General features: G+C 43.4%; 1 protein-coding gene across 2 annotated transcripts; it reads right to left on the bottom strand.

Annotated features, from left to right (window-relative positions):
• Window positions 1–32,422: 32,422 nt before the first annotated feature.
• On the bottom strand, window positions 32,423–79,867 carry LOC123439026. Of its 2 annotated transcripts, XM_045115821.1 has the most exons (62): window positions 79,527–79,860; window positions 77,698–77,801; window positions 77,443–77,577; window positions 77,308–77,358; window positions 77,016–77,110; window positions 76,828–76,945; window positions 76,285–76,386; window positions 75,866–76,048; window positions 75,621–75,781; window positions 74,813–74,983; window positions 74,237–74,323; window positions 73,849–74,164; window positions 73,660–73,764; window positions 73,481–73,576; window positions 73,309–73,376; window positions 72,079–72,199; window positions 71,820–71,996; window positions 71,532–71,741; window positions 71,046–71,155; window positions 70,248–70,344; window positions 69,947–70,045; window positions 69,706–69,858; window positions 69,561–69,635; window positions 68,987–69,481; window positions 68,544–68,873; window positions 68,339–68,467; window positions 67,919–68,032; window positions 67,653–67,837; window positions 67,463–67,571; window positions 64,045–64,188; window positions 63,614–63,907; window positions 61,498–62,151; window positions 61,205–61,405; window positions 60,476–60,579; window positions 59,566–59,855; window positions 59,390–59,474; window positions 58,985–59,299; window positions 58,559–58,906; window positions 57,995–58,481; window positions 57,647–57,810; window positions 56,710–56,869; window positions 56,279–56,539; window positions 47,843–48,031; window positions 47,700–47,742; window positions 47,505–47,623; window positions 46,451–47,374; window positions 46,291–46,364; window positions 45,879–46,218; window positions 45,701–45,799; window positions 45,477–45,629; window positions 44,683–44,864; window positions 44,103–44,603; window positions 43,432–43,609; window positions 43,212–43,348; window positions 35,863–35,989; window positions 35,240–35,461; window positions 34,809–35,168; window positions 34,174–34,332; window positions 33,627–34,103; window positions 33,484–33,536; window positions 33,294–33,402; window positions 32,423–33,120 (listed from the first exon to the last, which is right to left on the bottom strand). In XM_045115821.1, exons 1-62 carry the CDS (start codon window positions 79,621–79,623, stop codon window positions 32,779–32,781), a joined length of 12,588 nt encoding a protein of 4,195 aa, XP_044971756.1. In that variant the 5' UTR covers window positions 79,624–79,860; the 3' UTR covers window positions 32,423–32,778. The 2 variants fall into 2 exon arrangements, with proteins under 2 accessions (XP_044971756.1, XP_044971757.1); XM_045115822.1 differs by lacking the exons at window positions 32,423–33,120; window positions 33,294–33,402; window positions 33,484–33,536; ... (4 more) ...; window positions 35,863–35,989; window positions 43,212–43,348 and adding an exon at window positions 43,723–43,829 and having other exon boundaries at window positions 43,517–43,609; window positions 79,527–79,867.
• Window positions 79,868–144,179: the final 64,312 nt, after the last annotated feature.

Raw genomic sequence — 144,179 nt, 5'->3', positions numbered from 1 at the left:
GGGAACTAGATTTGACCGATTTCTCCCATAGGCCTGCTATCATTCTCGGTTCTACCGAACCATATTGCCTCGGTGACTCCGAAATTTATCGCTGCCTATGATTTTCAGATATTTTCGGGACTTTTTCCTAAGGGGGAGAAAAGTTCTCTAGGGGGAGAAATCCTGAGTGATCCCATACAATATAAGAGGGAGAAATATCCAGGATCCCTAACATAGGGGGAGATAGTTCAAGGAACTCTTCTCTACTCTTATGGGGGAGAAAATTCAAATTCAAGGAACCCTTATCAAAGAGAAAAGTATAAAGGATCCCTTCCTCTCCATGAGCCCTTACCCTGTGACCTTTTTGAAAATTAATGCCAAAGGGGGAGAAATATCAAAGCTTCCAATAATCCTACATAAAGGGGAATAAATATTACCAATAAGCTTACATAAGGAGGATAAATGTCAAGAGGGGAGATATATGTTCCTAAAGGAAGGTCTACCTAAAGGGAGATCTACCTAAGGGGAGATATATCAAACCTTACATACTCAGGGGGAGTAACCCCACTAAGGGAGAGAGATAAAATGGTTTCAGATATATTTGTTTTCCACTATCTTTGGATTGAGCTTGTCTTACCCTACTTACTCCAAATATCTACATGCTATGATTCAGGGGGAGAGGTAATCTTACTTATTCATTCTTAAGGGAGAAAGTTCTAAATTCTCTTGGAGACATATCTATCATCAAATCCTATTTTCAATATTCCTTCAATATCTTGGTACTTTTGAAGCTATTTGCATCTTTACAATAGAGTACTCTTGTGGTGTCTAACATTAGTTTTCCCAATTGTACTCCAACTGCTAAGACTCCCAAGAACCTCAAGGTAAGTATATGCATCATATCCTTGTTCATGATGATCTCTTGTCTCTGGCACATATTGTTTGCAAGGGTGAGCCTTGAACATGGAAGTTCTCCATTCACACATGTTTGATGCATATAGCCAAGATCTCTATGACTTGTCTTGTCCTTCTACCATGTGTGTGCCCATGCAGTCCAAAGCAACTATCCTTTAAAAGGGATTGCACACATTTAGGGGGAGCTTGTACTAGTCATGTATCTTTAAAAGCTGTCATATTCTAATGCTTATCTTTATTTGAAGCTTTGTGTGTATGTTGTCATGAATTACAAAAAAGGGGAGATTGGAAGCACATATGCTCTCTTGGACTAACACCTTTACCTAGTATATTTCACGTATAGTCCACACAGAGCGTTGTCTACAGGATTGTGAGGAGAAGCCCCATGATGTAGGAAAGGAATAGGATTGGCTCAAGCTTCAAGCAAGAAGACTCTACATTTTACATTTGTGAGAAATCACTTTAACTCCATACGAAAGCCAATACTATTAAAAGGGGGTGAGGTATTATGATGAAATTGGTTGCTCAAGTTCTTAGAGGCAGCCAACAAAAATACTCACCCATTCTACCACAAAATATCTCCGTCCATACCCAAACTAGCAAAAGATGTGCCATCAACTATTTCCATTCGGCCCTACCGATTTTACACTTAACAGATCCTATGGCAAACCCTACCATCTCGGTACCACTAACTTTCACATCGGTGCCACATAGATTCTGTGACCAACTTTCTGTTGAGAAGATTTCAAGAATTGGAATTTCCGAGTTTGAAATCAGTCTTACCGAGAGTTGGAAACTGGTCTAGGTCATCGTATCAGTACCACTGAGATTCCTCTATCGGTCTCATCGAGAATTTAAAAGTTTCCACATTTAGTGCAACTTGGTACCACCGAGATTCATTTCGATGTCACCGAGTTGGGAAATAATGTTGTAACGGTATTTTGGGGGATGCCTATATATACCCCTCCACATACCTCTCATTCATAGAGGAAGCACTCAGGACACACTTACACTTGCCAGATCCATTTTTCTGAGAGAGAGCCACCTACTCATGTGTTGAGATCAAGAGATTCCATTCCAACCATTTGAACCTTGATTTCTAGCCTCCCCAAGTTGCTTTCCACAAGATCGATCTCTCCTACCCCTGCCAAATCTGAGAGAGTGTGATTAAGTGTTTAGGAGACTATCTTTAGAAGCACAAGAGCAAGGAGTTCATCGTTCTACCACATCTATTACCTTTTGGAGGGTGGTGCCTTCTAGATTGGTTAGGTGTCACTTGGGAGCCTCCTACTTCGTGTTGTGCACTTGAACCAAGATGTTTGTAGGGGCAAGGAGATCACCTACTTCGTGAAGATCTACCGTGAGTAAGGCTAGTCCTGTGTGTGACATAGGTGGTGGAATAGACAAGGCTGCTTCTTCGTGGACCCCTTGTGGGTGGAGCCCTGCATGGACTATCGCAGTCGTTACCCTCCGTGGGTTGAAGTCTCCACTAACATGGACGTACGATAGCGCCACCTATTGGAACCATGCCAAAAATCACCTTGTCAACTTCTTTTTGTTTGATCTTCCTGAACTCTACTCCTTACTACATGTGCAAAGTTTTTCCTTTCCGCTGCCATAATTGTTGACTAGCATATGTAGGTGAAAGGATCGATATGGTTGACTAGAGGGGGGGTGAATAGGCAACTACCAATTTTTAGCTCTTCTTAACAAACTAGGGTTAGCAACAAAAGGTTCTCTAGATGAACAACTAGGTGAGCAACCTATAAGATGCTAACAACAACGACAACAAGTGCAAGCAAGGAATACACAACAACAACAATAAGTACAAAGTAAAGGTAAGAGATAACCGCAAGTGGAACCGGTGCAGAGGAGGATGTGTTACCAAAGTTCCTTCCCTTTGACAAGAAGTATGTCTCCGTTGGAGCGGTGTGGAGGCCTGATGCTCCCCAAGAAGCCACTAAGGACACCATATTCTCCTCACGCCCTCAAACAATGCAAGATGACATGATACCACTATTGGTGCCCTTGGAGGCGGCGACCGGACCTTTACAAACAAGGTTGGGTCAATCTCGACACAAAGCTTGGAGGCTCCCAACAAGACCACTAAGCTTCACCACAATGGAATGTGGCTCCGAGGTGACCTCAACCGTCTAGGGTGCTCAAACACCCAAGAGTAACAAGATCCGCAAGGGATTAGTGGGGGGGAATCAAATATCTCTTGGTGGAAGTGTAGATCAGTGCCTTCTCAACCAATCCCCAGGAAATCAACAAGTTTGATTGGCTAGGGAGAGAGATCGGGCGGAAATGAGCTTTGGAGCAACAATGGAGCTTGGGGAGGTAAGAGATAAGCTTCCACAAGAAGAAGGCCCCTTTATATAGTGGGGGATCCAACCGTTACCCCCACTCACAGCCCGAGCAGAGCGGTACTACCGCTGCCAGGAGCGATACTACCGCACGGTAGGTTCACCAACCACGGTAGTAAAAAAATTACTACCGTGCCTACCACCGCTGAGGTTGTGGATGCGCAAAAAGTCCGACGGAGCGGTACTACGCCCAGAGAGCGGTAGTAAAAAACTACTACCGCCTAGAGAGCGGTAGTAAAAAACTACTACCACCCAAAGAGCGGTGCTACCGCTGTGCCTGCGGTACTGCCGCTGTCACCAGCGGTACTACCGCTCGCCCTTTTGCACAGACAGGGAAGAACACGCTGGAGTTCCATTGAAGCAAGGGAAAGGTGGTGCAATAGAAATGTGTACGTGTTGATGCCATCCAAACCTTTCCGAAGCGGACCCCCTCTTAATACTACGACTTTCCTATGACTCAAATCCACCAAAGAGAAACGTAGAAAGCAACCGTCTTTGAAAGACTCCGAGGGGCACCGAATCGTCTTGTGCCTAGTCATGAATTATATAAAATACTCAACGCACACGATTAGTCAGGCATTGTCATCAATCACCAAAACCACTTAGGGAGAAATATGCCCTAACAATCTCCCCCTTTTTGGTGGAATGATGACAATACAGATTTGCACTAAAGGATATAAAAATAGCATATGCAAACCCAACGTATATAAACTAGAGACAGACTCCCCCGGGATGTGTGCATACTTTAGAGAAAGATCATGGTCTGTTCAGCACACAACCAAGGAATAGTACCCCCTAGATTATATAGACGAGGCATTCCTTGCAACAAACTGAATAAACACTAAGGATGGAAGCAAGGCATATCATGTGAGCATGAAGATAAGGGCACATAATCATTAGACTCACAAGCTATTAACATACTGGATAAAAATGAGACAATAAATATAGAGGAGTGATAGCATATGTCTCACACCATATGATAGAGTACGACGTCTCCTGGTCTCACATACAAAACAAAACCAACCAAAGTAGCAACGAAAGTTCAACGAACAAAGCGACACAGAAACAAAGAAACTCGCCAATCCTACACTCTCCCCCCCTTTGGCATCGGGACACCAAAAAAAGGCAGAGTGGACACCTAAGACATAGGTGGTAGCTCGAAAAGTAGAGGAATCAGCCATCGGACTCCTCAACAGACTCCTCATCAGTCTCTTCTTCTGTCTCCTCATCAGACTCCTTATCATACTCAGCCCACTAAAGATTCTTCTTTTCCATCCAAGCAGCTTCAGGAGTAATGTCTTGCTCAGACCCACTGGAGATGTGCACGTCGAGCTTCCTCAGAATCAACTTGTCTCGCTAACGGCTCTCCTTCTGAGCAACATGAGTCATGTACTACCCCTTCGCCTGCATGCAAAACAAGGTCTTCATCCGTTCCTTGAGCTTCTTGGCCCAAGCTGGCTCGGCAGAGGAAGGCACATGTGTCTCTGGAATGCCCTTATCCTCAGTCACGTCCTCATCCTCATAGGTATCCACGGTGGCAGCATCAGGTGTAGTGGTGGTGTTGGCCCACTTGTTCTTCTGTCGTGGCTTAATAGGCTCATGGTGGATCCAACCGGGAGCATGGAACTCTATATCTGGCAAGGACACCAACCACTTCTTACATATCAAGTAAAACAAATAAGGCCATAGATGGGAACCTTACGGCGAAAAAATGCTGAATGAAGCTCACTCCACATGACGTGAGACAAATCAAGCATTCCAGAGGCACGAGCCCGCCCTTTCTGACACATCGAAAGCATATCCACCAGGTATGAATGCACCTGGTCCTTGTTGCCAACACACAGAAAAAGAGTGTTGCGAAAGATACGGTGCATGCCATCAAGGAATGGGTTCAGCACATGAGAGACCTCACCAGATGGGGACACCTTCTCAATAAAGTAGGGCAACAGCTTCTCCTTAGCTGTAGCAGATGGCTTTGCGTGTGGGCGCAAACCAACCGGGTTCTAAAGCCCCTCATCATGAATGTTCAGATGATCCATAAACTCCTTCCAAGTAGCAGACAGCCTCTCCACATTGGTCATCCAAGTCATAGTGCGCTCCGCATCAGTGTAGAAGTGGACTGTAACAAAGAACTGAGCCACAATCTCAGGATCAAAGTCAAGGTGAAACGTGATGAGCTCCGCAATCCCAAGTTGTTCCATGATACCTCTTGAGATTGTGTTGGTTTTTATCCCTTGAAGAGGAAAGGGTGATGCATCACAGTAGCAGTAAGTATTTCCCTCAATTTTGAGAACCAAGGTATCAATCCAGTAGGAGTATCAAGATGAAGCACCGATGTACCTGCGCAAAAACAGCAAGCTTGCACCCAACGCTACAAAGGGGTTGTCAATCCCTTCACGATTGATTGCAAGGTGAGATCTGAAGGCGGAAAGTGCAACAAAGTAAAAGTGTAGGGATGAAAATATGGTGTGAAGTAGACCCGGGGGCCATAGTGTTCACTAGAGGCTTCTCTCAAGATAGCAAATATTATGGTGGGTGAACGAATTACTGTCGAGCAATTGATAGAACCGCGCAAAGTCATGACGATATCTAAGGCAATGATCATACATATAGGCATCACGTCCGAGACAAGTAGACCAATACTTTCTGCATCTACTACTATTACTCCACACATCGACCGCTGTCCAGCATGCATCTAGTGTATTGAGTTCATGACGAACAGAGTAACGCCTTAAGCAAGATGACATGATGTAGAGGGATAAATTCATGAAATAGATATAAACCCCATATTTTTACCCTTGATGGCAACAATACGATGTGTGCCTCGCTACCCCTTCTGTCACTGGGTGAGGTCACCGCACGGTATGAACCCAAAACCAAGCACTTCTCCCATTGCAAGAATCATAGATCAAGTTGGCCAAACAAAACCCACAACTCGAAGAGAATTACAAGGATATGAAATCATGCATATAAGAGATCAGAAGAAACTCAAATAAGATTCATAGATAATCTGATCATAAATCCACAATTCATCGGATCTCGACAAACACACCGCAAAAGAAGATTACATCGGATAGATCTCCATGAAGATCATGGAGAACTTTGTATTGAAGATCCAAGAGAGAGAAGAAGCCATCTAGCTACTAGCTATGGACCCGAAGGTCTATGGTGAACTACTCACGCATCATCGGAGAGGCAATGGTGTTGATGAAGAAGCCTTCCGTATCCGAATCCCCCCTCCGGCAGGGCACCAGAACGTGCCCCAGATGGGATCTTGCGGAGACAGAAGCTGGCGGCAGTGGAAAAGTATTTTCGTGGATCTCTCCCGTGGTCTCGGATTTTTCGGGGATTTATAGGCGGAAGAAGTAGGGTAGACGAGCCACAGGGGGCCCACAAGCCTGCTAGGCGCGGCCCCCCTGGCCACGCCTAGGGGGCTTGTGGCCTCCCCTGGTGGCCTCTGCCTTGGTTCTCACGCTCCCTGCGTATCTTCTGTTCCGGAAAAAAATCTTTTCACAGGTTTTATTCCCTTTGGACTCCGTTCAATATTCTCCTCTGAAAAGGGTCAAAAACACAGAAAAAACAGGAATTGGCACTTGGCACCGAGTTAATATGTTAGTCCCAAAAAAGATATAAATAGGCATACAAAACATCCAAAGTTTTACAAGATAATAGCATGGAACCATCAAAAATTATAGATACGTTGGAGACATATAAAGCATCCCCAAGCTTAACTCTTGCTCGTCCTCGAGTAGGGAAGTGATAAAGACTGAATTTTTGATGTGGAATGCTACCTAGCATATTTGTCCTTTGTAACTTCTTTCATGTGACATGAATTTTCAGATCCGTAAGACTCAAAACAATAGTTTGCTATTGACATGAAAACAATAATACTTCAAGCAAACTAGCAAGGTAATCATGAACTTTCGAAATAACAAGGCCAAAGAAAATTATCCCTACAAAATCATATAGTCTCGCTATGCTCCATTATCCCCACACAACTAATTTAAATCATGCACAACCCCGGTATTGGCCAAGTAATCGTTTTTGCACTCTTACTTTCTCAAACCTTTTTCAACTCTCACGAAATACATGAGCATGAGCCATGGATATATCACTATAGGTGGAGTAGAGTGTGGTGGAGGTTGTGAGACAAAAAGGAGGAGATGGTCACATCGACTCGGCGTATCAAAGGGCTATGGAGATGCCCATTAATAGATATCAATGTGAAAGAGTAGGGATTACCATGCAATGGATGCACTTAGAGCTATAAGTATGTGAAAGCTCAAAAGGAGAACTAGTGGGTGTGCATCCAACTTGCTTGCTCACGAAGACCTAGGGCAATTTTGAGGAAGCCCATCATTGGAATATACAAGCCAAGTTATATAATGAAGATTCCCACTAGCATAAGGTGGTGACAAAACAAGAGACTCTCAATCATGAAGAACATGGTGCTATTATGAAGCACAAGTGTGGGAAAGATAGTAGCATTGTCCCTTCTCTCTTTTTCTCTTTTTTTGTTTGGGCACTTTGGCCTCTTTCCATCTCTCTCTCTCTTTTTGTGTGGGCAACTTTGGCCTCTCTTTTTTCCTCACATGGGACAATGCTCTAATAATGATGATCATCACACTTTAATTTACTCACAGCTCAATGCTTAGAACGATGATGACTCTATAGGAAATGCCTCCAACAGTGTACCGGGATGTGCAACGATCTAGCTTGGCGTATGACGTTGAAACATCTCGCTAGCTATCTTATGATCATGCAACGACAATATGAAAGTGACGGCACAAGTCATGAGACGGAACGGTGGGAGTTGCATGGAAATATATCTCGGAATGGCTATGAAAATGCCATAGTAGGTTGGTATGGTGGCTGTTTTGAGGAAGGCATATGGTGGGTTTGTACACCGGCGAAAGTTGTGCGGCACTAGAGAGTCTAGCAATGGTGGAAGGTGAAAGTGCATCTATACCATGGACTCACATTAGTCATGAAGAACTCACATACTTGTTGCGAAAATTTTTATTACTAATCAAAACAAAGTGCTAAACGCATACTCCTAGGGGAAGGGTTGGTAGGTGTTAACCATCTCACGATCCCGACCACAACACAAAGGATTACAATCAATAAATCAATTATGCTCCGACTTCCTAACATAGCGGTTCACCATACATGCATGTTACGGGAATCACTAACTTCAAGACAAGTATTTCTAGATTCACAAAACCCTACTAACATGACTCTTAATATTACCAAATCCATGTCTCAAAAATATTTGAGAGGAATCAAACTTCTCTTTCTAATCAATGCACATAGCACAAGCCAACTACCAAGTTACTTTGGGACTACTTTCATAGCACAAGCCAACTACCAAGTTACTCACAGAGATCACTCACAAAAAGATATAAGTGAAGATCGACAGTTCTTATTTCTCCAAAATATGACACCGCCGTTCTCTAAAAGATCTAAGTGAAGCACTTAGAGCAAAGTTATCTAGCTCAAAAGATATAAGTGAAGCACATGTGAGCTAAATTGCCTAACTCAAAAGATAAAAGCGAAGCTCAAAGAGTATTCTAGCAAATTCACAATGAGTGCATCTCTATCTCAAAAGGTGTGCAGCAAGGATGATTGTGACACAACAAAAAGAAAAGACTCCTACGATACAAGATGCTCCAAGCAAAACACATATCATGTGGTGAATAAAAATATAGCTCCAAGTAATGTTACCGATGGATTGAAGATGAAAGAGGGGATGCCTTCCCGGGGCATCCCCAAGCTTAGGCTTTTTGGTATCCTTGAATTTGGCTTGGGATGCCTTGGGCATCCCCAAGCTTGAGCTCTTTCCACTCTTTATCCCTTTCTCCATGAGAACATCACCCAAAACTTGAAAACTTCACAACACAAAACTTAAACAGAAACTCGTGATATCATTAGCACAAGAAAACAAACTACCACCTCTTTAGGTACTGTAGAAAACTTGATTTCTATTTATATTGGTGTTAGATTACTGTATTCTCAATTTTCCATGGCTAATACACCCCGATACTATCCATAGTTTCATTGAAATAAGCAACCAACACAACAAAAACAGAATCTGTCAAAAACAGACCAGTCTGTAGCAATCTATATACTTCGTATACTTCTGGTATCACAATATCTGAACAATTACGATAGTTTGGGCAATTGGCATATCAACCAGAAGAAAAAATAATCAACTCAAAATCTCTTTCTGGATAAAAATAAAAAATAATTTCGTGAGCGAAAAGTTTCTGTCGTTTTCCAGCAGGATCAAACAACCATCACCAAACTAGTCAGAAAGGTTTTACTTGGATCAAACACAAAATACACAATCATAACAGAATTATGATGGTGTGGATGCAACAAAACAGAAAGCAAAAAAAGCAAAGGTAAATTCATTGGGTTGCCTCCCAACAAACGCTATTGTTTAACGGCCTTAGCTAGGCAAAAGGTGATAGAATCACGTATCGTCGTCTTTGGTGCTCAAACCATAAGTAGCCCTCATCATGGATTCATAAGGAAATCTTATTTTCTTTCTAGGAAAATGTTCCGTGCCCTTCTTTAAAGGAAATTGAAATATAATATCCCCTTCCTTCATATCGATGACAGCACCAATATTCCTTAGGAAAGGTCTACCAAGAATGATAGGACATGTAGGATTGCAATCAATATCAAGCACAATGAAATCCACGGGTACATTGTTCCTATTTGCAATAATAAGAACATCATTGATCCTTCCCATGGGTTTCTTAACAGTAGAATCCGCAAGATGCAAATTAAGAGAGCACTCATCAATCTCATTAAAGCCTAGAACATCACATAAAGACTTTGGAATCGCGGAAACACTAGCACCCAAATCACACAAAGCATTGCATTCATAGTTTTTGATCTTGATTTTGATAGTAGGTTCCCAATCTTCATGAAGTTTTCTAGGAATAGAAACTTCCAATTCAAGTTTCTCTTCAAGAGATTTTATCATATCATCGACGATATGATCGGTAAAGGCCTTGTTTTGGCTATAAGCGTGTGGAGAGTTTAGCATGGATTGCATCAAGGAAATACATTCAATCAAAGAGCAACTATCATAATTGAATTCCTTGAAATCCAAAGTAGTAGTTTCATTACTACTCAAAGTTTTGATATCATCTACTCCACTTTCAATGCTTTTAGCATCAAGACAGATAGACTCCGAATCATTGGGGCGTTTTTCAACCAAGGTGGATTCATATCCAGCCCCATCATCATTAGGTTTGACACTAGAAAACAAGGATTCAATGGGAGTCACACCAAGCACTTTAAGATCTTCGCGATTCTCATCACGTACGAGAACACGCCTTTTTAAGCCATTCATGTCTAGCATGAATTTGGGCGGTTCTTTCTTTACTCTCATTCATGGAAACACGCATAGCTTTCAAAGTTTCATCCATATTGATCTTGGGAGGAGCACATCTAACTTTCAAAGCATCAATATCAAGAGACATTCTATCAACGCTCCTAGCCAAATCATCAATTTTGAGTAGTTTTTCTTCTATGGACGCATTGAAAATCTTTTGCGAGTTGATAAACTCTTTAATATTACTCTCTAGATCAGAGGGTAATTTATTGTAATTTCCATGAGCATTGTTGTAGGAGTTGCCAAAGTTATTAGAGGGATTACTAGGAAAAGGCCTAGGAATATAGTTTCCTCTAAAAGCATTATTGTTGCCAAAATTATTCCTACCAACAAAATTAACGTCCAATCTCTCATTGCTACTCTCAATCAAGGAAGACAAGGGTATATCATTTGGATCTAAAGGAGCACCTTTACTAGCAAACAACTTCATTAACTCGTCCATCTTAGCACGCAACGAGTTAATTTATTCTATAGAGTGTACCTTTTTACTAGTAGGTGACCTTTCAGTGTGCCACTAAGAATAGTTTGTCATGATATTGTCTAGGAGTTTTGTCGCTTCTCCTAATGTGATTTCCATGAAGGTTCCACCGGAGGCGGAGTCCAAGATATTTCTAGAAGGAAAATTCAAACCAGTGTAGAAGATTTGTATAATCATCCAAAGACTCAAGCCATGAGCGGGACAATTTCTATTCATCAGTTTCATTCTCTCCCAAGATTGTGCAACATGTTCATGATCAAGTTGTTTAAAATTCATGATATCATTACGGAGAGAGATAATCTTAGCCGGCGGAAAATACTTGGATATATAAGCATCTTTGCACTTGTTCGAAGAATCAATACTATTTTTGGGCAAAGATGAAAACCAAGTTTTTGCTCGATCTCGCAATGAGAACAGAAATAGCTTCAATTTAATCACATCATTATCCACATCTTTCTTCTTTTGCATATCGCAAAGCTCAATGAAGGTATTAAGATGGGATGCGGCATCTTCACTAGGAAGGCCGGAGAATTGCTCTTTCATAACAAGATTCAGCAAAGCAGCATTGATTCATACGATTCCGTACTAGTGGCGGGAGCAATCGGAGTACTAATAAAATCATTATTATTAGTATTCGAGAAGTCACAAAGTTTGGTGTTTTCAGTCATGGTGACTTTAGCAAGCACACAAGCGAACAGAAAGCAAGCGAAAGAAAAGGGCGAACGAAAAAGGCAAATATTTTTGTAAATTTCTATTTTTCAGAAGTGGGGGAGAGGAAAATGAGAGGCAAAAAGTTAAATGCAAGAGATGAGTTTGCGACACTTACTTGGATAAGCTTCACTTGATGCTCCCTGGCAACGGCGCCAGAAATTCTTCTTGCTACCTCTTGAGCTTGCGTTGGTTTTTTCCCTTGAAGAGGAAAGGGTGATGCAGCACAGTAGCAGTAAGTATTTCCCTCAGTTTTGAGAACCAAGATATCAATCCAGTAGGAGTATCAAGATGAAGCACCGATGTACCTGCGCAAAAACAGCAAACTTGCACGCAACGCTACAAAGGGGTTGTCAATCCCTTCACGATTGATTGCAAGGTGAGATCTGAAGGCGGAAAGTGCAACAAAGTAAAAGTGTAGGGCTGAAAATATGGTGTGAAGTAGACCCGGGGGCCATAGTGTTCACTAGAGGCTTCTCACAAGATAGCAAATATTACGGTGGGTGAACGAATTACTATCGAGCAATTGATAGAACCGCGCAAAGTCATGAGGATATCTAAGGCAATGATCATACATATAGGCATCACGTCCGAGACAAGTAGACCGATACTTTCTGCATCTACTACTATTACTCCACACATCGACCGCTATCCAGCATGCATCTAGTGTATTGAGTTCATGACGAACAGAGTAACGCCTTAAGCAAGATGACATGATGTAGAGGGATAAATTCATGCAATAGATATAAACCCCATCTTTTTACCCTTGATGGCAACAACACGATGCGTGCCTCGCTACCCCTTCTGTCACTGGGTGAGGTCACCGCACGGTATGAACTCAAAACCAAGCACTTCTCCCATTGCAAGGATCATAGATCAAGGTGTCCAAACAAAACCCACAACTCGAAGAGAATTACAAGGATATGAAATCATGCATATAAGAGATCAGAAGAAACTCATATAAGATTCATAGATAATCTGTTCATAAATCCACAATTCATCGGATCTCGACAAACACACCGCAAAAGAAGATTACATCGGATAGATCTCCATGAAGATCATGGAGAACTTTGTATTGAAGATCCAAGAGAGGGAAGAAGCCATCTAGCTACTAGCTATGGACACGAAGGTCTATGGTGAACTACTCATGCATCATCGGAGAGGCAATGGTGTTGATGAAGAAGCCCTCCGTATCCGAATCCCCCCTCCGGCAGGGCACCATAACGTGCCCCAGATGGGATCTTGCAGAGACAGAAGCTTGCAGCGGTGGAAAAGTATTTTCGTGGATCTCTCCCGTGGTTTTGGATTTTTCGGGGATTTATAGGCGGAAGAAGTAGGGCAGACGAGCCACACGGGGGCCACAAGCCTGCTAGGCGTGGGCCCCCCGGCCGCGCCTAGGGGGCTTGTGGCCTCCCGTGGTGGCCTCTACCTTGGTTCTCACGCTCCCTGCGTATCTTCTGTTCCGGAAAAAATCTTTTCGGAGGTTTTATTCCGTTTGGACTCCGTTTAATATTCTCCTCTGAAAAGGGTCAAAAACACGGGAAAAAAATAGGAACTGGCACTTGGCACTGAGTTAATAAGTTAGTCCCAAAAAAGATATAAAAGGCATACAAAACAACCAAAGTTTGACAAGATAATAGCATGGAACCATCAAAAATAATAGATACGTTGGAGACGTATCATTCCACCATGTTCAGAGGTTCTCCAAACTATGTCGGGTCCTTCTTGAGATGGTCCATGTCAATCCACTCAACCGGTACATAGATATTCTTCTTGGTCTTGATCACATCTTCATAAATGAGAGCCTGCTGCTTGAACCAAAGCAGTTCACATCCGTGGAGATGAACCCCGGTCGTTGAAATAAGGGTTGATCTCCCGCGAATCTAAAACTCAGCTTGCGGCATAGCATCCCAATCGACAGTGTTCTCCTTGCTCTTGTGAGCGGGCCTCTTGAAATTGCGCTTCAGAGCCTTGGATCCCTCGAGTGCATCTGGATTGTGAAGGCGCTTGGAACCGGTATCCCGAGAAGGGTTCGAGCGCCTGGAGCCACCACCTATGTCACGCAACGCAAACACAAGAAAACGACACAAGAAGTCAATGCAAAGACCAAAGCAAACTAGAAAACCCCAGAGAAATGAGAACTAGGAGAACAGAACATGTGAGTTCAGGGAACAGCGGTAGTACCGCATGTCAAGCGGTAGTAAAATTTTACTACCACACCCACCTGGCATTTTGTGGGAGAAAGCTGAGCATCGGCATGTAGGTTCCAGATCCAAGTGGTAGTATCATGGCCCTTAGCTAGTGTTCTTGAGAAATGACCGGGTCTGACCCATTCCTCAAAAGATGTTTTTACAGAATCCCTATCCACAACAATTTTTACTTCTGGTTCCGGCGAACGAATAATCATTAAGTCCTCCACAAGAGCATATCCAAGTAGATCATCAACTGAAAAGGCAATAAATGAGAAGTTGATTCCCGTACAATTGCATTTAGTTGGTTTAAAGCCATACCACAAGAAAAGCCCTTATTCGGATTGGAACTGATGACTTAAGCCCCTTTTCAAATAAAAGTTGCACAAGTTCAAATATATTGGCCAAACATAATTTGTAGAATGCGGTAGTACCGCTCTAGGAGGAGCGGTAGTACCGCATGGGTGAAAACTGCGAGATCTGACATAGAAAACTTTAGATCTGGTACTACCGGAGACCCAAACTCACATGTTGTTTCCTACTAAGTAAAATATTTACCACACAAGCACTCTCCAACCATCCATGCATGGAAAGAGTGTGCCATGAAACGATGAACTAACTCATATGCCCCAACCCTAGATTCAACAAGAACGGAGCAAAGAGAAGGGAACTAGGGGCAATACCAAGGTCCATGGAACGAGGGAGAGGAGGGAGACGATCCCACCAAATGGAATGGGAGGAGAGTGGCCGGAGAAGGAGATCCGGCGAGTCCCTGTGGCACTGTTTCTTGAGAAGAGAGAGAGAGAGAAAGAGAGAAAGACACGAGATGAATGGATGAATGGGTATGGGGGAATAAGAAACAGTCCCTGCCCTAATATAACTCTCTGTGGTCGTGGTCATCGCGGTAGTACCGCTTGGCCAGCGGTAGTAAAATTTTACTACCGCTCGCTGAGCGGTAGTACCGCTCGTCCATCGGTAGTAAATTTTACTCCCATGCCTACAGCGGTAGTGCCATGCCCTCTTCACAAAAGAAATACCGTTTTGAACTTTGCAAGAACGAGAGAAAAATGAAGAAAAAACCCAAGCAAAGGTAAGAAAACTGAAACAAGCATGAAACACAAACACTGAACCGAATCTTCTAACGAAGAGAGGGCGGTGGTCGGAGCCACCAATGTATGAGACAAATGGTATGACACCGCGAAGAATTATCCTTGGGTTCATGACCAAAGCTCGTCTTTGAAGCGCAAGTGCCATCAACGATGGCTAATGTGAAAGACGTGATCAATTTATGCATAATGGGGGGAGGGAAAGTTCATTGAGAGAACAACACTCCCCCTATGTCCATGCCTACACCTAGAGAAAAATATAATGATGAGTGAGGTGTGGTGTGCCTAGTTTCAATCCACATTGCTTGAATCAATGATATTTAGCTCATGCCTTAACTCGCGAAACCTTGCTTCATCTAGAGGTTTGGTCAAAATATCCGCAAGTTGCTCTTGATGTTGATGACGAGGACCTCAATATCTCCTTGCTTGATATGATCTCGAATGAAATGATGACAAATATCAATATGCTTGGTCTTGCTATGTTGCATCGGATTGAGAGATATCTTGATGGAACTTTCATTGTCACATAGAAGAGGCACTTTGTCACAAGTGACACAGTAATCCTTTAAAGTTTGCCTCATCCATAATAATTGAGCACAACAGCTTGCGGAAGCTACATACTTGGCCTCGATGGAAGAAAGTGACACACAGTTTTACTTCTTCGAAGACCAATACCAAAGAGCGACCAAGGAATTGGCATCCTCCAGAAGTTGGCTTCCTTCCGACACAGTCTACATCCCAATCTGAGTCAGAGTAACCTACGAGACTAAATCTTGTTCCTTTGGGGTACCATAAGACAAAGTTTGGGGTATGGGCCAAATATCAAAAGATTCGTTCGACTGCCGCATAGTGGATTTCCTTTGGTGTGGATTGAAACCATGCACAAATTCCCACACTCAACATGATATCTGGTCTAGATGCACAAAGGTAAAGCAAGGATCCAATCATGGAGCAATATACCTTTTGATCCACTGCTTTACCATTGGGATCATTGTCAAGCTTGCATTTTGTTGGCATGGGAAATTTGACCAGCTTGACGTCCTCGAGCTCGAACCTCTTGAGCATGTCTTGAGTGTACTTGGCTTGTTTGATGAATGTTCCTTCTCTTCCTTGTTTGATTTTAAACCCGAGAAAGAACTTCAACTCTCCCATCATAGACATCTCAAACTTCTCGGTCATTAGTGCAACAAACTCTTCATTGAAAGATTCGTTAGGTGAACCACATATAATATCATCAACATATAGTTGGCATATGAACAAATCCCCTTTGACGTTTTTGGTAAAAAAGGGTGGGATCAATTTTCCCAATTTCAAACCCACGATCTTGCAACAACTCGGTAAAGTACTCATACCACGCACATGGGGCTTGTTTAAGGCTGTAGAGCGCCTTCTTGAGTTTGTATACATGAGTGGGGAACTTGGGATCCTCGAATCCCGGGGGTTGTTTGACATATACCAAGTCACTTAAAGGACCATTAAGAAATGCACTCTTCACATCCATTTGTTGCAATTTAAAATCATGATGAGAAGTGAATGCAAGCAGCATGCGAATAGATTCAAGACGAGCAACAGGGGAAAAGGTTTCACCGTAGTTGATACCCTTGACTTGGGAGTATCCTTGAGCTACCAATCTTGCCTTGTTTCGAACAACAACACCATTTATATCCTGCTTGTTCTTGAAGATCCATTTGGTTCGAATGACATTATGTTCCTCCGTTGGACTTGGCACTAATTCCCAAAATTGATTGTGCTCGAAGTTGTTAAGTTCATCATGCATGCTTCAAGCAAATCCTTATCATCGAGCGCTTCATGTACCTTTTGGGGTTCAACACATGAAACAAACACGTGATGCAAACAAAAGTTTGATAATTGTTGACGATTAGTTACCCCCTTATTAAAGCTTCCAAGCACATTCTTCAAGATATGTTGTCGAACCCGGAGCTTGTTAGCCACCTTGGCAATGCGGCGCTCCAAGAGTTCCTTACTGGGTAATTGAGGACCGCATTTTTGATCATCTTGAGCACCACCTTGAGCTTGTTCACTAGTTTGCCCTTGATCCCGTGGTTGCACTTGGTCTTGATAAAACTCGGAGTCTTGAGCATGATCTTGGACATCATTTGGTGCAACACCATCCTCATGAGGTTGATCTTGTCCTTGATCTTGTTCAACTGGTTAAGGGCCTTCATTTTGTTCTTCGGAAGCATGTGGGACTAGCAAAGGTGATGCCTCCACTTGAGTAGAGCATTGTCCTTCTCCTTCAGCCACAAGGGGTTCCTCAATGGGGAGTATTTGACCAATCCACATTCTTCTTATGTCTTTAGGAGGAATTTCATCACCTACATCACAAAGACCACTTTGATCCACTTGGGAGCCATTATTTTCATCGAACTCTACATTACACGTCTCCTCAGTGAGTCTGGTGGACTTGCTGAGAACACGGCAAGCATGAAAGTTTGTAGCATAACCAACAAATGTGCCCTCATGAGCTCTAGCTTCGAATTTAGGCAAAGAACACCTTTCTTGAGTATGAAACACTTACAACCGAACACCCAGAAGTACTTGAGGTTGGGCTTGTTCCCGGTAAGAATCTCATATGGAGTCTTGTTCAAGCCTTTGTGGAGGTAGAGACGATTGGATGCATGACATGCGGTGTTAATGGCTTCGGTCCAAAAGTTGTACGGAGATTTGAACTCCGCCATCATGGTACTTGTCGCGTCCATCAACATATGGTCCTTCCTCTATGCCACACCATTTTGTTGAGGGGTATAGGGTGCTGAATATTGGTGCTTGATCCCCTCATCACTAAGGAACTCATCCAAGGTGTAGTTCTTGAACTCGGTGTCGTTGTCACTTCGAATCATCATCATGTTAACGTTGAGCTTCATTAGCAAAGTAGATGACGGTTTGTTGACGCTCACTCTTCCTCTTGAAGAAGTATACCAAAGTGTATCTTGAGTAGTCATCCACAATCACGAAGCAATAATTTCTTCCCCCAAGACTATCAAAATATGGAGGACCAAAGAGATCCATGTGAAGGAGCTCCAAGGGCCTTTTAGAGTAGGTGATAGTCGTGGGACGGTGAGTTGTTTCATGAATCTTTCCTTCAATACAAGCACGATCTCTGGCAAAAAACACATTTGTTAGTCCATGAACATGGTCCCCTTTGAGGAGACTTTGCAAAGATCTCATATTGACATGAGCTATCCGGTGATGCCAAAGCGAACCCACATCAACTTTAGCCATTAGACAAGTCGTGATCTTAGTAGGTCGCTCCGAAAAGTTCACCACATAGAGACCGTTCTCGACATGTCTAACAAAGGCTACTTTAAGAGTCTTTCTCCACAAAAGTTCCACGTTATCAATATTAAAGAATGTAGCAAAGCCCATAATTGCAAGCTGACGAATGGAAAGCAAATTGTATACAAGGGACTCAACAAGCATGACCTTCTTTATAGATAAATCTTGAGAGATGACCACCTTCCCAAATCCCATTACCTTCGATGTTTAGGCATCAACAAATTGGACATGGGTGGGCATAGATGGAATTGGATGCACATCCACCACCAAGTCCTTGATCCTGTTCATATGATTTGTGGCTCCACTGTCGAGAAACCATGACACTCCACCGGAAGCAAACTCCTACAAGAGACTAATGCTTGGATTTAGGTACCCATTCTTGAATGGGTCCTTTGAAGTCAGAAACAAGGGTATTAGGAACCCAAATATCCCATTCAATGTACTCATAATAAGCACCAACAAATTTAGCATAAACATGCCCATCACTAGCACGACATAAAACATAAGAGGGGTTAAAGTCGTCGTCTTTGTTGGTAGAGGTGGTTTTTCCCTTCTTGGCATTATCACCCCTTCCTTGTTCTTCATCTTCTTATGAGTACTCTCACCCTCTTTGACAAAAATGTCCTTGAGAGGGGAAGATAGCTTGGTCTTCTTCTTCTTTTTCTTCTTATACTTGGGTGCAAACCCAAGTCCCTTCTTTCCTACAACTTCCTTTTGATTACTCAAAAGTTCATTTAGGTTCTTCTCGCCTTGGATACATGACACAAGTCCCTTTTCGAGTTGTTCTTTCAACTTAGTATTCTCCTCCACAAGATGCACATGCTCACAACAAGGGTTAGTAGCACAAGCATTATCAATTAGAACAAAAGGAGGACAAGTAGAAATCTCCTTGGTTAGTTTTACTTGGAGTTGATCATGAGACTCCTTAAGAGAGGAACGAACACCTTTCAAGACCTTGTGGGCCTTGCCAAGTGTATCAAATTCTTCCTTGAGTCTATCATAGCCAACCCCAAGTGCAACTTTCTCGGATTTAAGCACACAGGAAAGAACAATAGCATGATCAAGGTCTTTTGCAATTTAGCATGATCAACGTTGTGTGACTCCTCAAGAGCCAAACTAAGACCATGCTCTTCCTCTAGAGCAATGGATAGTTCCCCTATCTCATCGACGTAATCACGACTATGTCCATCGAGCTTGGAGATAGTATCCTCATGAGTCTCAATGAGATCATTGGCCTCACCAAGTTGTTCCAAAAGAGCAACAAAGTGCTTCTTGGATTCACCTTTGATCTTACACAGGAATTTGTCAAACTCATTCTCATCAAGCTCCACTGCTTCACTATTATCAACACAATCTAACAATGAAGGAGAAGTAGTGATAGTGGTGTTGATGTTGTAGGTTACCTTATTGATACCTTTGGCCATGAGGCACTTGGCGATGCGGTTCTCGTTGGTGGCGCTGAAGAGAGACACCTTGGGGGAGGAAGTGCCAATGGCCACGGTAGTCGTTGCCATCCCCTCATGGTGTGTATCATCTTCGTCATCATCGGAGGTGTACTCTTCATGGGCCACCAAATCCCTTGGAGGAGTCTTCTTGGTGAAGATGTTCTTACTTGGGAAGCACTTGGCTTTGTCTTTGCGAATGAGCTTGCCCCTGTTGTCTTCCCTCTTCTCATAAGGACAATCTACCACAAAGTGACTCACGTTGCCGCAATTGTAGCAAGTCCTTACTTGTTTCTTGTTCTTGGACCCACTTGAGTTGTTCTTGGAGAAATTGGGCCTTGAGTTTCTCTTGTTGCCCCAAAATTTCCTTGATGCAAGAGCCATGTGCTCGTGGTAAGCATATTTTGTGTCTTCGGGGCAGCCATCTTCTTCCTCTTATTCTTATTCATCTGAGATGACCTTGGCTCTCAAGGCAAGGTTGGGTGAGGCTTTCTTTGACCGGACATGAGCAAGATCATTGTCGGCGGTCTTTTTCATGATATTCATGGAAATGAACTCATCCAACACTCTGCTTGAGGTCAAGGTGTGGAAATCCGACCTTTGACGAATGACGGAGGACATGGCTTTGTTGAATAGCGTGATGACCTTGAGAAACTTGCGCTTGATCCAAGTGTCATCCATATCCTTGCTCCCATGATCCTGAAGAGCAACGGCAAGAGCAGTCACCCTTTGGTAGAGATCACAGGGGTCCTCATCTTCTAGCATCACAAACTCATCACCTCATTTAGGACCACTTCAAAGTTGGACCGTCGAATGCTTGAGCTCCCCTTGTACAACACCATGATGTGCTCCCAAAAATCCTTTACACGGGTGAAGGGGCGCAAGTGAGATAGATATTCGGGAGGAACCACTGATTGAAGGATGAACAAAGCGGAATGATTGTATTGATTGTCTGCCTCTTCTCTTGGAGTGAGGTTGTTTGGACCATGTGGGTAGAAGCCTTGTTCGATGATTCTCCAAAGATTTGTTGAGCCGTGATTCAAATGAGACTTGATGCAAAAGACCCAATTAGATAAATCACCTTTAACAAGTTTAGGAGGAGGACGAAGGTTATTAATATGTGGGGTATGGACCGGTCCTCCATAGACCGGGGGAGGAGGAACCGAGGCAAAGGTTCTCGTCCCATTCTTCTCAAGAGGGGTAGAAGTTCGAGTACCTTTAGTCGTTTCCTTTTCGGAATTGGCCTTCGACTCTGATGTGGTGGATTTAGCCACAAGCAACAGTTAGGGTGAATTCTTCATCCCCTCAAGTAGTTCTTTAAGCATGGACTTGACGTCGGTCGTCATGGACGTCTTGAGTGAGGCCATAGCCTCATTCAGGTCGTGTTGTGTGATCAAACTCAACTCCATGGCCTCGGGCACTTCGTGCCCAACCACACCATCGTCAACCATACTCTTTGGGTGGTGAAGCCCTTAATAAAGAGACGTGGCTCTCATACCAATTCAAAGGATCGATACAGTTGACTAGAGGGGGGTGAATAGGCAACTACCAATTTTTAGCTCTTCTTAAGAAATTAGGGTTAGCAACAAAAGGTTCTCTAGATGAACAACTAGGTGAGCAACTTATATGATGCTAACAACAATGACAACAAGTGCAAGCAAGGAATACACCACAACAACAATAAGTACAAAGTAAAGGTAAGAGATAACCGCAAGTGGAACCGATGGAGACGAGGATGTGTTACTGAAGTTCCTTCCCTTTGACAGGAAGTACATCTCCGTTCAAGCGGTGTGGAGGCACGGTGCGCCCCAAGAAGCCACTAAGGCCACCGTATTCTCCTCATGCCCTCACACAATGCGAGATGCCGTGATTCCACTATTGGTGCCCTTGAAGGCGGCGACTGGACCTTTACAAACAAGGCTGGGGCAATCTCCACACAAAGCTTGGAGGCCCCCAACAAGACCACGAAGCTTCACCATAATGGAATGTGGCTCCGAGGTGACCTCAACCGTCTAGGGCTCTCAAACACCCAAGAGTAACAAGATTTGCAAGGGATTACTGGGGGAATCAAATATCTCTTGGTGGAAGTGTAGATCAGGGCCTTCTCAACCAATCCCTAGGAAATCAACAAGTTTGATTGTCTAGGGAGAGAGATCAGGTGGAAATGAGCTTTGGAGCAATAATGGAGCTTGGGGAGGTAAGAGGTAAGCTTCTAGAGGAAGAAGACCCCTTTATATAGTGGCGGGAATCCAACCATTACCCCCCACTCACAGCCCGAGCAGAGCGGTACTACCGCTACTAGGAGCGGTACTACCGCATGGTTGGTTCACCAACCATGGTAGTAAACCATTACTATCGTGCCTACCACCGCTCAGGCTGTGGATGTGCAAAAAGTCTGACGGAGCGGTACTACCACCCAGAGAGCGGTAATAAAACACTACTACCGCCCACAGAGCGGTACTACCGCCCAAAGAGCGGTAGTAAAAAACTACTACCGCCCAAAGAGCGGTACTACCGCTCGCGATTTTGCACAAACAAAGAAGAACACACTGGAGCTCCATTGAAGCAAGGGAAAGGTGGTGCAATATAAATGTGTACGTGTTTATTCCACCCAAACCTTTTCGAAGGGGACCCCCTCTTCATAGTACGGCTTTCCTACGACTCAAATCGACCAAAGAGAAACATAGAAAGCAACCATCTTTGAAAGACTCCGAGGGGCACCGAATCGTCTTATGCCTAGTCATGAATTATCTGAAATGCTCAACGCACACGATTAGTCCGCACAGGCATTGTCATCAATCACCAAAACCACTTAGGGAGAAATATGCCCTAACAGTAGGGTGCACTAGACTTGTTAGAATTGCTAAAATCTGCCAACCATTAAAATTGGGAAGAGGCTAGGATTTTCATTTATGCAAGTAGTCTATTCACCCCCTCTAGACACCTCTTCTATCGATCCCACACGCGGGATGCTTGCATGATTATCGGCCGATCAACCTCACCTTGTTGCCAAAATTTTCGCCAAGGTGCTCTCGCTCCGTCTCACGCCACGACTCGACGCCCTCGTCGAAAACAACCAGAATGCCTTCATCCATGGGCGAAGCTTGCATGACAATTTTGTGTTGGTCCACCAATCTGCTCGCTTGCTGAACCAGTTGGGCACGCCTCGCGTATTATTAAAGTTCAATATCGTGCGGGCTTTTGACTCGCTATCCTCGCTCTTCCTCTTTGAGGTGCTGAGGCAGTATGGCTTCAGGGACATATTTCTAGAGTGCGTGGCAATCTTGCTATCCTCGGCCAGCACCAAGGTGCTCCTTAATGGAAACCTTGGCCCCCTATTTGGCATCATTAGGGCCTGCGCAAGGGTGATTCCATGTCGTCACAGTTGTTCGTCCTCGCTGTCGACACCCTCAGCCGCCTGTTCAAGCGTGCCACCGAGCTCGGCATCATCAAACAACTACACCCCACAATGTCGATCCCACCATCTCGTTGTATGCGGATGATGTGGTCCTATTCTGCCATCCTCTTCCCGACGACATAGAGGTCGTGAGGGCAATATTGTTGCTCTTTGGTCGGGCATCTGGGCTATGCGTCAATTTCGCCAAGAGTACTGCTACGCTCATCAGATGTGACGACGACACCACGAGTCCCATCGTTGAGAGACTGGGTTGCCCAATTGTTGGCCTCCCATCACATACCTGGGTACCCCGCTCACCATCAGGCGGCCAACCACAGCTCAGTTTCTCCCTCTCATTGACAATGTTGCACGGAGCTTGCCCACATGGAAGGCCTGGCTCATGAATAAAGCGGCCCTCCTTGCCTTGGTGAAATCGGTGCTCAGTGCAATCCCGCTACACTAGTTGCTCGTGTTGGCACCGCCAAAGAACATTCTCAAGATGCTTGAGAGGATCCAGTAAGGGTTCCTTTGGGCCAGCCACACCGAGGCTAACAGTGGTCACTGTCACGTTAGTTGGTGTCGGGTTGCACGCCCAAAATGCCTTGGTGGGCTCGGAGTGCATGACTTGGAGCACACCGGCATGGCGCTAAGGATGTGTTGGCTATGGTTTGGCAAAACTAATGAACATCATGCATGGGCTGGGCTCGACCTCCAGTTCTTTGTTGAGGAACGCGCCCCTGCTCCACGCTTGCATCCCCAGTGGATCAATGGCCACTCCATCTACGAGATCGCGCCCCTGCTCCGCGCTTGCATCCCTAGGCAACGGAGAAAGAGCAGGACAGTGGCTGAGGGCTTAGAGGCCCACCTTTGGGCGCGTGACATCCATGGTGTCCTGGGAGTCCACGAGATCGGGCAGTACTTGCTGCTTTGGTGTCTCCTCGAGAGCGTGTCACTCTCCATCGAGTCGGATATGCTGGTTTTGAAGTGGAACGAGGTCGGCACATACACCACTAGATCTTCCGACCACGCATCCTTCCACGGATCAATCGCCTCCTATGACTGGAAGCTCATCTAGAGGAGTTGGCGCCGCCGAAAGTGAAATTCTTCCACTGGCTCGCTGAAAGGACGTGGATGTCGCCTAGAGGAGGGTGATTAGGCGCTTTAAAATAATTACGGTTTAGGCTTGAAGAAATGCGGAATAAAACTAACATTTATTTTGTCAAGCACAAAACCTAAAACAGCTAGGCTCACCTATGTGCACAAACAACTTATGCTAAGCAAGATAAGCAACTAAGTGATAGCAAGATATATAACAAGAAATAATATGACTATCACAAAGTAAAGTGCATAAGTAAAGAGCTCGGGTAAAAGATAACCCAGGCATGCGGAGATGATGATGTATCCTGAAGTTAACACCCTAGCGGATGCTAATCTCCGTTTGGAGCGGTGTGGGGGCACAATGTTCCCCAAAAATCGACTAAGGCCATCGTAATCTCCTCACGCCCTCGCACAATGCAAGATGTCGTGATTCCACTAAGGGTCCCTTGAGGGCGGTCACCGAACCCGTACAAACAAGGTTGGGGCAATCTCCACAACTTAATTGGAGGCTCCCAACATTACGAGGAAGCTTCACCACAATGGATTGTTGCTCCGTGATGACCTCAAATGCTCGAGGCAATCTCCACAACTTAATTGGAAACCCCGATGCTTGCCCGGAGCTTTACACCACAATGATTGAGCTCCGAGGCACCACCAAGCATCTAGGGCGCCAAAGCATCCACGAAGAACAATTTCTAGGGTACCAAGTACCCAAGGGTAACAAGCTTCTGAAACTTCACTTCCACGTATCACCGTGGAGAACTCAAACCGATGCACCTAATGCACTGGCAAGAACACAGGAAGTGGTCAAGTCCCTCACACTCAAATCCCTCCACAACAACAAAAGCTATGGAGGAATTTGAAAGGAAGAACAAGGAGCTCACAAAGAACTCCAAGAGCAAGATCCAAGGGGTTCCCCTCACATAGAGGAGAAAGTGATTGGTGGAGATACGGATCTAGATCTCCCCTCTCTTTTCCCTCAAGAACTAGCAAGAATCATTGGAGGGTTTAAGAGTTTGCAAGATCTAAGAGGGTCAACAATGGGGGAAGAACACGAGCTCAACGGATAGAAAACCATTTGGGAAGAAGACCCCTTTTATAGGCGGAAGGAATCTGCCCGTTATCCACCACCTCGGCCTAAGCCAGAGCGGTACTACCGCTCCTGGGAGCGGTACTACCGATGATAAGAGGTAGTACCGCTCAGAGGAGCGGTAGTACCGCTCACGCATAGGGAGGACAAAACATAGATGAGGCAGGGCCGCTAGTACCGCTCGGAGTGGTAGTAACAAGCGTTAGTACCGCCCTACGGGCGGTACTACCTCCCAGCACTACCGCAAAGTCCGACCCAAAAAAGGGTTCACACTTATGAGCAACGGTACCAGCAGGAGCACTACCACTCTGAGCAGTACTACCGCTGGCCCGGGCGGTACTACCGATGATAATAGGTAGCGGTACTACCGCTTGGAACATAGAACCTGCCAGAACTGCCAGAACTTTTGCAAATGAGCTCCATCCAAATTGAGCAAACTCAAGCTTGTTGGATTCAGGAGGACAGGAGCTATCCAACAACGATGTGACAAATCTTAAGAGCGTGCAGTTATGAAAATGACAATGATATAGAGATGTGAGACCTCTATGAATTGAGAACCGGCAAAAACTCCAGCATCGAAAACATCATAGAAGATGCATATGGACTCCGTTTTCGATGAACTTGAGCTTGTCATGAAGATTACCATAAGCTCTACAACTCAAAAAGGGAATCACCAAATAAGAAACAAGAAAGATGATGCAAGGATGCAAATGGTTTGAGCTCTCAACGAATGATATGATCAAGCTACTCACTTGAGAGCCCCCCTTGACAGTACATCAATCAATCCTAAATAGAAAAACCTATCAAGGGCAAACCTATACCTTGCACATAGTCCACTTGAGCTAGATGATGACGATCTTGACTTCCTCAAGATGGACCACCTTTCTTGATTGTGTTGGCTTGATGAAGACTAGTTGATTGCTCCCCCATACACACTATGGGTGAGCCACTCTTCAGCACATCTTCACAAGTCCATTGCTACCATAATGGACGGCAAGCTTCAAGCATGATATCTTCGTGATGCTCCACTTGAACTTGCACACTGCAATATTGATGACGATCACCACTTAATGTCATCCTTAATGGGTTGAATGAGATGTTCCTTTTGACGCAAGCCCATGGAAACACACCTAACCCCACATAGAACTCTCACGAAAACCATGGGTTAGCACACAAAAGTGTAATGGACAACGCTTACCATACCATGGGATCACTTGATCCCTCTCGGTACATCTTGTATGCTTTGTGTGTTGATCAAATTGATTTACTATTTGTCTTAGTCTTGATCAACCTTGTGTCTTTATGACCATTATTTGGATACAACCTTGAATACCACCTTGGTCATCATATAAACTCCTTGAAACCAACAGATGAACTTCAAGAAGTGCCTATGGAAAAATCCTTCGAGTATAACTTAAGGCAACCATTAGTCCATAGGGATTGTCATCAATTCCCAAAACCACATATGGAGAAATATGCTCTAACACTCGCTAGCTTAGATCGATGCTGGACAGAGGATTGGCTCACATGGCATGGAATGCAGCACCAAGCGGCTTGCCCCTTGTGAAACCAGACCACGGAGATGATGCGCCACCTCCTGCTATCATGCCCCTTCTCGCGGCAGGTTTGGTAGAAGCTCCTTTCTTGGGTGCGCGCGACCTGCAGACCGCCTAACAACAAAGGCTCCCTCCTCGACTGGTAGGCAGGACACCCCTCAGATTATGTGCAAAGGACTTGCATCTATGGCGCTCCTCACACCTTAGATGATTCCGTCCACACTCTCGTGGGCAGTATCAAAGACGAGGATGGCCTTTGGGCCACTGTTGGTGCCGAAGGGCTTAGGGTTATGTTGCCAGCCTCATGGGATGTGCACTAGTGGCTATCTCATATGTGTAACCACCTACTAGGAGGACTGTAATTTCACAACTATCTCTCTTTTCAATGAAATGAAATGCAAAGGCCCATTACATTTTCCCAAAAAATAGTTGCATCAATCTGGGGCACTAATCTCGATAGTGCCCAAATTGTGTTGGCGGCTTCCAGCCTAAGCCATAAGTTGACATCATGTTGTTTGCCCCCCCCCCCCACACACACACTATCATCTTGGTTGGGACAAACCACATATCAACAAAAGAAGCCCAAGAAACTCCAGACGCGGTAGTTTGTATGTTCCCTATCAATAAGAACCATGTAATTATTTTGTTCTCCCATTCATTTATCTCCATATTTTTTTGCCAAAAGCAACAATTTGCTTATTTCTCTATTGCGCAATTTTTTGGGTCATCCAAACCCGCGGATCTGAGAGAAAGACAACTTCAGTATGTTTTGGATGAAGAATCTTGATAATGTTAGGCTCATCCAAACTCGATGCAGTATTGAGTATTGATAGGTTATCTGAACTCAAAGCTTATTATTTCAATACTAAGCCTACAAAGATTATGCAACTCGGTGAGTTACTCTCACCAACCAAGAGGATCAAAAAGTGAGATTTGCTGGAAAAAATGATATGTCAGAAGGTCAAAATATATGAGATTGCCACTTCTATACCCGATAAAGTTCCAATGTTAAAAGAAATATTACCATTGAGCTAGAGTTCTCCATCGATCTAGTTTCGAGACAAACCCAATATTCAAGAAATATTACCGCATAACCTACTTAAGATAGTTGAGCTCAAGAAGCAGTTCGATGACTTGATGGAGAACATTGTTACCACCTCCATCTGACTTTGGATATGTTGTGTGTCAAAACAAACTTTATGCAAAATTCAGCAAATGTGAGTTATGGGTGAGAGAAGTGGGATTCTTGGGTTGCTCAAGGAGTTGCGTTGGATCCAGTAAAGTTTCTGACGTCTTGGATTGGAAGACACCAATCACAGTAACCGATATCCGTAGCTTGCTTGGATTGGACGGATATTACCGTTGCTTTATCCAGTATTTCTCCAAGCTAGCCAAGCCCATGACTTGTTGGATAAGGACAACAAATTTATTTGGACCGGAGCATGTGAGTCAAGCTTCATGGAAATAAATACAAGTCTAACCACTGCACCGATTCTAGTCCAACCAAATGTACAAAAAGATTTCGACATTTATTCCGACGCATCACAACGTGGTTTGGAATGTGTGCTTATGCAATAAGGCCAAGTAATAGCTTATTTTTAGAGCATATTTCTCCATATGTGGTTTTGGTAATTGATGACAATCCCTATGGACTAATGGTTGCCTTAAGTTATATTCGAAGGATTTGTCCATATGCACTTCTTGAAGTCCATCTGTTGGTTTCAAGGAGTTTATATGTTGACAAAGGTGGTATTCAAAGTATTATCCAAAGATTGGTCATAAAGACACAAGGTTGATCAAGACTAAGCAGAGACTAAATCAAGATGATCAACACACAAAGCGTACAAGATGTATCGAGAAGGATCAAGTGATCCCATGGTATGGTAAGCATTGTCCATAACGCTTTTGTGTACTAACCCATGTCTTCACGAGAGTTCTATGTGGGGTTAGGTGTGTTTCCATGGGTTTGCGTCAAGAGGAAGATCTCATTCAACCTATGAAGAATGACATCAAGTGGTGATCGTCATCAAGATAGCGGCGTGCAAGTTCAAGTGGAGCATCACAAAGATATCATGCTTCAAGCTTGTCGTCCATTGTGGTGGCAATGGACTTGTGAAGAATGTGCTGAAGAGTGGCTCACCCATAGTGAGTATGGGGGAGCAATCAAGAAAGGTCTTCCATCTTGAGGAATCCAAGATCATCATCATCTAGCTCAAGAGGACTAGGTGCAAGGTATAGGTTTGCCCTTGATAGGTTTTTCTATTGTCGGGCAGTTTGTCGTACTGTCAAGGGGGGCTCTCAAGTGAGTAGCTTGATCGTATCATTCATTGAGAGCTCAAACCATTTGCATCCTTGCATCATATCTTGGTTCTTGTTTGGTGTTTCTCCTTGTGAGTTTTAGAGCTTATGATCATCTTCATGACAAGCTCGAGTTCATTGAAAACGGAGTCCATATGCATCTTCTATGATGTTTTCGATGTTGGAAGTTTTTGCCGGTTCTTCATTCATAGAGGTCTCACATCTCTATATCATTGGCATTTTTCATAACTGCATGTTCTTAAGATTTTATGTTGTTGTTGGATAGCTCTTGTCGTTGTGAATACAACAAGCTTGAGTTTGCTGGATTTGGAGTTCGTATGCGAAAGTTATGCCAGTTTCAGTATCCAGCGGTAGTACCGCTCGTGGCAGCGGTAGTACCGCTCCGGTCGGGCTGTGAGTGGGGGTAACGGTTGGATTCTTCCCCCACTATATAAAGGAGGTCTTCTTCCACATTGGACTGAATCCATCCATTGAGCTCATGTTCTTCCCCCGTTATTGACCTTCTTAGAGCTTGCTAACTCTCAATTCCTTCAATGATTCTTGCTAGTCCTTGAGGAAAAAGAGAGGAGATCTAGATCCACACCTACACCAATCACTTTCTCCTCTATGTGAGGGGAACCCCTTGGATCTTGATCTTGGAGTTCTTTGTGAGCTCCTTGTTCTTCCTCTCAAATTCCTCCATAGCTTTTGTTGTTGTGGAGGGATTTGAGTGTGAGGGACTTGACCACTTCGTGTGTTCTTGCAATTGCATTAGTTGCATCGGTTTGAGTTCTCCACGGTGATACGTGGAAGTGAGAAGTTCAGAAGCTTATCCTTGGGTACTTGGTACCCCTAGAGATTGTTCTTCGTGGATGCTTTGGCATCCTAGAAGCTTGGTGGTGCCTCGGAGCTCAATCATTGTGGTGTAAAGCTCCGGGCAAGCATCGGGGTCTCCAATTAAGTTGTGGAGATTGCCCTGGGCATTTGTGGTCACCTCGAAGCCATATCCCATTGTGGTGAAGCTTCGTGGTGTTGTTGGGAGCCTTCAATTAAGTTGTGGAGATTGCCCCAACCTTGTTTGTACGGGTTCGGTGACCGCCCTCAAGGGTCCCTTAGTGGAATCACGACATCTTGCATTGTGCGAGGGCGTGAGGAGATCACGGTGGCCTTAGTGGCATCTTGGGGAGCATTGTGCCTCCACACCGCTCCAAACAGATATTAGCATCCGCATGGGTGTGAACTTCGGGATACATCGTCATCTTCGCATGCCTCGGTTAGCTCTGACCAATAGGCACATAGGTGAGCCTAGTTGTTTTAGGTTTTGTGCTTGACAAATTAAACAATTATTGTTGGACAATTGACAGAAAGTAGCAATTCATAAATATGTTCATTCATAGCATGATCTTGTATAGGCATCGTGTCTGTGTTCGTTTGGGTCGTCGCGGACAGAAAATAAGGCCCAACGCACCGACCCAAACATAAGCGCATCGTTTTTGTTCGCTCGTGACCCATTCCAGGCCTATATTAGGCCACATTTGCGTCGGCGCTTGCCATGGATTGACCGGATACCAGTCCTTCCAGTCTGGGCAATGGCTCGATGCCGCATGTAGGTGCTGAATCCACCTCTAGCCACCTGGATATGTACCGCCGTCGGTTTGACAGCAAAGCCACGCCCTGATCTGTACCGTCGTCGGTCCGCCGGTCCAAAATAACAATATGTGATCAAAATGGATAGCGGGCGGCAGTGAGGACCAGATTTGGGTCGGTGCCTTGGATGCACAACCGACTCATTTACAAAAGGGGTGTACATGCCGATCCAAACAAACCAAAAAAAGGACAAAACATATGTCCGTTTGATTTTGATTTTCTAAGTCAGAACATCTCTCAATTTTGCTTTGATAACTTTTGTATATTGAATTGCTATATTTACACAAAACACGCAATGACATGTGAGGATAGTTTGTCATAAACACATTGCACACTAGCATACATACACATATATATACTAGCACAACCCACGTCCACGTACACTTACACACATGCAGCACACAGGCGTACACACATGTACACACGCAGCACACACACACATACACATGTAACACACACACACGTACATCCACACACAAATACACATGCAACACACACACATACATCCACACATAAATACACATGCAACACACACATGCGTACACGTAAAAACATGTATACATACACATGCGCACAGACAGCGCACGCGCAACACACACTAATACACGGACCCACCTGTTATTGAGACAGTGAGGCTTTAGGAGGCTTGCTAAAAATTTACAAAATGACCTTTGACTTGATAAATATGCAAAGTATGAAGCAAATATAGCAAGCTTTGTAAAAAAATGGTGAAAGACAACTTATACAAAGGCTGTTGGAGAAGGTTTTTTGACCAAGATTTATAAAGCAAGTAAGTGCAAACATGCAAAGGTTGTTGGAGATGCTCTTAGTGCAGATCTCACATATGAAGAAAAAAACGGTTTACATTTTTTTTTTTGAACTGAACTGTTTACATTTTAGAAGTGATAAGATCACTTAAGGACAAGGTTCTATGGGATTGCCAATTAAGGAGAGGATTCTCTGGTCGCGATCCGTCTTTTTTGTTGTTGTCACAAATTTGACCACTTGCTTTTTCTGGGATTTCATTTGGCTCTTATTCTCGTTTGCTTTCAATTTCTTTCTCTCGATTAATTGAAGATTTTTTTTTAATTTCCTAGGAGGCAAATGAGCATGATCTTAACTAGTCAACTCTTTCTCTAAGCCCCTGTTAAAAAGATGCAAAACATTGGCTACTCTAGAACTGATTTTGGCTTCCAAAATTCCCCAAAGTTTCTGCTAGAAACTTAACAAAAAAATAAAATAATAAAAAGCACTCCCGAAATCAGTGAAAACTTAAATAATGTAAGTTCCTGATGAACATGCCCACAAGAAATGGTGGAAACACGGTCTACACAAATGATGGTTCATACAAGCTTGAGGCAGGGCAGGAGCTCTACGTTTGTCCTTCACATGTTCAGTTGGCTGGTTTTTACAGCATCAAGAAGAACTGCAAATCTTAGCAACAGCAATACAGCAGAAAGAGCATTATAAGAACGTGTTACAAAATGTACACTTGCAGCCATTCCTCCCTACTAGTTTACACTCTAACCGGTATTGACAAGCATCAAGCAGAAATACAAATCCCAGCAACAGCCAAAAAACAATTGCAAGCTAGCACATTATCTCTCCCTGCGGAAATGCCATGCTCAATAACATAATGCCGGCCAAAACTGTACAAAAACATTTCATATCCGAGACAAACTATCTTGCAAGAAATTGCTGGTCTACTCTTTTGTCTAGCAAAGTTTCTCATTTCCCTATATTATATTATACATACCGCTCCTGATGTCTCCGATGCATGGCATGTCTGCTTCGCCTCATTGGATCATACAGTTTCTGATGCTCGCTGGAGATACGCCTCTATGATCTTCTTAGGCTTCTGCTCAGACTGCTCTTTTGGAAGACGGAGTGCCATGAATTGCAGCGAACTGCTCTGAACTTGGTAAATGTAGCATCCCCATGGGTAAGCATCTGAGGAAGCCCATACTATCTGATCCTCAAACACTGCATCCTCCGCAAATCTCTCATTCACGCAGAAGGCGCAATCAAGAGGGGGCTCTTCGAAAGCAGAAACAGCCACACATCCCAGAGCCACGTATCCCTCAGGTGGCCTTGGTTGCCATAATGATACAGGGCTCCTGTAATCCTCGGCGCAATTTCTCCAAACCTGCGTGCACGATAAAACAAAAAATGAAATCAGTATTGCATAGCCGACACATTATATACTACGGTGCAAGCTCAAAGCTGATTAGAAGTATCAGGCAGATAAGTCTAGGACATTTAGTTGACGTCCTGTCAACCTTACAGAATGTACTAGAAAATGTTTCACTGAACACTGACCAGGTCATAGCCAAGAGGAAGCGCAAAATTGCTGTTAACATTCTTGTAGATAGCAGCAAAATGTGGTGGATGGATGCCAACATGAGCGACATCTCCAATTGAGACATACCTACAAATAAGCGGTTCTATACTTTAAGCATCGGTGCAGAAAATAGGTATATATTAGATGGATACAAGTCTAATTTCATACCCACTAGGGCATAGGGGCCTCCAGATGCTAATAATCCTTCCATCGTTTGCAACCTGGAATATAAATTCATGATTGTGGTTACCCTAGTAGCATATTTAAGGAAAATTGTCTTTTTATCTCTATGAAAAATTCAGTCAACTTACCTGCTTCCCAAGTAGTTTACACCGGCTCCGAACTTCTTGTTCACTACTCCACATTTTCTGGAAGTTAACTGTGTGGTTTACAAGTCGATGCTCAACATTACTGGACGCTCCTCTTGAGCTTAGCAAAGGCCTAGCAGGACTCTGAGATTCCCTTCTATCATCATCTGATGCAAAATATACAGGGCGCTGGCCAGAAGGAACCTTCAAGGGTACAACTTTCATGCCTGTCTGGTGAGATCTCCACATTTTTCTTATTGAAGAACAAAGTAAAACAGCCTGAGCTTCCCGTTCTTCATCAACGCTGCACTTTATAAGCCTTACAAAGTTCTCAGTCCTCCTAAAATTCTTCAGATGTATGATTACATGTGAAGGCCTCTGATACCCAGCTTTTGCAAGTTCCAATGCAAGTACTTCTTCCCAAGGGACATCCCAAAGTATTTTGGAAGGTTTCCTGTCCATTTTATCTAGATCCAAGCACTAATAAAAGGACAAGTTTAGTCAAATTTAGAGGAATGTACTAAGAGAATCAGATAAAAAGAAGCATTACCTGAAGGAGTATCACCCTCTTGTTGGTTACTAAAGCAATCCTCTGGTTTGGCACAATAAAATGATCTTCGTAGTAATCAGACCATGCATACTTAGAAGGTTCTCGAAATAAGTCTGTGCATGCAAAATATCTGCTAGCTTCTGCCAGGTAAAGGGCCATCTGGAGAATGGAGTAATCAAACATTAGGGTACAACATATTAATAGCATCGTCACAAAAACATGCATGCTGGCTTGGTTAGAAACTTAATGTGAGCGCAAAACCAAAGAAAGGTAGCCTTTTATCTCAGTGAAACCAGATCTATAATGATTGACACTGTTATATTAAATTCATGTCTTCTTTTCAATTGACACATACCACCAAACACAACTATGACCATCCATCTTTAATATTATGAAAATACTTCATGGTTTGAGTTAACGTAGTTTGATTACTCGAATTACAGGACATCACCTTTTTTACTGGAGATAGTAGTATGTTTTGACAAAATTGTCAGCATTCAAGATAAACATATGCTACCTAACTGACTATATTAGTCCATTGAGTATATTTTGCTAGCTTTACATAATCAAGCATTCTTCTATTAAAACAAATCACCAAAGTAAAAATGACGAGCAAATATGAAAAAGCAATGCACCTGGCCAGCAGCTTCTAAACTGTCATACTCTCTTATCACAGCATCTCGATGAATAGCACGAGGATCTCTAATCCGCTGAGGAACAAATTTGTTATTCAGAATATTCACACACTTTATAAAGCTGGCACTAATTCCATCAACTGTCAAGGAGAAAAAATCCAGGGCACCACTCAAAGGTTGAACAATACACCCCACAAAGGCACGACCAAGACCATGTGCAATACCAATAACACCATACTGCCTGGCACTCTCAACTGGCTTTCTTAAAACACCAGAAACCCCAAAAGCCAAACCCTGAGCAAATGCTTCAGTCCCTTGAACTAGTCCATCACCAACGCCAGTGATTCTCCTTGACCAACCCTGAATCATACTCAACTTGAAATGCCTGGTGGGGTTCATAAACAAGAATATACTAAGACACGCAATTTTACCTGCTTTGATCTCAGTTGAAGAAATTGCCCATCAGTAGAGAGCTCTGCAAATCCTTTACTGAGTGATGACAAAGTTGATTTTGTCACTCCAAGAAAATCCACAGAAAATATAAGGTGCAGAGGATTGTGGATGAGGTCTCTTTTGATTCGGTTCACGATAGCAGGGACAATGGCGCTCTTCCGCATAAACCGGCTTTTGTGCATTACCTTCCTAAGATGCACCTAAAGCAAACAACACGGGGAATATTACTGTTAATGAGACCGAAATATATCACAGTTCATAATTCAGAAACAAAGCATGCTCAACAGTTTCCATAGTAATGTTTATAGAACTCCTTCAGGAGTCTGATTAAGTTATGAATCAATTCGAGATGAAAAGATCACTTATCGGTTTAAGCTCTTTTCCATGCACCTAGAGATTTATTAGTTAGGGAAGAGTTCAAAATTAAAATAGTAGTACTGAAGTACGTCGAGCTTTCCTCCGAACAGTAGTTACTCCGATGTGGACCACGGTTCATATCAACTAAGTTAGGTGAGCATTGGACAAGAAACATGATCTTGAGTATTTAAGTTAATTTTGATATGATCCCGAAATGATTTGCCAATAAATAATGTTCAGCTACCTGAATCTTGAGTGCATTGCCCACAGCCGATAGGACAGGACTCCAAATACCAAGGACACCACGTGGCCTTTGAGTAGGTGCAGTTTCTAGAGATATTTTAAGCCTTATCTCTGAAATATCAACAAGCCTGAAAATTATAAAATATTATGTCATACCCAGCTAACTTCTGTTCAAAAATATTACTCCCCCAATCCAAATTAATTGACGCGGCTCTAGTACAACTTTGTACTTGAACGAACACACAAAATACAGCAGTGTTTACTTAGAACAAAAAAAAATTACCAAATTCCAGAACACTTTCTACTGAGAGAAACCAAAATAATGGGCTAGAATGAAAACGAACAAGAGAAACGGAAATCAATAGAACAACAACACACTATTAAGCCAAATGAGATGTGAAAGAAACCAACATGGTTACATGAAAATTCCTGCAAATCTTTGTAGGATGCGCAAAATACATCATATATTTAATATCATGTATGGAAATTCCTACAAAAATCATATATGGAAGCTAAGCAACTTTTTGCATGACACAGGATTATCTACTCGTCTTAAAAACCCCATATCATACATTTCTAAGTATCCCATGACCAACAGTATCTGACAAGTGGATATGGTACATTAAGCTGGAAAAAAGTAATGTACTCCCTCCGATCCGTATTAGTTGTCGCTGAGACGGATGTATATACTTATTTCAGTGGTACATGCATCCGTTTGAGAGACAAGTACTAATATGGATCGGAGGGAGTACAATCATTCTTTGAAATACCATCTTAAATTGTGCTCTAGTACTTAAACAAAGGGGGCTGCATCTATCTGGATGAAAGTGCTAATGCTTGAAGCGGATGCAATAGCAGTAGCAGGGTATAATAGCACATTAGAACAAAGTGGGCTCTATAGATACCTGATTGCTTGAGCAATGTCAAACATGTGATCGAATTTGAACTAGTCTAGCCTGCATGCATTATTTCTATTTTGCGAATTCAAATTAATTTGCTCTCTAAAAAGTTGTAGCAACAAATTTATTAGAAACTCGGAATATATGCACATGTTATGCACTTAAGCTCATGATGTTTACTCTGCATTAGTTTGACACTAGAACATGATGATACTCACATGGTTTTTTTCTTTGCTCTTGTAAATATCTGAGTTGGTGGGGGTCCGTTTGTTCACCCTCAAAGATAGAGTTTGGTTACAACCCTCCTAGGAGAGGGTGTTCAGGAAGGGACATGAATATAAATTTAATGTACATCCCAGGTGGTTGGCAAGATGACCCTGAGGCCGGGGGCACCAGTGCGTGCCCATTGTTCGGCTTCGTCCTTGCCCTCAGAGATTAACTCTTAGGGTTTGTTCGGATACCAGGATTATAGGAAACTAGTTCTTATTGAACTTGATTTCTGGTTAGCAACCTAAAATCTTGTTTGGATTGTCTAGCTGATTCATGGATATAGCAAACCAAGTTTTACAGAAGCCCCAAACCCCATATTTTAGAAAAACGACTAATTGGCGTTTTTGCATCATCTGGTTTTCTATATACGGCTGCCACAAAGTCGTTGAAGAGAGCCGCATTGACCGCGTCGCGCCGTGATGTCCTCTCCGTGCACGAGCTCGCCGCTGGTGCTCAGACGTGACCATCGCCATATGGGCCGGAGAGGTGGGAGTGGCCATGGCAGGCAGGTCGCGCATGGCGAGCTCCGCCGGAAGCCACAAGAGCTCGACAAGGGCACCACGGGCACCTGTTGGTACAGACCTCTGTCGGCGGCGAATGAGGCCACCATGGGCACCTCAGCTGGACGGACATGAGAGCTTGACGAAGATGCCGCGGCGGAGGAACCGACGTGGCAGGCGGGAGGTCAGCCATATGATGCAGTCCATGGGTGTGGCGTCTATGCGCTGGGAGCCGAGCTGGGCCACCACCTTGTTGCAATTGACTCCTTGTGCCGCCAGGACCATGCAGGTTACCTCCCACAGGGTCACCACCTGTACCTGCTGCTTATCATCATCTATATGACTATATGTTCACTTTGACCTCTGGCTTCCATGGCCGCAAGCACAATGCAGCATTGTACTGGATTTTAAGGCTACTCCCACGGCCGAGGATGATGAACGGAAGAAGGTTCATAGAATATAATTCGGGCCATCAATTTAGTGTGTGCGGCCAGTACAAGTTAGAGACGGTGGCCTTCTACAGTTAGACGGTGGCCCTCTTATTTTTCACATCCAAACAAGGAATAGTATAAGCCTACCTTAACATAAAAACTAACAAAAGGTGGTTTCCTTAAAAGACCTCCAAAAACTGCTTTTCCAAAATCTCACGTCTAATTCTTTATCCAAACAACTACTTAAGTTGCCAAGAAATTAATTACCACAATTATAATACATTTTATGTACTCCCTCCATTCCTAAATATAAGACCTTTCAGAGATTACACTATGGACTACATACGGAACGAAATGAATGAATATATAATCTAAAATATGTCTATATACATCCGTATGTAGTTTATAGTCAAATTCTCTAGAAGGTCTTATATTTAGGAACGGAGGGAGTAGTAGATAGATGTATCACGCCATTCTGATTAGTCAATTTGACTGACATATATTTTGAGATATTTTTTATTTGCACAAAATTAGGAACTATGATAACACAAGCGTTTAAAAAAATCATGCAATAAAAACAGTTCCTATAGCAATGCACAAGTGTTTAACTTCCGTGATCAGTATTTAACTAGTTGCTCAAAATAATGAAGTTTAATCCTAATACTGTAATATACCCCGGGTGCAGGCCCACCTCCGCTCGGGCCCCTTGCGCTACTGGGCCAGGAGCCCAGCTTTGTGGCCGAGACGCCATGCACGCCGCAGCTGATCGACGACGAGCCTGCACCCGTGTCGGCTACCCCAACGCCTGGCAAGTTCGCTTCGCCTCCGGCCACGATGCGTCGCACGGGAGTGCGTAAGACGAGGCCTCGCGCGCTCACGCTGGGGGAATTCCTCACGGCCGCCACCAAACACCTCAACGCTGCTCTCCCCGCGCCCGACAGACGACCACGACATCGCCCATTGAACTTCTCCCCCACCCAGCGCCGCGGCAGATCAGCCACCAAAGCTGCACAGGCAGCCGCTCCTCCGACCGCGGAGAGAAGGGCACAGGTCCAAGTCCTGCGCACACTCGGCATCATCGGGCTAGACCAGAAGATCACGCAGGCCGAGATGCGCGCCTATGATGGGGTCTTCGCCACGCCCATCCCCTTGACTGTGCTCGCAGCCATCGTGGCTGCCTTGGTGGACCGGGAGATTCCATCTACCTTCGAGGAAGCGTCGAGTCCCTCCGACCCCATCGTCGCCACTGTCGCGACTTAGCCACGTCGCACCGCAAGGCCCGTCGATCTCGTGTCTATGGATCACGGGCTTCAGATAGTTGTGGCAAATGTGCGAGGCATGAACGCCCGCGCGCGCAGGTCGAGCATTAGGTCGCTCCTTGGCACAACGAATGCATCGGTTGTATGTCTGCAAGAAACGAAGATGGCATTGATCTGCTCGTCGACCGTCCTCGAGGCGTTGGGATCAAAGTTCGATGATTACACGTACTTACCCGCCGATGGGTCGAGAGGAGGCATCCTCCTAGCGTGGAAAAGCAAAGTGGTGTCCATCACAGACCCTTTGTTCACCACAAACGCTGTCTCCGCCAAGCTCTCTACCGCGACAGGGACGCCATGGTGGATCACCGTGGTATACGGACCACAGGACGACGCGGCAAAAATAGCGTTCATGCAAGAGCTCCGTGATGTGCGTGCAGGCTGTAATGGCCCATGGATGGTATGTGGGGATTTTAACCTCATATACAAAGACGAGGACAAGAACAATGGGAATCTTGACAGGCGCATGATGGGCCGCTTCCGACGCCTCATAAACGACCTGGCGCTCAAGGAGATCTACCTAAACGGACGGCGGTATACCTGGTCCAGCGGGCAGTCACCGCCCACCCTGGTCCACTTGGACCGTGTGCTGTGCACATCCGACTGGGAGGACATGCACGGAGAATGCCACCTACGCTGCCTTGCGTCCGTTATATCGGACCACAGCCCGCTGCTCCTGGATTGCTCGCCACTGCCAAAAGGACGCCCACGGTTCCATTTTGAAGATTTCTGGCTACGCCTCGATGGCTTCCAGGAAACGGTGCAAGCTGCACGGCACTCTGTCCACGACGACGACCCATTCCAGCGCCTTGCGCTTCACCTCCAAGCCACTGCGCGCAGCCTGACTAGCTGGAGTGCGCGCTCCGTCGGGAATGTGAAACACAAGCTTGCGATAGCCAGGGAGCTGTGCCTGCGCTTCGATGGTGCGCAAGAGACCCGGATCCTCACCCCCAGCGAGCAATGGCTGCACAAGCAGTTGAGGCTGGTCCACCTCGGCCTGGCCTCCCTGGAGCGCTCCATCGCACGCCAACGGTCGCGCATCACCATGCTCCAGGACGGGGACGCCAACACCTCGTTCTTCCATCGACAATGCACCTACCGCAGGCAGAAGAACAGAATCCATACGCTAAACGTTCATGATCGGATTCTTACGGACCAGAGGGATATGGTGGAGGCGGCCTTCGAGCACTTTGACGCGCTGTTGGGCACGCCGGTGGAGCGCGACTGCGCGCTAGACCTGGAGCAGCTCATCGAGCCTCGCGACCTGCTCGACCTCGACGCGCCCTTTGGGGCCGACGAGATCTGGAACGCCGTGAAGCGACTGCCGGCCCGGAAGGCGCCTTGCCCGGATGGATTCACTGCCGAGTTCATCCGTGCCTGCTGGGATATTATCCAGCACGACTACGTCGCCGTGTTCCAGCAGCTCTACGAGATGCGAGGGCGAGGGTTTGGCCGGCTCAACCAGGCCCTCCTCACGCTGATTCCGAAGCGACCCGACGCAAGCAGCCTGGGCGACTATCGCCCAATAAGCTTGATACACCTCGTGGCAAAAACCTTCGCCAAGGTTCTGTCCTTGCGACTCGCGCCAAAGCTGAATGACCTGGTGAGCCGCAACCAGAACGCGTTCATCCCCGGCCGCAGCCTCCACGACAACTTTGTCCTTGTGAGGCAATCAGCCCGGATGCTGCACCAGCTGGGAGCGCCACGAGTGCTGCTCAAACTCGACCTAGCGCGCGCCTTCGACTCCATAGCTTGGCCCTTCTTGTTCGAGGTGCTGCGCCGGTTCGGGTTCGGAGATAGATTCCTGGAGTGGCTAGCAATCTTGTTATCCACGTCAAGCACTAGGGTGCTCGTCAACGGAGAGCCTAGCCCTCCCATATGGCACCGGCGCGGGCTTCGCCAAGGTGACCCGCTATCGCCGCAGCTGTTCGTCCTCGCCGTCGACGTGCTGGGAAGGCTGGTCAAGCGCGCTGTCGATCTGGGTATCCTACAACAGCTACATCCACGTCGCGCCATCCCAGCGATGTCCCTCTACGCGGACGACGTAATGCTATTCTGCCACCCCGTGCGATGCGACATTACTGCAGTCAAGGAGATGCTGCTACTGTTTGGGCGAGTGTCAGGACTGCATGTCAACTTTGGTAAGAGCTCCGCAACACTCTTACGCTGCAACCAAGAAGAGGCTGGACCGATCGTTCTTCACCTGGGATGCCCAATCGTAGAACTGCCCATCACATATCTCGGCATCCCGCTCACGGTGCGACGACCCACTGCGGCGCAGCTGCAACCGGTCGTGAGCTGGACTGCCGATGCACTGCCGGCATGGAAGGCGCACCTCACAAACCGCGCCGGCCGCCTCGCGTTGGTAAAGTCAGTCCTCGCCGCGATCCCCATCCACCAGCTACTCGTGCTCGCCCCGCCCAAGCGAGTCATCAAGCAGCTCGAGAAGATACAGAGAGGATTCCTATGGGCTGAAAGAGCCGAAGCTAAGGGAGGGCACTGCCATGTCAATTGGCGACGCGTATGCCGGCCTATCTCCCTTGGAGGCTTAGGCGTACGCGACCTTGAGCGTGCTGGGCTTGCATTAAGGCTGAGATGGCTATGGTTTTCACAAACAGACATAGATCGCGCATGGGCTGGGCTCGACCTTCAGTTCTCAGCCACCGAGCGTGCGCTGTTCTTTGCCTCCACGACCATGGAGCTGGGAAACGGGCAGATGGCCCTGTTCTGGGAGGATCGCTGGATCCAGGGCCGATCAATCAGCGAGATTGCGCCACTGGTATAAGTCTGCTGCCCCAAGCGACGGCGGAAGCAGAGGACGGTGGCACAAGGTCAACAAGGAAATAGCTGGACCCGCGACATCCAGGGCATATTTGGCATACACGAGATGGGGCAGTTTCTCCAGCTCTGGCAGATGATCGCGGACACCATCCTCACCGACGAACCTGACCGCCTGATATGGAAATGGACTGCCACGGGCGCGTACTCAGCACGGTCTGCCTACCTCGCCACGTTCCATGGATCGGTAACCTGCCCTGCTTGGAAGATGATATGGAAGGCATGGACGCCGCCAAAGGTTAGGTTCTTCCTCTGGCTTGCGCAGCAGGACAGATGCTGGACTGCAAACCGCCTCGCCCGTCGCGGCCTACAGCACCATCCACGATGCCCACTATGCGACCAGGCCTTTGAGACTATCCACCACATCATCATTGCATGCCCATTCACCCAACAGATTTGGCACGAGGTCCTCGCGTGGTTTCGATTGCCAGTAGGATGCCCCAACCAGGAGGACTCGCTCCTGGACTGATGGAACCGCGCGCGACACAACACCCCCCACCCACAGCGGAAAGGGATGGCATCCATCACCCTGCTCCTACCCTGGATGGTATGGAAGCACCGCAACGATTGCGTGTTTGACAGGGCACAGCCCTCCATTGCTGCACTAATGTCAAAAATCAAGGAGGAGGCTACCTTATGGGCACGGGCTGGAGCCAAAGGGCTTCGGGTTATCCTACCGCAGACATGGGATGTACACTAAGTAGCATTAGAATGCTTGTATCCGGCCTCCTAGGAGGATTGTAACAAACTCTATCTTTTCAATATAATGAAACGCAAAGGTCCTTTGCGCTTTCTCGAAAAAAAAAATACTGTAATATGTAATGTATTGCCTGCTATAACTACAGGCTACGGGGAAACCAATCCCGTATTTAGAAATTGCCTAACTAGTCACTCAAAATAATGTAATATGTAATGTATTGCCTAATATCTAATGTAGTGCCTAATATGTAATGTAATATGTAATGTATTGCCTGCTATAACTAGTAACACAGAAACAACTCAAATACAAATGCATCCATCTCAGAAATAAGTGAAATGTTCTTAACAGCTACTGCCATAATTATGAGGCAAATTGAGTTTCAACATAGGTGCTTACTCTATTCGTATCTCAGGATCCACTTCAGTGACAGTTGAGCTGCTGGAGGTGCCGGTAAAGCGAAGATTGTTGTAGAAATCAACCAGTGCCCAAACAATAGGTTCATGAATATTTAACCTCCATGTTTGGTCAGTTACCTAAAAGAGAGAAAATTGTCCACTTTTAGCATTGCTGGTACTTTATAGATTTGTTTGTCGAAAAACTGCGCAGCAAATATTACCCGTATATAGACATGCGGGTAGACTTGAATACCATTCGAAGTTACATTGCTTACAGCAATGTTTGCTTTGAAAACAGGATGATTTGAATCAGGCATGCTCTCAGTTGCCAAAACAACAGGCATTATGGACAATGGCAATTGATTATCGAGTTGCAACTGTCCTATGATCAACTTAAATCTGAAAAAAAATGTTATTCGTCAGCAGAAAAAAACAGTGGCACAAGCAATGCTAGGATAAAATAAGGCATCAATAGAGCTAGCTTCACAGCCACATTATCTCTAACCACTCACCATTGCAAATGCCGAAAGGGCTGTGATTTGCCTAAATCAAGCAGATGGTCTAGTACAAATAGGAAATTGACAGCAAACCAAATAAACCTCCTAGATGCCCAACATTCCTGTGAGGCAATATATGCACCTTTTTAACAAGATTTCAAACATGCTACTTCAGGCTCTAGTGTAACTGTATTTGTCATTTCTTTTTGTCAAAAGACAAAAGAGCAGCTTCAACTAAGACTTATATAACGTACAAGACAAGGAAGAAAGAAATGTATCTCAGGATCCCCACAAAACGTAAATGGTTACTCTTGCTCATAAAACAATGTAGATTTTCAGCAAAAATGTGTGTGAACAAAAATTTGATCGAATAGTATATGTATGCGAAGGTATACCTGCTAGTGGTCCCAGAGTCATAACCAGTCATGTATGATACAAAAACCTTCTGCAGATTTAAGTACAAAAGCTCTCTTGGCTTATGATCAATCAAAGAGACTCCAACAACTCCCAGTTCAATAATAAGTTCTAAGGGTCCAGCTCCTGTCTCTGTCTCATTTTGCGTCAACGTAGATGCAACCAGTTCAGATTCAGGTGATCCCTCCTGTCTTCTTTGGTAATCGGTGAACTTCAATATTGTGACATCGGCAGTCTCAACTATATTGAACTTGACGCCGTGCTCCCCAAAACTGGTGGAACTTGCAACAGGGTTTTCAAGGTCAACATACTGGAAACTAGTAACATCTCCTTTTTGTATGCTAACATCAACAGCTTTCTGTCCATACGGATCATCCCAAGAATATTTTCTGGTCGAAAGTGGTTTCACTTGGATCCAAGTATCTTCGCCTAAACCAGACTGGCGAGTACCAATAGTTGCACTACTTGTCCGGTTCTCGATCCTGAAACCAATCATATCATGGTCATAATTAGAGAGATGAGGGTTTCATACCTGCAAACTATTGTAAGATCACTTCATACCTGATCGGCCCATCTGTGGGCTCCAAACGGAATACAACCAAGAATCTTGAACCCTCCTCATAACCACGTATCTCAGCTTTCACAAATTTCTGAGTACCGTCCTGCTTTCTCATTGCTATTACGATAGTATCTTCTTTTACTATATCCAGAGGCTGACACCAGTCGGTATCTCCCAATCGGACCTTCAGATAAGATAGTTCATGACTGTAAATACACCTTATAATAATTCTACCAGGAAATTATAAAATGAAGGGAAATTGTCATATCTGGAGGAAAGTAGAGCTAACGAGAATATTCAGAGCTTTTTGCAGTTACTTTCTTTCCGAAGGTAATGCGGGTGTATGTATAATACTATTTGCATTTTTAGTACAACTAATGTTTACATAAGTGAAGTAAGAAAGATCCATAAAATGGGATTCTAAGACCAAGGAGAATAGGATGCACAAGGCCAGCAGGTCCACTGTACTTTCCTTAGTTCCCTTAGATGAGCAAAACCTTGATTAAGATATGCATAGTCTGTTGTGCTAGTTATTATTATACAAGATACTCTCCACCTTCCATAAAACTTTTAATGTAAGTATTTTATTCATAACAATATATACAACGCTGAGATGCAAATGAAAATGACCAATGGAAGTTGCAAGCATCTGTTAATTCAAATATTGCGTGAACAACCAGATAGCATATAGAGAACTGACACAAAAGATGTGTTTAGTTCCGAATAACAGCTTCGTGAGCAATTCATGTATACAATTACTTTATCTGGAGCTAGCATTACGATCGATAAGTAGTACCTGCAGTTTGTCAGGTCCCACTTCAGAGTACAAAAAGGACACCCTCCTGTCGTACGCATGTAGGACCTTCGGATCATCTCCAGCACTAAGTTTTATGAACATATCTTGGCCAACCCTGTTTGTAAACGTTGTGTATGGCCGTACATAGATAACCTGTTGTAATATGACATGAGGTTAACTGATTAACAATTCTCATATGAAGTTAAAGGTTAACATTCAGTTACCTTTGTTGGAACAGCTTGATATGAGCATAGCTTTGAGCAAAGAAATACATGTGTGCACTTCCCATCATTATCATGGGCAGAAAGATCAACTGTACCATCCTAAAGAAACAAACAGATCATCTTAGGAACCGAAGATGTTAAAAAGAATATATATGTATATGAATGCATCCAAGCTAACCATATCAGCAAGAGGTGATAGTTCTTTGAGAGCTCCTAACTGTCGTCCATTTCTGGAGACACATGCTGAGAGACCTAAACCCTTAAAATTCAACCCAGATGCTATGGCGTATCCGTCAACCAATTCTTCATGTCCTATACCATAGAGCAGTTTATCACTTTTTTCTGCACGTGGGCGCGCAAGATAGCGCCTCTTGTCTCTTCTTCCAGTGATATCAATGAATTGCAAGGTGAGTGGAGGTAATCTTGCAAATGATATCCAATATGGAACATATATTCTGATAACCCTTGCCATCAGATAGTCCTTATCACTGCTTTGTTCAAGCATAATCTGCACAACTCTACAAGAGAATGAAAGATGTAAAGTGTTCTATGAAATTATCCACAAAACATTTCCATGTTTGAATCCTCACCTTCCTGACAAAGAACTTCTTAGATTAATGAATTTTGAAGGAACTTCGGTGGGATGTGATATTGGAACAGGCTCCTTGTGGTTGGAGAAAAAACATGTCAACACTCACACTTATAAAAAGCTAAGACATCAGCTATGAACAAAAACAAATTTATACATACATGTACTGATTCCCATCCCCCATGTGGAACAAGGGACAGGTACAAAGGATTTCTTGGATCAACATTTTGAACCTTCACAACCTCACCAGGATTTAGTTCACCCCGGGAGCAACTCGTCTCTTCTTCATCAAGGTGGCTGGCACTAACAGTGTAATGTGCAGGAATGGGAAGATAATATGTCAACGATAATGGGGATTTGATAACTATACTCCAATCGTATATTGGGTCAGTTCGAACATCTTTGCCTATCTCCTTGGCTTCTATACTCAAGCAAAACCATAATCCTTGACAAGTACTAGAAGACCCATCTATCTGTGAGCAGAACAGTAAGTTTTCAGATTCATACAGATCTGATACACATATATCTAGGACCTGCTCATTCCGGAACTCAGTTTGACTGCGCCTCTCCTGAACATCACTCCAGGAATGCTGAACAAGTTCCTGATGAATGGTTGGTCTTAGTTGCAATGTATAAAGCACACCAGGATGTGAGAGACCTGACAATGGGACTGGAACAGTGGAACCAGACTCCAACACACCAACTTCTATTTGATCATCTTTATCAGAATTCTCTACCTGGCCCTCTGACCCTGCACTTTGAGAATCTCTTCCTTTTAGACGCAAATCAATAGCAAAATCGGTTGTATTGGTGATTGACACAAGGGAACGTATGCCAACGTATCTGTTGCCCTCCTTGACTGTTGCTTCACTAGCAATCACACAATCCCCAAACCTCCAACATGCTGCTGGCACAGCATAGTTCAACTTCATGTTTGTCCAAGGACCATCTTTGGAAGGACTAATTTGTATATATCCAGTCTTGCTTCTGTTGGGACTGGCTCTGCTTCCTTGTTTAGCAGTAGCTCTACCAGAAACAAGCACCGCAAATCTTATTTTTCCACTTGGTTCAACAATTTCATGTTCCTGCATAATTATATTAACGCCAATCAATCTTACTAAAATACAAATCTTTCAGAAGCATATTACTTGTGCACTCTATTCCAAAAAACCAAATGACTAATCTACAGCCTTGAATATCAGTTCTCACCACTACCTTGGTTGTCATAAGATCTCCTAAAGTCAGTTCAAATTTTGCATAGTCAGAACTTGAGGGGGAAGGGAGCTTTTGCACTACTTGCTTCAGTGGAGCGGAGTAAATACCAACGGGTTGACCTGTCGGTAAGACACGATAAAATATAAACAAGTGCAAGGAACACGAAAAAAGATAGGAGTTAATAAAGCCACAAACCTCTACCAGCATCAAGGACAACAAGTTCCAGAACATAATTCTCCTGATATGTAGTCAACAGAAGATATGGATGTTAAAGCAATGACCACAGTAAGAGAATAAATGACATGGATACTCAAAGTAAGAGTGCCCAGTACACATACCTCAGAATCGACTTTGAAGAAAAACATTTCATTCCAAATCACTTTTCTTGTGATTTGCGAAGAACTTTCTCCTCCAGCAGCACAAGTACGGGCACTCTGTTGCTGAACGCCAGATATAGAACTACCTTCTGAATAGAGCCGCACTGCTGTCATATACTCACCAGTTGCTAACCCTTTACCAGCATTGATCTGTGAAGGAAAAACATGTTTAGAATGAGTAGAAATTCACCTGTTTGCTAAAATTTATTTAGCAGATACTTAATTCAAATTTCATCATTTGACATAAGAAAAAAATGATTCCATTAAGAAAGTTTAGACACTTTAAAGCGTAAATATATACTGAAAGAAGAGAAGCACAAGAGGTATTCAATATAGAAAGAGAAATCTGATGCGATGCTCCACAAACATGGTACTCATTCAGATGAGTTTCACCAACAGAGCAATAAGTGAACACGTTAGCCAAGCTAAATTTCAACTGAATCCTGGCATTTCAGATGAGCCCTGAAATGCGTACGTAACAAAATTAAGCCTATACAATTTCTGTTGGCTGCATCTCCTCATCTAATGTGATGCTGGGAATTTTCCATTCGATCTTCATATGGTAATATAAGACGCTACGACAACAGCAGCTCCCCAACCGGTGGCGCCACCCACCGCTGAGAGAAGGGCGCAGGTTCAGCTTCTGCACACTCTGGGGATTGTTGGGACGAACCAGAGGATCACCTCCGCCGAGATGAAAGCATATGACGACCTATTCGCTGCGCCCATCATCCCGCTCACGGTGATCAAGGCCATCACCGCATTGGTGAACTGGGAGATCCCTGCATGCTTGGCTATGGCAACGCCGGCCCCTGCAAGTTCTGATGCTGCACCCGTGCCATAGGCCGACCGTGCGCCACCCAGTTGATCATGTGTTCATGGATCACAGCCCTACGATCGTTGTCTGGAACGTGCGTGGCCTAAAGGCACGCGCTCGTCGCACGGCCATTCGCTCTCTGATTGCAGGCACGCGCTCGTTGCACGGCCATTCGCTCTCTGATTGCTACAACTTCCGCCTCTATTATTTGCTTTCAAGAAACAAAGATGGAGTTGATTTGTTCGTCGGTTGTGCTCGAAACCCTCGGCTCGGAGTTCGATGACTACACGTACCTTCTGGTCCAAGGCACGCGGGGCGGCATCCTGCTTGCTTGGAAGAGCAGGGCCGTGACCATCACGGACACAATGTTCACCACAAACACCCTTTCGGCCAAGGTGACCACGGGCACGGGCACGCCCTGGTGGTTGACAATTGTCTATGGCCCATAAGATGATGCCGACAAAATTGCATTCATGCAAGAACTAAGAGATGTGCGTGCAGACTGCCCTAGGCCATGGATGGTGTGTGGCGACTTCAACCTAATCCTCCGCGACGAAGACAAGAGCAGGGGCAGCCTAAACCGACGCATGATGGGCAGATTCCACCGCCTCATCAACGACCTTGCGTTGAAGGAAATATACCTAAACAGATGGCGCTTCACGTGGTCGAACGAGCAGTCTCCGCCCACGCTAGTGCACTTGGACAGAGTGCTCTGCACCTCAGACTGGGAGGATGCGCATGCGGACTGCAATCTTCGTGCCTTGCCTCCGTCGTGTCGGACCACAGCCCACTGCTGCTCGACTGCTCACCCACGCACCCGGCACGACGACGCTTTCACTTCGAAGACTACTGGCTCTGCTTAGCTAGGTTCCACGACACGATGGCCACAGCTTGGGGCTCGGTGCACGACCCGGACCCCTTCCGCCACCTGATGTTGCGGCTTCAGGCTACATCACGCAAGCTTACCAGTTGGAGTGCCAAATCCACCAGCTGCATTCAGGACAAGATGGCGATCTCCGGCGAGCTCATCTCATGTTTCGACAAGGCCCAAGAAGAACGCGTGCTCTCGACCCAAGAGGACTGGTTATGGAAGCAGCTCAAGATATCTTACTTTGGGTTGGCCTCCCTCGAGCGCACCATTGCCAGGCAGCGCTCCCGCATCACCACGCTCAAGGATGGCGACGCCAAACACGGCCTTTTTTCACAGGCAATGCTCTTACTGCCGCTAGAAAAACCAGGTGCACGCCCTCTCCGTCGACGGCCATACCATCACGGATCAGGAATAGATGGCGCAAGCAGCGTTCACGCACTCCGACCAACTCTTGGGTCGTCCTGCTGACCGCGAATGCTCGCTCAACCTGGACAACCACATCGAGCCATGCGACCTAACAAGTCTAGATGCACCATTCAGCCATGAGGAGATATGGAACGCCGTCAAACTACTCCCGGCGCGGAAAGCACCTGGGACGGACGGGTTCACGGCCGAATTCCTGAGAGCTTGCTGGAGCACTATTCGACAAGACATCCTGGACGTCTTCCGGCAGTCGTATGAGCTACGAGGCAGCGGCTTCTGCAAGCTGAACCAGCCGCTAGTGACCCTGCTGCCCAAACGCGCCGACGCTAGAAAATTTCGCGACTACCGGCCGATTTGTTTGATACATCTCATGGCAAAAATCAGTCGCGACCAGAACGCGTTCATCCCCAACCTGAGTCTCCATGACAACTTCGTCCTGGTTAGGCAATCGCTCAAGTTGCTACACCAACTTAAGGCTCCACGGATCATGCTAAAACAAGACCTCACGCGGGCCTTCGACTCCATATCATGGCCTTTCCTCTTCGAGGTTCTCGCCCGGTATGGTTTTGGAACCAGGTTCCGGGAGTGGCTGGCGATTTTACTTGCGACGTCCAGCACCCGCATCATGCTCAACGGCGAGCCTAGCCCACCCATCTGGCTTCGTTGTGGCCTGCGCCAAGGAGACCCGATGTCCCCACAGCTCTTCGTGCTCGCCGTGGACACCCTTAGCCGCCTCATTCGACGCACCCATGACCGCAGCATACTGCGCCCGCTTCACCACCGACGCGACATCCCGGCAATCTCCCTCTACGCCGACGACTTCATGGTGTTCTGCCATGCCACGCAGGACGATGTGGCTGCCATTAAGGGGATCCATACCCTGGGCTCAAAGTCAACTACGCCAAGAGCTCAGCTACCATCCTCCATGGCAACCCCGACACTACGAAGATGATCACTCAACTGGTCGAATTACCTATCACTTACCTAGGCATCCCGCTGATGCTCCGCCGCCCCACTGCCGCCCAACTACAACCCCTCGTCGATTCAGTGGCAGCGAGGCTCCCGGCATGGAAGGCATGGCTCATGAACAAAGCTGGGCGACTAGCGCTAGTAAAGTCCGTTCTGAGCTCAATCCCGATTCATCAGCTGCTCGCATTTGCCCCTTCAAAGAAGACCATAAAACAGCTCGAAAAATAGAACGTGGATTTCTTTGGGCCGGCCGCGCCACCGCCAATGGAGGGCACTGCCATGTCAACGGGCGCCACACATGTCGCCCCGTAGAATATGGTGGCCTTGGGATCCACGATCTGGAGCACACCGGTCTGGCGCTTCGGCTGCGATGGATGTGGTTTGCCCACACGAACGCCGAACGGGCATGGCAAGGATTGGACCTACAGTTCTCTAAAGAGGAGAGTGCGATGTTCTTTGCATCCACCACTATGGTCCTTGGTGATTGACTGACAGCCCTTTTCTGGGAGGACCGCTGGATACACGGACAATCAGACCGGAAACTCGCCCCCTGCTATACTAGTGCATCCCCAAGCGGCGACGCAAAACAAGAACTGTGGCAAAGGGCCTCCATGGGAACACCTGGGCCCGTGACATCCAAGGGACCCTCGGGATACACAAGATAGGTCAGTACCTGATGCTCTGGCAAGCCACCCAAAACTTCGCCCTCTTGACGGAGCCTGACAGGCTGCTTTGGAAATGGACGGCCAACGGCATATACACGGCGCAGTCTTGCTATGCCGCCTCATTCCAAGGATCCACTCGCTGTTGCCCCGCCTAGAAGCTCATCTGGAAGGGTTGGGCGCCGCCCCGCGTCAGATTCTTTCACTGGCTCGCCAACAAAGACCGATGCTGGACGGCAGCGAGACTTGCCCGACGCGGCCTGCAGCACCACCTGAAATGCCTCCTGTGTGACCACGACCCAAAGACAATCCATCACCTGCTTCTAGCGTGCCCATTTGCTAAGCAAACTTGGCGCATTATCCTGGACTGGACGCACATACCAGGTAACGAACCCACCATGCTGGATTGGTGGCAACGAGCGAAGGCACAAACCCCGCCCACACTCCACAAGGCTCTACAATCCATCACAATGCTTGTTCCTTCGATGATTTGGAAACAGAGGAACGAATGTGTCTTTGACAATGCGAGGCCCTCGATAGATTCATTATTTGATAGGATCAAAGCAGAAGCCAACTGTTGGGCACAAGCTGGGACACAGGGGCTAAGGGTTGTGCTGCCCACCTCCTGGGATGTCCATTGGGAATTGGCCTTGTAACCACCACCTCTTAGGAGGCCTGTAATCTCCCACCTTTTCAATGAAATGAAACGCAAACGCTCCTTGGATTTTCTCGAAAAAGAAAAAAACCATCATCAGCATCTCTAAACCTGCAATCACTGACTGATAAACGCATGCAACTCCATAGCTGGCTGGTCTTCTCGAAGTCTGGACACTGAATGCAATCCAAATCTGTACATGGTGTCTCCAGGTTGTGAGTGCTTCTAGCTGACTTTTCGGGTTTCCCCAAGTTGCCTATCTGCACCTGGAGACTCGACTTCACTTTTTTGTCAGACAATGTGGGCTAGAACATGTACGAAACGGTACAGCTTCCAACATTTTTTCCTGCAAACTGGTCAGCACCAGTCACGTTGCTGAGTACAACCAAAATCAATTTCAAATTATGCCCTCTTAGTTTACGGTCAGTAACCAGTTGGGAACTGGTGGAATCACTTAGTGTAAGTGGGTTGGCACTAAAATTGCACTACATGAGCATATGTTAGAGCTGTTCAAGGAACCCTGCCTGGCCAAATTCTTGACTCAGGCTGCGCAAGCAGCTCAAGGTGGCGTACCTTGGGCTGGCCTCCCTTGAGCGCACCATCGCGCGGCAGCGCGCCCGCATCTCCTTCCTGGCCGAGGGCGACGCCAACACGAGCTTCTTTCACAGGCAGTGTACGTTCAGGCGCCAGAAGAACCGCGTGCATAGCCTCCTAGTTGACGGGCATGTGCTATGCGACCATGAGGAGATGGCCCAAGCGGCATTCGCGCACTTCGACGGGCTGCTGGGCACCGCCGTGGACCGAGAGCACACACTGGATCTCGAGCAGCTCGTCACGGCCGGTGACCTTGGCAGCCTGGATGCGCCCTTCACCCCTGAGGAGATATGGGCTGCGGTGCGGCACATGCCGGCGCACAAGGCACCAGGGCCAGACGGGTTCACCGTAGAGTTCCTGCGGGCCTGTTGGGGCACTATCAGGCAGGACATCCTGGATGTCTTCGAGCAGTTATTCCTGCTTCGTGGGAGAGGGTTTGGTAAGCTCAACCAAGCCCTCCTGACCCTGCTGCCAAAGCGCGCGGATGCACAAAAGTTGGGCGACTACCGGCCTATTTGCCTGATCCACATTATGGCCAAGTTATTCGCGAAGGTTCTGTCGTTGCGCATCGTCCCCAAGCTGGATAGCCTAGTCAGCCACAACCAGAACGCATTCATTGCCGGACGCTCCCTCCACAACAACTTCATGCTCGTTCGGCAGTCCCTCCGGATGCTTCACCACTTGGGCGCCCCGTGCATCATGCTCAAGCTCGATCTCACGCGGGCTTTTGACTCCATATCTTGGCCGTTCCTCTTCGAGATGTTGCTCCAATATGGGTTCGGGGACAGGTTCAGGGAGTGGATAGCCATCCTCCTTTCCTCGTCCAGCACGCGGGTCATGCTCAATGGCGTGCCTGGCCCCTCGATTTGGCACCGCCGCGGGCTGCGTCAAGGGGACTCCACATCACCACAGCTATTTGTCCTCGCTGTCGACGCGCTGGGCCGCCTCATGCATCGGGCGCTCCAGACCGGCATACTCCGGCGGCTGCACCCCCGCCGTACTGTTCCGGCCGTCTCTTTATACGCCGACGACGTGATGCTGTTTTGCCATGCTGAGATGGATGAGGTGCTCGCGGTGAAGGGCATCCTAGGCATTTTTGAGGCCGCGTCGGGCTTGCAGGTCAACTATGGCAAGAGCTCGGACACGACCCTGCATGGCGACGAGGATAGTGCTGCCTTGCTGGAGGCGTTGGGCTGCCAGGCGGCAACTTGCCCATCACCTACCTGGGCATACCGCTCACTACCAGACGACCCACTATGGCTCAGATGCAGCCGCTTGTCGATTCTGTGGCCGGCCGCCTCCCGACATGGAAAGCATGGCTCATGAACAAAGCTGGGAGGTCGGCATTGGTCAAATCGGTCCTCAGCGCGATTCCAATCCACCAGATGCTTGCCCTTGCGCCCCCGAAGAAGACCCTGAAGCAACTAGAGAAGATCCAGCGGGGCTTCCTTTGGGCTGGCCGCGCGGCTGCACAGGGAGGACACTGTCACGTTAACTGGCGCACGGTCAGCTGGCCACTAGCGCTTGGAGGGTTGGGCATTTGAGATCTAGAGCGCACATGGCTCGCGCTCCGACTGCGGTGGCTCTGGTTATCAAGGACGGACGCCGACAAAGCCTGGCAAGGCTTGGACCTGCAGTTCTCCCGTGAGGAGATCGGCCTCTTCTACGCCTCCACCTTCATGGTGCTAGGTGATGGCCACACGGCGCTGTTCTGGGAAGACCGCTGGCTGCATGGGCAGTCGATTCGCGAGCTAGCACCCCTGCTGTACCTATGCATCCCCAAGAATAGGAGAAGGGTGCGGACGGTGGCGAAAGGCCTAGCCGGCAATGCCTGGGCCCGTGACATCCGCGGCGTCGTGGGGCTGCAAGAGATTGGCCAATACCTGACGACATGGCAGCATGTCACGCACACCACCTTGTCCGCTGAGCCAGACAAGCTTGTCTAGAAATGGACTGCTAATGGAGAATACTCGGCGCGATCCTGCTATCAGGCAACCTTCCACGGATCCCTCACTTGCCATTCCTGGCAGTTAATCTGGAAGGGATGGGCTCCGCCGAAGATCAAGTTCTTCCACTGGCTTGCGAACCTGGACCGATGCTGGACCACGGACAGACTTGCTCGCCGCGGCCTCCCACATCACGCCCGCTGCCTGCTTTGCGACCAAGAGCCAGAGACCATCCACCACCTGCTACTGGCCTGCCCCTTCGCGCGGCAAGCCTGGCATGAGGCTCTCTCCTGGCTGCGCTTACCAGCCCCCACACCGGAGCAGGATATCTCCATTCAGGATTGGTGGATTAGGGCGAGAAATGCAACACCACCATCGCTCCGCAAGGCGCTGAGGTCCACCACGCTGCTAGTTCCATGGATGATCTGGAAACATAGGAATGCGTGTGTATTTGATCATGCCACTCCGTCGCTCTCCAAGCTCTCAGATGGGATCAAAGATGAGATGAGGTGTTGGGCTAGAGCCGGGGACAAGGGGCTTAGGGTAGTCTTGCCCCCATCCTGGGATGTTCATTGAAACTGCTTGTAACCTGCTGTAATCGTCTCCTCTAAGACTGACTTCCCCTCTTTTCAATACAAAGAAACGCACATCTCTGCGTTTTCTCGAAAAAAATTCTTGACTCAGGCTAGATGTTCACCCATGAGCCTAAATAAAAAAACGATTTCATATACAGGAAAAAATACAGCTGATATTCAATTCAGGAGATGGTAATACAATGCTATATATTCAAAGAATAATAACTTCTCAGCATTTGAGATTGATTTTTTTCAGGGAGGCCAGACTTGATTCTTGCCATACAAGGCCAAGTTTTTCTGGCACAGCCCAATGTTTGGACAGGCCTAGCGTATGCATTGAGCATGACATGTGAGTAGGATGACTTGACCCATGTGGCCCATCTGGCCAAGTGTTGGCCCATGAGGGTCGTAAGTCATAAGTCTTGTGTAACAGTAATACTTTATTGCTAATGGGAGGTGCTGTTAATAGACATTCTCCCTCCGTACCTAATATACCAAATTCTCATTTTGCTTGCAGCTTTAGTTGCGCGTTACTTACATACTTTGTTTGTATTTCCTTCATCTTTCAATTTACTTGTGATGCTTAGGATTTTTGGATGTGCTTTGGTTCCTGCAGAACCTTGTAGACTTTACACAACATTTTGTTAGCCAGTATGTCCTGCCATGTTGTTCTCTAAGTGTGAGATACTAGCATAATATATTCAGGTGCTAATGGCCAAATGTAATAATGAGATAAAAAAATTAAGTAGATGAAGAGTTTACTACATCTAGTACCATTTTGCCAACAGACAAACATCACACAGACATGAAAATGTGACAGGAATGCATGAATGTTCAGCTACAACATCAAATAGTACATAACAGGACGCAAAAGAAAAGACTTGCCTCAGCATCTGCGATAATAGCAGTTATCATCAGACGATATAACCTAACAGATTTCCCTTTTAAATGAGAATCCAGTAGATCCCTTGATGCTGGAACTTTTATAGATCTATCATCCCCAGATGGCAACAGAGTAATATCTGAACTCCTATATTCAGTTGTTCTTACGTATATGTCTTGACCAAGCTTGTTTTGTGGAATAACATAATAATTCCTCCGCTGATGCACATCAAGAATTGATCCCTGAGTAGGGGAAGATGTTTCCTGGTCATGGAATTAAACAACACTTAATCAGTGGACAGATAACAAGATAAGTGAGTAAAGTTCTTAAAACATAACAGATGGCAAAATAGCAGAATACTATAAAAGATAGGCTAAAATAGCACAAAAAAGAGAAATGGCTACATAATCAGAAGAAAACAGAAACGATTTACCTTCCTGTATAATTCATCACCAAGGGTAATATTGCTCCAGCTAAGATAAGCTTGTGATAACATGTTTGTATTTGAAGCTGACACGTTCAAATTCAGATCCCGTGTTGAGGTAATACGGAGTTGGGAGGGAGAACCTGGTGTGTTCACATCATACTGGTACCTAAAAACACGAGAAAAATGAATAGCAATTACAAAACAAAAACACCATAATGAAAGCAATCCATTCTTGTTATGAGCTAGAGCAAGGCAGCTAGAACAATCTAGTCTAATGTTTGACTTCCCCTTCTATAGGGGACAGAGACCTAACAACTTGAACTCAAGATATAACGCAATCAATATAATCTTATTGAATTTGACTCATGGAACCAAAAAGAAACTAATACCATCTTTCCTTTCCATGCACCGATCCTACTGTGCATCTTACCTGCTGTTGGCATGAGCCAGCTAGCAGCATAACAGTTCTGCGTTTAGTCTGTGATTTCTGTGTCTACTTTTTAATACGGTGTGATATGGCCTGATGGAAGGTAAACCAGACTCATGGAACCAAAAAGAAACTAATAGCACCTTTCTTTTCCATGCACCGATCCTACTGTGCATCTTACCTGCTCTTGTCATGGGCCAGCTAGCAGCATAACAGTTCTGTGTTTAGTCTGCGATTTCTGTGTCTACTTTCTAATACAGTGTGATATGGCCTGATGGAAGGTAAACCAGACCAAACCTGTTTCATCCCAGGCTCAAACAGTTATGAAATACTACATCTGCCTTACATTAGTTTACAGAGGGAGTAACAAAACTTCAACAACAAAGAAAAGGTCTACAGTTTACCTTGAGCTTGAAACGCTGAGAAAATACTATAGAAAACATGTATGTTGCAAAGAAGAAAGATACCAACAAGAATTATGTGTATCTTGCAGGATTTATTTCCTGGAGGAGTTACCTAAGAAATCCATCTGTTGGTTCAATGAAGGGCTCCCACGAATTGCACTTGTCATTATAAGATCTGGCCACAAACGACAAACTCACAGTTGCATTTTGATGGTGAGGACCCCCATGATAACTAAATCCAACACCATCAAAAGATATGCCAAATAATGGAACCATCTGAAAAGAAAAGGTCAATGAATATGAGAACAAAGAGTAACAAACAACTGGTGGGAAATCAGCACCAGACAAACAACTAGCTAAAACTTTAGACAAAGGAACAAGCCACTGATCGTTGCATGCAGTTTTACATCTCAAAATTTGATAGCAATTGATTGCTGAAGTGAACTTGGACAAGACTCACCATTCCTCCATAATCATCAAAGGAAACAGCAGAGAACGTTTTTATTACAGCATCAATAATGATGTTATCTGAACTGCTAGATGTAGGGGGGCCAGCAAGCTTCAGAGCGAGTCTTCTTGGAGGTTTACGAAATTCACTTCTAACAAGAAATGTACCAGCATCCACATCCACAGTCCATAAACTAAAATTTTCAGATGTTTTAGAGCCACGTGAGTCCCACACGCTTTCCTCAGAAAATTGACCTCCCGTCACCATATCACTTCTAATACATCTTAACATACTGAAATCCTCTTTCGTTGGTGAACCTTTAGATGCAACACATCCTAAAGCAACAAAACCAGGTGGAGCTTGAGGATAATAAAATGATATACCATCTCTACCCCGGTGCTTCTTAATTTGACCAACAATCTTATAATTTTCTGGGGCTCTTAGGAAGGTATCTTCACCAGTATCACGAAGGACAACAGCTGAATTCGGAGGTTCATACCTAAATTAAGAGTTATGTTTAAATTGCATATCTCAAAAAAACATGGGAAGATGAGAAGTGGATCATATCAATTATACCCGTTAAGAGCGATGTCCCCAAAGTAAAACATTCCTTCAGACATCATCGGACGCCATACTGAGAGCTTTTTTGCCGCAGACATTCCATCGTTTGACCAAACAAGTTTGAAGCTTGCTACTGCTTCAAACAGCCGACCTGAAGTCAACGCTGATCTCTCTATCTGAGAGGCATCTTCATTCCGACTATCTTTTCCTTTAGAGCTATTCTTCGAAGATGAATCCACACTATTGAACAGCATATGGCGAAGATCGTAAGCATTTGGATGCACGCTGACATTAGCAGGATCCCCCGGTAAAAAGGTACCAAAAGCATTATCGACACGCCAAAATGACGTATTAGTATTACCCCTACAAAAATATAATGTGTGATTAGCATCTTCTATAGACGCACAACAAATATAAAAACAAAGGTATTGTTCATCTTACCTCAGTGCAATGCAATCCCTTAGACCACATGAAGAAATCAAGGAAGCAGTTAAACAAAAAACTGCAGATAAAGGTGGTTCAGCAGTTCCAGCTGAAACTACGCAACCCAAGGCAACATAGCCGGCAGGCGCTACAGGTAACCAAACAGAGCATAGCTGGTCAATCATAGAGAGACTATTTTTTGTATCTTTGTTGTTATGATGAAGCTCATTTGTTGCAGAACCAGATTGCCAGATTAGCTTATATGATAAAGGCCTTTTCACTCTTGCAACGTTTGTGTTCAAAGCAAGGACTCCTTTAGTAGGCGGGTCATTCCTAAGATGAAATAAATGATCAATTTCAATAAAGTAATCCCATCAAATGACAAATATAAGAGAAACAGAAGTACTAAACGTAATCACAGACATTGGGGTGAGGAAATCGCCGAAAATGGCATATCCAGATGGAGCACGTGGTCTCCAAAAAGAGTAAACTTCATCCTTCACATTGCCTAAAAGGAAAGTCAAATTCTATAAGACTTGATACTTGTGGACTAAACACTAGAAGTATCCAATAACAAGACTTATCAGCTTCTGGCTTACCCTGCATAGTTGTAACTTTATCGAACTGAGAACACATCATTGACATTTTCTTTGATGACATCCTGAGAAATGCTGAAATTTCTTCCTGAACAGCTAAAAATAGTCTCAGAATACTGAAGGAAAAATTCATATATATTTCAGAAACCAGCAGATGCAAATTTGTCTTTCCAGATGCATTCGAGTATTTCATGGACATGTCAAAGGGTTCTATGACTCTGATGCCATTACTTTCCATCTTTAAACCAAGTATGTGTCCACTCATATCCATACTGTCGCCCTTCATTACAAGCCTGCAGCATAGCAAATAGTTAGAATAAATATGTGTTGCAGTTCAAGTTCCGCCATTAAGATGCTGAGGAGTTAGGTAACAATCCTTGGCATATGCCGAATGCGGGGAAAAAATCTCCATAAAAAGGTGATATAGTAAATTTCTTGAAATTGACTACCAATTTATTTTCTGCTAGGATGGAAATATGATATCTATACAAAGTGCACAGTCTGGCTATTTACAACAGCATAATCCATTATCCAATTTGCAGTTGTATATTCAAATTTCTCATGTATAAAAGAAAGGAGGCAATGTACAGCTGTTGAGAACAGGCATCCATTGCTAATTTCTGACAACAATTTCTGACAAGCTTTCAGTATAAAAAAAAGTCCATACTGTGCAGTACCCAAAAAAGAACAGCTCATCTACATTAAGACCATGTACGAAAGTTTTGATATTGAAATTTTGCAGCTGTACATAATATTGTATGCAGTGTTCATGGCTATTCCTTTCGTGCATTTGGCCACTAAATTGACATAATATGGTCTCAATCTCAGTCTATTTTTACTGAATCGTTTAGATCAGTTCTAAGATTAAAAAATGAGAGATCTACATTTATCCTAGGGGCACTAGGAACTTAACCTGCAAAATGCATCTGTACGGGCATGAATAACCTTAGTCGATAGCGCCACATTTTCACCAGCATTCCTTGATGTGCTGTAGAATGTAAGCTCTGGTCCAATAGCCTGAGAAGATGAAGCTGAAGTGAGCTTACAATCGATGAATGGAGTCATGTATGAATGCTTCAAAATTCACACCCAGCTATAACCAACTGGACACCAGTTACTGGACTAGACACACAGGGTTAAAAGATTGCAGATTCAGCAATGGCTATATATGAATTTAAAATTAGGTACGAGCTATCCAGTTACATTAACATGTTGACGAACTGCAGGATTAATAGCTTAGAGAAATTTCCATGCAAAGAATGTGGAACTGCCTCAATAAGGCACAAATGGCTTTGGCAGGCCTCACTAAACACCTGGCAATCCATTGCAAAACAAGAGGGAAAATATGTGCCTAGTGGGGCATAGAAGTTCGACCTTAAACAAAAAGGAAGCAAGATACTAACTCAAAACTCCAAATATCCTGTTTGAGCAGCATTTTTTTTATTATCACCAGTAACCACCTGGAACCGCTACTGAACTACCAGAACGAAGCACTATTGTAACAAGATCCAGGATCTTGATGATGATATGTACAAAATAACAAACTATTCACAAACGATTTTGAAGAATCAAAGCACCTGATTCGAACCTACAGCATAAAATCCAAGTTTATCTCAGCCATGGCTAGATATGAAAAAAATACCTGTAGTTCAATTATGAATTCTGTTGATCTGTCGGAACTTTCATTTTCAGCAATGCCTTCCGGAATTTCCTCATTAAGAATTGACTGGAGGCCATCCTTTTCGGGCGTATTTTCTCTTACTAGGTAGACATGGTCATCTTCTGATGCTGAGTACCAGCAATCACTGCCAAGAGATACACAGGAGTCCAGATACTCACCATTCTGCAACAACATATTGCATTTTAAAATGAGACAAAAAGTATAGTGCCAACAAGAAAGTAGAAACAAAAAGGATTGAAAGCATAGAAAGTTACCACTATCTTGACATTTCGAAATTGCAATGTCTTACCACCGAGCACATGGATGAAACTTTCAGCACTAGGGCTTGAAAGAATCTCCCCCTCTCTATCCCGCAAATATAATTTACCACCATTTCCGTCATAGATAAAGTGCGCAAACTTTTCATTATCAACAATCAGAGGTTTCTGAGGTGAAAGACTAAAAGTTGAATGCTCCTGGTAATAAACTTCATCAGTGAACACGACTGGAGATATCATGTGTAGAAGGTCCTTGTCTTCGTCATTCGATAACAGGCTGCGAGCAGATGGCACAAAGAACTCGACTATTGCTAGTAAGAAGTCAAGAGCCACAAGAAACTTGGGTCGCTGAACGCATACGGAGACAGAAGACGAGGATTTTCGCAAGATAGCATCAAAAATGAGCATCGAGGGGATTGGCTCAAGGCCTAGATCCTTTTGTATTCTCTTTTCACCTGAATCAAGTTCATTAGGGTTATCATACCCATCAGCAGATGATGTGTCTCTGACTGTTGCTGATTTCCCAATGGCAAGCCTTAACTCATCTTTTGTTCCTTCGCGGTCATCAAAAACAGAAAAGCCTTTGAGTGTAGCGAAAAGGAAAGTCTCCTCCCGTGTATTTGATTTATAGAGAAGCCAAGCACCACTTGCCTGAGAACAGAATATTATATTATCATGTATACTAGTTCAATTAGGTAAAAAATGCAAGAATTTTCATGCACCATTAGCATGGCTCTGGTATCTTGTTGGAGAACACACGGAACATGCAGCAGGCCAGGTCAACACCTTAACCTTCTGAATTATACCTTTTGAGTGGTGGATATTTTTAAGTAATAGAGGCATAGAAGAAGACTACGGCAAAATCAGGTTGCTACGGTCTACAGAAGTGTCCATGATCCTCTCAGCCAGAACAAAACCCATAAATGCAAATACAAAACAGCATACAAAGCTGAAGCAGCAAACACGAAGGAAACCAAGTGCACAATAAAGTCATTCTAGGAGTCATTGACAGAACTAGTTTTGTCCGACAAAACAAGAAATAGACTGTGTCATAAGAAATCCTGGAAGGATAAAAAAGACTATGCTTCTAAGCTAACCAACAGAAGATCTCAGCAGAGGAAGAAAATACCGTAGAATGCTCCTAGCCAGAAAAAAGAACACAATTTTTTTTAAAGGATTCTTAGATAAATATACGTAGCAATACCCAGCAATATCTGAGTTCACAGCATGTTAAGATACAATCGAAATGAAACCTCATGTCAAAAATGCCTACTTCTAGAATTTGGTAAGCGTGTAACATAAAGTTCCAAAAAATATCCAATACTTTAAGTCCACACATCCAATTAAATAAGGAAACTCGTACGAGTGTACAGAATGAAGTGTGATCCTTGTTTGCTAGGGCAGGGAACTGTGCAAAGCTATCCATGAAGACAAGGAATTTCTTCTCTTGAAACTAGATCAGAAACAGTCTAAACATGTCTCTGCTGAGTGCTGAGTGCTCACTACTAGTAAGGACTGGTTCCAATTTTTGTGAATATTGCAATGAACTTCTTGGCTTTGCGCATTTACCAGACACTGAACCTTTACCGCATAAATTAAGTTGATTAGAAAAAACATTAGTCTTATTCAACTCTCAGTATGTAACTTGGTTGTCTTGAGTAAACATGCCCCATTAAGCAACTAACACTGATTAGTCATGTTGGTGCCATGTCAGGTAACACACATTACTTCCACAAATGAACATACTCGTAAATGTCCCGTATGTCACTTTGTCTCTTGAATAAACATACCGCCTCAAGCAACCATCACTGATTACTCATGTTGGTGACAGGCAAGGTAACATATTACTACTAAAATACTTGTCCAGGTTCCACTAGACGACCAAATGGGCACTGCAGTTTCAGTGATATTATTACAGGTGGTACTATATTATGCTCTCTCCGTCCCATAATATAAGAGCGTTTTTTACACTGGTATAGTATCAAAAACGCTCTTATATTATGGGACGGAAGGAGTACAAGTTTGTTCAAGCCAGGACTCAATATGGTTATGACTTATGAGACAACTCAAAGCAAGGGCTTGCACATGGAAATGAAGTGCTAGACATGTGTACCTGCACGCTAGCCAGAGGGGAATCCCTTGTCGATCCTGAGTGCAGAGAAAGTTCGACCAGGTTTATTGAAACAGAAAATTTATTGGCTATCCATGTTTCTGTATCTTGGGATAGGTCCTGAATACTTTCAGAAGAAACAGAAGATGCAGAAACATGAGATTCAGACGTGGAAGTTCCATCTCGAAGACCATCCAGAGCAGGCACAATATGTGGTTCCTCAGCAAAGTTTGATGACGCACATTCAGATATAACTTCATATTCCCGATTGGATAATGCTGCTTTCAGAACATCCACCTGACACATCGTGGATAAAAAATGACTATCACAATGGCATTCCAATTAAATGAAGAAGCAAATAGTAACTTTTCTTATGACCAAGGAATCTAACAATGGAATTTTAAGTAAAGATTCATTCTGAGAAAGTATGCTACCTTAATTGCTGCCTCCACCACTGGCAACTGGTGCATCAGATCACGCAATGATCTATGAATCTCAACGGAGAGACCTTTCACATCCTGTATTATAGTTTCACCCCGCACCATATCCATGCCAATGGTTAAATTTATGTCTTTCACCTACAAAGGAAGTGCGCAACGACAGCTATAAGAATAATTATAAGATCAACAGTAACAAGAATAGTAATCAGACTTGCAATAGCAGTGTTCAACTGTCGAACTGACACTGCTGAACGAGAAGTGCAACATGGAAGATATTGTACATATAATTCATCAATACATCAAAACAGAAGAATATAATATAGAATCGGTGAAGGTTACTACAAGGTATAGGCGCAGGGTATCATCATGCCTCCGATAAATCATAATAGGCACGACCGCATGATCAATTGTGGTTTAATGGCAATCATCGAAAGGGTGTCGAATTTTGGTAGTGAAGAAGACAGCTTCAATGAGATTTACAGGACTGTCCTCAACTTATATAAATCTTATTTTTAGAAGATAATCACCCAAACAGAATATATACCACAACAGCGCCAACACAGCTCCCTCCACTTTAACATAGACATCAGAACGGATCGGGCGCACACGCTTGACCTAGAGCAGCTTATCACGCCTGGCGACCTGGACAGCCTGGAGGCGCCATTCACCCCCGAGGAGATTTGGGCAGCGGTCAGACGCATGCCGGCGCACAAGGCACCAGGTCCGGACGGGTTTACCGCCGAATTCCTGCGTGCCTGCTGGAGTATCATCAGGCAAGACATCATGGACGTCTTTGGGCAGCTTTACACGTTGCGCGGGAGAGGATTCAGCAAGCTCAACCAAGCCCTGCTTACCCTATTGCCGAAGCGCGCGGACGCCCACCAGCTTGGCGACTACCGGCCGATCTGCCTGATACACATCGTGGCCAAGATCTTCGCGAAGGTTCTGTCGTTGCGCATCGCTCCTAAGCTTGACAGCCTGGTGAGCCGCAACCAGAACGCCTTCATTGCCGGACGCACGCTCCACGACAATTTCATCCTCGTCCGGCAGTCCCTTCGGATGCTCCATCACCTGGGCGCACCGTGCAACATGCTCAAGCTCGATCTCACGCGGGCCTTCGATTCCATATCATGGCCTTTCCTCTTTGAGGTTCTGCGCCAATATGGATTGAGGGACAGGTTCAGGGAATGGCTTGCCATTCTCCTATCTTCAGCCAGCACCCGTGTCATGCTCAATGGAGTGCCTGGTCCCCCGATCTGGCACCGTCGCGGGCTGGCGATTGACACGCTTGCCCGCCTTATGCGTCGGGCGCTCCAGACCGGCATCCTTCGGCGCCTCCATCCCCGCCGCAACGTCCCGGCCATTTCTCTACACGCCGACGATGTGATGCTGTTTTGCCACGCCGAGATGGATGAGGTTCTCGCCGTGAAGAGCATCCTAGGTATCTTTGGGACCGCGTCGGGCCTGCAGGTCAACTACGGCAAGAGTTCGGCCACGACCCTGCATGGCGACGAGTCTGGCGCTGCCTTGTTGGAGGTTCTCGGCTGCCAGACGGCGGACCTACCCATCACCTACCTAGGCATCCCGCTCACCACCCGCCGGCCCTCTGCGGCACAGATGCAGCCGCTTGTCGACGCCGTGGCTGGTCGCCTCCCGTCATGGAAAGCGTGGCTCATGAACAAGGCTAGGCGGCTAGCACTTGTAAAATCGGTGCTCAGCGCGATCCCTATACACCAGATGCTTGCTTTAGCGCCCCCAAAGAAAACTCTGAAGCAGCTCGAGAAGATCCAGCGCGGTTTCCTTTGGGCTGGCCGCGAGGTTGCGCTTGGAGGGCATTGCCACGTGAACTGGCGCACGGTCTGCCGGCCGATCGCGTATGGCGGGCTGGGAGTCCGAGACCTCGAGCGCACGGGGCTTGCTCTCAGACTCCGATGGCTTTGGCTATCGAGGACGGACGTTGACCGTGCATGGCAAGGCCTCGACCTGCAGTTCTCACCTGAGGAGTGTGGCCTCTTCTACGCCTCCACCTCCATGGTGGTTGGAGATGGCCAGACAGCCCTATTCTGGGAAGATCGCTGGCTGCACGGTCAGTCCATACGCAAGCTCGCGCCCTTGCTCTACCTATGCATCCCCAAGAACAGAAGAAGAGCGCGGACGGTGGCGGAGGGCATTGCGGCAACGCCTGGGCCCGGGACATTCGCGGAGTTGTGGGCCTGCAAGAGATTGGCCAATACCTGAGGACATGGCAGCTCGTGACGCACACTATACTGTCCACCGAGCCGGACAAGCTCATTTGGAAATGGACGGCCAATGGTGTCTACTCGGCGAGGTCCTGCTACCGGGCCACCTTCCACGGATCGTCGACATGCCGTTCCTGACAGCTCATTTGGAAGGGATGGGCTCCGCCGAAGGTAAAGTTCTTCCACTGGCTTGCCAACATGGACCACTGCTGGACCGCGAAACGGCTCGCTCGCCGAGGCCTTCCCCATCACACCCGCTGCCTACTATGCGACCAAGAGCCGGAGACCATCAGGCACTTGGAGACCATCAGGCACTTGCTGCTCACTTGCCCTTTCGCGAGGCAGGCTTGGCACGAGACCCTATCTTGGCTGCGCCTAACGGCCCCGTCGCCGGAGCACGATGCCTCACTCCAGGACTGGTGGATGAGGGCGAGGGACGCCACACCACCATCGCTTCACAAGGCGCTGAGGTCAGCCGCGCTTCTGGTGCCCTGGATGATATGGAAACATAGGAATGCGTGTGTCTTTGACCATATCTCCCCATCGCTCGATGAGCTCTTGGACAGGATCAAAGATGAGACCAGGTGTTGGGCGAGAGCCGGGGCCAAAGGGCTTAGGGTAGTCTTGCCCACATCCTGGGATGTTCACTAATCCTCTTGTAACGATGCTGTAATTGCCTCTTAGGAGGTTGTAACCCCCCCCCCCCCCCCTTTCTTTTCAATGCAATGAAACGGAAAGGCTTTTTGCGTTTTCTCGAAAAATATAGACCTCAGAAATATAAACAAATAATCTGATGGAAATCGTACTCTATCCCCTAAAGTATTCTCTCATTCCACAACTCCAAAAAAAAGGGGGTTTGCTTGAAAACAATTTGTTCTCATCAGATCTAAGAGAAGACAGCAAAACCTTTAACATGTGGTTTCATTTTCACCCTTCCATTTTATTCTTTGTCCTTTACTTTAAACTTGAGGAACAAGTATGAAACGTTGCTGAATAGTTGTATTTGATGGAGCAACTCCAAATTAGCATACATGTAAAAGTTTCTGCTCCAAGATTCTCGATGGGCAATGGCTAGGCTAATCCCTGTTTGTATATGCCTTTTTTCTGATATTATAAAATGTTTCCCCTATGGTGGCCGTCCAAATAAAAACATGTAGGTGCAGTGATCTTACTGTAACCGTTAAAATTTCCAAGTGGACAGCCCCCATCTCATTCTTGTCACCACCTATCCATTGGAACTCATTTTGGATTGTTATGTACAGGACATCAAGCTCCAAAAAGCTGCAACCATAAATACTCGTTTATTAAATGCAACAAAGATAGGTGAACATAAAACATTCATATACAGAGAGATATCCTTACTCGTGACTATTAGTATCGTGAGGCATAACAATTATAGGTCTACTGAAAGAAACATCCAACTTGAGGGCAGGCGATCCTTCCATATCAGTTTTGCTAACCCACTTCTCTGAGTTAGTTACATTGTCTTTTAACTTTACGACACCATCAGAACTTTTAGGGACGAGTCCCATGAAATAACCAGTAAGCTGCACACATAAAGAAAAGAAGAGAGGACCCTTTAGGTCATAGACCAAAAGGAGAACATAGATGAGCTTTAAATAGCATACCTCTTGAACAAAACGGTTAAGATAAACAATTCTAACTTCGGAGAGCTTCCCTACAAGACTGTAGTCATACCCACAGTAGTCTTCGTCACCAACACTGTATGAACAGAAGTCAATCTGCACAAAGTTTTACAAATTACCTTACTTCCTCAAGTCAGAAAAAATGCTTATTCAAGAATAGGAAGACATGGAGTATACTCCCTCCGTTCCTAAATATAAGTCTTTCTAGCGATTCTATTAAAAAACTACATACAAATGTATATAGACATATTTTAGAGTATAGATTCACTTATTTTGCTTCGTATGTAGTCACCTAATGGAATTTCTTAAAAGACTTATATTTAGGAACGGAGGGAGTAGAAGTTAAGAGCTATATCTAGTCAAGTAGTGACTCAAATAATACAACAAGTAACATGGTAGTACCTCCACAAAAGATCCTCCCGGATTTCGCATATCACAGACCCAAAAGTAAGGATGGTTGCTACGAAGACTATCATCACTTATTTTGAGGTTTCCAAGTGCGGCCTTTATACTGAATGAGGATGTGAACACCTTAAATAACACCAAATTACAGTTATGCAAGGTCAACTAAACCAAAATCTATCATATAAGCTAGACATGCTCATACCTTGATATCAGTTGAGAGGTTATTTTGTGACAAAGTAGCAAGTAGATCACCATTTTCATTCATCAGTAATACTTGTGCCTCTGCCATGCTTGATGTAAGATGAAAAACTACTCTGCTTTTACCTTTAGACAGCAACCTTTTTATGACAGGTTCTGACTCCAGATCAGATTTAGGCTCCTCAACCACATTATCAGACTTAATATCATCTGTGTTTCTATCTTTATCGCTATCAGGGTCATTTGCAAGATTGATAGCATTCATAAACTCCATGATTGCAAGGACAGTTGGCCGATGACAAAAGAAGGTTAGAGTAGCAACACTTACAACCACCTGGTAACAAAAGGAGAAGTCAAATATCAAAACTGTAGTTGGGAACCCACTCAGTTTACATACATGCTTGAAGCCTTAAGTACTGAATAATTTTTAGATATTAAGATATTTACCCTGGTGTCCAAGTTGTTGTACTGGAGAGACTGCTGATCATATATAACAATCTGAGCTTTCACAAAACTATCGGAAGTACCACTTCCTTCGGAAGTGAATCCAACCATTTTAATCTCACTGTCTGGTAATAAACCAGGAATTCGACTAAATGCAGGGGGTTGCAAGGAAGGGAGGCCAATAGGTAAAACATCTTGGGAACTAAAATAATCTGATATACTCCTCTCTTTTAGCATAGGCGTTCCAAATTCATCAAAATCATCTGATGCTTCAAAAAAACTTTCCTCGCTGTCACTTTTCTTTAGTGGGGTGCCTTTAGTTCCTGAACTATTCTTTCGAGCAGGAGTGGGGATTTCTTTGGTTTGCATACTGTTGATGAAGGACCTTGCCAAGTACCTTGGTACAGGACTCCCTGGGTAAAAATACTGATCTTCAATTTCCAGTGACCGCAAAATAGTTCCAATCAGTAGGTTGCCACCCTTCATTGAGAGTTCAACCTATTTGTTTCCCACAAAAATTGGGTAAGTAAAATGAATCACGTATCAAGGACTGCATGTGCATAAGAGACAGGCATACCTGACCACCAACTGCTCGAAATTCAAACAAGCTGCTCTCCTTAGCCAGTAGTACTTTTTTTAGCCTGTGGTTACTCTACACACAGTAAAAGTTACATCATTAACAGCAGCAAGATTACAAAGAAAATTGGGTAAGAAAGAAATACCTCATAGCCACACGAAAAACAGATCTTTAGTTCATCAAGAATACCAGCAAGAAACAATTTTTCTATGTTGACAACATCAGGAAGGCTGCCTTTGAAAGAGCGAGCTTCTGATGTGAAAGCAGCTTCAGGAAAATTGGAAACTGTGGCAGAACCCTGCAAGTATGCTAGTTATTATCTGGATAACATTAGAAGACAAAATGGAAACCTATGCAAAAAAAGAAGGGAAAGGGAATGGGAGTACCGATGCACGATATATAGCACCCTGCAAGCGGTTCTGCCATATTTTTCTTGTTTCCTCGCTGTCAAACAACAGTATCAAAGCACCAGTATCTTCCAGAATCTGTACAGGAAAATCAATTGAAATCATCAGTTATGTAAAAGGGATTGCAAGGAGAGCCTACGACTCTTCATTACTATAGTTGTTCGTTGTGTTAATTCTGGCATGCCATTGCTAAGTGCAGAAAACCATTCGTAACATGCCCAATTACAATCTTTTAGAAGCTAATGAACTGAATATAATAAGCTCAGCTACTACACCGTTCCTTGGGATTGACTTGACCAGAGTCGTGCAGTGCCACGATATTTTGCACACCATTTGTAAGCTCAGTAGGAACCTGATGAACTTGCTTCCCACTTAAACTGCACCGCAACACAAATAGATGATAAGTTAAACTCGAAACAAATATCCAGGCACATAACACAAATAAAAATATCACAAGTCAATTACATGAGTACTCCCTCCTTTCCGGTTTATAGGGCTCATCTCAAATATTTCAGATTTCCAATACATTAGACTTATTTTGAGTCTAAATGAGTTAAAGTGCTTCGAGTCTCACGCCATATTTAATTCATAGAGATAAGAGAAAGGAAATTAGTGGCTATGCATGCAGCTTTTTCTACATGCACCATGCAAGTCCAATGAGAGGAAGGGTGCGACATTTATTGCTTCGAAAATCGAATATTTGAGAAATATTTCATTGGCTAGTTAAAACTAGTGCCATCCACTCACAATCCACCTTGGTTGATGAGATTTCAGATTTAAGCCCTATAAACCGGAAAGGAGGGAGTACATCACTATCACTATCATAGGCATAGACAAAAAAAGGATTGAGCTCCTTTATGAAAACATCGAAGAAACTAAGCCATGTGATATCACAAGGCTGAATCACCAAGAAGTCTTGAAGCAACCAACATTGAAATCAAAATATCTAAGGATCAAGGGACCTATTACTGACGTAAAAATCTCAGCAAAAACAAAAATCACTTACGAGCTAGAAAACTCAACTTTAACAGTAGCTCTAAATCAAAATTTGCATAAGAAGTATGGGAAAGTGCACAACCTGGACCATTGCTTATATGTTGTAGACTCTGGATTTTCAAATACATAGAGAAATGGCCCCACTAGGCGCAAGTATCTTCGTTGCCAAACAGCTTCTCGGTTTCCAACACCCTAATAACAGGTCATAGAGAACTGTTAGAAATAGTAATATCATATTTATTAAGAGCGGGACAGCAGCCAGTTTAGTATCTTCTACTGTGTACTTCGAAATTGCCCTGTGGGCACCATTATTTAAAAATTGGGATTACACATGATTAAATTCTGAGCAAAGATAATGTGCACAATGAGGGTTTGCAGCTTTAGTTATTATGTTAGGGAAAAATTTGAACATAAGACACAAGTCACTGGTCGCAGGGTGCACAGTACGCCGAAGGGGTGTAGGCATTATCAATTAGATATAGAAAGCTGCCAACTGGTGACAGATGGATTCTATTTTAATCTCTTAGCGATAGAGGGAGTATACAATTCTATAGAATAGAAGGCAAACCTTCCATGTAAGAAGAGAAGACCATCCCTCAAAGTCAGCCTGATCCCACAAATGTGCAAGGTCTGAACTGGTATTCTCACTATTGGTGTCTTGAAAAATCTTCAAAATCTCCATCAATCGATGATAGCGTGCCGGAGAGAAATGAAACCCCAAGGAAGGCACCCGTACTGCCAGTCTTGTGGAAGGATATAGTGAACTTTCTACCTGGATCTGTGTAACAGAAGGATGAGTTATACGCACTGTTATTTATTCTTTCTCTCTTTTTTGGGGGCGGAGGCTAGTGTGCACCTGCTGAAGCTTTAATGCAATTCCACACTTGTCGATAACTGGCAATAAATTGACTTCTTTAGATGTGTCATTCCAGTGGTAATCACCATCCACCAGAAACGCAGATACATCATTGAGCACCAAATTGAAATTCAAATACATATCCTGCTCTTCTGAAGAGTACGAATCCCATATCTCCTGAAGTGGCAAGAAACATCAGCAACAGATAAATTCAACCACTTGTAGATATGGAAGTCTTACTTCAAAGAGTAAACATGACCTCTGTCCGGAGAATTAAGTTTCCAAGATCAAGCAAAAGCTTAGTCTCATGTACATCATCCGGGCGGAACTTGGTAGGAACAGTAATTTTAGGAGCAGCAATATCCAGATTCAGTGAAAACCTAGCAGAGATATATGTGGATTCAATAGCCATTCAGAAAAACCAATACAAAGAACATACAGCTAACCTTTTTAGAATAGTACTTAGCATTGGAAAAAATATATAAATATGGGAAGTAATTGAAATGTATATCAACAATGCCTTGATAATCCAAATCGGTTTAATTGATAGTACTGAAAAATATAATATAATCTCGTTTTGGGTATTCTTGTCTTTCAGGCTGAAGGTAGTTAAGACACTCTCCCCTTGTTGCTATGCCTCCAAATTTAATTACTAAGTTATATGGCTACTAATAATCATTTGTCATTACTCACAACGATTACTGGTAAAGCAAATAAAGAGACATCTCTATGAAAAATAGGATTCTGAGAGACCTGTCCATGAATATACAAGAATACATCTAAAAAAAGGCATCTGTATAAGATATATAACGTATCCTTACATGAGTACAAGGGATATTCTAGAACAACAGTACCCTGTTTTACAGGGCAAGGCCTCATATTGGATGAGGAAGGCACCGCGAGGAATCCAAAGTTCAACCGACTAAGGATCTCAATCCCTAGGTCGGAGGCATCTATGAGCCGAACTTGGAGATCTTGCCTTAATGTCCAAGACAAGGCACATATTTAAAGACCCAGAGAACGCTGTGAAACACTAGCTATGCTGAAGCCACAACAACCAAACCCTACCGCTCAAGGCGCACGACTGCTACATCGAACTCGAGGAGCATCATCGTCATTATTAGTTTAAATCCCATCTAGATTAGTACCTACCACTAAAATTCCTCGAGACAATAAAGAGAAGGAGGCAGGACATAAGACTTTTTATCCATAACGCTCGAGGAGGAGGGGGGGGGGGGGGGGTGAACCTGGGAATACCAAATGTCTTGTCCTAACGATTCTGTTTTAGTTGTTTGGTCCTACCATCGTTTGCTCACCCTACTTTTAATAGGGTATACCCACCTGTGCAGGATCTATGTACTAGACACCTACCGAGAAGACTGCTGAGGTCTTGTTTAGCCCACAATCCCTTAAAAATTGGTATCCTATAGTATTGTTCTGGTGCCCGCCGCAGACTAGTTCTTTCAGTAGTAAAATAATTCATACCAACCTGGACTGATCTTTTAGAACACGTGTCATTTGCTGTTGAGCAGTGCGTTTCACTTCATCTAATGTCATCTTCACAAATCAAAAGATATGGTTACTCAATAAAAGAGATGCAGAAGAATCAATCATATTATCATATAAACACATCGTGCTTCAAGTTAATTATGAGTATATACCTGTACAGCAGCAGCAGTCTCTAGTGCAAGGGTCTGGCTAACTGTAGGGCTACTCTTGAAGAAGGCAACGATTTGGTCAATGGACTCTTTCAAATACTGCCGGAACAGCAACAATGATCATCAAAGGGTAAAACAAGCATGCGCACACCAGAGGTTTTAAAAGGATAACTATAACTTACAGTTATATAACAAGGAGAAGCCCTAGCTGTAAAACTCCAGTCCAGTTGCTCATCGAACGGTTTGTAGGAAAAGACACCAACAAGAGAATCAACAACACTTGCACTCTAGTAAGACATATAATGACATCGTTTAGTCAAAAATGATTTGAATATCTAAAAGGTAAAATTAGAAGAACAAAGTAGTAAAACCTCAGCAAGCAGGCCATATGGAGATAAAAGTTTGTAGGAACCAAGCTTCAGATCAAAAACTTTTGCCTCTGGATACATTTTCAAGTTACAGCAGAAATCTTCACATGAAAGATCAGCAAGGCACTCTGAACCATCAATGATAAGCCTTGATGCATTATGTTTCATGCGTATTTCAAAATAAAACTGCATCAATTTCATATCTTGTTGAGCAGGAATATACTCCGTATTTTCTTTGTACCCGATTATCCTATTTAACCTTTCCCAATCTTCATCACTGAAACTCTTTGAGTCTCCATCATCATTTGAAGAGCCAGTCCTATACGCAGAATAAGTCATTAATACACATTGTGCAATACAGAGAATGTGAGTTTGCATAGATCAGACAGACCATCCAAATGACCACCAGGACTGCTTCTTGTTTTGTTGAGCATGCTGTCTTTCTGCTGACTGTTCTACAAACTTGTGAGCCAGCATCCTTCACAAAGGAAAAAAAGATAAATATCAAGCAACGAGCAACTCATAGGACATCCTGCAGTTGAAACAATTGGAGTGGAACTACATAGCTCAAATTCAATGGGGAAAAAAAGACATATCACGCAGTGTTCATTCGATGATTCTATGGTTCGTTCTCCTCAGTGGTTCAGAACTTATTCACTGTACATCAGAACCGTGCATGCATTGTTCAATGGTTCAGGTAAGTCTTCAAAAAAAGAAAAACTTCGGAAGGAATGAACAGCTCGTACAAAAGGAGATATTATGCAACAGTTGCATGCAAGACAGCAATATCATGTGACATAAGGTTTACATGTCAGACATTAAGTAATTTTGAGAAGGACCAATGGAACATATCAGTATCCAGATAAACCTCCTTCCACATTACTATGAACTTCTGAAACAAATCCTTAACGGTGAATATCTACAAGATAGTCTTCATAGAGGATGTCTCAAAGAACAAACGTACTACCTCCATTGCAGAATAACTTCCATATCCAGTTCACGATCCAGGCTTTTAATCTCCTCATTATCTTCAACAACCGGACGGCTCATGTCAGACTTCAGAAGGGACGCATATAAAGATACATATGTCTTTCGAAGTCTTGCATTTCTCAGTAGTTGCTCCCAAGATAGACTTCCACTGCATTAATGAGATATATCGACACGAACCCAATGAGAAAATCAGGTACAAAAAAGTACACCATGTAATATTACATCATATAGTCAGTAGGCCGAACTCCACAACAAACATATACAATTAATTATGAAGGGTGCTTCACGAAACAGAATTATCCATTGAGTAATCTAAAGGACAATACTATAATGTCGTAATACCTAAAATCAATCATCATACTGGGACTTTCATTTAAATAGAATGGAGCCAGGGAAGGATCCCTGATTTCTAAAAATATTATAAGGGTCGATTGGCAATTTGGCAACTGATGTGGCTTGGTTCCTTTGTTAATGCTCAATTTATTTCCACGTATATGTTTCACTGTGTGCACGGCAGTGCAATTTTATCAGTACGTTGATCGACTCACACTGAATGCTCATCACAATTAAAACAAAATTTCAGTAAGCATGTAGGGATTCCTGTGAAGAATACCCAAACATAAATGACCGTTCCTCCATAATAAAGACATAATCTTTTGTTATGTAGGAGAATATCATAACAATAAACTGATAAATAGAATACCTATACGGCTATACATGATAAACAATAACACATAATCCACACACAGTGGAAGCCACACAGAAGGCATGTAGAGCCCATATACCTTGCCTTCTTCATATCATGAGTCACTACTTTGTATGCGTACTTCCACCAAGACTTCGGATCAGACTTCACTGGCAAAGATGGCCGGTAATGAGCATATCTCAGCCGTTGATTAAAAGAAGAGAAGTTATCAGCCATCTTCAAGATGTCCCTGTAGCCATCCTGAATCGAAGAAACCAGTCTACCATTAGCATTGCTGCTTTGTCATTTAAAAAAAGCTGGGGTTGGTTGGCCGAGAGTAGAAACCTTCGACAAAGACAAAGTAACATCATCCAAATCAACAGCAGCATTTTGCAATGCCTGTCCGCTTCTCTTCGCTTCATCAATGTGTACCTTTGTATATTTTGCTTTGCCAGATATAGGTCTTAATATGTAAGTGTGAGCTTTTGAAGCAGTACTAGAACTATCTTGCTTTCTGAACTCAAAAACCTGAAACACATTTTGTGAACCAGTAAATATTCATCAAGCGGAAATAAAATTATTAGAAAAACCATTGAAATTGCACAAGACCCATCCTCCAATGCCTCAGTACAGCACAGTATCTGGCCCTCAAGGTTCACCATGTAGCTGTCCAGTTAGATATTGTAAAATAGACAACTGCCTACATGCAGAGTTGTACCCTCAAGGCCTTCATATATTTATTAGCAAATACAATTGTAAGCTACCTGACTCCATTCTGAAGGCAGTAAATCTTCCCAGGGTTTATCCACGCTCCAAGGACTGCTATCAGAATCAAAATACAGCGCCAGACTCTCAAGTTCAACAGACTGCAAAACCATCATATATAAGCTATCAAAATGCAAGAATCATAAGTACAACTATCAGAAGCAAAAAAGAAGGCCCAGTAAATGAATCTGAGGGAGGAATATGCAATCTTTCTGTAACTTGAAGGATGCATTCTCTGTTAACATCAACACGTTATCCCTTCTAGACGTGCAGAATTATTTGTGTAAAGAATCAACGAAGTATGAGAAAATTAGGAATTTGAATTGCTCATCTTTAACACCTAGTATTGTCCACCATAGCTTTCTATTCTGCGATTTAGAAGCCATAGAAAGTGGTTTCCAGTCCTGACCTCCCTTTAGGAAAGAATAATCCATGGGTAAAGGGAAGTCTGGATTCGCAGAAGCAAACAGTAGACTTTGTGTATTACTTTGTATACCAGTATTAATGACTGAACCAAAATGTTGTGAGTTAGGAGAATATACCTTCTTCACTCGGTCCAAATCTCCACCAGTGGCAAAAGTTTCCTTCCCATGGTCATCCACAGTAACTGCTGACAGCTTCGAAAGTACCAAACCTGCTGCGAAAGGGTGGCCTGGATTGCTACAGAAAAATCCATGGTATTCTTATATGCACCCTGAAAGATACATCCACTAAACAGAAATTTAAGTACCTCTCTATGTCTTCATATCTGATGTGAATATTGCCAATTGATAACTTGATGTTTCCAATCACAGTGCTAATGAAAGACCCAAGCCATGACGAATTCTTCAGGGATGATGAGAAGTTAAGAGTCAAAAATTAAATAAAGCATAATCATGTTAACATGGTCCGTTCCCAAGTCCCAACCCACACAGCAGCAGCAAAAACATGGCTAGATTGAATATGCAAGCCATGTAGGTAATTCATCATCACAGTACACAGATATACACACAATTATACAAAGGCCAAGTACCAACACGTACCAGTTCGGAGTTCAGTTGTTGCTGGCTCTCCAATAATTTCATTTCCATCTCCTGTTTCAATAAACAGTAGATCACTAATACACAGTTCAGGCAACAGCTGCCAAAATAACTTAACTAATGTCACAAATTGCTCACCCTAACTCTAGTTCGTTTGACCTCTTGGACAGCATCCTCACTGCAACCTTCAACATCTGTTGCTGGTTCAGCTAATATAAAAATACGATCAAGATAAACCAAAACCGGCTCTTGGCCAAGTCTGCTCCAAGGGACCTAATAATCATTTATGGAATCATCCTTTAGCATACTCGATCATATCACAAAATATCACGACATCAACGATTAAGGCAAAATGATGTGGCTAAACCGCTAAACTAAGTAGCCACTACAGACCTTGAGTTTAACTGAACCAAGGAAACCAGCTTTGACTTTCACAGGTAACTTCAATGAATTGAGTGCCTCAGGCTTCAACTGCATGTTTGTGAGTTCCACATCGCCTGAAATAGTATTGCAGAAAACATATGAGGTAGAAGATGGCCAACATCATTAACAGAACATGAACTATAGCAAGCAGAAGGAGAACACGTGTGCACGCGTAGGTGCTGAGAATGTGTATTGGCTTACAATCATTTCAACATGGCAACCACTGAAGCAAATGTTTGACCCAGCAGACACACCCATTGCCCAATTCCACTACAGCATCAGTTAATTCCACACCTTCCAACTATCACAAGATTTTTTTTCATAACTAGTAATAAGTCCTTTATATGACTTGATTGTGTACACTCCGCCTCATAAACTTTGCTACTTTTAACAAAACTGATAATAGAGGATCAATTCCATTGACTTTATGCACATAACCTACATCAGTTAAGTGAACAATCCCCTGACTCATATTTTGTCTTCCTGACTCTCTATTGTTGGTCGAGAGAGCAAGTTCCGCTAGTGGGGACCAGGAAATGCATATATCACATTCTCCTCCCAAAAATCATCTGACATGGGCATGTAGAAGGGGATGCGGTGTGCTGAAGGATGGGATCCAGGGCCTCGCCGATGTCGGTAGACAGCATGGCATGGTTCAGCGTCAGCAGCCAGCTCCGGTACCCACCCTGTAGCTCTGCCAATGATAGGATGACCCACCATAAGGGCATATTTCTCTTCTTTTCGCCCCCAGAGTCCAGATGAGTGTATCCCATCACCATGTTCCAGACAATCAGATTTGAGGATCAGCAGAATAGGACAGGCATGGTCAGAATACAGCGACTGGCTTCAAAATGAAATACAGCATCTCAGGGATATATGTTATCCGGGGTTTCAGGGTTCAGCCATATGCATTGTTATTGCAAACATGTAAGTTCAAGGGCTATCCTTGAGTGACTAATGGAGATATTTGACCAAGTGACATGAGTATATATGTTCGGGAACATCAGTGTCATATTCACACTATCTACCCATAGGCAAAGGCTCGCACTAACCATCTAGGCTCTAGCTGATGCAACCAGTGAATTACCACCAAGTAAGCTCTACAAAATACAGTAAACCATCACAACACTGTCCAATGTCTAAACACTACAACTGCAAGTACAAACACTTAGAATATGAAAACAAATGTTGGATCCTCTCTGAAGTCTGACATATATAACCAATGCCCACCCATTACGCCCATCAAATCCTAATACCCAATTGGCTTTGGCATACCACAACATAATGTATTTGATGCATGAATATTCTCTCGGCAATCAAAATATAATGTGAGAAAATAAATGAAGAATAAAGAGTTGTACGATCAGAGGGGGAACAAAGTGACTGCACCGGAGCATCCAAAAATAACTTCCACCTGCAGTAACTAGCTCAAACTCGCTACCAATGCCATCCCCATTGCAACCATTCACAGCAAGCACGCAACACCAACAGACAGTGCCCAGACGCCGCCTACCAAAACGAATCGCGACAACCAAAAACGAAGCATGCGGACCAAACTAAGCTCAGGTTCGGCCTGCCAACAGCCGTTCCATAGCAATCCACCACTGTCACTAGAAACATTACTCACAGCAACAAGCAAAGCCGCGCAGACGAAGAGAGAAACGAGCCAAATCAGCCGCGAGCGCTTCCCTGATCACCCGCGAGGAACCAATCGGACTGAAACAGCTAACCAGCAGAGCGGATTGAAGCGAGTGCGGGGACGGGGCAGGGGAACGGGAGCGGGGCGGGGGGCTCCTCACCTCTCCAGACGCTGATCTTGAGGGCCTCCTTGCTGAGCCCCCGGACGTAGTTGCCGAGGTACTTCTGCAGCAGGAAGGCGACCTGGTCCTCCAACATCTCCGCCGCCGCCGCCGGTCGCCGGCGACTGCCGACGGCGCTGCCAACGCGATGGGAGCGTGTTCCGGCTCGGGGTTCTCTCGGGGCGTGAGAGCGGGCGATTCCGCCTTCGCGTGGAGGCGAAGAAACTGCCGGACTCGTAGTAGAAGCCCACAGGTGTGGAGTCCTGCTTTTTTTTTTCTCTCCTCTCGGGGCTCTTTTTGTCTTCGAGGGGGAAGAAGAGGCACGGAGCCACGGAGGAGATCGCTAGAAGAAAGAAGGCGGTGCCGGATATGACGGATGTGCCCTCGAGTTTGAGCTTATTAACGGATGGTACCTCACTGCGAAAATAAAATATCTTAAGTGGGGCCTTGTTGCCGTTGATGCGAATTATGATTGCCTTTTTTGTCTAGCTGTTTGCGTAGTAGTATATGTTCTATTATCAGTTTGCAGCTGGCCTTTTCTTCTTTTTCGGTGGAAATGAATTTCTTTCCTAGGAAATGAATTGGAACTGTGAGATCACAGCATTGGCCAGTCAGATTTAACTTAATTTAATACTACAAAGAAGTAAAAAATAATAACCTGATTTATGTACCCTATACAGAGATATCAAGCGAACTTCGGATTTTTAGGCATGGAGTATTTTCCATGATAAATTATACTTGCTGAGGACGATTTGACATAACTACAAATCAGACGCGTTACCGTATTCCTCCTGTCAGGGAAATCAATTCTCACTTGCAATACCGCTTATAGCAAATTAATACTCGACAACTACTCCTTAATGCCAGAAAACGTTTTACGTAATGGGACGGAGGGAATAGTAAACAAGAACAGGCTATCGAGAAAAACACGCATTCTTGTGAATCAAGAAAAATAATGAAAAACACGCTTTTCGGAAACCGTCGGGACACGCGGCACGGTAGAGTTTCGCGTGGCACGTGCTGGTTCGTTAACTACTCTGTTGTTTGTAATCTCGAGACTAACCACGCCGAGCAAGGAGAAGCGTGATCAGGCCTCTGATTGTTGCACTGCTGGATGCCCAGCGCATTGACAAATATACTTGTTTAATTCGATATTACAGTAGTACAGTACGAATTCTCCATCTCATCAAGCAGATAAAAGATTGCGACGATTTGTTCGCAAAATACCGATGACACGGATAATCAAAAGCGATGGATGAATAAGGAAATCGCCAACTTGCACGCGAAGAAAGAATAGCTTAAAATCAAGCTAGGCGTCCGCCTGATTCTTCAAGGTGGAGGGAGAGTCGTTCGAGTCCGGCTGGACGGAGAAATGGCCGGGTGGCTGCGCTCGCCTTTTGGCGGCATCGTCTGTCGACGTTCGGGTCCGGCGCCGGGATGGCGGACGCGCGCTTTGTCCAGGGACACGCAAAGGCTGCGTGCGGCCACGACGCGCGCCTGCGTGTTGCAAAGGGCTCCGTCACGTGGTGCCCGTCTTTGACCCTCCGCTCCCGTGCCAGCGCCACCTGTTGGTTCGCGGTGTCGCGTTCGGTGCCACGGAGGCGTCTAGGCGATGCGATCAGTCGGCGGGGTTCGGTGAGCCGCTCGTCCGAAAAGCACGACCGCTTCTCAGGATCCTTCTGTTCCGTGTATATCTTCTTTGTATAGGTGTATGTATCCTTCTGCGTAGATTTGCATCAAAGGTTCGTTTGTAGCTCCAGAATGGGATATGCGCTGCGCAGGGCTGCCCTTTCGATGATGCTTGCAGACTTTTCTTTTCTTGTTTCCTTTGCGAGAGAATGAGAGATTCGGATGCGGTGCTGACCTTCCTGGAAGAATCACGGTTCACTGGTCACCCTCGTTCAAAAATAAAATGTTCACGTATCGAAGTGGCACCCATTGAGCACGTGCCGAGTGCCGAGTGCCGACTGTCAGATGCTACTGACGGACAGGAAAAATGGTACATCAATGAAGTATTTTGCAAAAGATGGATGGGATGGAACTACGCTTTCAGTCTCGGACTGGCAGGGGCTCTACCGTGGATGGATACCGCATGTCGGCAAGAAGGCGATGCAAAGCTTCCATCGGCCACAACTCCTTTGGGCCATACATGTTCATTTTAAGCGATTTTTTCCGTCCCTGAATCTTAAAGCATCTACAATTGAACTTTATAAATCCGACTCTTCAAATGCGTCCGGACACGTCCGTGGTTTAAAGGCGAAAGACGAAAAAAAAAGTCTCACAAAGTCTTAAGAAAAGAAATCTTTAATGTAAATCGAAAGAGTCAATACACATTACAAATGAAAAACCAAATACAATGAAAATATAGGCATGTTTTAATATATATAATAACTAATACATACCGATAATGAAGTTTTCAATGACGTCTAGAAGACCGAGGCAAAAAACTTCTTAATTTCACCAAGATCATTACTTTTGAAGATCTCTCTCTCAATATAACAAACTATCAAGTCATTAAGCCAACCATCAATTCTCCAATTCATCAAACGTGTTCTCATATCAAGATGTGTCTTTGTGTTGCTACTACTAAGGATAAAAAGATAAGGTTTATTCATATTGTTTGAGTTTACTTTGTCTACATCATGTCATCTTACTTCATGCATTACTTCGTTCGTCATGAACTTAATACGTAGATAGACAAGCATAGAAGCGCTCTTAAAGTGAAGTAATAGTAATAGGTGCAAGCAGGAGTCGACCTATTTGTTTATGGACGTGATGCCTATATACACATGATCATTGCCGCGAATATCGCATAACTATCCGTTTTTTTGTCAGTTGACCAACAACCATTTGTTTACCCCCACCATATGCTATTTTTCCATGAGAGATGTCATTAGGGAAATCTATGGCCCCCGTGTCTATTCACAATATATTGATAAAATCTTCATTACCTTCCTGTTATTTACTTGTTTTTATTTTATTTTGCTATCTATAATTATCTACACACCTCACTTACTTGCAAATAACAAGACAAGAGGGTCTCTCTTGTCCACGTTGGGTGCAACTTGTTTGTTCTTTTGTGTGTACCCGCTAAAGACGGTTGTGGTTGATATTCCTATTGGTTCGATAAACCTTGATTTCATAACTGAGGGAAATACTTACCCACTTTATGCTGCAATAACTTGTTCCTCTTCACGAAAAACCCAACGCAGATCACGAGTATCAGGAAGCGATGTGACAATGGATGTACAGGTCATATGATGTGACAGTGGAAGTTGCATGGCGATATATCTCGGAATGGCTATGGAAATGACATGATAGGTAGGTATGGTGGCTGTTTTGATGAAGATATAATGAGGCTTATGTGCAACAGAGCATATCATGTCCCGGGGTTTGGATGAACCGGCGAAAGTTGCACCGATCCTCGAGGTGAGAATGGGCAATGCACGGTACTGAAGAGGCTACAAAATGTGGAGTTGAGAGTGCGTATTACCATGTATTCACATTAGTCATGAAGAACTCACGTACTTACTGTAAAATTGTATTAGCTTTCTCGAAGTAAAGCACTACTCGCATGCCCCTAGGGAGGAGGTGTTGGAAATATGCCCTAGAGGCAATAGTAAGATGGTTATTATTATATTTCCTTGTTTATGATAATTGTCTATTGTTCATGCTATAATTGTATTAACCGAAAATCGTAATACATGTGTGAATACATAGACCACACCATGTCCCCAGTGAGCCTCTAATGTCAAGTATCATTTCCTTAGACCATGAGATTGTACAACTCCCGGATACCGTAGGAATGCTTTGGGTGTATCAAACATCATAATGTAACTGGGTGACTATAAAGGTGCACTACAGGTATCTCCGAAAGTGTGTTTGGGTTGGTACGAATCGAGACTGGGATTTGTCACTCCGTGTGACGGAGAGGTATCTCTGGGCCCACTCGGTAATACATCATCATAATGAGCTCAATGTGACTAAGGAGTTAGTCACGGGATCATGTGTTACGAAACGAGTAAAGAGACTTGCCGGCAACGAGATTGAATAAGGTATAGGGATACCGACGATCGAATCTCGGGCAAGTAACATACCGATAGACAAAGGGAATTGTATACAAGATTAATTGAATCCCCGACATCGTGGTTCATCCGATGAGATCATCGTGGAACATCTGGGAGCCAATATGGGTATCCAGATCCCGCTATTGGTTATTGGCCGGAGAGGTGTCTCGGTCATGTCTACACACTTAAGGTTCGGTGACGCTGGAGTTGTAATGGGAATTGTATGTGGTTATCGAAAGTTGTTCGGAGTACCGGATGAGATCCCGGACATCATGAGGAGTTCCGAAATAGTCTGGAGGAGAAGATTTATATATGGAAAAATCCAGTTCCAGTCACCAGAAAGGTTTCGGGATTTATCGGTATTGTACCGGGATCACCGAATGGGTACCGGGGGTCCACCGGTAGGGGCCACCTGTCCCGGAGAACCACGTGGGCTGAAAGTGGGTGGGAACCAGCCTCCTAGTGGGCTGGTGCGCCCTCCACCAAAGGCCCAAGGCGCCTAGAGTTGGGAACCCTAGGGCGTGGGGGGTTCCTCCCACCAACTCGGGAGGCAAGCCTCCCCCATTGGTCGCCGCCTCCCCCCTTAGATGCATCTAAGGGGGCGGCCCCCTCTCCCCTTCCCCATGTAAATAGATGGGGGTGAGAGGGCTGCGGGACACGTGAAACCCTTGCCCTGGCGCAGCCCTCCCCCCTCCTACACCTCCTCCTGCTCAGTGCTGCTTAACGAAGCTCTGCCGGAGAACCACGGGCTCCACTGCCACCACGCCGTCGTGCTGCCGGAGCTCTCCCTCAACTTATCCTCCTCCCTTTCTCGATCAAGAAGGAGGAGACGTCCCCGGGCTGTACGTGTGTTGAACGCGGAGGAGCCGTTCGTTCGACGCTTGGATCAGATCTTCCACGATTTGAATCGCCGCGAGTACGACTCCATCAACCGTGTTCCTTGCAATGCTTCTGCTTAGCGATCTTCAAGGGTATGAAGATGCACTCCCTCTCTCTCGTTGCTAGAATCTCCTAGATTGATCTTGGTGACACGTAGGAATTTTTTTGAATTATTACTACGTTCCCCAACAGTGACATCATGAGCTAGGTCTATGCATAGATTCTATGCACGAGTAGAACACAAGTAGTTGTGGGCGATGATTTGGTCAATTTGCTTACCGTTACTAGTCCTATATTGATTCGGCGGCATTATGGGATGAAGCGGCCCAGACCGATTTTACATGTACGCTTACGTGAGACTGGTTCCACCGCCTGACATGCACTTGTTGCATAAGGTGGCTAGCAGGTGTGTGTCTCTCCCACTTTAGTCGGATCGGATTCGATGAATAGGGTCCTTATGAAGGGTAAATAGCAATTGGAATATCACCGTTGTGGCTATTACGTAGGTAAGAAATGTTCTTGCTAGAAACCCATAGCAGCCACGTAAAACTTGCAACAACAATTAGAGGACGTCTAACTTGCTTTTGCAAGGTATGCTATGTGATGTGATATGGACAAAAGGATGTGATGAAATATATGTGATGTATGAGATTGATCATGTTCTTGTAATAGGAATCACGACTTGCATGTCGATGAGTATGACAACCGGTAGGAGCCATAGGAGTTGTCTTAATTTATTGTATGACCTGCGTGTAAATCAAAAACGCCATATGATTACTTTACTTTATTGCTAACCGTTAGCCATAGTAGTAGAAGTAATAGTTGGCGAGACAACTTCATGAAGACACGATGATGGAGAACATGATGATGGAGATCATGGTGTCGTGCCGGTGACAATGGTGATCATGTCGCGCCACGAATATGGAGATCAAAGGCGCAAGATTATATTGGCCATATCATGTCAATTTATGATTTGCATGTGATGTTTATCATGTTCTTACATCTTATTTGCTTAGAACGACGGTAGTAAATAAGATGATCCCTCGCTAAAATTTCAAGAAATGTATTCCCCCTAAGTGTGCACCGTTGCGAAGGATCGTTGTTTCGAAGCACCATGTGATGATCGGGTGTGATGGATTCTAATGTTCATATACAACGGGTGTAAGCCAGATTTACACACGTGAAACACTTAGGTTGACTTGACGAGCCTAGCATGTACAGACATGGCCTCGGAACATGAGAGATCGAAAGGTCGAACATGAGTCGTATAGTTGATGCGATCAACATGGAGATGTTCACTATTGATGACTAATCCGTCTCACGTGATGACCGAACACAGCCTAGTTGATATAGATCATGTATCACTTAGATGACTAGAGGGATGCCTATCTGAGTGGGAGTTCTTAAGTAATATGATTAATTGAACTCATTATCATGAACATAGTCAAAAGGTCTTTGCAAATTATGTTGTAGCTTGCACTGTAGCTCTACTATATTTAATATGTTCCTAGAGAAAATTTAGTTGAAAGATGATAGTAGCAATTATGTAGACTAGGTCCGTAAACTGAGGATTGTCCTCATTGCTACACAGAAGGCTTATGTCCTTAATACATCACTCGGTGTGCTAAACGCCGAGCATCGTCTGTAGATGTTGCGAACATCTCACATACACGTTTTTGATGACTACATGATAGTTCAGTGCATAATGCTTAAATGACTTAGAATTGTGGCGCTACAGATGTTTCGAACGTCGCGGGACAGACGAGATGTTCCAAGGGATGAAATTGGGATTTCAGGCTCGTGCCCTTGTTGAGAGGTATGAGACCTCCGATAAGATTCTTTGCCTACAAATTAAGGGAGAAAAGCTCAATCGTTAAGCATGTGCTCAGATTGTCTAAGTGCTACAATCGCTTGAATCGAGTGAGAGTTGATCTTCCATATGAGATAATGATGGTTCTCCAAAGTCACTGCCACCAAGCTACTAGAGCTTCGTGATGAACTATAACATATCAGGGATAAATGTGATGATCCTTGAGCTATTCGCGATGTTTGACACCGCGAAAGTAGAAATAAAAAAAGGAGCATCAATTGTTGATGGTTAGTAAAACCACTAGTTTCAAGAAGGGAAAGGGCAAGAAGGGATACTTCATGAAACGACATACCATTTGCTGCTCTAGTGAAGAGACCCAAGGTTGAACCCAAACCCGAGAGTAAGTGCTTCTGTAATGAGGGGAACAGTCACTGAAGAGGAACTACCCTAGATACTTGGTAGATGAGAAGGCTGACAAAGTCGACAAAAGTATATTGGATATACATGATATTGATGTGTACTTTACTAGTTCTCCTAGTAGCATGAGGGTATTAGATACCGGTTCGGTTGCTAAGTGTTAGTAACTCGAAATAAAAGCTACATAATAAATGGAGACTGGCTAAAGGCGAGGTGACGATATGTGTTGAAGTGTTTCCAAGGTTGATGTGATCAAACATCGCACGCTCCATCTACCATCGGGATTAGTGTTAAACCTGAATAATTGTTTTTTGGTGTTTGCATTGAGCATAGACATGATTAGATTGTGTTTATCGCAATACTGTTATTCATTTAAAGAGAATGATGGTTACTCTGTTTATTTGAATAATACCTTCAATGGTCTTGCACATGGTTACTCTGTTTATTTGAATAATACCTTCAATGGTCTTGCACCTAAAATGAATGGTTTATTGAATCTTGATCGTAGTGATACACATGTTCATAATATTGATGCCAAAAGATATAAAGTAGTAATGATAGTACCACTTACTTGTGGCACTGCCACTTGAGTCATATTGGTATAAAATGCATGAAGAAGCTCCATGCTGATGGATCTTTGGACTCACTCGGTTTTTGAAAAGTTTGAGACATGCGAGTCATGTCTATTGGTATAAACGCATGAAGAAACTCCATGCAGATGGGTCATTTGGACTCACTTGATTTTGAATTACTTGAGACATGCAAATCATACCACATGGGCAAGATGACTGAAGGCCTTGTTTTCAAGTGAGATGGAACAAGAAAGTAAGTTGTTGTAAGTAATACATTTCGATGTGTGCAGTCCAATGAGTGCTGAGGCACGCAGTGGATATCGTTATGTTCTTACTTCACAGATGATTTGAGTAGATACTAGTATATTTACTTGATGAAACACATGTCTGAATTATTGAAAGGTTCATGTAATTTCAGAGTGAAGTTGAAGACCGTCGTGACAAGAGGATAAAATATCTATGATATGATCATAGAGATGAATATCTGAGTTGCGAGTTTGGTACACAATTAAGAAATTGTGGGAATTGTTTCACAACTAATGCCACCCGGAACACCATAGTATGATGGTGTGTTTGAACGTCATAGCCGCGCACTATTGGATGTGGTGCATACTATGATGTCTCTTATCGAATTACCACTATAGTTTTTGGGCTAGGCATTAGAGACAACGACATTCACTTTAATTAGGGCACCACGTAATTTTGTTGAGATGACACCGTATGAACTATGGTTTTGAGAAACCTAAGCTGTCACTCCTTAAAAGTTTGGGGTTGTGATGCTTATGTGAAAAAATTTCATCCTGATAAGCTCGAACACAAAGCGGATAAATGCATCTTCATAGGACACCCAAAACAGTTGGGTATACCTCCTATCTCAGATCCGGAAGCAAAGTGTTTGTTTCTAGAAACGGGTCCTTTCTCGAGGAAACGTTTCTCTCGAAAGAATTGAGTGGGAGGATGGTGGAAACTTGATGAGGTTATTGAACCATCACTTCAACCAATGTGTAGCAGGGCGCAGGAAGTTGTTCCTGTGGCGCCTACACCAATTGAAGTGGAAGCTGATGATAGTGATCATGAAGCTTAGGATCAAGTTACTACCAAACCTCGTAGGTCGACAAGGACGCGTACTACTCCAGAATGGTACGGTAATCCTATTTTGGAGGTCACGTTGCCATACAATAATGAACCTACAAGCTATGGACAAACGATGGTGGGCCTGAATTCCGACAAATGGCTGGAGGCCATGAAATCCGAGAGAGGATCCATGTATGAAAACAAAGTGTAGACTTTTGAAGAACTACTTGATGGTCACAAGACTGTTAACTACAGATGGATCTTTAAAAGGAAGATAGACGATGATGGTGAAAAGTCACTATTAAGAAAGCTCGACTTGTCGCGAAGATGTTTCCGACAAGTTCAAAGAGTTGACTATGATCACTTTCTCACTCGTAGCGATGCTAAAAGTCTGTTGGAATTATGTTAGCAATTGTTGCATAATTTATGAAATCTTGCAGATAGGATGTCAAAACATTGTTTCCTCGACAGTTTCCTTGAGAAAAGTTGTATGTGATACAACCAGAAGGTTTTGTCGATCCTAAGGATGCTAACAAGTATACAAGCTCCAACGATCCTTCTATGGACTGGAGCAAGCATCTCGGAGTTGGAATATACGCTTTGATGAGATGATCAAAGTTTTTGGTTTTATACAATGTTTATGAGAAACTTGTATTTCCAAATAAGTGAGTGGGAGCACTATTGTAGAATTTCTGGAAAGCATAAAGGGTTTTATACAATTTTTGATGAGTATATGTGGTTGACATATTGTTGATCGGAAATAATGTAGAATTTCTGGAAAGCATAAAGGGTTGTTTGAAAGGAGTTTTTCAAAGGAAAACCTGGATTGGGCTACTTGGACATTGAGCACCAAGATCTAACGGGAAAGATCAAGACGCTTGATAAAACTTTCAATGAAAACATACCTTGACAAGATTTTTGAAGTAGTTCAAAATGGATCAGTTAAAGAAGGAGTTCTTGACTGCATTGTAAGGTGTAATTTTGAGTAAGACTCAAAATCCCGACCACGACAGAAGAAATAGAAAGGACAAAAGTCGCCCCCTATGCATTAGCCCTAGGCTCTATAGTATGTTATGTTGTGTACCGCACCCGATGTGTGCCTTTCCATTAATCTTTCAAGGGGTACAAAAGTGATCCATGAATAGATTACTGGACAACGGTCAAAAGTTATCCTTATTAACTAGTGGACTAAGGATTTTTTTTCTCGACTATGGAGGTGATAAAAGAGTTTGTCTTAAAGGGTTACGTCGATGCAAGCTTTGACCCTAATCCGGATGACTCTGAGTAGTAAACCGGATTCATATAGTAGAGCAGTCATTTGGAATAGTTCCAAATGGCGCGTGGTAGCAGCATTGATAGGATGAAATGATATTTATAAAGCACACACTGATGTGGAAGGTTAAAACCCCTTGACTAAAACCTCTCTCACAAGCAAGACATGATCAAGCCCCATAACTGTATGGGTGTTAGATTCATTACAATCACATAGTGATGTGAAATAGATTATTGACTCTAGTGCAAGTGGGAGACTGTTCGAAATATGCCCTAGAGGCAATAATAAGATGGTTATTATTATATTTCCCTGTTCATGATAGTTGTCTATTGTTCATGCTATAATTGTATTAATCGGAAACCGTAATACATGTGTGAAAATACATAGACCACACCATGTCTTGAGTGAGCCTCTAATTGACTGGCTCGTTGATCAATAGGTGGTCATGGTTTCCTGACCATGGACATTGGATGTCGTTGATGACGGGATCACATCATTAGGAGAATGATGTGATGGACAAGACCTAATCCTAAGCATAGCACAAGATCGTGTAGTTCATCTGCTAGAGCTTTTCTAATGTCAAGTATCATTTCCTTAGACCATGAGATTGTACAACTCCCGAATACCGTAGGAATGCTTTGGGTCTATCAAACATCACATTGTAACTGGGTGACTATAAAGGTGCACTATAGGTATCTTCGAAAGTGTGTGTTGGGTTGGTACAAATCGAGACTGGGATTTGTCACTCCGTGTGAGGGAGAGGTATCTGTGGACCCACTCGGTAATACATCATCGTAATGATCTCAATGTGACTAAGGAGTTAGTCACGGGATCATGTGTTATGGAACGAGTAAAGAGACTTGCCAGCAACGAGATTGAACAAGGTATAGGGATACCGACGATCGAATCTCACGCAAGTAACATACCGATAGACAAAGGGAATTGTATACGGGATTAATTAAATCCCCGACGTCGTGGTTCATCCGATGAGATCATCGTGGAACATGTGGGATCCAATATGGGTATCTAGATCCCGCTATTGGTTATTGGCCGGAGAGGTGTATCGGTCATGTCTGCATGATTCCCGAACCCGTATGGTCTACACAGTTAAGGTTCGGTGACGCTAGAGTTGTAATACGAATTATATGTGGTTACCGAAAGTTGTTCGGAGTCCCAGATGAGATCCCGGGCGTTATGAGGAGTTCCAAAATAGTCCGGATGAGAATATTTATATATGAGAAGTCCAGTTTCAGTCACTGGAAAGGTTTCGGGGTTTATCGGTATTGTACTGGATCACTGAAAGGGTACCGGGGGTCCACCTGCCCCGGAGGACCACGTGGGCTGAAAATGGGTGGTAACCAGCCTCCTAGTGGGTCGATGCACCCTCCACCAAGGGCCCAAGGCGCCTAGGGTTGGGAACCCTAGGGCGTGGGGGGTCCTCCCACCAACTTGGGAGGCAAGCCTCCCCCCTTGGCTGCCCCCCTCTAGATGCATATAAGGGGCCCGTCGTCCTCTCCCCTTCCCCTATAAATAGATGGGGGTGAGAGGGCTGCGGGACACATGAAACCCTTTCCCCTAGTGCAGCCCTCCTCCCTCCTACACCTCCTCCTCCTCCGTGGTGCTTAGCGAAGCTCTCCCTCCTCCACTCCCACCACGCCGTCGTGCTGCCGGAGCTCTCCCTCAACTTCTCCTCCCCCCTTCCTGGATCAAGAAGGATGAGACATCCCCGGTTTGTACATGTGTTGAACGCAGAGGCACCGTTTGTTCGATGCTTGGATCAGATCTTCCGCGATTTGAATCACCGCGAGTACGACTCCATCAACCGCGTTCCTTGCAACGCTTCCGCTTAGCGATATTCAAGGGTATGAAGATGCAATCCCTCTCTCTCGTTTCTAGCATCTCCTAGATTGGTCTTGCTGACACTCAGGAATTTTTTCTAATTATTATTACGTTCCCCAACCGGAGGTTGGTAGGAGTTAACCATCATATGCCTCGGACTTAAACAACTCTAGGATTTCAACGAGGAATAACTATGGTCACACATCATCGCCATGCCATAAAAATATTTGGATGAGCAGAAAGTTTACACCTCTAATTCACAATACCTATATTTAACCAATGATCATGAACTCATGTTTTTTTACATTGCCACATTAATATCATTAACCATGATTTCTCTTTCATCTTCTACAAGTGGTTTTGACTATGCACTCATTGAATACCTATTATTTTTGAACTAATCTTATAACCCATGCAAATTACCGTCGTTGTTGATTAACTCTCAAACAAATATAAGTGAAGAATGAGAGTGCATTTATTTCTGTAAAATCTCTACACCATCGTGCTCTAAAAGATATAAGTGAAGTACTAGAGCAACTGCTAAGCTCAAAAGATATAAGTGAAACACAAAGAGTATTCTAATAAATCATGGTGACCGTGTGTCTCTCTCAAGTGGGTCTATTCAAAAAACAATATTTGTGAAAAAAACTAAACCCAAAAGAGAAACTAAAGCAGACGATGTTGCAAGGAAAACTCATATCATGTGATGAATAAAAATGTAGTTCCAAGTGACATGCCGATGAATTGAGACGAAAGAGGGGATGCCTTCCGGGGCATCCCCAAGCTTAGATGCTTGAGTCTTCCTTAGAATATTACCTTGGGTGCCTTGCGAATCCCTAAGCTTAGGATCTTGCCGCTCCTTTATCCTTCGTCCATCGTGATAACACCAAAAACTTGAAAACTTCAGCACACAAAACTCAACAGAAACTTCATGAGATCTATTAGTATAATAAAAATATCAATTACTTTTGGTACTTTTATAAATTGATTCAAAATCTATTATTTAATAAGGTACTATATTTTAACTTCTCCCTGACTTATACCCCCGCAATATAATCCATATCATCATCAAAACAAGCAAACTATGCAAGCAAAAACAATTTTTTTCTAAAGTAGAACAATCTGTATTGATATAGTTAAGTACCACACTTATGTAACTCCAAAAATTCCTAAATATTAATAGGACCTCAGAAATTCGTATAGCAATACTGCGTAAAATATTCAGATGAAAAGATGTTCTAGTAAAATCAGAGAAATTCTGCAATGAACGCTAAAGTTTCTATTTTTGCACTACATCAATTCTACTATTATCCAAGCCATCCCAAAGGCTTTACTTGGCACAAACACTAATATAAACAAAAAACACAATTATTGCAGATTCAACAGTCATGTTATCTAAAAATAACATAAATTGTTGGCTTGTCTCCCAACAAGCTCTTTCTTTATAGCCATTAAGATAGGCTTGTGATGATAACGATGCTCACATGAAAGATAATAACTGAAACATAAAGAGAGCATGATGTAGCATGTGAAAAAAAACATTTAAGACTAACATACTTCCCATGCATAGGAATTTTATAAGTAAAAAAATTATCAAGACAAGAAGTATCTAGCATATGCATGTAGGAAGAATGAAGCATTAATAATTTTAACACAAATACAGGTAAGTGAGTAACATGAAAATTTATATAACCATATTTTCCTATCTCATAGTAATTACATGTAGGATCATATTAAAGTTCAACAATATAGAACTCATATAAAATATTCTCTCCATGATCCACATGCACAAAAGTTTTACAATCTTCCAAGGTAGTGGGATCAATATAACTAAAGTCATGACCTCTCCAAACCCACTTATATCAATGAAATCATAAGACTGAACACTCTCCGAATATGTGGGATTCTTATGTAAAGTTTACACTCTTACAAATCCACTTTCAATATTATTGCAGACATTATCATCCATAACATATTCATCATGAGGCTTAAATAAATTTTCAACATCAAAAGAAACACCATCACCCTAATCATGATCATTGCAATAAGTAGTGAACATAACAAAATTATCATCCCCAAGCTTGTAGCTTTGCATATCGCTAGCACAATTGGCATCAATAGAATCTATAGTAACATCACTTTAATCATGCTTTTTGGGTGCAATAGCAATAATTTCATTTTCAACATAAGGAACTATAACAAGTTCATCTTCGTACGTGTCATTAATGTTGGCATCATGGCCATAAGAATAGCAAGCATCACGTTCATCAAGAGGGGATATTTGAATTGAATCAATGGAATCATAATTTTTTTCAATGCAGTAGATATTCTCTCAATAAATTATTTAACAAAGGTAAAAGAAGCATAGTTTTCATAGAAATATTCAAGTATCGTAAAAATTAGATTTGTAGAATCTAGCATCATAGTTTTGAATCAAAAAAGCAACTTCATAAGCACCCTTAAAAGCAACAAATTATTAAATTTGTTTGATATCATAGTAACTATAAATACCCTTGGCATATGAAGATAAGATTTCATTATCATTAAACTCACAAATGTAGGGTAGGTGTTTTTTAGGGTTCTCAGACCAACAAGTAAAGTCATAAATTTCACATAGATTCGAAGCATAGCACATCAAACACTTTATTTGATGGCATAAGAGTCTCCCCTTTTAAGACAACCGATGACACATAAAATGAGCATGCTCATATAATGATTTTCGCTCAACTAAGCTAGTTGGGGTTTGCTACTGCAACAAAAGACCTTCCAACGGCGCCAGAAACAAGTGTGCTGACGGGAGACTATTCTTGTCTTGATACTCCTCAGCAACGGCACCAGGAATCCTTCTGCTACGGATACGCCTTTAGGGACTTCCTTGGAAAATATGCAAAGGATTCCCCTGTGGCCTTGGAGCCTTGCGTTGGTGTTCCCTCGAAGCGAAAAGGGTGATGTAGCACAGCGGCGATAAGTATTTCCCTCAGTTTTGAGAACCAAGGTATCGATCCAGTGAAGGATTATCACAACTACCTACACAAACACAAAGAGCTTGCACCCAACGCTATGAAGGGGTTGTCAATCCCTTATAGATTGTTTGCCAAGTGAGAACTGAAAGCAAAAAAGAAACAAAACAAAGTAAAAGCAAAAGTGGAAACGATAGGTGTGAATAGACCCGTGGGCCGTAGTGTTCACTAGTGGTTTCTCTCATGAAAGCAAGTAGACGGTGGGTGAACGAATTACTGTCGAGCAATTGATAGAATCGCGCAAATTCGTGACGTTATCTATGGCAATGATTATATCTATAGGCATCACGTCCAAAACAAGTAGACCGATACTTTCTGCATCTACTACTATTACTCCACACGTCGACCGCTATCCAGCATGCATCTAGTGTATTAAGTCCAAAAGAAAAGAGTAACGCCTTAAGCAAGATGACATGATGTAGATGGACAATCTCATATCTACGATAAAAGCCCATCTTGTTACCCTTGATGGCAACAACACGATGCGTGCCTTGCTGCCCCTTCTGTCATTGGGAAAGGTCACCACACGGTATGAACCCAAAGCCAAGCACTTCTCCCATTGCAAGAATCATAGATCTAGTTGGCCAAACAAAACCCAAGACTCGGAGATACTTACAAGGATATCAAATCATGCATCTAAGAAATCAGCAAAGACTCAAATATATATCATAGATAATCTGATCACAAATCCACAATTCATCGGATCTCGACAAACACACCGCCAAAGAGGATTACATTGGATAGATCTCCATGAAGATCATGGAGAACTTTGTATTGAAGATCCAAGAGAGAGACGAAGCCATCTAGCTACTAACTACGGACCTGTAGGTCTGAATTGAACTACTCACGAGTCATTGGAGGGGCGATGATGTTGATGAAGAAGCCCTCCAACTACAAAGTCCCCTCCGGCAGGGCATCAGGAAGGGTCTCAAGATGAGATCTCGTGGAAACGGAAGCTTGCGGCGGCGGAAAAGTGTTTTCGTGGATTCCCTGATTTTTTCTGGATTTTTAGGGAATTTATAGGCCAAAGACCTAGGGCAGGGGAGTGCCATGGGGGCCACAAGCTTGGTTGTCGCGGCCTCCCCCCTGGCCGCGGCAACAGGGCTTGTGGGCCCACTGCCTTGGCCCTCAAGCCTGCCAATCTTCTTCCGTTCTGGAAAAAATATTTCGGGGATTTTATTCCGTTTGGACTTCGTTCCAAAATCAGATCTGAAAAGAGTCAAAAACACAGAAAAAACAGGAACTAGCGCTTGGCACTGAATTAATAAGTTAGTCCCAAAAAAGATATAAAAGGTAAACAAAACATCCAAAGTTGACAAGATAACAACGTGAAACTATCAAAAATAATAATTCAAGCAAACTAGCAAGGTAAGCATGAACTTTCAAAATAACAAGGCCAAAAGAAAGTTATCCCTACAAAATCATATAGTCTGGCTATGCTCTATCATCATTGCACAACGAATTTAAATCATGCACAACCCCGGTATTGGCCAAGTAATTGTTTTCACACCTTTACTTTCTCAAACTTTTTCAACTCTCACGCAATACATGAGCGTGAGCAATGGTTTTAGCACTATAAGTGGTGTGGAGTGTGGTGGAGGTTGCAAGACAAACAAGGAGAAGATGGTCACATCAACTGGGCATATCAATGAGCTATGGAGATGCTCATCAATAGATATCAACGTGAATGAGTAGGGATGCCATACAAACGATGCACTGGAGCTAAGAGTATGTGAAAGCTCTTAAAGAAAACCAGTGGGTGTGCATCCAACTTGCTTGCTCACGAAGACCTAAGGCAAATTTGAGGAAGCCTATCATTGGAATATACAAGCCAAGTTATATAATGAAAATTTTCCCACTAGCTATATGGTGGTGACAAAACGAGAGACTCTCAATCATGAAGATCATGGTGCTTAATATGCACAAGTGTGGAAAGGTGGTAGCATTGTCCCTTCTCTCTTTGTCTCTCTTTTTTTTGGATGGGCTCTTTGGCCTCTTTTTTTTGTGGGCATCTTTGGACTCTTTTATTTCCTCACATGGGACAATGCTCCATCAATGATGATCATCACACTTACAACTCAAAACTTAGAGCAATGATGACTCTATATGGAATGCCTTCGGTAGTGTACCGTGACATTGATCTAGCATGGCATGGACATTAATGGAAACATCATGCTAGCTATCTTACGATCATGCAATGGCAATGTAGACGTGGTGGCACATGTCATGGTGGTAGTTGCATGGCAATATATCTCGGGATGACTTTGAAAAAGCCATAGTAGGTAGGTATGGTGGCTGTTTTGAGGGAGGCTAATGGTGGATTTAGTGCACCGGCGAAAGTTGCACGGCACTAAGAAGATAGTGATGGTGGAAGGTGAAAGTGCATCTAAACCATGGACTCAACATTTGTCATGAAGAACTCATATACTTGTTGCAAAAGTTTTATTAGTAATCGAAACAAAGCATTCAACGCATACTCCTAGGGGAAGGGTTGGTAGGTATAAACCATCGCGCGATCCCGACCGCCACACAAAGGATGACAATCAATAGACTAATCATGCTCAGACTTCATCACATAGCGGTTCACCATACGTGCATGCTACGTGAATAACTAACTTCAACACAATTATTTCTAGATCCACAACACCTTACTAGCATAACTTCAATATTACCACAACCACAACTCAAAACTAGTTGAGATGAATCAAACTGCTCTAACTATTCAATGCACATGAAGGTGGAAGTTTTCATATCCCTTTGGATAACTACCCCTTTTGAGACTACTTTCAAAGCATAGATCAACTACCAAGCCACGCACCACCGTGCTCTAAAAGATATAAGTGAAGCACAAAGAGAAAAAGCAACTAGCTCAAAAGATATAAGTGAAGTACATGTGAGCTGAATTGTCTAACCAAAGGATATAAGTGAAGCTCGACAAAATCGCGGTGAGTGCCTGTCTCTCTCTCTAGGTGTGCAGCAAGGATGATTGTGACACTACAAAAATAAAAGACTCCTACGATACAAGACGCTCCAAGCAAAACACATACCATGTGGTGAATAAAAATATAGCCCCAAGTAACGTTACCGATGGATAGAAGATGAAAGAGGGGGTGCCTTCCCGGGGCGTCCCCAAGCTTAGGCTTTTACGGCATCCTTGAATCATCTTAGGTGCCTTGGGCATCCCCAAGCTTGAGCTCTTGCCACTCTTTATCTTTTTTTCCATAAGAACTTCACCCAAAACTTGAAAACTTCACAACACGAAACTTAAACAGAAACTCGTGATAACATTAGTATAAGAAAGCAAACCACCACTTCCTTAGGTACTGTAGCAAACTTAAATTCTACTTATGTTGATTTTGGGTTACTGTATTTTCAATCTTCCATGGCTAATACCCCTATACTATCCATAGTTTCATCAAAATAAGCAACCAACACAACAAAAACAGAATCTGTTAACAGCAGACCAGTCTGTAGCAATCTGTATACTTTGTATACTTATGGTACTTCAAAAATTCTGAAAAATTATGACAGTCTGAAGAATTTGTGTAGAAATCAGCATAAAAAACAATAAACTCAAAATCTCTTACAGAAAAAAATGAAAATTCTTTTCATGTGCAGAAAGTTTCTGTCTTTTCCAGCATGACCAAACGATCATCCCCAAGACTAATCATAACGGTTTTGCTTGGCACAAACGCAAAAATAAGTTAAAAAAACACAATCATGACAGAATTATGAAAGTTTGGTAAACACAAAACAGAAAGAAAAAGGATAGATTCGTTGGGTTGCCTCCCAACAAGCGCTATTGTTTAACGCCCTTAGCTAGGCAAAAGGTGATGGAATCACGTATAGTCATCTTTGGTGCTCAAACCATAAGTAGCCCTCATCATAGATTCATAAGGCAATCTTATTTTATTTCTAGGAAAGTGATCCATGCCCTTCTTTAGAGGAAATTGAAATCTAATATTCCCTTCCTTCATATCGATGATAGCACCAATAGTCCTTAGGAAAGGTCTACCAAGAATAATGGGACATGAAGGATTGCAATCTATGTCAAGTAGAATGAAATCCACGGGTACATAGTTCTTATTTGCAACAATAAGAACATCATCGATCCTTCCCATGGGTTTCTTGACAGTAGAATCCGCAAGATGCAAATTAAGAGAACACTCTTCAATCTCATGAAAACCAAGAATATCACATAAAGACTTTGGAATCGCGGAAACACTAGCACCCAAATCACACAAAGCATTGCACTCATAGTTTTTGATCTTGATTTTGATAGTAGGTTCCCACTCATCATGAAGTTTTATAGGTATAGAGACTTCTAGTTCGAGCTTCTCTTCAAGCGATTTCATCATAGCATCTACGATATCCGCGGTAAAGGCTTTGCTTTGGCTATAAGCATGTGGAGAGTTTGCAATGGATTGCATCAAGGAAATGCATTCAAACAAGGAGCAACTATCATAATTGAATTCCTTGAAATCCAAAGTGGGAGTTTCATTACTACCCAAAATTTTGATTTCTTCTACTCCACTCTCCACACCTTTATCATCAAGATAGGTGGACTCTGAATCATTGGGGCGTTTTTCAACCAAAGTGGATTCATATCCAGCCCCTTCATCAATAGGTTTGACACGCAAAAACAAAGATTCAAGAGGAGTCACACCAAGAACTTTAAGATCTTCGTGATTTGCATCACTAGAACACACCCTTTTAAACCATTCATGCCTAGCGCGAATTTTGGCGGTTCTTTCTTTGCTCTCATTCATGGAGACACGCATAGCTTTCAAAGTTTCATCAAAGTTGACCTTGGGAGGAGCACATCTAACTTTCAAAGCATCAATATCACAAGACATCCTGTCAACGCTCTTAGCTAAATCGTCAATTTTGAGTAGTTTTTCCTCTATGGACGCATTGAAAATCTTTTGAGAGTTGATGAACTCTTTGATATTACTCTCTAAATCAGTGGGTAATTTGTTGCGATTTCCATAAGTGTTGTTGTAGGAATTGCCATAATTGTTAGAGGAGTTACTAGGAAAAGAACTAGGAACATAGTTTCCTCTAAAAGCATTGTTCTTGCCAAAATTGTTCCTACCAACAAAGTTAACATCCAAACTAGCGTTGCTACTCTCAATCAAGGAAGATAGTGGCATTTCATTAGGATCTAAAGGAGCGTTTCTACTAGCAACCAAATTCATCAACTCGTCCATCTTAGCACTAAGCGAGTTAAATTCTTTTATAGCGTGTACCTTTTTGCTAGCAGGTGACCTTTTAGTGTGCCACTGAGAGTAGTTGGTCATGATATTGTCTAAGAGTTTTGTAGCGTCTCCTAACGTGATTTCCATGAATGTTCCACCCGAGGAAGAGTCCAAGATATCGCGAGAGGCAAAATTCAAGCCAGCGTAAAAGATTTGTATAATCATCCACAAACTCAAGCCATGAGCGGGACAATTTCTAATCATTAACTTCATCTGTTGGAAATATGCCCTAGAGGCAATAATAAAATGGTTATTATCATATTTCCTTGTTCATGATAATCGTCTATTGTTCATGCTATAATTGTATTAACAGGAAACAGTAATACATGTGTGAATAAATAGATCACAATGTGTCCCTAGCAAGCCTCTAGTTGGCTAGCTCGTTAGTCAATAGATGATCATGGTTTCCTGGTCATGGGCATTAGATGTCATTGATAACGGGATCACATCATTGGGAGAATGATGTGATGGACAAGACCCAATCCTAAGCATAGCGCTAGATCGTATTGTTCGTATGCTAAAGCTTTTCTAATGTCAAGTGTCTTTTCCTTCGACCGTGAGATTGTGCAACTCCTGGATACCGTAGGAGTGCTTTGGGTGTATCAAACGTCACAATGTAACTGGGTGACTATAAAGGTGCACTACGGTACCTCCGAAAGTGTTTGTTGGGTTGGTACGAATCGAGATCGGGATTTGTCACTCCGTGTGACGGAGAGGTATCTCTGGGCCCACTCGGTAGAACATCATCATGAGATCAATGTGACTGAGGAGTTAGTCACACAATGGCGTGCTACGGAACGAGTAAAGAGACTTACCGGTAACGAGATTGAACAAGGTATAGGTATACCGACGATCGAATCTCGGGCAAGTTCTATACCGACAGACAAAGGGAATTGTATACGGGATTGATTGAATCCTTGACATCATGGTTCATCCGATGAGATCATGGTGGAGCAAGTGGGAGCCACCATGGGTATCCAGACCCTGCTGATGGTTATTGTCCGGAGAGGTGTCTCGGTCATGTCTGTCTGTCTCCCGAACCCGTAGGGTCTACACACTTAAGGTTCGATGACGCTAGGGTTATAGGGAATTGTTATACGAGGTTACCGAAAGTTGTTCGGAGTGCCGGATGAGATCCCGAACGTCACAAGGAGCTCCGGAATGATCCGGAGGTAAAGATTTATATATAGGATGGATGGTTTTGGACAGCGGAAATGTTTCGGGCGTCGCCGGTAATGTACCGGGACCACCGGGACCACCGGTAGTGGTCCCGGGGGTCCGCCGGGAGGGACCACCAGCCCCAAGAGGTAGAATGGGCCAAAAGAGGGAGGGCAACCAGCCCAAAGTGGGCTGGTGCGCCTCCCACAAGGTGGCCCAAGGCGCAGGTGGGGAGAGGGGGGGGGGGGAAACCCTAGGCGCTGGTTGGCCTAAGGCCCACCTAGGGGTGCGCCACCCCTTCCCCTTGCCCTGGCCGCCGCACCTCCCATCTGGGGGGGGGGGGGCTGCCGTACCACCTAGTGTGGGAACCCTAGGGGTGGCACCCCCTCCTCTCCTAATATATATAGTGGGGGTTTCGGGGCTGTTTTGCACACAATTTTCCATCTCCCTCGGCGCAGCCCTGCCCCCGTGCTTCCTCCTCTCCCACGGTGCTTGGCGAAGCCCTGCCGGGAGACCTCGTCTCTCCATCGACACCACGCCGTCGTGCTGCCAGAGATCTTCCCCAACCTCTCCCTCCTCCTTGATGGATCAAGGTGCGGGAGACGTCACCGGGCTGCACGTATGTTGAACGCGGAGGTGCTGTGGTTCGGCACTAGATCGGAATCACACCGCGATCTGAATCGCCGCGAGTACGACTCCATCAACCGCGTTCTAGCAATGCTTCTGCTTAGCGATCTTCAAAGGTATGAAGATGCACTCACCCCTCTCTCGTTGCTGGTCTCTCCATAGGAAGATCCGAATATGCGTAGGAAAATTTTGAATTTATGCTACGTTACCCAACAGTGGCATCCGAGCCAGGTTTTCTCTGCGTAGATTCTATGCATGAGTAGAACACAAATGGTTATGGGCGAAGATTTGTCAATTGCTTGCCGCTACTAGTATTATTCTTTTCCGGCAGTATTGTGGGATGAAGCGGCCCGGACCGACATTACACGTACGCTTACGTGAGACTGGTTCCACCGACAGACATGCACACCGTGCATAAAGGTGGCTAGCGGGTGTCTCTCTCTCCTACTCTAGTCAGATTGGATTTGATGAAAAGGGTCCTTATGAAGGGTAAATAGCTTTGGCATATCATCATTGTGGCTGTCACGTAGGTAAGAAAGCGTTCTTGCTAGAAACCCAAATCAGCCACGTAAAACTTGCAACAACAATTAGAGGACGTCTAACTTGTTTTTGCAGGGTTTGACATGTGATGTGATATGGCCAAAGTTGTGATGTTGCATGTATGATGTATGAGATGATCATGTTATTGTAATAGGTTTCACGACTTGCATGTCGATGAGTATGACAACCGGCAGAAGCCATAGGAGTTGTCTTAATTTATTGTATGAGATGCAACGCCATGTGCTTACTACTTTTACTTCATTGCTAACGGTTAGCTATAGTAGTAGTGATAGTAGTAGTTGGCGTGACGACTTCACGGAGACACGATGATGGAGATCATGATGATGGAGATCATGGTGTCACGCCGGTGACAATGATGATCATGCGATGCCTGAAGATGGAGATCGAAAGAGCAAAGATGATAATGGCCATATCATGTCACTATATGATTGCATTGTGATGTTTATCATGTTTTTCATCTTATTGCTTAGAATGACGGTAGCATAATAAGATGATCCCTCTTAAAATTTCGAGAACGTATTCCCCTAAGTGTGCACCCTTGCGAAGGATCGTTGTTTTGAAGCACCACGTGATGGTCGGGTGTGATAGATTCTAACGTTCGCATACAACGGGTGTAAGCCAGATTTACACACGCGAAACACCTAGGTTGACTCGACGAGCTTAGCATGTACAAACATGACCTCGAATACAAGAGACCGAAAGGTTGAATATGAGTCGTATGGTTGAATACGATCAGCATGAAGTTGCTCACCATGATGACTAGTCCGTCTCACGTGATGATCGGACACAGGTTAGTCAGCATGGATCATGTATCACTTAGATGACTGGAGGGATGTCGATTTAAGTGGGAGTTCATACTTAATTTGATTAAATGAACTTAATTGTCATGAACTTAGTCTAAAAGTTGTCTTTATAAATATTGTAGATGGCCAACGTCAACCTCAATTTCAACGCATTCCTAGAGAAAAACAAGCTGAAAGATGATGGTAGCAACTATGCGGACTGGGTTCGCAACTTGAAGCTCATCCTTGAAGCAGCTAAAAAGGCTTATGTCCTTGATGCATCGCTAGGTGACCCTCCCTCTCCCGCGGAGTGATGACTACTCTCTGGTTTGGTGTGGCATGTTATACAGTTTAGAAACGGGGCTCCAAAGGCGTTTTGAGCAACACGGTGCATATGAGATGTTCCAAGAGCTGAAGCTAGTTTTTCAAGCTCATGCCCGTGTCGAGAGATATGAAGTCTCCGACAAGTTCTTTAGATGTAAGAGGGAGGAGAACAGTTCTGTCAGTGAGCACATACTCAAAATGTCTGGGTTACACGGTCGTCTCACTTCACTTGGAGTCGAACTTCCGGATGATGCTATAATTGATAGAATCCTCCAGTCTCTCCCACCAAGCTACAAAGGTTTTGTGCTGAACTACAACATGCAAGGGATGGAGAAGACCATTCCTGAGTTGTACTCGATGCTCAAGTCTGCAGAAGTAGAAATCAAGAAAGAGCATCAAGTGTTGATGGTCAACAAGACCACTAGTTTCAAGAAGGGCAAGGGTAAGAAGAACTTCAAGAAAGACGGCAAAGCCGTTGCCGCGCCCGGTAAGCCAGATGCCGGGAAGAAGAAAAAGAATGGACCCAAGCCTGAGACTGAGTGCTTCTATTGCAAGGGAAAGGGTAACTGGAAGCGGAACTGCCCCAAATACTTAGAGGACAAGAAGGCCGACGACGTTAAAGGTATATGTGATATACATGTTATTGATGTGTACCTTACCAGTGCTCGTAGTAGCTCCTGGGTATTTGATACCGGTGTTGTTGCTCACATTTGGAACTCAAAGCAGGAACTACGGAATAAGCGGAGACTGGCCAAGGACGAGGTGACGATGCACGTCGGGAATGGCTCCAAGGTCGATGTGATCGCCGTCGGCACGCTACCTCTACATCTACCGTCAGGATTAGTTTTAAACCTTAATAATTGTTATTTAGTACCAGCTTTGAGCATGAATATTGTATCAGGGTCTTGCTTAATGCGAGACGGCTACTCATTTAAGTTAGAGAATAATGGTTGTTCTATTTATATGAGTGATATGTTCTATGGTCATGCTCCGCTGGTGAATGGTTTATTCTTGATGAATCTCGATCGTGATGTTACACATATTCATAGTGTGAGTACCAAAAGATGTAAATTTGATAATGATAGTCCCACATACTTGTGGCACTGCCGCCTTGGTCATATCGGCGTTAAGCGCATGAAGAAGCTCCATACTGATGGACTATTAGAGTCTCTTGACTTTGAATCATTTGACACATGCGAACCGTGCCTCATGGGCAAGATGACTAAGACTCCATTCTCAGGAATAATGGAGAGAGCAACCGACTTATTGGAAATAATACATACTGATGTGTGTGGTCCAATGAACGTTGAAGCTCGCGGTGGCTATCGTTATGTTCTCACTCTCACCGATGATTTGAGTAGGTATGGGTATATCTACTTGATGAAGCACAAATCTGAGACATTTGAAAAGTTCAAGGAATTTTAGAGTGAGGTCGAGAATCAACGTGACAGAAAATTTAAGTGTCCACGATCTGATCGTGGAGGAGAATACTTGAGTCATGAGTTTGGCACACACCTAAGGAAGTGTGGAATCGTTTCACAACTGACGCCGCCTGGCACACCGCAACGCAACGGAGTGTCTGAACATCATAATCACACTTTATTAGATATGGTACGATCTATGATGTCTCTTACTGACTTACCGCTATCATTTTGGGGATACACATTAGAAACTGCATCATTCACTTTAAATAGGGCACCGTCTAAATCCGTTGAGACGACACCATATGAACTATGGTTTGGCAAGAAACCTAAGTTGTCGTTTCTTAAAGTTTGGGGCTGCGATGCTTATGTGAAGAAGCTTCAACCAGAAAAGCTCGAACCCAAAGCGGGGAAATGCGTATTCACATGATACCCTAAGGAAACTATTGGGTATACCTTCTATCTTAGATCCGAAGGTAAAACCTTTGTTGCCAAGAACGGATCCTTTCTAGAGAAAGAGTTTCCCTCGAAAGAAGTAAGTGGGGGGAAGGTAGAACTTGATGAGGTAATTACACCCCCTCTCGAACAGGATAGTAGCTCAGCGCAGGAAGTTGTTCCTGTGGCGCCTACACCAACTGAAGAGGAAGTTAATGTTAATGATCATGAAGCTTCGGATCAAGTTACTACTGAGCCGCGAAGGTCCACAAGGGTACGCTCCGCACCAGAGTGGTACGGCAACCCTGTAATGGAAATCATGTTGTTAGACAACGGTGAACCTTTGAACTATGAAGAAGCGATGGCGGGCCCGGATTCCAACAAATGGCTTGAAGCTATGAAACCCGAGATAGGATCCATGTATGAGAACAAAGTATGTACTTTGGTGGATTTGCCCGATGACCGGCGAGCCATAGAAAATAAATGGATCTTCAAGAAGAAGACTGATGCAAACAGTAATGTAACGGTTTATAAAGCTCGACTTGTCGCAAAGGGTTTTAGACAAATTCAAGGAATTGACTACGAAGAGACTTTCTCTCCCGTAGCGAAGCTGAAATCAGTCCGAATCATGTTAGCAATTGCCGCCTTTTATGATTATGAAATTTGGCAAATGGACGTCAAAACAGCGTTCCTTAACGGGAACCTTAAGGAAGAGTTGTATATGATGCAACCAGAAGGTTTTGTCGACCCTAAGGGTGCTAACAAAGTGTGCAAGCTCCAGCGCTCCATCTATGGGCTGGTGCAAGCATCTCGGAGTTGGAACATTCGCTTTAATGAGGTGATTAAAGCGTTTGGGTTCATACAGGTTTATGGAGAAGCCTGTTTGTACAAGAAAGTGAGTGGGAGCTCTGTAGCTTTCCTCATACTATATGTGGATGACATATTATTGATGGGGAATAATATAGAGATGTTGGAGAGCATAAAGGCCTATTTGAACAAGAGATTTTCAATGAAGGACCTTGGAGAAGCTGCATAAATATTAGGCATCAAGATCTATAGAGATAGATCGAGACGCCTCATAGGTCTTTCGCAAAGTACATACCTTGACAAGATATTGAAGAAGTTCAACATGGAAAACTCAAAGAAAGGGTTCTTGCCAGTTTTGCAAGGTATGAGATTGAGTAAGACTCAGTCGCCGACCACGGCAGCAGATAGAGAGAAGATGAGTTCTGTCCCCTACGCTTCAGCCGTAGGCTCTCTTATATATGCCATTCTGTGTACCAGACCTGATATAAACCTTACCATAAGTTTGGTAGGGAGGTACCAAAGTGATCCCGGTATGGAACACTGGACATTGGTCAAGAATATCCTTAAGTACCTGAAAAGGACTAAGGAAATGTTTCTCGTTTATGGAGGTGACGAAGAGCTCGTCGTAAAGGGTTACGTTGACGCTAGCTTCGACACAGATCCGGATGACTCTAAATCACAGACCGAATACGTATATGTTTTGAATGGTGGGGCCGTGAGCTGGTGCAGCAGCAAGCAAGAAGTCGTGGCAGCATCTACATGTGAAGCGGAGTACATAGCTGCTTCAGAAGCAGCTCATGAAGGAATTTGGATGAAGGAGCTCATCACCGCCCTTGGAGTGGTTCCAAGCACGTCGGGTCCAATGACACTCTTCTATGATAACACTGAGGCCATTGCCATAGCCAAGGAGCCCAGGTTTCACCGGAAGATGAAGCACATCAAACGCCGCTACAACTCCATCCAGGACCATGTCGAGAGTGGAGTAATAGAGATTTGTAAAGTACACACGGATCTGAATGTTGCAGATCCGTTGACTAAACCTCTTCCACGAGCAAAACATGATCAACACCATAATGCTATGGGTGTTTGATACACCACAATGTAACTAGATTATTGACTCTAGTGCAAGTGGGAGACTGTTGGAAGTATGCCCTAGAGGCAATAATAAAATGGTTATTATCATATTTCCTTGTTCATGATGATCGTCTATTGTTCATGCTATAATTGTATTAACAGGAAACAATAATACATGTGTGAATAAATACATCACAATGTGTCCCTAGCAAGACTCTAGTTGGCTAGCTCATTAGTCAATGGATGATCATGGTTTCCTGGTCATGGGCATTAGATGTCATTGATAACGGGATCACATCATTGGGAGAATGATGTGATGGACAAGACCCAATCCTAAGCATAGCGCTAGATCGTATTGTTCGTATGCTAAAGCATTTCTAATGTCAAGTGTCTTTTCCTTCGACCGTGAGATTTTGCAACTCCCGGATACCGCAGGAGTGCTTTGGGTGTATCAAACGTCACAACGTAACTGAGTGACTATAAAGGTGCACTCGGGTACCTTCGAAAGTGTGTGTTGGGTTGGTACGAATCGAGATCGGGATTTGTCACTCCGTGTGATGGAGAGGTATCTCTGGGCCCACTCGGTAGAACATCATCATCAGCTCAATGTGAGTAAGGAGATAGTCACACGATGGCGTGCTATGGAACGAGTAAAGAGACTTACAGGTAACGAGATTGAACAAGGTATAGGTATACCGACGATCGAATCTCGGGCAAGTTCTATACTGACAGACAAAGGGAATTGTATACGGGATTGATTGAATCCTTGACATCGTGGTTCATCCGATGAGATCATCGTGGAGCAAGTGGGAGCCACCATGGGTATCCAGACCCCGCTGATGGTTATTGGCTGGAGAGGTGTCTCGGTCATGTCTGCCTGTCTCCCGAACCCGTAGGGTCTACACACTTAAGGTTCAATGATGCTAGGGTTATAGGGAATTGTTATACGAGGTTACCGAAAGTTGTTCGAAGTCCCGGATGAGATCCCGGACGTCACGTGGAGCTCCAGAATGGTCCGGAGGTAAAGATTTATATATAAGATGGATGGTTTTGGACACCGGAAATGTTTCGGGCGTCACCGGTAATGTACCGGGACCACCGGTAGTGGTCCCGGGGGTCCACCGGGAGGGGCCACCAGCCCCAAGAGGTAGCATGGGCCAAAAGAGGGAGGGAAACCAGCCCAAAGTGGGCTGGTGCGCCTCCCACAAGGAGGCCCAAGGCGCAGGAGGGGAGAGGGGGGGGGGAACCCTAGGCGCTGGTGGGCCTAAGGCCCACCTAGGGGTGCGCCACCCCTCCCCCTTGCCCTGGCCGCCGCACCTCCCATCTGGGGGGGCTACCGCACCACCTAGGGTGGGAACCCTAGGGGTGGCACCCCCCTCCCCTCCTCCTATATATAGTGGGGGTTTCGGGGCTGTTTTGCACACAATTTTCCATCTCCCTCGGCGCAACCTGCCCCCCTTCTTCCTCCTCTCCCACGGTGCTTGGCGAAGCCCTGCTGGGAGACCTCGTCTCTCCATCGACACCACGCCGTCCTGCTGCCGGAGATCTTCCCCAACCTCTCCCTCCTCCTTGCTGGATCAAGGTGCGGGAGACGTCACCGGGCTGCACGTGTGTTGAACGTGGAGGTGCCGTGGTTCAGCACTAGATCGAATCACACCATGATCTGAATCGCCACGAGTACGACTCCATCAACTGCGTTCTAGCAACGCTTCCGCTTAGCGATCTTCAAAGGTATGAAGATGCACTCACCCCTCTCTCGTTGCTGGTCTCTCCATAGGAAGATCTGAATATGCGTAGGAAAATTTTGAATTTTTGCTACGTTACCCAACATCATCCTCTCCCAAGATTGTGCAACGTGTTCATGATCAAGTTGCTTGAAATTCATGATATCATTACGTAAGGAGATAATCTTAGCCGACGGAAAATGCTTGGATAAGTAAGCATATTTGCACTTATCCCAAGAATCGATACTATTTTTAGGCAAAGAAGAAAACCAAGTTTTTGCGCGATCTCGCAACGAGAAAGGAAAAAGCTTCAAGTTAATCACATCATTATCCACATCTCTTTTCTTTTGCATATCGCAAAGCTCGATGAAGGTATTGAGATGGGATGCGGCATCTTCACTAGGAAGGCCAGAGAATTGCTCTTTCATAACAAGATTCAGCAAAGCTGCGTTGATTTCATACGATTCCGCACTAGTGGCGGGAGCAATCGGAGTACTAATAAAATCATTATTATTGGTACTCGAGAAGTCGCAAAGTTTGGTGTTTTCAGCAATGATGACTTCAACAAACAAACAAGCACACAAGCGAGCAAGGAAAACGGCAAAGGAAAACGGCAAAAAGGCAAAAGGCAAAAGAAAATGGCAAAGAAGAAAGGCAAATGAAAGCGACAAATGTGAAGTGGGGGAGAGGAAAACGAGAGGCAACTGGCAAAAAAAGTAAACCCAAGAGATGAGTTTGTGAGACCTAATTGGATAGATCTCTCCTTCCCTGGCAACGACGCCAAAAATACTTCTGCTACTCCAACAAAAGACCTTCCAACGGCGCCAGAAACAAGCGTGCTGACGGGAGACTATTCTTGTCTTGATACTCCTCAGCAACGGCACCAGGAATCCTTCTGCTACGGCTACACCTTTAGGGACTTCCTTGGAAAATATGCAAAGGATTCCCCCGTGGCCTTGGAGCCTTGTGTTGGTGTTCCCTCGAAGCGGAAAGGGCGATGTAGCACAGCGGCGGTAAGTATTTCCCTCAGTTTTGAGAACCAAGGTATCGATCCAGTGAAGGATTATCACAACTACCTGCACAAACACAAAGAGCTTGCACCCAACGCTATGAAGGGGTTGTCAATCCCTTATATATTGTTTCCCAAGTGAGAACTGAAAGCAAAAATAAACAAAGCAAAGTAAAAAGCAAAAGTGGAAACGATAGGTGTGAATAGACCCAGGGGCCATAGTGTTCACTAGTGGCTTCTATCATGAAAGCAAGTAGACGTTGGGTGAACGAATTACTGTCGAGCAATTGATAGAACCGCGCAAAGTCGTGACGTTATCTATGGCAATGATTATATCTATAGTCATCACGTCCAAAACAAGTAGACCGATACTTTCTGCATCTACTACTATTACTCCACACGTCAACCGCTATCCAGCATGCATCTAGTGTATTAAGTCCAAAAGAACAGAGTAACGCCCTAAGCAAGATGACATGATGTAGATGGACAATCTCATATCTACGATAAAATCCCATCTTGTTACCCTTGATGGCAACAACATGATGTATGCCTTGCTGCCCCTTCTGTCACTGGGAAAGGTCACCACACGTTATGAACCCAAAACCAAGCACTTCTCCCATTGCAAGAATCATAGATCTAGTTGGCCAAACAAAACCCAAGACTCGGAGAGACTTACAAGGATATGAAATCATGCATATAAGAAATCAACAAAGACTCAAATATATATCATAGATAATCTGATCACAAATCCACAATTCATCGGATCTCAACAAACACACCGCAAAAAAGGATTACATCGGACAGATCTCCATGAAGATCATGGAGAACTTTGTATTGAACATCCAAGAGAGAGAAGAAGCCATCTAGCTACTAACTACGAACCCGTAGGTCTGAAGTGAACTACTCACGAGTCATTGGAGGGGCGATGATGTTGATGAAGAAGCCCTCCAACTCCAAAGTCCCCTCCGTCAGGTCTCCGGGAAGGGTCTCCAGATGAGATCTCGCGGAAACGGAAGCTTGCGGCGGCAGAAAAGTGTTTTCGTGGATTCCTTAATTTTTTCTGGATTTTTAGGGAATTTATAGGCCAAATACCTAGGGCAGGGGAGTGCCAGGGGGGCCACAAGCTTGGTTGCCGCGGCCTCCCCCTGGCCACGGCAACAGGGCTTGTGGGCCCCCTGTGGGCCCACTGCCTTGGCCCTCAAGCCTCCCGATCTTCTTCCGTCCTGGAAAAAATTATTTTGGGGATTTTATTCCGTTTGGACTCTGTTCCAAAATCAGATCTGAAAAGAGTCAAAAACACAGAAAAAACAGGATCTGGCGCTTGGCACTGAATTAATAAGTTAGTCCCAAAAAAGATATAAAAGGTAAACAAAACATCCAAAGTTGACAAGATAACATCGTGAAACTATCAAAAATTATAGATACGTTTGAGACGTATCAGGGTTTCAACACGAGCAGAAATGAATAGAAGATTATCCAAGTAGAAAACTTTAACTAGATCCATAAGTCTTTGGCTTCTGTTTTTGTGTGATAACATGATTATTGCAAGCAAACACGTAAACTAGAAAAGGTAAATATTTTTTTATTTTTGTATTTATGAAGCAAACAAAATATAATAGCAAATAAAAACAAGAATAAGTGAATGATACTTTTTGTGAAGTTACTTGATAGTAGGCTAATGATACTCCCCAACAACGGTGCCAAATATCCTTCCTGATACGTGTGATCTTTGTTGGGTTTTTCATGAAGAGGAATGGGTGATGTAGCAGAATATAGGTAAGTATTTCCCTCAGTAGAGAACCAAGGTTTGTCGAACCAATAGGAGTAACAACCTACCCCTGTCTTCAGCAACTACACCCAAGAGACACAAACACTTGCACCCAACGCGGGCAAGAGGGTTGTCAATCCCCTTGTCTCATTATTTGCAACCAAGTAAGTAGTGTGACTGGAAGTTGCAAAGTGAAAAGTAAATAAAAAGTAAATGGAGGTAGCAAGGGAAGTGTAGAATTTGTAAACTTATAAGTGAATAGACCCCGGGGCCATAGTTTTCCCTAGTGGCAAATCTCATGAAATCAAGCTTACGGTGGTAGACTAATTACTGTTGAGCAATTGATAGAAAAGCGCATAATTATGAGATATTCATGACAATGATCATGTGTATAAAGGCATCACGTCCATAAGCAAATAGGCCGACTCCTTCCTGCACCTATTACTATTACTCCATCCATCGACCGCTATCCTGTTGGAAATATGCCCTAGAGGCAATAATAAATTAGTTATTATTATATTTCCTTGTTCATAATAGTCGTTTATTATCCATGCTAGAATTGTATGGATTGGAAACTCAAATACATGTGTGGATACATAGACAACACACTGTCCCTAGTGAGCCTCTAGTTGACTAGTTCGTTGATCAAAGATGGTTAAGGTTTCCTGACCATAGGCAAGTATTGTCAGTTGATAACGGGATCACATCATTAGGAGAATCATGTGATGGACAAGACCCAAACTATGAACATAGCATATTGATCGTGTCGTTTTATTGCTATTGTTTTCTGTGTGTCAAGTATTTGTTCCTATGACCATGAGATCATATAACTCACTCGCACCGGAGGAATACCTTGTGTGTATCAAACGTCACAACGTAACTGGGTGACTATAAAGGTGCTCTACAGGTATCTCCAAAGGTGTCCATTGAGTTAGTATGGATCAAGACTGGGATTTGTCACTCCGTGTGACAGAGAGGTATCTCGGGGCCCACTCGGTAATACAACATCACACACAAGCCTTGCAAGCAATGTGACTAAGTGTAAGTCACGAGATCTTGTATTAAAGAACGAGTAAAGAGACTTGTCGGTAACGAGATTGAAATAGCTATGCGGATACCGACGATCGAATCTCGGGCAAGTAACATACCTAAGGACAAAGGGAATGACATACGGGATTATATGAATCCTTGACACTGAGGTTCAACCGATTAGATCTTCGGAGAATATGTAGGATCCAATATGGGCATCCAGGTCCTGCTATTGGATATTGACCGAGGAGTACCTCAGGGCATTTCTACATAGTTCTCGAACCCGTAGGGTCTGCACACTTAAGGTTTGGCGATGTTTTAGTATAGTTGAGTTATATACGTGGTTATCGAATGTTGTTCGGAGTCCCGAATGAGATCACATACATCACGAGGGTTTCAGTAATGGTCCGAAGACGAAGATTGATATATAGGATGACTTCATTTGGTTACCGAAAAGTTTTCGGGCATTACCGGGAATGTACCGGGAGTGACGAATGGGTTCCGGAAGTTCACCGGGAGGGGGGCAACCCTCCCGTGGGAAGCCCAAAGGACTTATGGGTGGCGCACCAGCCCTTAGTGGGCTGGTGGGACAGTCCAATAAGGCCTATGCGCCATAAGATAAAAACCAAAGAAAAAAAAAAGAAAAGGTGGGAAGGAAGGGAAGGACTCCACTTTCCAATCCTAGTTGGACTAGGATTGTAGTAGGACTCCTCCTCCTCCTCTTGGCCGGCGCACCTTGGGGCTTGGCCCTCAAGGCAAGCCCCTCCCCTCCCTCCTATATATACTGGTGCTTTAGGGCTGATTTGAGACAACTTTTGCCACGTGCAACTCAGATCTATACACCATAGTTCTTCCTCTAGATCGTATTTCTGCGGAGCTCGGGCGGAGCCCTGCAGGAGTAGATCCTTCACCACCACCGGAGCGCCATCACGCATCCGAAGAACTCATCTATTTCTCCGTCTTGCTTGCTGGATCAAGAAGGCCGAGATCATCGTCGAGCTGTACGTGTGCTGAACGCGGAGGTGTTGTCCGTTCGGCACTAGATCGGAACGGACCGTGGGACGGATCGCGGGACAGTTCACGGGGCGGATCGAGGGACGTGAGGACGTTCCACTACATCAACCGCGTTTCTTAACGCTTCCTCCTCTGTGATCTACAAGGGTACGTAGATCCAAGTCTCCTCTCGTAGATGGACATCACCATGATAGGTCTTCGTGTGCGTAGGAATTTTTTTTGTTTCCCATGCAAAGTTCCCCAACAGTGGCGTTATGAGCTAGGTTCATGCGTATATGTTATCTCGAGTAGAACACAAAGGGTTTTGTGGACGGTGATGTTCGATTTGCTGCCCTCCTTAGTCTTTTCTCGATTCAGCGACATTGTTGGATTGAAGCGGCCGAGACTGACATTATTCGTACGCTTACGAAAGACTGGTTTCATCGATTGACATGCAACCTCATTGCATAAAGATGACTGGAGGGTGTCGATTTATTCAACTTTAGTTCAATTGGTTTTGACTGAGGCGGTCCTTGGAGAGGTTAAATACAAATTTGCACATCTCCATTGTGGTTTTTAAGTAAGTAAGTTGCAATCTACTAGATACCCATAGTAGCCACGTAAAACATGCAACAACAATTAGAGGACGTCTAACTTGTTTTTGCAGGGTATGCTTGTGATATGATATGGCCAATGACGTGATGTGCTATATTGGATGTATCAGATGATCATGTTGTAATAGTTAATATCGACTTGCACGTCGATGGTACGGCAACCGGCAGGAGCCATAGGGTTGTCTTTAAACTAACGTTTGTGTTTGCAGATGCGTTTACTATATTGCTAGGATATCACTTTAGTAGTAATAGCATAAGTAGCACGACAACCATGATGGCGACACGTTGATGGAGATCATGATGATGGATATCATGGTGTGGCGCCGGTAACAAGAAGATCCTGCCGGTGCTTTGGTGATGGAGATCAAGAAGCACATGATGATGGCCATATCATGTCACTTATGAATTGCATGTGATGTTAATCCTTTTATGCACCTTATTTTGCTTAGAACGACGGTAGCATTATGAGGTGATCTCTCACTAAAATTTCAAGACGAAACTGTGTTCTCCCCGACTATGCACCGTTGCTACAGTTCGTCGTTTCGGGACACCACGTGATGATTGGGTGTGATAGACTCAACGTTCACATACAACGGGTGCAAAACAGTTGCACACGCGGAACACTCGGGTTAAACTTGACGAGCCTAGCATGTGCAGACATGGCCTCGGAACACAAGAGACCGAAAGGTCGAGCATGAATCATATAGTTGATATGATTAGCATAGAGATGCTTACCACTGAAGTTATACTCAACTCACGTGATGATCGGACTTGAGTTAGTGGATTTGGATCATGTACCACTCAAATGACTAGAGAGATGTACTTTTTGAGTGGGAGTTCTTAAGTAATATGATTAATTGAACTAATTATCATGAACATAATCTAATGGGCTTTGCGAATTATGTTATTAGTTGCTACATTATTTATATTGCACATAGGATGTCAAAACATTGTTTCCTCGACGGTTTCCTTGAGGAAAGGTTGTTTGTGATACAACCAGAAGGTTTTGTCGATCCTAACGATACTAACAAGTATGTAAGCTCCAACGATCCTTCAATGGACTGATGCAAGCATCTCGGAGTTGGAATATACACTTTGATGATCAAAGCTTTTGGGTTTGTACAAGGTTTATGAGAAACTTGTATTTCCAAAGAAGTGAGTGGGAGGACTATAGTATTTCTGATAAAGTATATGTGGTTTACATATTGTTGATTGGAAGTAATGTAGAATTTATGTAAAGCATAAAGGTTGTTTGAAAGGGGTTTTTCAAAGGAAGACCTGGATAGAGCTACTTGAACTTTGAGCATCAAGATCTATGGAGATAGATCAAAATGCTAAACAGAACTTTGAAATGAAATGCATGCCTTGACAAGTTTTTGAAGGAGTTCAAAATAGATCAGCAAAGAAAGAATTCTTGGCTGTGTTGTAAGGTGTGAATATGAGTAAGACTCAAAAGCCTGACCACAGCAGAAGAAAGAGAAAGGACGAAGGTCGTCCCCTATGCCTTAGTCGTAGACTCTACACTATGCCATGTTGTGTACCGCACCTGATGTGTGCCTTGCCACAAGTCTGTTAAGAGGTACAGAGAGTGATCCAGGATTGAATCACTGAACAACGGTCAAAGTTATCCTTAGTAACTAATGGACTAAGGAATTTTTCTCGATTATGGAGGTGGTTAAAGAGTTCGTCGTAAAGGGTTACGTCGATGCAAGCTTTGACACTAATCCGAATTACTATGAGTAGTAAAACGGATTCGTCTAGTAGAGTAGATATTTGGAGTATTTCCGAATAGCACGTAGTAGCAGCATCTATTAGATGACATAAAGAATCACCTGGAGGGACGAAGCCAGGAGCTCACAAGCCCACCAGGCCCGCCTCCCTGGCCGGGCCTGGCAGGCTGGTGAGCCCCTCGGGGCTCCGCCGCCTCCAACTCCAGCTCTATTTAGTCTCTTTCGACCGGAAAAAATCAAGGAGAAGAGTTCATCATGTTTTACGATGCGGAGCCGCCGCCACCACCTGTTCTTCCTCTTGAGGGCAGATCTGGAGCCCGTTCTGGGCTCCGGAGAGGGGGAATCGACGCCTTCATCATCACCAACCATCCTTCATCGCCAATTCCATGGTGCTCTTCATCGTTCATGAGTAATCTCATTGTAGGCTTGCTGGACGGTGATGGGTTGGATGAGATCTATCATGTAATCGAGTTAGTTTTGATGGGGATTGATCCCTAGTATCCATTATGTTCTGAGATTGATGTTGCTACTACTTTGCCATGCTTAATGCTTGTCACTAGGGCCCGAGTGCCATGATTTCAGATCTGAACCTATTATGTTTCCATCAATATATGTGTGTTCTTGATCCTATCTTGCAAGTTGTAGTCACCTACTATGTGTTATGACCCGACAACCCCGGAGTGACAATAGCCGGAACCACTCCCGGAGATGACCATAGTATGAGGAGTTCATGTATTCACTAAGTGCTAATGCTTTGTTCCGGTTCTCTATTAAAAGGAGAACCTTAATATCCCTTAGTTTCCATTAGAACCCCGCTGCCACGGGAGGGATGGACAATAGATGTCATGCAAGTTCTTTTCCATAAGCACGTATGACTATATACGGAATACATGCCTACATTACATTGACGAACCAGAGCTAGTTACATATCTCCCCATATTATAACTGTTACATGATCAATGTCATCCGGCATAATTATCCATCACTGATCCAATACCTACGAGTCTTTTCCTACTGGTCCTTGCTACGTTACTTTGCTGCTGCTACTGTTACCGCTACTGCTGTCACTACTGCTACTGTTACCATTGCTACCAGTGCTATCATGCTACTTTGCTACTGAAACTTTGCTGCAGATACTAAGTCTTTCAGGTGTGGTTGAATTGACAACTCAACTGCTAATACTCGAGAAAATTCTTTTGCTTGCCCTTGTGTCGAATCAACAAATTTGGGTTGAATACTCTACCCTCAAAAACTGTTGCGATCCCCTATACTTGTGGGTTATCAAGACCATTTTCTGGCGCCGTTGCTGGGGAGGCCTAGCACTATTCTCTGAGTCACTTGGGATTTACGTCTGTTGATCACTATGAGGAATCCGAAAGATCCAAAAACTAAAGTCTTGCCCTCAACTACGAGGACAGGTAAGGAACTGCCATCTAGCTCTGCACTTGATTCACCTTCAGTTATGAGTAAGTTTGCGACACCACCGCCTACTAGAAACTCTGATATGTCGCCTAATACGTCTCCATCGTATCTATAATTTTTGATTATTTCATGCCAATATTCTACAACTTTCATATACTTTTGGCAACTTTTTATACTATTTTTGGGACTAACATATTGATCCAGTGCCCAGTGCCAGTTCCTGTTTGTTGCATGTTTTTTGTTTCGCAGAATATCCATACCAAACGAAGTCCAAACGTAATAAAAACTTACGAAGATTTTTTCTGGAATATTTATGATTTTTGAGAAGAAGAATCAACGCGAGGCGATGCACGGAGTGCCCACAAGCCCTGTCGCCGCGGCCAGGGGGTGGTCCCCCGGTAGGCAGGCTTGTGGACACTCCTTAAGGCGGTTGGTGCCCTTGTTTCTCCGCAAGAAAGATAATATCCGGAAGAAAATCTTGTTAAAATTTCAGCCTCATCGAAGTTACGGATCTCCGGGAATTTAAGAAATGGTGAAACACAGAATCTGGGAAGGCAGAAACAGAAGGACACAGAGAGAGAGAGAGAGATCCAATCTTGGAGGGGCTCTCGCCCCTCCGCCGCCATCGAGACCATGGACCAGAGGGGAAACCCTTCTCCCATCAAGGGAGGAGGTCAAGGAAGAAGAATAAGGAGGGGGGCTCTCTCCCCCTCTCTCCCGGCGGCGTCGGAACGCCGCCCGGGACATCATCGTGTGACGACAATCTACACCAACACCTCCATCATCTTCACCAACATCTCCATCATCATCCCCCATCTATATTCAGCGGTTCACTCTCCCGCAACCCGCTGTACCCTCTACTTGAACATGGTGCTTTATGCTACATATTATTATCTAGTGATGTGTTGCTATCCTATGATGTCTGAGTAGATTATCGTTGTCCTATCGGTGATTGATGAATTGCTATGATTGGTTTAATTTGCTTGTGGTTATGTTGCTGTCCTTTGGTGCCCATCATATGATCGCACGCGTGGATCACACTATAGGGTTAGTTGTATGGTGATAGGACTATGTATTGGCAGGGTAGAGTGACAGAAGCTTCAAACCTAGCATAGAAATTGATGCATATGGGATTGAAGGGGGACCAATATATCTTATTGCTATGGTTGGGTTTTACCTTAATGAACGTTAGTAGTTGCGGATGCTTGCTAATAGTTCCAATCATAAGTGCATAGAATTCCAAGTAAGGGATGACATGCTAGCAGAGGCCTCTCCCACATGATACTTGTTATCGATCTAGTAACGTAGTCAATTGCTTAGGGACAATTCCGCAACTCCTACCACCACTTTTCCACACTCGTTAGACACTCGTAGTTGTTTATTTATCTAACCAGCCCCTAGTTTTATTTACGTATTCTTTACTTTCTTGCAAGCCTATCCTATCACTCCTACAAAGTACTTCTAGTTTCATACTTGTTCTAGGTAAAGCGAACGTAAAGTGTGCGTAGAGTTGTATCGGTGGTCGATAGAACTTGAGGGAATATTTGTCCTACCTTTAGCTCCTCGTTGGGTTCGACACTCTTACTTATCAAGAAAGGCTACAATTGATCCCCTATACTTGTGGGTTATCAAGACCTTTTTCTGGCGCCGTTGCCGGGGAGCAATAGCGTGGGGTGAATATCCTCGTGTGTGCTTGTTTGCTTTATCACTAAGTAGATTTATTTGCTGTTCTAAGTTGTTCTCTATCTTTAGTTATGGATATGGAACACGAAATACCAAAAAAAGTAGGTGTACTTGCTACTCATGGAGATGGGGAACCTCCTAAAACCCTCGAGGCTCGTTATGTGGAAAATATTATGCACTTCTTTAATAATCCCGAGAAAGCCCCATTCAATTATATAATGGGATACACGTTGGATCAACGTGAATACTTTAGGGATTATCGCTTGACTCAAAAAGGGAAACTTTTATGGGATCAAATCCATTTGTTGAAATGGTATGCTTGGGAACTATGCAAGAGATATGGTGTTACTTGTTGCTCTAGGATGAAGGCTCCACACCTTCCCTTTTCTTGTGAATTTAATGATCATAGAACCTTGGCTTCTTATGCTAATGGTATATATGATTACTATGATGTGGATCAAATAGAAGAGTTTGTTGCTTTTATGGGTGCTTATGAAATTGAGGCTCTGTTTAAAAGGTGTGATGATAATGATGATGCTCCTCACCGATCTGAAAATTTGGCTATGCTTCGTTATTGTTATACTAATTATGAATATAATGCTCATATTGAACGATTTAAGGAGAAATACTATGATGCCTAATAAGAGACTATTATTTTGCAGGAAACTATGGAAGAAGAAAATGCTGAAATTGTGAGCTCATTAGATGAAAAAGATGACGAGGAGAGCGAAGAACAAAAGGAGGAAGAACGGACTAGCTACCCGTGTCCACCTTCTAATTAGAGTAACTGTTCTACTCATACATTATTTCATTTCCCTTCGTTCTTACCAAAGGATGAATGCTATGATCCCTTGGATTCGTTTGAAATATCCCTTTTTGATGAACTTGATGCTTGCTATGCTTGTGGTCATGATGCCAATATGAATGATGCTTATGAAGATGAGATAGCTATAGTTCCTTATGTTACACATGATGATTTTGATGAATATAATATGCATGTGCTTGCTGCTCCTACTTGCAGTTATTATGAGAAATGAACTACATCTCCACCTCTCTATGTTTCCAATACGATAAAATTGCAAGAAACTGCTTATGCTATGCATTGTCCTTTACTTCGTGTGCATGAATTGTTATTTTATGACATGGCAATGCATAGGAAGAGAGTTAGACTTCGTCATTGCTTGATATATGTTACCTTGTGCTCACTACTAAATTTCAAATCATTGCTAATTAAAATTGGCTTTGATATACCTTGGGATCCGGGTGGATCCATTACTTGAGCACTTTATGCCTAGCTTAATGGCTTTAAAGAAAGCGCTGCCTAGGAGAAAACCCAGAAGTTTTAGAGAGTCATTTATTTATGTTGAGTGCTTTTATTTAGTTTAAAAACAAAAAAGATATAGAGGGGAACTTAAAACTTTTTCAAAAAGAGAAGCGATTGAAAGGTGATGCATTGCGGAAGTGAGGGTCGACCTTGAACACTTGTGTTCATACTCATGGAAACAATGTAGAATTTTTTTATGGAAGTTTCTCACAAAAATAATTATCCCCTTGTACAATTCCTTTGTGGTTTTAAAAATAATGTGCCAAGTAAAGCCTTTACGATTAGTTTGGGTGATAGTTGTTTGATCACGCTGAGAAAAGACAGAAACTTTCTGCTCACGAAATTAATTTTCATTTTTATTCTGGAAGAGATTTTGAGTTGATTCTTTTTTATTCTTATTTATATGCAAATTTTCCAGACGTTCGTAGTTTTTCAGATTTTTTGAGATATCATAAGTATACGGAATATATAGATTCCTACAGACTGTTCTGTTTTGACAGGTTCTGTTTTCTATGCATTGTTCTCTTATTTTGATGAATCTATGGGTAGTATCGAGGGGTATGAACCATGGTGAAGTTGGATTACAGTAGATATAATGATAATATGAATTTATAATTAGTTCACAACAGTACTTGAAGTGGTGATTTATTTTATTATACTAATGGATCTCACAAAGTGTTGTTGAGTTTTGTGTGATTGAAGTTTTCAAGTTTTGGGTGAGAGCACGATGGATGAAGGAATAAGGAGAGACAAGAGCCTAAGCTTGGGGATGCCCGAGGCACCCCAAGGTAATATTCAAGGAAGACTCAAGCGTCTAAGCTTGGGGATGCCCCGGAAGGCATCCCCTCTTTCGTCTACAATCTATCGATAATTTTACTAGGAGCTATATTTTAATTCGTCACATGATATGTGCAAATGCTTGGAGCGTCTTTTGTGTTTATTTTTCCTTTTTATTTTATGCACCATGCTGGTATGAGATAGTTCTTGGTTGGCTTTATAGAATGCTTCTTGTGCTTCACTTATATCTTTTGAAGTTTGGATTGCTTGTTTCCCTACACATAGAAAGCCGTCATTTGTAGAATGCTATTTTGCTTCACTTATATTTGTTAGAGTGGGACATATCTTTTGTAGAAAGAATTAAACTCTCATGCTTCACTTATACCTATTTAGAGAGTTAACAGGAGTTGGTCATTCACATGGTTAGTCATAAAATCCTACATAAAACTTGCAGATCAATGAATATGATATGTTTGTTTCCTTGCAACAGTTTTGCGACATGAATATGTGATATTAGAGTCATGCTAGTGAGTAATTGCGTATTTTTAGAAATACTTGTGTTAAGGTTTGTGATTCCCGTAGCATGCATGTATGGTGAACCGTTATGTGATGAAGTCGGAGCATGATTTATTTATTGATTGTCATCCTTTGTGTGGAGGTTGGGATCGCGCGATGGTTAACTCCTACCAACCTTTCCCCTAGGAGCATGCGTGTAGTACCTTGTTTCGATGACTAATAGACTTTTGCAATAAGTATGTGAGTTCTTTATGACTAATGTTGAGTCCATGGATTATACCCACTCTCACCCTTCCACCATTGCTAGCCTCTCTAGTACCGCACAACTTTCGCCGGTGCATTACACCCACCATATAGCCTCCTCAAAACAGCCACCATACCTACCTATTATGGCATTTTCATAGCCATTCCGAGATATATTGCCATGCAACTACCACCGTTCCGTATCATGACATGTGCTACCACTTCCATATTGCCATTGCATGATCGTAATATAGCTAGCATGATGTTTCCATGGCTTGTCCGTTTTTTGATGTCATTGCTATGCTAGATCATTGTCACGGTACACTACCGAAGGCATTTAATATAGAGTCATCCTTTCTCTAAGTATTGAGTTCTAAGTGTGATGATCACTATTAATAGAGCATTGTCCCATGTGAGGAAATAAAAGAGGCCAGCGAAGCCCATTTACAAAAAAGAGGCCAAAGATGCCCACCAAAATAATAATAAAATATATATAAAAAAAGAGGCCAAAGAGCCCACAAAAAATGAGAGAAAAGAGAGAAGGGACAATTGCTACTATCCTCTTTCCACACTTGTGCTTCAAATAGCACTATGATCTTCATGACAGAGAGTCTCCTATGTTGTCACTTCCATATACTAGTGGGAAATTTTCATTATACAACTTGGCTTGTATATTCCAATGATGGGCTTCCTCAAAATTGCCCTAGGTCTTCGTGAGCAAGCAAGTTGGGTGCACACCCACTAGTTTCTTTTGTGAGCTTTCATACACTTATAAGCTCTAGTGCATCCGTTGCGTGGCAATCCCTACTCACTCACATTGATATCTATTGATGGGCATCTCCATAGCCCGTTGATACGCCTAGTTGATGTGAGACTATCTCCTCCTTTTTTGTCTTCTCCACGACCACCATATTCTATTCCACCTATAGTGCTATGTCCATGGCTCACGCTCATGTATTGCGTGAAAGTTGAAAAGGTTTGAGAACTCTAAAGTATGAAACAATTTCTTGGCTAAAACCGGGGTTGTGCATGATTTAAATACGTTGTGTGGGGAAGATGGAGCATAGTCAGACTATATGATTTTGTAGAGATAACTTTCTTTGGCCATGATATTTTGAGAAGACATGATTGCTTTATTAGTATGCTTGAAATGTTATTGTCTTTATGTCAAATGATAGACTATTGCTTCGAATCACTCGTGTTTTAGTATTCATGCCATGATTAGATTATATGATCAAGATTATGCTAGGTAGCATTCCACATCAAAAATTATCTTTTTTATCATTTACCTACTCGAGGACGAGCATGAATTAAGCTTGGGGATGCTGATACATCTCCATCGTATCTATAATTTTTGATTGCTTCGTGCCAATATTCTACAACCTTCATATACTTTTGGCAACTTTTTATACTATTTTTGGGACTAACATATTGATCCAGTGCCCAGTGCCAGTTCGTGTTTGTTGCATGTTTTTTGTTACGCAGAATATCCATACCAAACGAAGTCCAAACGTAAGAAAAACTTACGGGGATTTGTTTTTGAATATTTATGATTTTTGGGAAGAAGAATCAATGCGAGGTGATGCACGGAGTGCCCACAAGCCCTGTCGCTGCGGCCAGGGGGTGGGCCCGTGGCAGGCAGGTTTGTGGCCACTCCTTAAGGCGGTTGGTGCCCTTATTTCACCACAAGAAATATAATATCCGGAAGAAAATCGTGTTAAAATTTCAGCCCAATCGGAGTTATGGATCTCCGGGAATTTAAAAAACGGTGAAACGCAAAATCTGGGAGGGCAGAAACAGAAGGACACACAGAGAGAGATCCAATCTCGGAGGAGCAATCGCCCCTCCGCCGCCATGGAGACCATGGACCAGAGGGTAAACCCTTATCCCATCTAGGGAGGTGGTCAAGGAAGAAGAAGAAGGAGGGGCTCTCTCCCCCTCTCTCTCGGCGGCACCGGAACGCCGCCCGAGACATCATCGTGTGACGGCGATCTACACCAACACCTCCGTCATCTTCACCAACATCTCCATCATCTTCCCCCATCTATATTCAGCGGTTCACTCTCCCTCAACCCGCTGTACCCTCTACTTGAACATGGTGCTTTATGCTACATATTATTATCCAATGATGTGTTGCTATCCTATGATGTCTGAGTAGATTATCATTGTCCTATCAGTGATTGATGAATTGCTTTGATTGGTTTAATTTGCTTGTGGTTATGTTGCTGTCCTTTGGTGCCCATCATATGATCGCACGCGTGGATCACACCATAGGGTTAGTTGTATGGTGATAGGACTATGTATTGGCAGGGTAGAGTGACAGAAGCTTCAAACCTAGCATAGAAATTGATGCATATGGGATTGAAGGGGGACCAATATATCTTATTGCTATGGTTGGGTTTTACCTTAATGAACGTTAGTAGTTGCGGATGCTTGCTAATAGTTCCAATCATAAGTGCATAGAATTCCAAGTAAGGGATGACATGCTAGCAGAGGCCTCTCCCACATGATACTTGTTATCGATCTAGTAACGTAGTCAATTGCTTAGGGACAATTCCGCAACTCCTACCACCACTTTTCCACACTCGTTAGACACTCGTAGTTGTTTCTTTATCTAACCAGCCCCTAGTTTTATTTACGCATTCTTTACTTTCTTGCAAGCCTATCCTATCACTCCTACAAAGTACTTCTAGTTTCATACTTGTTCTAGGTAAAGCGAACGTAAAGTGTGCCTAGAGTTGTATCGGTGGTCGATAGAACTTGAGGGAATATTTGTCCTACCTTTAGCTCCTTGTTGGGTTTGACACTCTTACTTATTGAGAAAGGCTACAATTGATCCCCTATACTTGTGGGTTATCATCGCCTGTGCTTGATGATGGTACTGCTGCTATCCATGATGCTTATGATGATGCTTTGCTTGATACCGCTTTGCCACTAGATGCATTTCTTGATGCACAAATTGCTAGAGTTTCTGCTGAATGTGATGATACTTCTGAAACTGCTGAAATTATTGAAGTAGAACCTGCTGTTTCACCTGTTAGAACTAGCTCTCCTAGATATGAATTTCCTGATATACATGAGGGTTATGTTATGGAGGGAGAGGTAGCTGAGGAGTTTCTTGCTTGTAAGGATAGCTATGATCTTGAGAATTTATTGCGCAAGTGGAAAGAAAATTCTCTGAACGGTAGAATGAAATACGATCCTAAGTTTGCTACTTCACCCATCTTTGTGACCGGTAAGGATTATGAATTCTCTGTCGATCCTGAGTTAATCACTTTGGTCGAATCTGATCCTTTTCATGGTTATGAGTCTGAAACGGTTGGAGCACATCTTACTAAGCTGCACGATATAGCCACCCTATTCACGGGTGAGGAAAAGATCTGCCACTACTATACCCTTAAGCTGTTTCCTTTCTCGCTAAAGGATGACGCTAAGACTTGGTTCTCTTCTCTTGCTCCTGGTTGTGTGCGTAGTCCCTAGGATATGATCTACTACTTCTCTCAGAAATATTTTCCTGCCCATAAGAAACAAGCTGCCTTGCAGGATATATATAACTTTGTGCAAGTTGAAGAAGAGAGTCTTCCACAAGCTTGGGGGAGGCTTGTCCAGTTACTCAATGCTTTGCGTGATCACCCTCTTGAGAAAAATGGAATACTTGATATCTTCTATAATGGACTAACCGATGCTTCTAGGGACCACCTAGATAGTTGTGCTGGTTGTGTTTTCAGGGAACGAACTGTGGAACAAGCTAAGATTCTATTGAATAATATCTTGTGCAATGAGAATGCTTGGACTATTCCCGAACCACCTCCGAAGCCAACTTCGAAGAAAAAAAGGTATCCTATTCCTCAGTCCTGAAGATATGCAATAAGCTAAGAAATCTATGCAAGAGAAAGGAATTAATTCTGAAGATGTCAAGAATCTAGCACCTATCGAAGTAATACATGGCCTTGATAACCGGACACAGGTAGTAGAGGTAAATTCTCTTCGTAGATTCAATGAGAGTGATATTCCTTTTGATAAACCTGCTAGCTTATGCCTAGATGAATTTGATAACTTTGTTGTTAATCAACAAAGTTTCAATGATTATGTTAGCAGACAATTGGAACAGAATGCTCGTATGCTTAGTCATTTAAGTGCTTGTGTGGATAGAAATGTCAATGATCTTAAGATTTTGAGTAAACATGCCTCTATGGTCACCACTCAAGTAGAACAAGTACTTAAGGCTCAAAATGATTTGCTCAATGAGTTGAATGACAATTCCATTAGAGTCGTCACTAGAGGTGGTAGAATGACCCAGGAACCTTTGTATCTTGAGGGTCATCCTAAGAGAATTGAACAAGATTCTCAAGGAGTTAGCACCGAGGTACCTAGTCATCCTAGGAAGAAAAGAAAGATGAGAGGAACTTGCATGCTAACAACCCTGTTGCTGTTACACTCGAGAATCCAAACGATGTCTGTGTTTCTGATGCCGAAACACAATCTGGTGATGAACATGAGCCTAGTGATAATATCAATAGTGGTGTTCATGTTGATGCTCAACCTAGCAATGATAAGGATGTGGAGATTGAACATGTTGATCTTGATAACCCACAGCCTAAGAATAGGAGATACGATAAGAACGACTTCATTGCTAGGAAGCATGGTAAAGAAAGGGAACCATGGGTTCAGATACCCATGCCCTTTCCTCCCAAACCATCCAAGAAAAAAGATGATGAGGATTTTGAGCGCTTTGTTGAAATGATTAGACCTGTCTTTCTGCAAATGCGTTTGACGGATATGCTCAAAATGTCTCCTTATGCTAAGTACATGAAAGATATTGTGACCAATAAAAGGAAGATACCTGAGGTTGAGATTTCCACCATGCTTTCCAACTACACCTTCAAGGGTGGAACTCCTAAGAAACTAGGTGATCCCGGAGTGCCCACTATACCTTGCTCCATTAAAGGAAACTATGTTAGAACCGCTTTATGCAATCTTGGAGCTGGTGTTAGTGTTATGCCTCTCTCTCTCTTTATCGTAGACTTGAATTGGATAAGTTGACACCCACTGAAATCTCCTTGCAAATGGCCGACAAATCAACTGCTTTTCCTATCGGCATTTGCGAGGATGTGCCTGTTGTGGTTGCTAACGTTACTATCTTAACAGAATTTGTTATTCTGGATATTCCCGAGGATGATGCCATGGCGGTCATCCTTGGAAGACCCTTTTTAAGCATTGCAGGGCTGTGATTGATTGCAACAAAGGCAATGTCACTTTCCGTGTTAACGGTAATGAGCATATGGTGCACTTTTCAAAGAAACAATATCGAGTACATTGCATCAATGCTATTGAAAAAACTTCATCAATTCTTATTGGGAGCTTTAAATGCCCTATACCTACTGTCAAGATGAAGTATGATTTACTTGTTGGGGATATGCACATCCCCGTTGAGGTAACCTAGTGATTATTCAAAAATTCTCCGGTTCTATGTGATTCGAAAAAAGTTTGTCAAGAAGACTTGATCAACCTCATTGATGGATTTATTTCGATGACCATGAGATGGATGAATCTAGGATTCACAACTCTCTATTCCAAACTTCTACTTTCTGTTGTTTAGAAGAAAAATGATAGATTTAGCTTTAGTTTTTCCTGTTTTCTGCTTTCTCCGTCCCTTAGAAAAGTGTCCCGAAAATAAAAGTTCTTCAAATGCCCTAAAATTCAAATATGATTTTTTTTCCGGAATTTTTGAAAAATTCTGAGATAAAGAGCTAGTCAGGGGGATGCACCAGTGGGCCACAAGCCCAGGAGGCCCGGCCACCCCCCCTGGCCAGTCCTGGCAGGCTTATGGGGCCCACGTGCCCCCCTCCACTTATTCCAGCTCCCATCTCCTTCTCCTACCTCCAGAAAAATCATTCCACAACTCAAACCCGTGTTCTTGCTCCTCTTGCTGCATTTTTCGATCTCCTTGTGCAAAGCCCCATTCACCAAACTGTTTTGGGGAAATTGTTCCTTGGTATGTGACTCCTCCATTGGTCTAATTTGTTTTTGCTCTAGTGCCTTATTCGTTGCGTATTTTTGCTGCCTTGGTGACCCTGTTCTTGAGCTTTACATGTTCATTTTAGTTGGTCCCAAGTAGTTTTGATGCATGATATTGCCTCTAGGCACTTGAAGGGGTAGTGGCTATGAGTTTTGTTGAGACTTGTTCACTTTTCTTTTGAGTCACTAAAAATTTCAGAAAAAAGAAGATGTTCAGGAGAAACTATCATGGTGGTTCCTCAAGCAAAAGGGGTCCCCGTCTCTCGATTCGGGAACCCGATCCTTATCAGCCGAGGAACGCACAAGTTCAGATTTTCAGTTGGCCGTGACTCATCTATACTGTTTGATATTTATGACAAATCGTATACCATGGATTTAGAGGATTTTAATAGAATTTGCAAGATACCTGATTGGGGTAGTCCCAATGATCCTCCTAAGTCTTCGATGCATTAACAACAAGATTGATCATTGTCACCTCTGCGCACTTGACCTTAGTATTGCGTAATAACGGGTGATAGAAGTTTCAATATGGGAGCTATAATCGCGAGGAGGCTAAATAATAATGCTAATGAAGGGGAATTCTTTGGTGGGATCTATGCCACTCACATAACAAATTTTCTTGGAGTATCCATCCGCGAAGGAGATCCACCGCTCCATACAACTTTCCTTGATCGCGCCGCTATGACACATTATCATTTCCTTGAGAGGGATAATGAATCCCTCCTGTACCGGTTAATATTTAACCGACAACGTGTTTCCATATTACCCTTCCTGCTCCTGCCTTTTTTGACTTCGAGGTAAAACGAAGATATTACATAACCAGAGGAGAGGCAGAGGAGTATGAGAGGGAGGTGAAGGCTGCTCGCCTCTGTGAGGCAGCTATTCAGGCGGTAGCTGCCGCGATCCCGTACAACCCCCATCATGATTTTGGATATTGCCCGGACCAGCCGTGGGAGTAGACCAACTTAGGCCAAAAACCTAAGCTTGGGGGAGTACGTGTTTCTTACCGACTTTATATTCATGCTTACACTTTCACTTTGATAGTCGGTGTTCACACCTTGCCACTGTATCATCCATGCTAGTTTATTTCTTTTTCTTGCTTTCTTCTCGTGTGTTTGTTTGATTTGAGAAAAAAAAGTTGTAAGTTTGCTTTCTAGCTTGCTTAGTGGTTTCTAAAAAAAGGAAAGCCCAAAAAGATTTCCAGTTCTTCTTTTGTTTGTTGGGAGCTTTCCTGTGTAAATAGTTTTCTTTTTCTTTGGGTCAAGGTAGAAGACCATGGTTAAAATGTTTAGTGGCTCACACTTGCATATTTGTTTATGCGTCAAAGAGCCATATTACTTTGTCTTCTCCTCTGTGTTTGCTTGCAGATTCCAGCTTAGTCCAATGCACGGGCACACTCATTATGATTCACATCATTCGGTCGTGCAACTGAAAGGCAATAATGACGATATATGATGAAGTGACTGAGCCTGGAAAAGCTGGTATGAACTTGACCTATTTTGTTTTTGTAAATATGACTAGATCATCGTTCCTAATTCAGCTTTGTTATGAGAGAAACATGTTTGCAATGACAACTTAGAGATCATAGTTTCTGATGCCATGCTTAATTAGCTAGGAGCTTATAATGGTTTGTCTTGGATGCCAACATGAATTTCAAGATGATTGTGATGTAGTATGATAGGATGGTATCCTCCTTTGAGTGATTCAAGTGGCTTGACTTGGCACATGTTCACGCATGTAGTTGAAACAAAATCAACATAGCCTCTATGATATTCATGTTCATGGTGATTTATATCCTACTCATGCTTGCACTCAATGTTGGTTAATTTCAATGCATTTTGATGACTGTTGTCGCTCTCTAGTTGGTCGCTTCCGAGTCTTTTGCTATGCTTCACTTGTACTAAGCGGGAGTACTGCTTGTGAATCCACTTCCATAAACCCAAATTTGTTCCATATGAGTCCACCATACCTACCTATATGCGGTATCTACCTGCCGTTCCAAGTAAATTTGCATGTGCCACTCTCTAAATCTTCAAGTAATAATCTGTTTTGTATGCCTGAACCGCTCATGTGGCGTCAAGGGGCGATCAGTATCTTCCATGCTAGGCGTGTTATCCTTGATACATGTTTGTTCACTATCACTCACGATAAAGGGGCCGGTAATTGGAATGCCCTATTCCATGCTCAAATCGAAAAGATAATTGCAAACAAAACTCCCTTGGATTGTTGTTGGTATGGACGACACCTGAGGATTCGGCTAGTCGTGGAGTGTGATTGATCGGTGGTGGGGGAGTTAAAACTTTACTTTTCTGTTTGGGAACCGCCTATAGTATGTGTAGCATGGAAGATGGTGAAAACTCTTGGTCATTGCATTGAAAATTAAAGCATACCACCCAAAATTATTTATCTCTGTTTTAAAAGCTTGAGATCTGGTACCTCTGCAAATCAATGCTTCCCTCTGCGAAGGGCCTATCTATTTACGTTTCTGTTGAGTCATCCTCTTCTTATAAAAGGCACCAATTAGAGAGCACCTCTGTCATTTTTATGCTTTGCTATTAATTTATATTGAGTATGACTGTGACTGGATCTTCTTTGCCATGAATTACAATGTTCAGTCAGCCCTTGGTCTTTGAAGGTGCTCTGCATTTTTGTTTTGCGGTCTCAGAAAGGGCTAGCGAGATACCATATGTTCATATTGCTTCATGATTGTTTTGATTGAAGTGTTGACGTTTGAAACTTATTATTATTGCTCGCTAGTTGATTATGCCATTGATATGAGTACATCACGAGACCTAAATGTCACTGCTTATGTGGTTAGCTTATGATCTTGCTGAAAATCTGAATACGAGTTAGACATAATTACAACAACAAGATCAAACAGAGTTCGTAAAAGTTTTTCTTTTGTCTCTTTCAGTTTGTCAACTGAATTTCTTGAGGACAAGCAAGGCTTTAAGCTTGGGGGAGTTGATACATCTCCATCGTATCTACTTTTCCAAACTCTTTTGCCCTTGTTTTGGTCTCTAATTTGCATGATTTGAATGGAACTAACCCGGACTGATGCTATTTTCAGCAGAATTGCCATGGTGTTGTTTTTGCGCAGAAATAAAAGTTCTCAGAACGACCTAGAAATTTACGAGTAATTTTTGTGGAATATATAAAAAATACTAGCGCAAGAATCACCTGGAGGGATGGAGCCAGGAGCTCACAAGCCCGCAAGCCCGGCCCCCTGGCCGGGCTTGGCAGGCTTGTGAGCCCCTCGGGGCTCCGCCGCCTCCAACTCCAGCTCTATTTAGTCTCTTTCGACCGAAAAAAATCAAGGAGAAGAGTTCATCACGTTTTATGATACGAAGCCGCTGCCACCACCTGTTCTTCCTCTGGAGGGCAGATCCGGAGTCCGTTCTGGGCTCCGGAGAGGGGGAATCGACGCCTTCGTCATTACCAACCATCCTTCATCGCCAATTCCATGATGCTCTTTGTCGTTCGTGAGTAATCTCATCGTAGGCTAGCTAGACGGTGATGGGTTGGATGAGATCTATCATGTAATTGAGTTAGTTTTGATGGGGATTGATCCCTAGTATCCACTATGTTCTGAGATTGATGTTGCTACTACTTTGCCATGCTTAATGCTTGTCACTAGGGCTCGAGTGCCATGATTTCAGATCTGAACCTATTATGTTTCCATCAATATATGTGTGTTCTTGATCCTATCTTGCAAGTTGTAGTCACCTACTATGTGTTATGACCCGGCAACCCTGGAGTGACAATAGCCGGAACCACTCCCGGAGATGACCATAGTATGAGGAGTTCATGTATTCACTAAGTGCTAATGCTTTGTTCCGGTTCTCTATTAAAAGGAGAACCTTAATATCCCTTAGTTTCCATTAGAACCCCGCTGCCACAGGAGGTATGGACAATAGATGTCATGCAAGTTCTTTTCCATAAGCACGTATGACTATATACGGAATACGTGCCTACATTACATTGACGAATCGGAGCTAGTTACATATCTCCCCATGTTATAGCTGTTACATGATCAATGTCATCCGGCATAATTATCCATCACCGATCCAATGCCTACGAGTCTTTTCCTATAGGTCATTGCTACGTTACTTTGCTGCTGCTACTGTTAACGCTACTGCTGTCACGGTTGCTAGTGTTACCATTGCTATCACGCTACTTTGCTACTGAAACTTTGCCGCAAATACTAAGTCTTTAAGGTGTGGTTGAATTGACAACTCAACTACTAATACTCGAGAATATTCTTTTGCTTCCCTTTGTGTCGAATCAACAAATTTGGGTTGAATACTCTACCCTCCAAAACTGTTGCGATCCCCTATACTTGTGGGTTATCAAGACTATTTTCTGTGTGGTGAACGTGGAGGTGTCGTCCGTTCGGCACTAGATCGGAACGACTCGTCGGACGGTTGGTGGGACGGTTCGCGGGGCGGATCGAGGGACGTGAGGACGTTCCACAACATCAACCGCCTTTCTTAATGCTTCGTGTTGTGCGATCTACAAGGGTACGTAGATCCAAGTCTCCTCTCGTAGATGGACATCACCATGATAGGTCTTCGTATGCGTAGGAAAATTTGTGTTTCCCATGCAAAGTTCCCCAACATATCCACCATGTATATAGATTATTAAGTAAAATAGAGTAATGCTTGGAGAACTATGACATGATGTAGACAAGAGAATTCAATTAATATGAGCAAACCCCAATGTTTTATCCTTAATGGCAATAATACAAAGATGTGTCTTGTCCCCTTTTTGTCACCGGGATATAGAAATCTGTCAGATTGAACCCACTACAATGCACCCCTCTCGCTTAAGAAAGATCAATCTACTTGGCCAACGCAAATCAATAGATCGGAGAGATTTATGAAGCTATAATGATCATGCACACAAGAATCATGTGTTAAATTCAGAGAAGACTAAAATATTTGCCATGAATAACATGAACATAAACCCACAATTCATCGGACCCCAACAAACACACCCCACAAACGAATTACATCGGATAGATCAAAGCGAAGATGCAATGATCATTGTATTGAAGATCAAGAGATAGAGAGAGAGATCCATCTAGGTACTAAATATGGACCCATAGGTATTTGGTGAACTACTCACACACCACCATGGGAGCAGCAAAGGATTGTGTAGAGGCCGTCCATAACCGATTCCCCCTCCGACACGTGATACTTATGATCTGTGCTGGGCTTTCCGTGAAGAGGAACGGGTTGTCGTAGCATAATGTGGATAAGTATTTGATACTCATGATCTATGTTGGGTTTTCTATGAAGAGGAACGAGTTATCACAACACAAAATAGGTAAGTATTTTCCCTCAGTCATGAAATCAAGGTTTATCGAACCAATAGGAATATAAACCACAACCGTCTTCAGCGGTGGCACACAAAGGAACAAACAACTTGCACCCAATGCAGGCAAGAGGGTTGTCAATCTTCTTGTCTTGTTATTTGCTAGCAAGTGAGGTGTGTAGATAATTTTAGATAGCAAGATATAATAAAAACAAGTAAATGTCATCAAGGTAATGAAGGTTTTACCAATACATTGTGAATTGACCCACGGGCCATAGCTTTCCCTAATGGCATCTCTCGTGAAAAATAGCATACGGTGGGTGAACAAATTTCTATTGTGCAATTGACAGAAAAGCGGATAGTTATGCAATATTCACGGCTGTGATCATGTGTATATAGGCATCACGTCCATAAACAAATAGGCCGACTCGTGCCTGCACCTATTACTATTACTCCACACATTGACGGCTATTCAGCATGCATCTAGAGTATTAAGTAAAACAGAGTAATGCATGGAGAACAATGACATGATGTAGACAAAGTAAACTCAAGCAATATGAATAAAACGCATCGTTTTATCCTTAGTAGCAGCAACACAAATACGCATCTTGTCCCCTTTGGTGACTGGGATATAGAAATTCGCCAGGTTGAACCTAGCACAATGCACCTCTCGCACCGAAGAAAATATCGATCTAGTTGGCCAACCTATTTCAATAGATCGGAGAGAATTACAAAGCTATAATAATCATGCACATAAGAATCATATAACTATTTAGAGGAGACTCAAATATTTATCATGAATAATATGAACATAAACCCAGAATTCATCGGATCCCAACAAACACACCGCACAAAAGGAATTACATCATGTGGATCAAAGCGAAAATGTGATGATCATTGTATTGAAGATCAAAGAGAGAGAGGTTCCATCTAGGTACTCGCTATGGACCCATAGGTATGGAATGAACTATTCACACATCGTCATGAGGGTAGAAAGGTTGATGATGAGGCCCTCCGTGATTCATACCCCCTCCGACACGGTAACGAAACGAAGTTCTAGATAGCCTTCCGTCTTAACAGAGACTTGCGGCAGCGTAAAAGGTGTTTCGGGACTCGCTGTGATGTTTTTAGGGTAGATGAGAATTTATAAGCCAGAGAACAGAGTCGGGAGGGCTACAAGGGAGGCACGAGCCATTAGGGCGCGCCCCCAGGCCGCTTCCTATTGGTTTGTGGTCCCCTCGTGTGGCCTCCAACTTTCTTCTGATGCTCCTCGGTTTTCTTTTGGTCCAGAAAAAATCACCAAAAAGTTTCACGTCAATCGGGCTTCGTTTGGTTTGGAAAACCTAAAAAGTGAAAAACATGCAAAAAACAACAACTTGCACTGGGCACTAGGTTAATAGGTTAGTGCTAAAAAAATATAAATTGGTAAATAAATACCCCAAAAGTAATCTAAAAGAATAAAATATCAGCATGGAACAATCAAATAATATTTATACATTGGAGACATATCAACACGACACCGGAAAAATGCTCCAGATGGGCACATGTTGGAACAAAGACTTGTGGCGGCAAAAAAATCATTCAGGTGGCCCTCTAGGTTTTTTTTGAATACATGTGAATTTATAGGACTAAGAGGTACTCCAGGAGGCAACCGAGGGGAGCACGAGGCAACAGGGCGCGCCCTAGGCCCTGGTTGTGCTCTGTTAGCTCGTACTTCCCTCATGAGGCTTATGGCCTCCCCTCGAAGCTTCGTGGTCTTCTTTCGGTCGATAAAAAATTCACCAAAAATTATCTTGGTAATTGGACTTCGTTTGGTATTGTAAATCTGAAAAGCTAAGAACACGCAGAAAACGGGAACTAGAACTAGGCGCTAGATCAATATGTTAGTGCTAAAATATAATATTAATTGGTAAATAAACTCCCCAAAAGTATCCTAGAAGGATAATATAATAGTATGGAACAATAGAAAATAATAGATACGTTGGACACGTATCAGTACAGAAGAGGCTAGCAAATATGAAAGGGTGAGAGTGCGTACATCCATTGATTCACATTAGTCATAACGAACTCACATACTTATTGCAAAGCTTTATTAGCTCTCTTGAAGCAAAGTACTGCTCGCATGCCCCTAAGTGGGAGGTTGGGAGAAGTTAACCATCACGCGCCCCTGACCTAAACAACACCGGGATTTCAACAAGGAATAAGGATGCCCACACATCATCACCATGTCATAACGAATATTTAGATTAACAACAAATTAACAATCTATATTTATACTAATCAACAACCATGCACTCATGCCCTTTCATATTACCACATCAATATCTTTAACCCACAATTTCTCTTTTATGTGTTACATGAAGGTTTTGATTATGCACTCCTTGAATACCTGTTATTTTTGGACTACTCTTATAAGTCATGCAAATTACCGTTGCTATTTATTAAACTCTCAAACAAATATAAGTGAAGAATGAGAGTGCAATTATTTCTATAAAATCTATATGCCACCATGCTCTAACTTACATAAGTCAAGCACTAGAGCAACTGCTCAGCTCAAAAGACATTAGTGAAGCACATAGAGTATTCTAACAATTCATGGTGAACATGTGTCTATCTCAAGTGGGTGTGTCCAACAAATAATGATTGTGGAAAACTAAAAATAAAGCAAACTATAATGCACGATTCTCCAAGCAAAACACATCATGTGATGAAGAAAAATGTACCTCCAAGTGACATACTGATGGATTGAGACGAAAGAGGGGATGCCTTCGGGGCATCCCAAAGATTAAAAGCTTGAGTCTTCCTAGAATTTGACCTTGGGTGCCTTGGGCATCCCCAATCTTGGGCTCTTTGTCGCTCCTTATTCCTTCATCCATCGTGATAATAACCAAAACTTGAAAACTTCAGCACACAAAACTCAACTGAAAAATCATGAGATCCGTGAGTAGGATAGACGCACCATAAAATTTAGGTATTGTTATAAATTGATTCATATTTTATTATTGCATAATGTACTGTATTCTAACTTCTCCATGACTTATACCCCCCCGATATAATCCATATCATCATTAAAACAAGCAAATTATGCAAACAAAAATAGAATTTGTTCAAAACAAGACATTCTGTTGTGATCAAGGCTTACACCATACTTCTGTAACTCCAAAAATTCTAAAAAATAGTACACGTGAGGAATTTATATACCAATACTTTGCAAAATATTCAGAACAAAAAGATGTTCGAGTAAAATCAGAGAAATTCTACACTCGACTTAAAAGTTTCTGATTTTGCAATGTAACAATTCTACTTATCATTAAAATCATCCGAAAGGATTTACTTGGCACACACACTAATTTAGACATAAAACACAATCATTACAGTAGCAATAATCATGTTAAATCACACAAACAAAAAGTATTGGATGTCTCCCAACAAGCTCTTTTTAGAGCCATGAAGATAGGCTTGAGATAATGATGATCCTCACATAATAGATAAAAAATGGAGAACAAAGAGAGCATCATAAAACATGTGACAATCACATTTAAGACTAACATACTTCCTATGCATATGCATTTTATAGGAAAAAAGATCCTCAAGACAAGTGAAATCTAGCATATGCAAAGAAAAATAGTGAAGCATTGATAATTTCAACACAAAGAGAGGTAATTGAGTGACATGCAAATACCTATAACCATATTTGCCTCTCTCATAATAATTACATGTAGGATAATAATCAAACTCTGTAATATAACTATCATGTAAAACATTATCTTCATGATCCACATGCATGAAAGTTTTCTAACCTTCCAAGATGGTGGGATTAACATCAACTAAACTCATGACCTCTCCAAATCCACTTTTACCAAAAATTTCATAAGATTGATCATTCTCCAAAGCAGTGTGATCATTATTGCCTAAAGTTGATGCTCTTTCGAACCCACTTTTCGTAGTATTGCAAATATGATAATAAATAATAGATTCATCGTGAGGCTTAGAAATATCAATATCACAAGAAACATCAAGATTATCACCCCAATCATGATCATTGGCACAATTGATATTCATAGAATTTATACTCACAAAAGTACAGTCATGCTTTTCATTCAAGGAGCTATCATGAATCACTTTATAAATTTCTTTTAACACTTCATCACAATTTTGAGATTAACGATTTTCAAGCAAGACCTCATAAAGATAATCTAGTGCACTCAACTCACCAACAATTGGTTCAACATAATCAGGTCTTTTGAAAAGATTAGCAAGTGGATGAGGATCCGTTTATCTTAAACTTTTTATTTTAGTTTCTCTTTTTGTGTGACAAAGATAAAGATAACATTGCTAGGCAAGTAGAGTGTAGAACAAGTGAATGTCAATTTGTGTGTAGGTACTTGATAGGAAATTGGTGATACTCCTCGGCAACGACGCCAGAAATCCTTCCTGATACTTGTAATTTGCGTTAGCTTTTTCCCCGAAGAGGAGGGGGTGATGCATCACACTGGAGGTAAGTATTTCCCTCAGTGGGAACCAAGCTTATCAAACCAATATGAGAAACACACAATTTCCCGTCTTCAACGCCTACACACAAACGAGCACACACTTACACCCAATGCGGGTAATAGGGTTGCCAATCCCCTTGAACTCGTTACTTTTAAGAGATAAGTAGTGATAGATAAATAGTTTGATAAATATAAATATAAAATAAATAAATAACAAATAATGTCAGCAGGGTATTTGGAGTTTTTGTAAATGTATTTGTGACTAGACCCCGTGGTCGTACTTTTCGCTAGAGGCTCTCTCTCATCGAAAGCATATGGTGGGTAACCAAATTACTGATTGACAATTGATAGAAAAGTGCATAGTTATGCAATATTTATTCATGGTAGTGATCATTACATATAGGCTTCATGTCAGTAAGCTAGTAGACCGACTCTTTCCTGCATCTGATACTATTACTCCACCCTTCGACTGCTATCCAACATGCATCTAGAGTATTAAGTAAAAACATAGTAATGCTTGGAGGATAATGAAATGATGTAGACAAAGTAAATCCAATTACTATGAATGAACCCCATCCTTTTACCATTATTGGCAACAATACAATATGCGTCATGTCCCTTTCTATCAGTGGGATTGAGAACCGCAAGATTGAACCCACTACAACGCACCTCTCCAGCAGAAGATAAACCAATCTAGTTGGCCAAACCAAATCTATAAATCGGAGAGAATTACAAAGCTATCACCATCATGCTTATATATGAAAGACCAGCAAGGAACTCAATATAATCTCATGAATAATCTGAACATAAACTCACAATTCATTGGATCCATACAAACGCACCGCACAAGGGTGATTACTAAGATAGATCACCGCAGGAATCGTGGTGACCATGGGAACAAAGAACAAAGAGAGAGAGAGAGATAGCCATCTAGGTACTAATTACGAACCTATAGATCTGTGGTGAACTACTCACACATCATCATGGGAGCGACAAGGTTGATGTAGAGGCCCTCCATGATCGGTCCCCCTCCAGTAGGGCACCGAAACATGGCTCTAGATGCTCACAGGCGGAACAGAAGCTTGCAGTGGTGGAGGAAGTGTTTCGGGAGGCTCTCTAAGGTTTTTGGAATATGTGTGAATTTATAGGCCAGAGAATGAGGTTGGAGGATCTGGGAGGTGGCAACGCCCTAGGCGCGCCTTGTTGGCTTGGGGGCACCCTGTGTGCCCTCTGGTCTTCCTTTGAAGTTTCCAGGTCTTTATTTGGTCAAGAAAAAATCATCAAAAAAATCAGGGTATTTGGACTTTGTTTTGTACAATATTCCTAAAAAGCCGAAAACATGGAGAAAATAGCAACTGGCACTGGATTAATAGGTTAGTGCCCAAAAATAATATAAACCAGCAAGTAAATGCCTAAAAAGCATCCTAGAATGATAATATAATAGCATGGAACAATAAAAAATTATAGATACGTTGGAGACGTATCTGGCACCACTAGTGGAATCACAACATCTTGCATTGTGAAAGGGTGTGAGGAGAATGCGGTGGCCCTCATGGCTTCTTGGGGAGCATTCTGCCTCCACACTGCTCCAATGGAGATGTAATTCCCCTCAAATGGAAGGTACTTCGGTAATACTTCTAATACTTCTTACCTTTACTTTGTGCAAGAAACTACTATGTTATATCCTTTGCTTGCTTGTGTTATTGTTGTTGTTAGCATCATATAGGTTGTTTACCTAGTTGCATATATAGACAACCTATTTGTTGCTAACCCTAATTTTTTTAAAATAGCTAAATTTGGTAGTTGCCTATTCACCCCCCTCTATTCAGCCATATCGGTCCTTTCAATTGGTATCAGAGCTACGTCTGTTTTAAGGGCTTAACCACCTAAAGAGTATGGTTGGTGATGGGGTTAGGAATGGAGAGAATTCCACGGCCGTGACCAAGACCGTGGTCACCCATGGTGATTTGAATGAGGCCATCACCTCTCAAATCATCTATGGTGGATGAGGTCAAGGACACACTAAATAAATTCCTTGAGAGTATCAAACCTCCTACCGATCCCAAGGAATTGGTTAACCCCGTTTCTTACCGATTCCACCATGGAATTGGCTAGTGTTGCAATCCCTAAACCATCTCAAGGAAAGAATGGATCGGGCATCCATGTCGCGGTTGCCCCTACCCAGTCCTATGGTGGACCGGTCTCTTCACCTCATATGAACTATTATGGGCCTCCACCCAAACTTGATTTGACTAACTTTCCTAATTTGGTTTCTTGTATGAAGTCTCATTTGAATCACAGCTCAACGCAATTATGGAGGGTGATCGAGCAAGGCTTCCATTCTCATGATCCCTACAACATGACCCCAATCAAGGAAGTGGACAACCAACTAAATGCATTTGCATTGTTCATTCTTCAAGCGGCCATGCCTCCCAAAGAGCTTGCACACTTGCGTCCCTTAACTATTGCCAAAGATGCATGGGTGCACATCAACTCCTTATACAAAGGAAGCTCAAGCATTCAACGCTCCAACTTTGAGGTTGTGCTTGACAAAGTCGATGAGTTTGTGATGAATGAAGATGAAGTTCCCCTTGAGCTCTACTCGAGTTTGACTACTCTCATCGTCTCACTCTGAGACCATGAGAGCAAGGACATGGATGAAAATTGAGTCAAATTCAAGTTTCTCGAGGCCATCATGACATTCAATAAGTGCATGTCCTCCCTGGTTCATCAAAGACTAGTCTTCCAAGACTTGTCTTCAAGTGAAGTGTTGGATGAATACGTTGTTGTGAACATATTGAACAAGGCCACCGACAATGCAATTGCTTGTGTCCAACGGTCAAATAATCCCAACCTTGCCTTGAAGGCCAAGGCAATGCCGAAATAGGAAGAAGAAGAGAGTTTCCCCGAAGACAACAACTATGCTTATCACGAGCACATGTCTCTTGAGTCAAGGTAATTTTGGGGTAATGATACGTCCATTTTGCATCATGCTTTCATGTTGATATTTATCGCTTTTTGGGCTGTTATTACACTTCATGGTACAATACTTATGCCTTTTCTCTCTTATTTTGCAAGGTTTACATGAAAAGGGAGAATGCCGGCACCTGGAATTCTGGCCTAAAAAAGGAGCAAGTTTGAGATACCTATACTGCGCAACTCCAAAAGCCGTGAAAATCAACGTGGATTTTTTTTGGGATTTATAAAAAATACTGGGCCGAAGAAGTGCCAGAGGGGCGTCAGCAGGAGGCCACAAGCCTGCTAGGCGCGACCTACCCCCTGGCTTCGCCTAGGGGGCTTGTGAGCTCCCTGCTGGCCCACTGGCCCCCTCTTTTGCTACAAGAAGGGTTTAGGTCTGGAAAAAATCAAGAGGAGGCTTTTCGGAGGATTCGCTGCTGCCATGAGGTGGAACTTGAGCAGAACCAATCTAGAGCTCCGGCACGACGATCTTGCCGGGGAAACTTCCCTCCCGGAGGGGGAAATCGTCGCCATCGTCATCACCAACACTCCTCTCATCAGAGGGGACTCGTCACCATCAACATCTTCATCAGCACCATCTCATCTCCAAACCCAAGTTCATCTCTTGTAACCAATCTCCTTCTCGCGACTCCGATTGGTACTTGTAAGGTTGCTAGTAGTGTTAATTACTCCTTGTAGTTGATGCTTGTTGGATTACTTGGTGGAAGATTATATGTTTAGAGCTTTGATGCTACTCATTACCTCTCTGGTCATGAATATGATTATTCTTTGTGAGTAGTTACTTTTTTTCCTGAGGACATGGGATAAGTCTTGCTATAAGTAGTCATGTGAATTTGGTATTTGTTCGATAATTTGATGTGTTGTATGTTGTTTTTCCTCTAGTGGTGTTATGTGAACGTCGACTACATAACACTTCACCATTATTTGGGCCTAGAGGAAGTCATTGGGAAGTAATAAGTAGATGATAGGTTGCTAGAGTGATAGAATCTTAAACCCTAGTTTATGCGTTGCTTCGTAAGGGTCTGATTTGGATCCACTAGTTTAATGCTATGGTTAGACTTTGTCTTAATTCTTCTTTCGTAGTTGCGGATGCTTGCGAGAGGGGTTAATCATAAGTGGGATTCTTGTCCAAGTAAGGTCAATACCCAAGCGCCGGTCCACCCACATATCAAACTATCAAAGTAACGAACGCGAATCATATGAACATGATGAAAACTAGCTTGACAGAAATTCCCACGTGTCCTCGGGAGCGTTTTACCTCCTATAAGAGTTTGTCCAGGCTTGTCCCTTGCTACAAAAGGGATTGGGACACTTTGCTGCACCGTTGTTTCTATTGTTACTTGCTATTTGCTACGAATCATCTCACCACCCAACTACTTGCTACCGATAATTTCAGTGCTTGCAGATATTACCTTGGTGAAAACCACTTGTCAGATCCTTCTGCTCCTCGTTGCGTTTGACATTCTTACTGATCGAAAGGACTACGATAGATCCCCTATACTTGTGGGTTATCAAGACTCTTTTCTGGCGCCGTTGCCGGGGAGTGAAGCGCCTTTGGTAAGTGGAACTTGGTAAGGAAACATTTATATAGTGTGCTGAAATTTATTGTCACTTGTCACTATGGAAACTAATCCATTGAGGGGCTTGTTCGGGGTATCTTCACCTCGAACGGAAGCACAAAGAGTTTCTCCTCAACCTTCTGCACCTACTGAAAATATTTGCTATGAATTTCTTTCGGGTATGCTTGAGAAACTGCTGGCTAATCCTTTTACAGGAGATGGAACATCACATCCAGACTTGCATCTAATCTATGTAGATGAAGTTTGTGGTTTATTTAAGATTGCAGGTTTGCCCGAGGATGAGCTCAAGAAGAAGGTATTTCCCTTATCTTTGAGGGATAAGGCGTTTACATGGTATAGGCTATGTGATGATACTGGATCATGGAACTACAATCAGTTGGAATTGGAATTTCATCAAAAGTTTTATCCTATGCATTTAGTACATCGTGATCAGAATTATATTTATAATTTTTTGCCTCGTGACAAAGAAAGCATCGCTCAATCTTTGGGGAGGATTAAATCAATGTTATATTCATGCCCCAACCAGGAGCTCTCGAGAGAAATTATCATTCAGAACTTCTATGCTCGTCTTTCTCATGATGATCGCACCATGCTTGACACTTCTTGTACCGGTTCTTTTATGAAGAGAGATATTGACTTCAAATGGAATTTATTGGAGAGAATTAAACGCAACTCTGAAGATTGGGAGCTTGATGAAGGTAAGGAGTCAGTTATGAATTTCAAGTTTGATTGCATTAAATCCTTTGTTGAAACAAATACCTTTTGTGATTTGAGTGCTAAGTATGGATTTGACTCTGAGATAGTAGCTTCATTGTGTGAATCATTTGCTGCTCATATTGATCTCCCTAAAGATAAGTGGTTTTAATATCATCCTCCCTTAGAAGTCAATGTAGTTAAACCCAATCTAGTTGAAGAGAGAGTCATTGCCTATAATGATCCTGTTGTTCCCAGTGCTTACATTGAGAAACCACCTTTCCCTGTTAGGATAAAGGATCATTCTAAAGCTTCAACTGTGATACATAGAGGCTACATTAGAAAACCTACACCCCCTGAGCAAATTAGAGTTGAACCTAGAATTGCTATTATCAAAGATCTCCTGTCCGACAATGTTGATGGCCATGATATTCACTTCTGTGAAGATGCTGCTAGAATTGCTAAACCACACGCTAGAGACAAACATAGGCCTGTTGTTGGCACGCCTGTTGTTTCTGTTAAGATAGGAAATCATTGTTATCATGGTTTATGTGACGTGGGTGCTAGTGTTAGTGCAATACCTCAATCCTTATATGATGAAATTAAAGACGAGATTGCACCTATTGAGATGGAGCCTATTGATGTCACTATTCAGCTTGCCAATAGAGATACTATCTGCCCTGTGGGAATTGTTAGGGATGTTGAAGTCTTGTGTGGTAAAACGAAGTATCCTGCTGATTTCCTCGTTCTTGCTACCACACAAGATAGCTTTTGTCCCATCATATTTGGTAGACCTTTTCTCAATACTGTCAATGCTCATATTGACCGTGAGAAGCAAACTTTCACTGTTGGCTTTGAAGGTGTGTCACACGATTTCAATTTCTCCAAGTTTGGTAGACAACCTCATGAAAAAGAGTTGCCTAGTAAGGACGAAACTATTGCCTTAGCTTCTATTGCCATGCCTCCTACTGATCCCTTAGAGCAATACTTGCTTGAGCATGAAAATGATATGCATATGGATGAAAGGGATGAGATAGATAGAGTTGTCTTGGAACAATATCCTATCCTTAAGAATAACTTGCCTGTTGAACTGCTTGGGGATCCACCCCCACCAAAAGGTGATCCTGTGTTCGAGCTTAAACAGTTGACTGATACTCTTAAGTATGCTTATCTTGATGAAAAAGAGATATATCCTGTTATTATTAGTGCTAGCCTCTCAGAGCATGAAGAAAAGAAGTTACTAAAAACTCCGAGGAAGCACCGTGCTGTTATTGGATATACTCTTGATGATCTTAAGGGCATTAGTCCCACTCTATGCCAGCACAAGATTAAAACCGATCCTGA

The sequence above is a fragment of the Hordeum vulgare genome, chromosome 1H (assembly GCF_904849725.1).
Source record: "Hordeum vulgare subsp. vulgare chromosome 1H, MorexV3_pseudomolecules_assembly, whole genome shotgun sequence".
Taxonomy (NCBI): domain Eukaryota; kingdom Viridiplantae; phylum Streptophyta; class Magnoliopsida; order Poales; family Poaceae; genus Hordeum; species Hordeum vulgare.
The sequence above is the reverse complement of the archived record's forward strand: the minus strand, read 5'-3'. Positions and strand labels throughout refer to the sequence as shown.

Bases quoted from the DNA above. Each gene is read 5' to 3' on its own strand.
- LOC123439026 (XM_045115821.1), bottom strand. From the start codon at position 79,623: ATGTTGGAGGACCAGGTCGCCTTCCTGCTGCAGAAGTACCTCGGCAAC. The intron at 43,349-43,431 runs GTAATATTTGCT...TCTCTCTTTTAG, and splicing joins ACCCGCATGTCTATATACGG to GTAACTGACCAAACATGGAG. The intron at 34,104-34,173 runs GTAATGCTTCTT...TCCTTTTATTAG, and splicing joins AGAGGGTGATACTCCTTCAG to TGCTTGGATCTAGATAAAAT.